Source organism: Hylobates moloch, unplaced genomic scaffold (genome assembly GCF_009828535.3).
Source record: "Hylobates moloch isolate HMO894 unplaced genomic scaffold, HMol_V3 SCAFFOLD_12, whole genome shotgun sequence".
Lineage (NCBI taxonomy): Eukaryota > Metazoa > Chordata > Mammalia > Primates > Hylobatidae > Hylobates > Hylobates moloch.
The window spans coordinates 64612557-64734452 of NW_026652287.1; the positions used below are offsets into that span (position 1 = coordinate 64612557).

The following is a 121896-nucleotide window of genomic DNA, read 5'->3' on the forward strand; positions in this document are numbered from 1 at the left end:
AGCTCTGTCTCTACAATTTTTTTTTTTTTTAAATAGCTAAGTGTGGAGGCATGTGCCAGTAAACCCAGCTATTCAGGAGGCTGAGACGGGAGGATTGCTTGGGCCCAGGAGTTTGAGACTGCAGTGAGCTGCGATGGCACCACTGCACTCCAGCCTGGGCAACAGAGTGAAGCCTTGTCTCAAAAAAAAAAAAAAAAAAAAAAAAGAAGAAAAAAAAAAGGAAGAGAGTGACCTCTTTCTCTCTCTGTGTCATATGAGGACACAACAAGAAGGCAGCTGCCTGCAAGCCAGGAAGACAGACTTCACCAGAACCTGGCACCCTGATTTTGGACTATCAGCGTCTAGAATTGTGAGAAAATACGTATCTGGTGTTTAAGCCACCCAGACTATGGTATTCTGTTATGGCAGTTTAAGATGATACAGATTTAGATAGAGATGAAACTGTAGTCACCGATCAAAAAAAAGAGTAGCCCCTCTCTTTGTCAAATCTTTTCCCCATTCCCCTCAACATCATCCTTAAAAATTTTTATTTTAAAATAATTATAGATCCATGGGAAGTTGCACAAAATGTACAGAAAAGTCCTGTGTAGACTTCACCCAGCCCCTCCCAGTGTTAACATCTTAGGCAAGTATAGTACAATATTCAAAACAAGAAATTAATGGGGCTGGGCGCAGTAGCTCACGCCTCTAATCCTAGCACTTTGGGAGGCCGAGGCGGGCGGATCACCTGAGGTCAGGAGTTCGAAACCAGACCGGCCAACATGGTGAAACTCCTTCTCTACTAAAAATACAAAATTAGCCAGGTGTGGTGGTGCATGCCTATAATCTCAGCTACTTGAGAGGCTGAGGTAGGAGAATCGCATAAACCTGGGAGGCAGAGGTTGCAGTGAGCCGAGATCCCGCCACTGCACTCCAGCCTGGGTGACAGAGCGAAACTGTCTCAAAAAAAAAAAAAAAAAAGAAAGAAATTAATGTTGGTATATTCCATAGAGCTTACTTAGACTTCACCAGTTCTATGTGCACTCATGCGTGTTTATGTGCATAGCTCTATGCAATTTTATCACAGGTAGCCTGGCAAAACCACCACCACAATCAAGATACTTGCCCGTACCATGACTGCAAGACTTCCTCGTGTTACCTCTTTCTAACCCGAACCATCCTCTCCTCCCTATATATACCCCTACCCTTGGAAACCACTTATTTGTTTTTCCATTTCAATGTGATTTTGCAAATATTACATAAATAAAGTCATGTAGTGCATAACCATTTGTGATTATTTTGTCACTCAGCATAATTTCCTTGAAATTAACCCAAGTTGCTGCATGTATCAAGAGTTTATTCCTTACTGTTGCTCAGTCTATTCATGGTATTAGTGTGCCTTTCAATCAGTTTTAATTGGGCTACTTATCATTTTAGAACTGAGTTGTGTATATACTAGATACTGGTCCCTTGTCAGATATGTTTTACCACTATTACTCTCCCAGTCTGTGACTTACCCATTCATCTGCTTATTGGTATATTCTGATGAGACAAAGTTTTCAATTTGGATAAAGTCTAATGTATTAATTTTTTATTTATTTGAGACACAGTCCCGCTCTGTCACCCAGGCTGGAGTGCAGTGGTGCGATCTCGGCTCACTGGAACCTCCACCTCCCGGGTTCAAGAGATTGTCCTGCCTCAGCCTCCCAAGTAGCTGGGATTACAGGTGCATGCCACCACACCCAGCCAATTTTTGTATTTTCAGTAGAGATCAGGTTTCGCCATGTTGGCCAGGCTGGTCTCAAACTCCCAATATCAGGTGATCCGCCTGCCTTGGCCTCCCAAAGTGCTAGGATTACAGGTGTAAGCCACCGTGCCCAGTTGGATTTTTTATTTTTAAGGTTATTGTTTTCATTCAAGAAATCTTTGCCTACTCCCCAGTCATAAGTTGGGACACTCATCACTGTCCTGTTTCTCTCTAAAAACTTTATGATTTTAGCTTTTATATGTAGGTCTAAAAACCATCTCAAATTAATTTTGGTATGAGGTAAAGGTTGAGAGGCTTGTTTATTTGTTTCCCCAGTTATTCCAGTACTGTTTGTTGAAAAGCCTTTCTTCTCCCCATTGGAATGCTTTGGCATCTTTGTCAAACAATAAATGACCCTTTAAGTGTGTGTGTGGCAGGGTATGTTTCTAGGACCTCTGTTCTGTTTTGTTTGGTGATCTTTGCCAATAACATACTGTCTTGATCGTTGTAGTTGTAATAAATCCTGAAGTTTTTTTTTTTTTTTTTTTTTTTTTGAGATAAGAGTCTCACTCTGTCACCCAGGCTGGAGTGCAGTGGCGTGATCTTGGCTCACTGCAACCTCTGCCTCCCAGGTTCAAGCGATTCTCCTTCCTCAGCCTCCCGAGTAGCTGGGACTACAGGCACGTGCCATGCCAACACCCGGGTAATTTTAAATCTTGAAATATCTTGATGTCATGTCATCTAAGTCCTGTAATATGTTCTTATGTTTTCAAGTTGCTTGGGATATGCTAAGTCATTTGTTATTTCGTATAAATCTTAGAATCTGCTTGCTAATTTCTACCAAAAAAAAAAAGTCTGCTAGGATTATGACTGGAATTATACTGAATTACTAAAATTGAAATTTTTATAATACTGAGTATTCCCATTCCAAAAATGATTATTTCTATTTATTTAGGTCTTAATTTCTCTTAGCAATGGTCTATGGTTTTTAGCATAGATATCTTGCATATGTTTTATCAAACTCATTTCTTAGTATTTTATGTTTTTTAACATTCTCATAAATTGTTATTTAATTTTCCTTTTTTTTTTTTTTGCTTCTAGTATATGAAAACACGATTGATTTTGCTTTTTATTTATTTATTTATTTATTTTTGACACAGAGTCTCACTCTGTCACCCAGGGTGGAGTGCAGTGGTGTGATCTCAGCTTACTGTAACCTCCGTTTCCCAGGTTCAAGCGATTCTCATGCCTCACCCTCCCCAGTAGCTGGGACTACAGGCTTGCACCATCATGCCTGGCTAATTTTTGTATTTTTAGTAGAGATGGGGGTTTCACCATGTTGGCCAGGCTGGTCTTGAACTCCTGACCTCAGGTGATCCACCTGCCTCGGCCTTCCAAAGTACAGGGATTCCAGGCATGAGCCACCATGCCCGGCTCTGATCGATTGATCTATCTATCTATCTATCTATCTATCTATCTATCTATCTATCTATCTATCTATCTATTTTATTTTTTGAGATGGAGTCTTGCTCTATTGTCTGAGCTGGAGTGCAGTGGTGTGATCTCGGCTCACTGCAAACTCCGCCTCCCGGGTTCAATCGATTCTCCCACCTCAGCCTCCTGAATAGCTGGGATTACAGGCGTGTGCCACTACATCCAGCTACTTTTTGTATTTTTAGTGGAGATGGGGTTTTACCATGTTGGCCAGGCTGGTCTTGAACTCCTGACCTCAAGTGATCTGCCTGCCTTGGCCTCCCAAAGTGCTGGGATTATATGTGTGAGCCACTGCACCTGGCCTGATTTTTTAATATTAACCTTATATCCTGTGACCTTATTGTGATTTTTCAATTATTACTTCAAATAGTTGTTCTCTTGATTCCTTAGGACTTTCTTTGTACACAATCATGTCATCTCCAAATACAGACTTACGTCTTCCTTTTTGATCTTTATGTCTCATTTCTTTTTCTTATTGATAATGGATTTTTATAGTTTATAATGTATTTTTTTAATAGGTGCCCCTTACCAGATTGAGGAAGTTCCCTTCAATTTCTAGTTTGCTGAGAGCTTTTTATCATGAATGGATGTTGGATTTTGTCATATGCTATTTTTACATCTATGAAGATGATTGCTATGGTTTGAATGTTTGTTGCCTCCAAAACTCATGTTGAAAATTAATTCCTAATGGCAATATTGAGAGGCGGGGTTTTTCAGAGGTGACTGGGTCATGAGGGCTCTGCTCTCATGAATGGATGAACCTATTCATGGATTGGTGAGTTAATCAATTAATGGGTTATCACAGGATTGGGACTGATGACTTTATAAGAAGAAGAGAGGTCTCAACTAGCACATCTGCATGTTCAGCCCCCTTGCCATGTGATGCCCTGCAAAGCCCCCGAATTCAGCAGAGTCCCCACCAGCAAGAAGGCCCTCACTAGACACAGCCCTTTGAGGCTGGACTTCTCAGCCTCCAAAACTGTAAGAAATAAATTCCTTTTCCTTATAAATTACTGAATTTCAAGGTATTCTGTTATAAACAACAGAAAGTGAACTAAGACAATGATCATATGGTCTTTCATTTTTTCTGTTAATATGGTGAATTAACAGGTAGAAAGAAATCCTACTTAATCATAATTTTTGTATATCATTATATTTGATTTGTTAATATTTTATTAAAATTTTTGTATCTATGTACGGAAAAGATATGGGTTCATGCTTTTTTTGTAATGTCTTTCTTGGGTTATGGTATGAGTTATGTTGGCCTCATAAAATGCATTCCTTTTCTGAAGGAGTTTGTACAATACCACTGCTATTTCTTCCTTAGATATTTAATGGAATTCACCAATGAAACCATCTGGGGCTGGCATTTTCTTTGTGGAAGATTTCTGATAATGAATTCAATTACTTTAATAGCATAAGGGTATTCAATTTCTTTTTTATCTTGTGTCAGTTCTGGTAAGTTGTACTTTTCCAAAAATTTTAAAATTTCATTTAAGTTATCAAATTTACTGGCATAAAGTAATTCATGGCATTCTCTTATTATTATTCTTTTTTGGAGTGGGGGTAGAGTCTCACTCTGTCACTCAGGCTGGAGTGCAGTGGCGTGATCTTGGCTCACTGCAACCTCCACCTCCTGGGTTCAAGCAACTCTTGTGTCTCAGCCTCCTGAGTAGCTGGGACTACAGGTGACCACCACCATGCCCAGATAATTTTTGTATTTTTAGTAGAGACAGTGTTTTGCTGTGTTGGCCAGACTGGTTTGGAACCCCTGACCTCAAGTGACCAGCCTGCCTCGGCCTCCCAAAATGCTGGGATTACAGGAGTGAGCCACCACGCCCAGCCTCTTATTATTCTTTTAATGACTATAGGATCTAAAGTGAAAATCACTCTTTCATTCCTAATGTTAGTAATTTATGTTCTTTAAAAAGAGAGAATGTAAATTACTAGGTGTTTACCATCTTTGTTGATCTTTTCAAGAAATCCATTTTTGGCTTTATTTTCTTTATTTCTTTTCTATTTTGCTGATTTCTGCTCTTATATTTATTTATTTTTTCTTCTACCAGGAATAGTTCTTCTCTTTAAAGTGGGATAGAAATATGAAAGATGAGAAACAGTGTTGCATTCAAAATCAATAGAAAGTTCCTTTGCTTGTCCAGGCTTAAAAGATCTTAATTTGCTTCAAGTCGCAAGCCCTGCCTCCATAGGCCAGGGGCTTTTTAAAGAGAGACCCCAACATCTCAAGGGTGTGCCTCCACCCTAATCAGTTTAGCTATTACCTGCAGTAGTGATTTCTCAATGCCTGCTCAGCCCTCATTCACCAGGGCAGTATCTGCTTGTCCCTTCCCTCACAACCATCCCAGGTTCCTTCCCTTCTTCATCCAATAAGGTAATCAAATCTGGTTTAGAAATGGAAGGTCCTGCTTAAAAGAAAAATGTGACATGGAATTATACACCAGAAAATCTTTAGATTTAGATTTGGTTAAATTTATAATTAACTACAGATCAATATGGCACTTTATAAAGCCTAAGAATGAAGAATTGCAAGGGAGTTGAAGAATGCTCATATTAAGGTAACTTGAGGGTCACAAGGAATAGCCTGTGTGAGGTTAAATTAAGTATACTAAGGCCATTAGATTAACCATCTGGTCAAGAACAGGCCTTAATATAATTTAACCTCACACAGGCTCTGTTGAAAGGCAGTATTGTGTAGAGGGAAGAACACAGACTGGATCCAGACTGTCTGGCTTCACATCCTGCCTTTGTTTCTGTATTACCTAGCAAATTATTAACCTTTTGTGTCTACGTTTTCTCAAATAAAATGAAGATAATAATATCTTCTCATAGAGTTGTTGTGAGGATTAATTAATAATGAACAATGCTTAGAATAATGTTTAAGCCCAAATATATGGTGATGTTTATTAACAGATACACATAATATATGTATTAGCTATTAGCTATTTACTGTTATCATTTGGATGAGTGCATACTAAAACGTTTTTTGAGACATTCTCAGATCTTTTCTAGGATATTCATTCAATGTTAAATGCCAGGCTTTTAGATTTTAATTTTCAATTACAAAGTAAGTAGAACTGCATATGTCTGTTACAGGAAACAGAATGTGTTTCAGGGTTTTTTCTGTTTGAGATAGAGTCTCACTCTGTCACCCAGGCTGGAGTGCAAGTGGCGCGATCTCAACTCACTGCAACCTCAGTCTCCCAGCTTCAAGGAATTCTCCTGCCTCAGCCTCCCAAGTAGCTGGGATTATAGGCATGCACCACCATGCCTGGCTAATTTTTGTATTTTTAGTAGAGATGGGGTTTCACCATGATGGCCAGGCTGGTCTGGAGCTCCTGACCTCAAGTGATCCACCCGCCTCGGCCTCCTAAAGTGCTGGGATTATAGGCATGAGCCACCATGCCTGGCCTTGAGGTTTTTTTGAGATGGAGTCTCACTCTGTCGCCCAGGCTGGAATGCAGTGGCGTGATCTCAGCTCACTGCAACCGCCGCCTCCTGGGTTTAAGTGATTCTCCTGCCTCAGTCTCCCAAGCTGGGATTACAGGCATGCTCCACCATGCCCGGCTATGAGTTTTAAATAAGCTTTCTGGATCCATCTCACACTATGTTCTACAGATTTCTTTGATTTTTAGAGAAACTCAGAACCCCTATGTCTAGGTATTCTGCTTGCAGATGGTGTGAAACATTTATGTCAATTCTGAGCTCCAATATAAGGTGAAGTCTGGTTTCTTGAACAACGCTTTTGCCATATTCAAATCCATCCCCTTGGATACTAAGGAAATCAGGAATTACAGAGTCTGAAGGAAGTCTGAAGGGCATAGCAGACTGGACATGACGAAACGGAGAGGCCTAGTTCCAACCTAACAAAACTTAAATAATTCCTTTGGGAACAGAAAGTAGTTTTAGATAGTTTCTCTAAATATAGTCCTGAAATTGACAGCAGAGAAAGCTAATATCATTTGGGATAAATAACCTTACCTAGTGAAATGAAGTTGCTGTAGTTCTCCCACATTACATCCCTATATAAGTCCCTCTGAGCAGGATCCAGGAATTCCCATTCTTCCTGTGAGAAGTCTATGGCCACATCCCTGAATGTCACTGAACCCTGAAAAAACAAACTCAGGTATTACTTGTGAAAATAAATTAAATACTTTTAAAATGGAAAGAGGGGAGATTGAGGATTGCATGGCAGAGAGGGGTCAGATAGCATGCAAACAGCATTGGGCTGAAAACTTGTGACATGAGTAGGGACCAGCAAGAAAATTAGTATTTCTGAAGCATTGAGCCTACATGTTCTTGAATAGTCCTGTGGCTACAGATATGATTACATTTTCATCCAAACATATCTAGAAATGAGTACACTACCCAAAAAGTCCTAATTAAATGAAATAGTGCACACAAGCCTTTTGAATACTATGTGCCTCCACCATAAATTCTTTAAAAATATGAGGTCTTGAGGTCAGGTGCAGTGGCTCATGGCTATAATCCCAGCACTTTGGGAGGCCCAGATGAGAGGATCACTTGAGCCTGTAAGTTCAAGACCAGCTTGATCAACATTAGCAAGACCCTGTCTCTACCAAAAAAGAAATTTAAAAATTTAAAAATTAAAAAAAAAAGAAATATGAGGTCTTGGGCTCTCTTTTCCCTTTAATGATCATTTAAAAACCTTGATAAAAATTTATCCCACATGTGCTACAAAATCCAAGAAGATATATTCAAATTCATCACAAACTCAGGTTTTATTATAAACACTTTCCCTTTTATAACCAATTCTTTAGTAAACTTTCAAAAATTCGTTCGATGGCAGTCTACATTTTTAATATATTAGATTCTTTTTTCTTTAGATATTTTAATTCAATAAAATCTCGAAAGTCTTCCCCAATTCTCAACGTCTACAATATCTAATCTTTATGGATGTGAATAATCTTCTTGCTTGTCACCATTTATCATCTCTTGAACATCGTTTTTTTGTTCCTGAGTTACAGGATACTGAATCATGAAGACATCATAAAGATATCACCTGGACACCAGTATCATTTTCTTTTCTTTTTTGAGACGGAGTCTCGCTCTGTCGCGCAGGCTGGAGTGCAGTGGCGTGATCTTGGCTCATCGCAAGCTCCGCCTCCTGGGTTCACGCCATTCTCCTGCCTCAGCCTCCCGAGTAGTTGGGACTACAGGCATCCGCAACCATGCCCGGCTAATTTTTTTTGTATTTTTAGTAGAGACGGGGTTTCTCCGTGTTAGTCAGGATGGTCTCAATCTCCTGACCTTGTGATCCGCCTGCCCCAGCTTCCCAAAGTGCTGGGATTACAGGCGTGAGCCACTGCGCCCAGCCCCCTGTATCAATCATTTTCAATGAGGAGTCATTTTGCTCCCCAAAGGACACCCGGCCATATCTGGAGACGATTTTGGTTGTCACAATCAGAGGAAAGGGTGTGAGTGTTACAGGCATCTAATGGGTAGAGGCCAGGGACACTGTTAGACATCCTACAATGCACGGGACGGCCCCTTACAATAAAAGACTCTCCATCGAAATGTCAATAGTTCAGGCCAGGTGCAGTGGCTCACGCCTGTAATCCCAGCACTTTGGGAGGCCAAGGCGGGCAGATCACTTGAGGTCAGGAGTTTGAGACCAACCTTGTCAATATGGTGAAACCCTGTCTCTACTAAAAACACAAAAATCAGCTGGGTGTGGTGGTGGGAGCCTGTAATCTCAGCTACTCAGGAGGCTGAGGCAGTAGAATCACTGAACCCAGGAGACGGAGGTTGCAGTGAGCTGAGATCACACCACTGCACTCCAGCCTAGGCGACAGAGTAAGACTCGGTCTCAAAAAAAAAAAAAAGAAAAAAGAAAGTCAATAGTACCAAGGTTGAGAAATCCTGCTCTAGACCAGCACATCCTGTAAAAATACACAATGGACCTCATTCCTGGCATTCTTCTCCGCAGGAGGAAATCTCCATTGATTGAGGTATCTATTTGCAGTCCTATTCTGATCACATCCTATTCACCCTGTTGGTGAAGGAGGGATCCCTGCCCTAAAAAGTACAAGACAATCAAATAGCCCACACCGTACAGATGAGATTGACAGCAATTTGTTAGATGCATATATTCAGAGCCTGAGAGAGGACATCATACATCACGCAGGGGCACAAGGGGATTGCATTCAAGAACAGCATGAACAAGCAGGGGTGTGGGAGGCAGTCTTTACAGCAGTAACAAGGTGAGGTGTTCCCTGGTTCCTGTAGTGGTATGTGATTGGCTTGTTTGAATAATTCCATAGGCTAGCAGGGAGGTGAAACCCTTTAGGTTGCGGACCACGAGGGGTGTAACTGGTCCAGCTCATAGGAGAACTAGCTGGGTAGGAAGCCTTTCCCGCTGGGTGTGGGCATATCGGGTAAGAGCAGGGGAATTCATGGTTAGGCCTTTAGAGTGGTGACAAAGGTGTCAAGGCACACATGAAAGTTTAGGCCTTACCTTATAAGGCCCAATTACATCCCTACCCAATCCACCTAAACCTAAAAGCCTTACATAGTATAGGGTCTCAACATACATAAAAACTAAGGTCAGTCAACACTAAATCCTATCTTATATACTTGAAAAACTCAGATCTGTGGAGAAGTTTAGAGTTTTCCCTATAAGCAGTCAGATGAGACCAAATTCTCTCTTTCATCAAATCACAGATCTTAAGGAAAACTCAAAATAGGGACCTCCCACTTAACATCAGTAATCCATTCCTGAAAATCAGACATTCTAACGATTAACCAGGTACCTATTTTCCCATCATTTTATTTTCTATTTACTTTCTTTCCTTCCTTCCTTCCTTCCTTCCTCTTCTTTCTTTCTTTGCTTTCTTTCCTTTTTCTTTTTTTTTTTTGACAGGGTCTCACTATGTTGCCCAGGCTGTTGCCTAGGCTGGAGTGCAGTGATGTGATCATAGCTCACTGCAACATTGAATTCCTGGCCTCAAGCAATGGCCTCCCAAAGGAGGGATTACAGGCGTGAGCCACTACACACGGCCTCCCATTATGTTAAATCAGAGCATTATAATGAGTTATACGTCAATTCCATCCCTCCAACTAGCTTCGCACATTTTCCTCCAATATAGAACTGTGGGACACAGTGGATCAGTACACACACAACATCTTTGCTTTTAGTATTTTAATCATCTCTTTTACTAAATTCATTTTTCTCATTTGCTTTGTTTCTTTCTCCACAATTTTCTTCAATACTTTTCCAATCTTTTAGGAACTCATTTTACACTAGACAAAAATGAGGGCTACGTGTGAAGCACAGTATGGAAAAGTATTTCCAACAAGAACATAATAGCAGGAACGGCTGACACTCAGGATGGTGCTCTGTTACCTCCTCAGTCACTAGCAGCACCAGGTATACACATGCCCTTGAATGATAGTTATACACATTTCAAAACATCTGCAGATGGTTCCATTGGTCTAACAACTGTATTTGGGATATAATAAGATTCTTCCTGGATGTTATTTTTGTTTTTTAAAAAAAAGCATTGTATTGGATCAGGTGCGGTGGATCACACCTATAATGCCAATACTTCGGGAGGCTGAAGTGGGAGAATCACTTGAGCCCAGGAGTTCGAGTTCAGCTTAGGCAACACAGTGGGACCCCATCTCTACAAAAAATTTTAAAAATTAGCCAAGAGTGGTGGCACGTGCCTGTAGTCCCCAGTACTCAGGAGGCTGAGGTGGGAGGATCACCTGAGCCTGGGAGGTCAGGGCTGCAGTTAGTTGGGATCATGCCACCGCATTCCAGCCTGGGTGACTGAGTGAGACCTTGTGTCAAAAAAAAAAAGGCTGGGCGTCATGGTGGATGGTGGCTCATGCCTGTAATCCCAGCACTTTGGGAGGTCGAGGCAGGTGGATCACTTGAGGTCAGGAGTTTGAGACCAGCCTGGCCAACATGGTGAAACCCCGTCTCTACAAAAAAACACAAAAATTAGCTGGGCGTGGTGGCGGGCACCTGTAATCCCAGCTACTTGGTAGGCTGAGGTACAAGAATCACTTGAACCTGGTAGGTAGAAATTGCAGTGAGCCGAGATCGTGCCACTGCACTCCAGCCTGGGTGACAGAGCGAGACTCTGTCTCAAAAAAAAAAAAAAAAAATTGTATTGAACTATATGATTCCACTTGAACAAAGTTCTTGTTTTGTTTTGTCTTTTTGAGACAGGGTCTGGCTCTGTCATCCAGACTGGAGTGCAGTGGTGCGATCTCGGTTCACTATAACCTCCACCTCCCAAGCTCTAGCCATTCGCCCACCTCAGCCTCCTGAGTAGCTGCGTCTGTAGATGTGCCACCGTGCCCGGCTAGGTTTTGTATTTTTTGTAGAGACATGGTTTTGCCATGTTGCCCAGGATGGTCTGGAACTCCTGAGCTTAAGCGATCTGCCCACCTCAGCCTCCCCAAGTACTGGGATTACAGGCATGAGCCATCACACCTGCCCCACTTGAACAAGGTTCCAAAAATAAGCAAAATTACATTATAGTGTTCGACATCAAGATAGTGGTTACCCTGGGCAGTGGGTGGGTGGGGACTGACTGAAAGCATCTGAGGTGATTTCCTTTCTTGACCTGATAGCATAGATGTACTCAATTTATGAAAATTCATCCAGCCATACACTTATGGTTTGTATATTTTTTTGTATATATGTCATTCCTCCACAAAAAATTTCAAAAACGTTTTAAAAATGTCATATTGTGGCCGGGTGCAGTGGCTCACACCTGTAATCTCAGCACTTTGGGAGGCCGAGGCAGGTGGATCACCTAAGGTGAGGAGTTCAAGACGAGCCTGGCCAACATGGTGAAATCCTGTCTCTACTAAAAATACAAAAATTAGCCAGGCATGGTGGCAGGAACCTGTAATCCCAGCTACTTGGGAGGCTGAGGCAGGAGAATCACTTGAACCCTGAAGGTGGAGGTTGCAGTGAGCCAAGATCATGCCACTGCACTCCAGCCTGGGTGATAAGAGTGAAATTCTGTCTCAAAGTCATATTATGTATTGGGGACACCTATTTTTCCTATGTAAAACTAAGACAAAAATCACTGTACTGAGAAAAATATACTTTTTCTGGAGTTTAAGTTTTACAATGAAAAGCGGTTCCACTGGAAGATGTTAACAGGAGGACATTCTGCAGAGAATGCCTTCAGTTTTCTCAAGGCATCTCATTTTCGCTTTCTCACAGCTATTGACAGAAGATTTTGTAAGTAGGAGATGCTCAACATTAGTGGGAGAAGAGATAGCCACATAGGATACTGGGCTATCTGTCCCAATCCTCACAGGAGGGAAAAGAACTGGAGCAGGTTCTTTTTTTTTTTTGAGACAGTGTCTTGCTCTGTCACCCCAGCTGGAGTGCAGTAGCACGATCTCGGCTCACTGCAGCCTCTACCTCCGGGGTTCCAGCGATTCTCCTGCCTCAGCCTCCTGGGTGCCTGCCACCACGCTGGCTAATTTTTGTATTTTTAGTAGAGACAGGGTTTCGCCATGTTGGCCAGGCTGGTCTCGAACTCCTGACCTCGAGTGATCTGCCCGCCTCGGCCTCCCAAAGTGCTGGGATTACAGGCGTGAGCCATCGTGCCCAGCCATGGAGCAGGTTCTTGGATGAAGCTCTGGTAAGCAGGAAGTTTCAGAATAAAGAATGAATCTATATACATGATACAGAAATTGACAGTATTTCGAAAAGGACAGAGAAACATTAACTTACATGGGCCATGGTTTTAGAACTGCAAAAACTAGTCAGTCCTTTTCAAGATTTCTCTGTTGGAGAACTACGGAGTCCTGATAAGCCAGAGCTGAAAGAAGAAAAAGAAACCATGAAATAAGCTGCGCCATAGAGCTCCCAAAATGATGTACATCATAAATATGAAAACTTTTTTCTCTTCCATTCCTTCTCCCAAACTACTTCCTTTGGCTTTTCCAAACTACTACCCACCACTATGCCCATCCCTATCCTATACCCACATATAACTGGGGAAAAGTATAGGGAGTCTAAAGAAAAACAAGCTCTGGCCGGGCGCGGTGGCTCTCGCCGGTAATCTCAGCACTTTGGGAGGCCAAGGCAGTTGGAGCACCTGAGGTCTGGAGTTCGGGACCAGCCTGACCAACATGGAGAAACCCTGCCTCTACTAAAAATACAAAATTAGCTGGGTGTAGTGGCACATGCTTGTAATCCCAGCTACTCGGAGGCTGAGGCAGGAGAATCGCTTGAACCCAGGAAGCGGAGGTTGCAGTGAGCTGAGATCGCACCATTATACTCCAGCCTGGGCAACAAGAGCAAACAAAAATAAATAAATAAATAAATAAATAAATACAAGCTCTGAAGAAATAGGTGACAAATGATGAACTTGGTGTAGAAGCCTAGCTACTTCTGCAAGATTTCTGACCAGGTCGCCCTCTGGCAATGTGGATCTGGTCCAGACACTGGATTACTCAGATTTGTTCTGAGCAGCTCCTCCTCACTCTAGGACAACCTTTCAAGACTGAGAAGGGCCCTGAATCCTGCCCCTAGAATCCTGCCTGAACTGCCTAAACACAGCAACTAAAAGACCACACAGATTGAACCTGGCAGCTTCTGCCAATGTAAGGCTACTCTTGCTTTCCCCAGCCAGCAAAGCTCGTCACTCCAGTTTTCCAATCAGGGCCTCCCATACCATGACATCCTTCACCACTCCTTCTCTTTTATTGATTAATTTTTTTTTAGATGTTATTTCACTCTGTCACGCAGGCTGGAGTGCAATGGCACAATCTCAGCTCACTGCAACCTCCATCTCCCGGGTTCAAGCGATTCTCCTGCCTCAGCCTCCTGAGTAGCTGGGATTACAGGTACACGCCACCATGCCCAGTTAATTTTTATATTTTTAGTAGAGACGGGGTTTCGCCATGCTGACCAGCCTTGTCTTGAACTCCTGACCTCCGGTGATCCGCCCACCTCGGCCTCCCAAAGGGCTGGAATTACAGGCGTGAGCCACCGCGCCCGGCCCCACTTTCCTGTTAGTATCCAAGCTGGGGACGGAAGGGATTCATGATTCCTGCAGTTGGTCAACAACATTCATTGAGAACCTCTATGTGTTGGGTACTTTATACACATTGTCAGTTGTTCTCAGTACTGTTCTGCAATGTAGTGCTCGCCTTTTAATAGCTCAAGAAACTAATGCCCAGGGGTCAAATCAGTTAAGTTGCAGACATTTGTTTTGAATCTACATTTCTCTAACTAAAAAGCCAGTTTCTTTTTTGGTTTTGTTTTTTTTGTTTGTTTGTTTTTGCAGAGTCTTGTTCTGTCACCCAGGCTGAACTGCAGTGGCATGACCATGGCTCACTGTAACCTCTGCCTCCAGGGTTCAAGTGTTTCTCCTGCCTCAGTCTCCCAAGTAGCTGGGATTACAGGCGCCTGCCACTACGCCCGGCTAATTTTTACATTTATAGTAAAGATAGGGTTTCACCATGTTGCCCAGGCTGGTCTCGAACTCCTGACCTCAACTGATCCACCCCCCTCAGCCTCCTAAAATGTTGGGATTACAGGCATGAGCCACCACACCCAACCTAAAAGCCAGTTTCTCTTTCAACTCAGGTATTTGTCTCTGAAGCAAGGATTTCTACTTCACCAGGAGAAATCTGATCATTAGCAATTCACTAAAAAAAAAAAAAGAGGAATAACTAATAGTAGGTTTTGTTTTGTTTTGTGTTTTCAAAAACACAGTCTCACTCTGTTACCCAGGCTGAACTGCAATGGCATGATCTTGGCTCACAGCAGCCTCGACCTCCAGGGTTCAAGCAATCCTCCCACCTCAGATTCCCAAGTAGTTGGGACAATAGGTGGACACCACCATGCCCAGCTAATAATCTTTCAAAAAATATTAAATCTCAGAAGATAGCAAAATAGTTCTTTCCATCTATGGTCCACCTGCAGAAACATCAGTTTGAGCAATTATCCATGAACAAAAATGCCTTCACAATAGCTAAGGCAACCAGGTGAGAGATCGCAGTACTGGGCTGTAGCACAATAATAAGAAAACAAGCAAGGCCGGGCGCGGTGGCTCACTCCTGTAATCCCAGCACTCTGGGAGGCCGAGGCGGGTGGATCACAAGGTCAGGAGATCGAGACCATCCTGGCTAACACGGTGAAACCCCGTCTCTACTAAAAATACAAAAAAAAAAAATTAGCCAGGCGCGGTGGCAGGTGCCTGTAGTCCCAGCTACTCTGGAGGCTGAGGGAGGAGAATGGGGTGAACCCGGGAGGCGGAGCTGGCAGTGAGCCGAGATAGCGCCATTGCACTCCAGCCTGGGCGACAGAGCAAGACTCCACCTCAAAAAAAAAAAACAAAAAACAAACAAAAGAAAAAAATGAAAAGAAGCATTGAAGAGTGCAGGAAGGACAGTTCGACATTACTCATGTCACCCCTCCCTAGCTCAAGGCAGCACAGTATAGACAGAGGTATTGCCCACTTGGGGAAAAGTCAGGGAAGTGAGCACAGAACTTTGCCTGTTCCCTAACACCAGGCCTGCTACAGTAAAAGCCAGCAACAGGGAGACTCCCAACCCCAGACTGCAGGCCAGTAGCCACAGACTGACCCTCTAGACCTGCTCTGGCATCAGGAAAGATCATGCAGCCCAGGCTTCAGGCTTGCATGATGAACTCCACCTCCAGGCTGCCACCACCATCAGGCTGACATCAGAGGCCCTGGGCTCCAACAGCCCTTAGCAACAGGCAGGCCTCAGTGGCCTCTGCAATCAGGCACATAACAGTATGGCACCAGTCACAGTGGTCTCAGGCTTTGAGCGTGCCCCAGCGCTGCACCAACGAGAGTGGCCCTGGGCTTGGGGCATGCTATGTGCAACACCAGAGAATGTGGTTCCAGCCTTTGGGAGCATCCCAGTACTATACCCACCATAGCAGCCCCAGCCTTAAGGACCAAACCAGACAGGCTGCCCAGAATCACTGGATGGGCTATTGATGGGCTTTCCCAGATGAAACTCATTCTGCAAAGACTGGAATAAATACACAGTCCTTTCAAGTGTGCAGACATCAATGCACGGTCACAAGGATCAACAACAATCAGGGAAACATGACATCGCCAATAGGACAATATAAAGTGCCAGTGATTGACTCTAAAGAAATGGAGATGTCTGAACTGCCTGATAAAGAATTCAAATAGGCTGGGTGCAGTGGCTCACGCTTGTAATCCCAGCACTTTGGGAGGCCGAGGCAGGCGGATCACGAGGTCAGGAGATTGAGACCATCCTGGCTAACACAGTGAAACCCCGTTTCTACTAAAAAATACAAAAAAATTAGGCAGGCATGGTGGTGGGTGCCTGTAGTCCAGTTACTCGGGAGGCTGAGGCAGGAGAATGCCGTGAACCCGGGAGGCGGAGCTTGCAGTGAGTCGAGATCACGCCACTGCACTCCAGCCTGGGCAACACAGCGAGACTCTGTCTCAAAAAAAAAAAAAAAAAAAAAGAATTCAAATAACTGTTTTAAAGAAGTTCAGTGAACTTCAAGAAATACAGAGAACTTAAAAAAGAAAATATGTGATCAGAATGAGAAATTAAATAGATTGAAATAATTTTTAAAATCAAACATAAATTCTGGAGCTGAAAAATACAGTGAAGGAAATTTTGAAAATGCAAGACAGAACATCAACAGCAGAATTGACCAAGCAGAGGAATGAATCTGTAAACTTGAAGACAAGTTATCTAAAAATATACAGTTGGATGGAAAAAAGGATGAAAAGAAATGCAGAAAGTTTATAGGATTCATGGGACAGCATCAAAATAGCAAATATTTGAGCAGTAGGAGTTAAAAAGGGAGAAGAGAAAGATAAGTAGAAAGCTTATTTAAAGAAATAACAGCAGGCACAGAGGCTCATGCCTATAATCCCAGCACTTTGGGAGGCCAAAGTGGGATTACTTGAGGTCAGGAGTTTGAAACCAGCCTGGGCAACATAGCAAGACTCATCTCTACAAATAATTTTTTTAAAATAAGCCAGGTATTGTTGCATGGGCCTGTAGTTCCAGCTACATGGGAGGCTGAGGCAGGAGGATCACTTGGACCCAGAAGTTCAAGGTTGCAGTGAGCTATGATCATGCCACTACACTCCAGCCTGGGCAACAGAGTGAGATGAAAGGAAAGGAAGGGAGATAAGAAGGAAGGAGGGAAGGAGGGAGGGAGGGAGGGAAGGAGGGAAAGAAGGAAGGAAGGAAGGAAGGAAGGAAGGAAGGAAGGAAGGAAGGAAGGAAAAAAGAAAAGAGGAAAGAGAAAAAAAGAGTAGCAAAAAACTTTCAAAACCTGGGGAAAGGTAAGTATCCAAGTATAGCCCAAAGTTAGAAGGAAGAAAATAATAAAGATTAGGGCAGAAATAAATGACACAGACCAGAAAGCAAATAGAAAGAATCAATAAAATTAAGCCTTGTTTTTTTGAAAAAAGAAAAAACCCACAAAATTGACAAACCTAACTAAGCTATACTAACCAACAGAAAACAGAAAATACTGAAAATATTCAAATAAAACCAGAAATGAAAAAGGGGACATTACAACTGATACAACAGAAATACAAGAGACTATTATGAACAAATATACACCAGAAAATTGGATAACCTAGAATAAATGATTAATTCCCTGACACATACAACCTACCAAGATTGAATTATGAAGAAATAAAAAATCTGAACAGGCTGGGCATGGTGGCTCATGCCTGTAACCCCAACATTTTGGGAAGCCAGTCATTATGACAAACAGTATGGAGAGGCCTCAAAAAATTAAAAATAGAACTACCATATGATCTAGCAATCACACTACTGTATATATCCAAAGGAAATGAAATCAGAATGTCAAAGAGATCTCTGCACTCTCATGTTTATTATAGCATTATTCACGATGGCCAACACATGGTGTCCATCAATGGATGAATGGACAAAGAAAATCTGCTATGTAGATAAAATGTAATACGATTCAGCTATAATAAAGAAACAAAACCTGTCATTTGTGACAACACGGATGAAACTGGAAGGACATTACGTTAAGTGAAATAAGACAGAAACAGAAAGATAAACACCACATGATCTCATTCATAAGCGGAATCTTAAAAAGTTGATCTCGACCAGGCGTGGTGGCTCACGCCTGTAATCCCAGCACTTTGGGAGGCCAAGGCGGGCGGATCACCTGAGGTCAGGAGTTCAAGACCAGCCATACCAACACGGAGAAACCCCGTCTCTACTAAAAATACAAAATTAGCCGGGTGTGGTAGCACATGGCTATAATCCCAGTTACTCGGGAGGCTGAGGCAAGATAATCACTTGAACCCGGGAGGTGGAGGTTGTGGTGAGCCGAGATTAGGTCATTGCACTGCAGCCTTGGGCAACAAGAGCGAAACTCCGTCTCAAAAAAAAAAAAAAAAAAAAAAAAAAACACTTGATCTCATGGAAGTAGAGAGTAGAATGGTAGTTACCAGAATCTAGGGTAGTTGGGGGTGGGGGGAAATGGCAAGGTTGAGGAGATGTTGGTCAAATGATACAAAATTTCAGTTACATAGGAGGAATAAGTTCAAGACATCTACTGTACAACATGGTGATATAGTTAACAATACATTGTATTACTGAAAAAAGCTAAGACCTGTAAAGTGTTCTCACCACAAAAATGGTTAACTATGTAAAAGGTAATTCATATGTTAATTAGCTAGATTTAGACATTCCACAATGTATATATACTTTAAAACACCATGATGTACATGATAAATACATATAACTTTATCTGTCAAAAAAATAATTTTAATACTAAACCTCAGTATTAAGAAAATGACCAGCCTGGGCAACATAGCGAGACCTTGTCTCTACAAAAAAATTTTAAAAATTAGCCGGGCATGGTAGTGTGCACCCGTAGTCTCAGCTACTAGGAGGTTGAGGCAGGAGGATGCTTGAACCTGGGAAGCAGAGGTTGCAGTGAGCTGAGATGATGCCACTGCACTCAAGCCTGGGCAACAGAGTAAGACCCTGCCTCAAAAAAAGAAAAAAAAGAAAGAAAAGAAAGAAAGAAAAAAAAGAAAGAAAAAAATGAACGTTAAAGCAAACAAAATGTACCTTTTTACAATGGCTGCATTGCGAGACCTCAAAGACTGATGATGCCCTATAGTAGCAAGGTCGTGGGGACACTGACACTAGGCTGGTCCACATTTAGAGCTATGCGAAGCAGCATTTCAATCCTGTAAACTCTGAATTAGAAGCTCCACTTCTGACACTAAAAGGACGTTTGTATCTGTACATAAAGATTATGCAGAGCTATAGCCGGGGCAGTGGCTCATGCCTGTAATCCCAGCACTTTGGGAGGCCAAGACGGACGGATCACCTGAGGTCAGGAGTTCAAGACCAGCCTGGCCAACATGGTGAAACCTTGTCTCTACAAAAATACAAAAATTAGCCGAGCATGATGGCAGGTGCCTGTAATCCCAGCTACTCGGGAGGCTGGGGCAGAATCGCTTGAACCCAGGAGACGGAGGTTGCAATGAGCTGACGTCGTGCCATTGCACTCCAGCCTGGGTGACAGAGGGAGATTGTCTCAAAAAAAAAAAAAAAAAAGAAAAGAAAAAAGATTATGCAGAGCTATGCTGACAGCATGGTTTATAATGGATTAATGGATTAAAGTTGAAAAGAACCTAATTTCGGAATCATTCAATAACCTGTTGTTTATCCATACCATTGAAAATGATGCAACTATTAAAAATGATGTTGCCTTAATTTTGAATGGGTGAAGCCAGTGTGTTAAAAAAAGAAAATACCAGCATGTGTAGTGTGAAACTATTTTGACAGAAAAAAAAATCATGTTTCCCTAGCAGGACCAGTTAAAATGTTTACAGTCAGAGCCAGCAACACACACCACCACATTAAACAGAGTGTGAGCCTGAAATACCCAAATACTTCAAATAAGACTTTCCCAGCTCCAGTTTTTCTTTCAGTCTTCCCTTTAACTGAGAAAAAAAGCTAAGGATACTGTAAAAACAGATGCTGTTTTTTCTGCGTGGCTTTTTTTTTTACTTCGGCTTCTCATTCATGAACCAACTCTATGATTTAATTTGCCCATGTGTGTTGGAGTATGGCCTAGAAAAGAATGGCAAAAAGTCCCCGACTGATGTCTTCTAAGCACTGAAGGCAGCCCCATGCTGCTTCCTTTCACATCTTCCTGACAAACAGGTTTATTTTGCTTCTGAACCAGTCTTTTGGCTAAGATGCCTATGAAGCCCTCCAGCAGATGTTGGGTCTCCTTGACTAACTGGTCTCACTTTGCATATAATATCATTAAAATAAAAACTGTAAGGCATACATCTGTATGAAACCCAGTTACTTCCATAAAGACCCTGTAGCTTTAGTATAATCTGGACAAAACTTGACAGTGTGTGCCATCATCAGATTGATATTTCTTCCCTTCATCATGAGATTGCTGAATAAAGCAGGAAGGATTTTTTTTTTCTTTTTGAGACAAGGTCTTGCTTTGTCACCCAGGCTGGAGTGCAGTGGCACGATCTCGGCTCACCACAACTTCCACCTCCTGGGTTCAAGTGATTCTCCTGCTTCAGCCTCCCAAGTAGCTGGGATTACAGGCGCATGCCACCACGCCCAGCTAATTTTTTTTTTTTTTTTTTTTATTGAGACGGAGTCTCACTCTGTCGCCCAGGCTGGAGGGCAGTGGCGCGATCTCGGCTCACTGCAAGCTCTGCCTCCTGGGTTCACACCATTATCTTGCCTCAGCCTCCTGAGTAGCTGGGACTACAGGCATGTGCCGCCATGCCCGGCTAATTTTTTGTATTTTTAGTAGAGACAGGGTTTCACCGTGTTAGCCAGGATGGTCTCGATCTGCTGACCTCATGTGATCCGCCGCCTCGGCCCCCCAAAGTGCTGGGATTACAGGCGTGAGCCACCGCGCCCAGCCTAATTTTTGTATTTTCAGTAGAGATGGGGTTTCGCCATTTTGGCCAGGCTGGTCTCAAACTCCTGACCTCAGTTAATGCACCTGCCTTGGCCTCCCAAAGTGCTGAGATTACAGGCGTGAGCCACTGCGCCCAGCCAGATTTTTTTTTTTAAGTATGCATAATGACGATATTTGGTAAACTGTTGTAATTACCAATACGTGCTTTTTTTTTTCTGCATGATATTAGACAGGTTACTTTCCAGTTCCCCATATGAAATGGTGAGAACTACAGTTTCTACCTCAAAGGATTGTTATGAGAAATAAATAAGATACTACATATAAGGCACTTAGAGTAGTAAATAAGCATTTCATAAAAGTCAGATATATTAATAAAGATAAAGAATACTACATATGCTTCTTCCCACAATTATTTTTAAAATTCTACTCAGGCCTGTAATCCCAGCACTTTGGGAGGCCAACACAAGTGGATCACTTAGGTCAGTAGTTCAAGACCAGCCTGGCCAACATAGTGAAACCCCATCTCTACTAAAAATACAAAACTTAGCCAGGCATGGTGATGCATGCCTGTAATCCCAGCTACTTGGGAGGCTGAGGCAGGAGAATGGTTTGAACCTGGGGCGGGTGGCTGCAGTGAGCCAAGATCGTGCCACCGCACTCCAGCCTGGGTGACAGAGCAAAACACTGTCTCAAAAAAAAAAAAAAAAAAAAAAGTTCTTCGCAGCCCTGCTCTTGATAGGCAATCCTTCTTGATTGTCAACAATATACAAAAGGAGGGTACATAGATAAAACAAATGTGGTAGGATACTAATTTTGAGATCTGGGTGATGAGGAAAAATATTAAATTACAACCTAACAGTAACAAATCTACTGAGCACTTATTACGTGCCAAGCATTAGCTAAGGGTTTTGCATATATTAATTCCTCTACTCAGAGCCATCCTATATAGCAGGGTCTATCATTATCCTCATTTTGCAGATGATGAAACTGTGGCATAAAGAGATTAAATAAATTGCCCCAAGATCAGGCAGCTCTAAGTGGCAGGTTGAGGACTAGAACCCCCCTACTTTAGCTCCATAACCCATACAACTGTCACCGTACTAAACTGCATCTCATGAGACCTGATAAATACGTGGCCTGAAACAAACTCATGCTGTCAAAAATTTCAAGCCACTTTCCAAATTTCTACTGTCTTCCCTTCCCTTCTAATAACCCCTTCCCTTGTTAACACAGACCTCTCCACTAAAAACCCTATCGTATTATCACTCCTTAAAAGCCTCAAAAGCAGAAAAGATCCTGTCGCCAACTAAACTACCTCCTTACCTTTCCCTGCTTTTGAACTCAGGGTGGTGGGGATCAAAGAGACCTAGTGTGTAATTCCATCTAAACTGTAAACTCCTCAACTAATCACCATCGAATGAAAGTTCTGCGCGGTGGCTCACGCCTGTAATCTCAACACTTTGGGAGGATGAGGTGGAAGAATTCCTTGAGTCCAGGAGTTCAAGATCAGCCTGTGCAACATAGGGAGACCTCATTTCTACAAAAAATTTTTAAAATTGGGCGTGGGACCATGTGCCTGTGGTCTCAGCTACTCAGGAGGCTGCGGTGGGAGGATCGCTTGAGCCAGGGAGGTCCAGGCTGCAGGGAGCGAGATCACTTCACTGCACTCCTGCCTGAGGGACAGAGTGAGACCCTGTCTTAAAAAAAAAAAAAAAAAAATTTAAGTAACAAAATAAAGCTCTACAGTTAGCTTCTCTTCAGGAGGTTTACTTCCAGACCATCCAAATGATTAGAAAGAGAGAGCTCATAAGAGAAACTAAATTACTGCCAAATGCTCATGTCAATACCTACTGGAGGCCGGGCGCGGTGGTTCATCCCTGTAGTCCTAGCTACTCGGCAGGCTGAAGCAGGAGAATCCCTTGAACCCGGGAGGCGGAGGTTGCAGTGAGCCCCTCGTGCCACTGCACTCCAGCCTGGGTAACAGACCCAGACTCCGTCTCAAAACGCAGACCCAGACTCCATCTCAAAAAAAAAAAAAAAAAAAAACAACCTACTGGAAAGGGGTAGGAATTGGAATCTATCCTCATCACCCCATCATTCACTGGGAAGGAAGGCCAAAGCACCAGGTCAGTGGACAGGACATTTCAGGGGTTAAAGGCTAACCAGCTCAAGATTAACTGGAACAAGCCCGCATAGTCTGACAAAATCATATCTATTGACTGGCAGAAAGGGAGAAAATTCCACAGGAAGGGTTGGAATAGGATGGACGAGAGAGAGGAGAAAAGCTCTTTCGTAAACGGTTGAGTTCCAGCTAAAGGAGTCTAAGGAGGATCTAATGACAGCTGCGATCTGGAATGGCTGCTGTTTCCGAGGTGAGATTAGGAGAGGCAGGGATTAATGAGATATTGAATGCAATCATGAGTGTAATCAAGAGTGTATCCCCAGTAATAAAATGAAAACAGCAAAGCAAGTCTAGAACATCACTGGTAAGAAAACTGTAATCTCTCAAAGAGGGAGTCATTATGCCATTTTACTACTACTGCACCACCTGGGAAGAAATCGTGTTTTCTATTAATTTTGCAACTGGCTTTATCTGTCTCTTCCTTCCTAGCCTGATTAATGACAGAGCCGCTTCATTGTTCAGTCCGAGCTGATTTTCACTCCTTCACAGAAGAGGAAAGCAAATGCCCCCACGCCCAGAAGAATAAAAATTACACTTCATGGAACAAAAAGGAAACACAAAGTCATCTGGATGTTGACTTGTCTATATGCGACAGCAATCATTTCCTCCTCTCCCCTCTGCCTTCCTAAAGAACAGCAGGATTGGGAAAGGAGACGGGAATCTTGAGACCTCGGGCCTTTCCTGGAGCCGGCCTTGGCTGATCAGGACACACCCCCGCTAGCGCACTTGCTCCCTCCGTCTACTGCGCGCAAAACCTGATGGAAATAACAGGGATCCTGGAATAAAGCTGACCCTTTCCCGTATCAGAGAGAAAGGCCAGGTACACGAAGACGGGGCTGGAATCTGTCTCCAAGTTCCCCGCAGTTTCCATGGGAGGGAGCTCGGGTAAAGCTGTGCAATCTGCAGTTCTTCTTCAGACTGCGTCTTTTTGTTTGGGGGCCTTCATTCACTCCGGGGTTCCCGCATCTAACTCGGAGCCATTCCGGGCCGCTAGACCTGGGCGGCTCTGAAGCGGGAAGGCAGAGGACGCAACAGGGCACCCGGCGCCCAGTCAGCGCCACGAACTCCATAGCTACTGCCTCCTGGCTCACACTGAGGTCCGCGCCGCCCCCGCGCCACCCCCGCGCCCATTGCCTCTATGCAAGCGACCAACTCACCTCTCGAAGCCAACACCAGCAGGGAAGCCGGAAAGAACTGCGAGCGGAGGCCTGTGGGAAATGTAGTCCGCCGATGGGAGGGACTGGTTCCAGCCCCAACGGGCTGCGCGGAGTGCTCATGCGCGGGTGCCGGAGCTCTGGACGCGCTCGGGGCGGGAGGGCCCTCCAGGCTGCGTGGGGCTGAGGCGGGCTCGGGCTTGCGTTTGCTTTTGTCGCTGAGGAAGACTTTTATTTGTTTATTTTCTTGAGACAGGGTCTTACTCTGTCGCCCAGGCTGGAGTGCAGTGGCGTGACTAGTTAGAGCTCACTGCAGCCGCGACCTCCCGGGCTCAAGCGACCCTCCCACCCGAGCCTCCAGAGTAGCTGGGACTGCAGGCGCGCGCCACCACACCCAACTAATTTTTTAAATTTTTATAGAGACCAGATCTCCCTATGTTACCCAAGCCGGTGTCGAACTCCTGGGCTTAAAAGATCCTCCCGCCTGAGCCTCCCAAAGTGCTGGGACTACAGGCGTGAGCCACCGGCCTCAGCCGCGGAGGATTTAGAAAGAAGTTTTGGCACCAGCAAGTGCCTAATATGTGTACTAAACACCTACCAGTTACTCACTGCATACACCCAAGCAAGGTGTGGGCACACATCAGGCATCCAATGAAAATACTCTCAAAGCCCACTAGAAACTGGAGCGGGACGTAAACCTGGAAAGGTCGCTCGTGCTCACTGCGCTCTCCCTTTCTCCCACTCTGTCTCCATCTGTCTGTGTGTGTGTGTGTGTGTGTGTGTGTGTGTGTGTGTGTGTGTTTCGTATCTCCTGCAGTTGTGAATGTATTGTTCTAAAAATACAAAAAATTAGCCGGGCGTGGTCGCGCGCGCCTGTAATCCCAGCTACTCAGGAGGCTGAGGCAGGAAAATCGCTTGAACCCGGGAAGCAGAGGTTGCATTGAGCTGAGATCCGCCATTGCACCCCAGCTTGGGCAACAAGAGTGAAACTCCTTTTCAAAAGAAAAAGACTAACTGGAGAGGTCTGTCTCAGATGAGATTGAATTTGTCCTGTCCTGCGTTCCTTCAGGAAAGAAATGGGATAAGCCCACCAGGGACCACCCTGAGGCATCTTCTGTATCCCAAATTCTTTGATAGATTAGTTAATACATGAAAGAATTTGTTCTTTCCTTAAGAATATAAAACTTTAGAATATATTTGAAAATGCCTCGGCAATCTTGTTTCATTTTGCAAAGAATAGGATATGCATGAAATAGGAGATAAATGAAAAATCTGAACTACTTTATAACTACTAAGATGGTGGCCAGACGCGGTGGCTGACGCCTATAATCCCATCACTTTGGGGGGGCCGAGGCGGGTGGATCACCTGAGGTCAGGAGTTCGAGAACAGCCTGGCCAACATGGTGAAACCCTGTCTCTACTAAAAATACAAAAAAATTTAGCCGGACATGGTGATGCACACCTGTAGTCCCAGCTACTCGGGAGGCTGAGGCAGGAGAGTCGCTTGAATGAGGGAGACAGAGGTTGCAGTGAGCCAAGATCGTGCAGCTGCACTCCAGCCTGGGCGACAGAGCAAGATGCCGTATCAAAAAAAAAAAAAAAAGACTAAGAAGGCCGAAGGCCCAAAGTATTTTTTTTAATTAAAAATCACGGTCCTATGTACATGTTTACAATTAAATTTATGTAAGGAAATCAACACTCCATTTAAAAAAAAAGAATTATTAAAATAGCTCCTCCATATTCTCTGTTTTGACTAATTTTTTTTTTTTTTGAAACAAAGTCTTGCTCTGTCACCCTGCCTGGAGTGTGGTGGCACAATACTGTCTCACTGCAACCTCAGCCTCCCAGGTTCAAGGGATTCTCCTGCCTCAGCCTCCGGAGTAGCTGAAATTACAGGTGCCTGCCACCACGCCCGGCTAATTTTTTGTATTTTTAGTGGAGACGGGGTTTCACCACGTTGGCCAGGCTGGTCTTGAACTCCTGGCCTCAAGTGATCCGCCTGCCTCAGCCTCCCAAAGTGCTGGGATTACAGGCTTGAGCCACTGCACCTGGCCTTGTTTTGACTAAGTTTTGAGGCCTTCTGACACTAGGGGCTAAATTCTTCACACACTCTCTGGTGAGGAGACTGCTGGTGAAGATAACTAACTGTAGGTCATTTTCCTTGTCCAACAGCACCAGAGAATTAACGCCTGACTTCACTGAGATACGACGGAGGGATTTTTGGAAAGGGCCCTGCTCTGTGTCAAATGATGGGGCACTTGGTCCAATATCATGCTCACTGACCTTCTGAAATAGGATTTTCTTCAGATTGTTTATTTTCTCATGTCGTTCAGTTTGAAAAAAGTGATTTGGACCTTCAATTCATCATAATCATGCAGAATAAGAGCATTTATTTCAGAGAGTTTCATTTCTTTTCTCAGTATCTAAATCTGTACTGTTAATATTTTCAGTTGCCTCTCAGACATCCGCAGTTTCTCTTAGTAGAAAAAAAAAACAAACCCACGTGTCAAATGCTCCATCATTTGACACAGAGCAGTGTCCTTTGTAAAAAACCCTTCCATTGTACCTCTAAAATCTGTCATTCTAACCTTTTGGTTTTCTTATTAACAGGTCATGGACAGGCATGGTGGCTCAAGCCTGTAATCCCAGCACTTTGTGAGGCTGAGGCAGGCAAATGGCTTGAGCCCAGGAGTTTAAGACCAGCCTGGATAACATGGGGAAATCCAGACTCTATAAAAAAATACAAAAATTAGCCAGGCATGGTGATGCACATCTGTAATCCCAACTACTCAATTTTTTCATATATATATTTGTGTATATATCTATATATATACACACATATATCATATATATATATGATTTTAGTAACTTTGAAATCATAAAACTAAAGAGGCCTCAGCAGGAATTAAGTCCATGTTATTTCTCAACATATTTCTGGAGCCTTCATTTATTCCAAAACTATATCTTGTGGATGTACTTTACATTAAGTTTGCAGATTGAGAAAGTGGCCCAACATGTACCAAACCTTGTGTTTTAATCATTTATGGTAATATCGTATAATTTATGACCTCAACTTTTGTTAAATACCTTCATGGCAAAGGCAGTATCAGAAGCTGCTGCAAAACCTCACACCATCAGCACTGGTGAAGGAGAAAGCCGTTGCTTTCTGCTTTCTTCTGTCTTCCTAATCTTGCATGAGTTTATCTCACTGGAAGAACATAGATCACATCTGGAATTCTAGAGGCAAGAGGGTCTAAAAATTATAGTGCTGAGGCTTCCAGCCTCTGTAGCACAAAAAAGAGCATGGGGCACAGAAGAATACTTAAAACAACAACAAAAAATGATATCCAGCACACTTGGTTTTTTAAACAATTTTCTATTTTTATTTTTTGGAGACAAAGTTTCACTCTTGTCACCCAGGCTGGAGTGCAATGGTGCAATCTCGACTCACTGCAACCTCTGCTTCCCAGGTTCAAGAGATTCTCCTGCCTCAGCCTCCCAAGTAGCTGGGACTACAGGTGTGTGCCACCATGCCTGGCTAATTTTTTTTTTTTTTTGTATTTTTAGTAGAGATGGGGTTTTACTATGTTGGCCAGGCTGGTCTCGAACTCCTGACTTCAGGTGATCCACCTACCTCGGCCTCCCAAAGTGCTGGGATTACAGCCGTGAGCCACCGTGCCCGGCCGGTTTTTTAAACAATTTAATATCATCATTTTAAATTTGGCTTTTTTCTCAAAATTTCTCAAAAAAAAAGAAAAAAATTTGTTTTGCTACCCCAATGCTAGAAAGATATTCTACATTTTCTCCTGAAGCCCTTCTTGCTTTACCTTTTACGATTAGATCACTCATGCATCTGGAATTGATTTATGTATAGTGTGAGGTAAGGGTCAAGATGAATTTTTTATCAAAACAGATACACAACTGATCAAGTGCTTTTTATTGAAAAGACCACCACTTCCCAACCACATGGCCGAGGAAACTTTATCACAAATTAGATAACCACATATATATAGAGAGAGATCTATTTCAGGGGTCTTTGTTTTGTTCCATTGGTCTATTTGTTCATTCTTGCTCATTCTAACATACATGAATGAACATTCTTGTTCATTCTAACATACCTGCCTTAATGACTACAGTACAACTTGTCACATTAACAAACCCCAGGAGAAAAACATCATATCAATGAGCCAAAAAGGCATCTGACTATATTTAGCAGACATTTCTAATAAAAAAAAAAAAAGTTAAACAAGAACTGAAAGAGACAACTGAGCTACAAAATCTATTTATCTAAGACCTAGAGTAAACATTACACCAAGTAATTTTCATTAAATTGGAGAAAATGACCAGATGCCTGCTATCACCACGAATACTAAACCTTGTTCTGGAGACTCTATTACAATAACAATAATTTAAAAAATAATCACTATAAATATTTAGGAAAAAACAAAATTATATCTATTTGCAGATGACACACCTGATTGCCTAGAAAACCAAGAGTCTAGTAAAAAAAAAAACTTAAAAGATTATTAGGTAATAATGAAAGCTATGATTGTATCCACATTTAATGTATTCATATGACAATATCAACATAAATACAATATGGGAGAAGGTAAGTCCATTTATAACAAAGGACTACTATCTAGAATTTTATTTTTTAAGAATCTTATAATTCTTCTATTTTAAAAGCTTTTTTAAAGAAACACAGGCAAAGACATGAATTGGCAAGTTACAGTGTTTAGCCAATATGCAGATGTGAAAAGATGCCCAACTCACCATTAACCAGGAAAATATTACTATGCATACCAGAAGGATATAAGGAAAACATATTTCACTGGTTGAAGGGATTGTGCACTGGGAGCATACTGATGCTCTCTACTTCTAAGACAGTATCTAGTGAGGTTGAAAGTAAATATTAATTATGACTGAGCAATCCTACTTTTGATAAATACCTTAGAGAAACTCTTGCTTATGTACAGTAATAAACACAGACTTATTCAATAAGGTATTTTTCACAGCGAGAAATTGCTTATCACCTAAATATTGATCAATAAGAAAGTTTAAATACATATAGTGTATATATAAAAGATAGGGCTAGTGGGCTTTCTATTCTATCGAAAAGTGTCATTCAGAAAAAGCAAGCAGCTGGTTACAAAGCATGATGGGAGTTGCTTTCCTCACCATACAAGTAACCATACATCTGCCATAATGCTGACATTTTCGTCTTTGAAGTCCTTTTGGTTACGGCAGCATCTGCCAAAGTAGAATCACATCTGCAATAGGTATTGAGAATGGGAGTTCTATGGTGAAATCTGAATTACATTGAATTAAATAAAATAAAACTCCATTTTCTTTCATTTTGATAGGCACTTAATGTGACTTTTTCCCCCAAGAAATACAGTATACAGAGCTCTCATACATGTTTCACGAAATCATTTCCTTCAAGTAGGATTAAGTACTAGTGTCCTGTGGAACATAGTTTCAGAAATTTTGAGTAAATGTACTGTCTCCAGAAGACCTCTGTTAATGTGAAAATGTTACCTAAGAAGAGAAACACATTGTCCTATTAGCAAAACCTAATTTTATTATAGCACTTAAAATAGTCTTCTTCATGTTACATTTTACTGTTTACAAATTAAAAACCATTTGAAATCTTGGGTGGACAAGATGTATTATTCTATGTGATTAATGACTAATTAATAACATCTGCCCAATCTGAGCAAACTGGACTTGGAGGTACAAATCTTAATCTATGAATAGAGTGACATTACAGAGATTTAGTTAAAAATAAAGAGTTGTGGCAATACTTACTTTTATTTTGTGGAAGGTGCTGTGGTTTGAATGTGTCCCCCAAAGTTCGTTTCCAAGTTTTTGGGAGAAACTCGATCCCTAATGCAACAATATTAAGAGGTGGGACTGTTAAGAGGTGATTAGGCCATGAGGGGTCTGCCCTCATGAATGGATTAATGCTGTTACCACAGGAATAGGTTTGCTATCACGTGAGTGGGTTTCTTATAAAAGGGTAAGTTTGGCCCCTTTTGCTGGTTTGCTCTCTCTCTCACCCCCCTTTGCCCTTCCGCCATGAGATGACACAGCAAGAGGGCACTCATAAGATGTCAGCCTGTCAATCTTGGGCTTCTCAGTCTCCAGAACCATGAGTCAATAAATTTCTGTTTGCTGTGGATTACTGAGTCTGTAGTATTCTGTTATAGCAACACAAAACAGACTAAGACAGAAAATTGGTACTGGAAAAGTACGCAGTTGCTATAATGAATAACTGAAAGTGTGGAAGTGGCTTTGGAACTAGGTAATGGGTAAGAGCTGAAAAAGTTTTGAACTGGATGTCAGAAAAAGACTATAGCTGTGGGTGGAATGTTAAAGGGTGATTCTGAGGCCAGGCACGGTGGCTCAACTCTGTAATCCCAGCACTTTGGGAGGCCGAGGCGGGCGGATCACGAGGTCAGGAGATCGAGACCATCCTGGCTAACACGGTGAAACCCCGTCTCTACTAAAAATACAAAAAATTAGCCGGGCATGTTGGCGGGCGCCTGTAGTCCCAGCTACTCAGGAGGCTGAGGCAGGAGAATGGCGTGAACCCGGGAGGCGGAGCTTGCAGTGAGCCGAGATCGCGCCACTGCACTCCAGCCTGGAGGACAGAGCAAGACTCTGTCTCAAAAAAAATAAATAAATTAAAAAAAAAAAAAAAAAAGGGTGATTCTGGTGAGGGCTCAGAAGAGCTGTATGGAAAGTCTGAAACTTTTTAGAGATTACTTCAGTGGTTGTGATCAGAATGTTGATAAATATAGGGATGGCAAAGGCAATTCTGACGAGGTCTCACCTGGAAATGAGAAACAAGGTATTGGAAACTGGAATAAAGGCCATCCTTATTAGAAATTAACAAAGAATTTGGCTGAATTTGTGTCCATGCCGTGGGCTTTATCGGAAGGCAGAATTTAAGAGCAATGAACTAGTATCTGGTGGAAGAAATTTCTAAGCAAAATACTGAAAACAGCTACATGGCTTCTTTTAACTGCATATAGTAAGATGTGAGAGGTAGAAATGATTTAAAGATAAAACATAATTAAAAGGAAGGCAGAACAAAAATATATGGAAAATTTGCAGCCTGGCCATTTATGAAGTGAAAAGGTGCGTTTAGGAGCGCAAATCAAGGTTGTATCCCCAGAGACTGCTGAAAAGATTAGTATGAATAGAAGGAAGCCAGGAGCTATCAAGACAGTGGGAGAATGACCCCGAAGGCATTCTGGCGCTCTTTGAGCCTGCCCCTTCCATCACAGACAGCATTCACTGGCTTGTGCTGCCTTATGACTCTGCTTCCCACATGTCAGTAGAGTGCCCTTGGCTGCCCCAGCCATTGGTTCCTGCTGGCTCAGGTGTGGCTCAACCTGCCACTGGGCATAAGCTGTAAGCTTGTGGTGGCAGCGTCCATGTGGCGCTAATTTGGCAGGAGTGCAGAATGCAAGAGTCATGGGGGCATGGCTTCCTTCACTTCGATTTCAAAGGATGCCTTGGGTAGCCTGGGAGCCCAGTCAGATTTGTCCATGAGCAGAACCACTGCAGAGAGTCCCCACTAGGACAGTGCCTAATGGAGTGAGGCCATCCCCAAGACCCCAGAACTGAAAACCTACCAGTGTGAAACTCCAACCTGTGACAGATGCTCTGTGGCATAAGCCCAGCAAAGCCATGGGGGCAAGGCTGTCTGAGAACCAGCCCCCACCCCAGTGTGTCCAAGTAGGTCACAGAGTTAAGGAAGAGTCTTCTGGAGCCTTAAGAGTTAATGTTGTTTGGCTGGGTGCGGTGGCTTGCGCCTGTAATCCCAGCACTTTGGAGGCCGAGGCGGGTGGATCACCTGAGGTCAGGAGTGCAAGACCAGCCTGGCCAACATGGTGAAACCCTATCTCTACTAAAAATACAAAAATTAACGGCCGGGCGCGGTGGCTCACGCTTGTAATCCCAGCACTTTGGGAGGCCGAGGCGGGCAGATCACTAGGTCAGGAGATAGAGACCATGCTGAAACCCCGTCTCTACTAAAAATACAAAAAAAATTAGCCGGGCGTGATGGCGGGCGCCTGTAGTCTCAGCTACCAGAGAGGCTGAGGCAGGAGAATGGCGTGACCCCGGGAGGCGGAGCTTGCAGTGAGCAGTGAGCCGAGATTGCGCCACTGCACTCCAGCCTGGGCGACAGAGGGAGACTCCGTCTCAAAAAAAAAAACAAAAAAACAAAAATTAGCTGGGCATGGTGGCAGTTGCGTGTAATTCCAGCTACTCAGGAGGCTGAGGCAGGAGAATCGCTTGAACCTGGAGACAGAGGTTGCAGTGGGCCGAGATCACGCCATTGCACTCCAGCCTGGGTGACAGAGCGAGACTCCATCTCAAAAAAAGAGTTAATGTTGTTTGCACTGTTGGGTTTTGGACTTACTTGGGACCAGTTATCCCCTTTTTCTTCCCTATTTCTTTCAGAATAGGAATGTCTAGGCTATGCCTGTCCCACTGTTGTGTTTTGGGAGTAAATATCTTGCTTGATTTCATAGACTAACAGCTGGAGGAAAATTTGCCTCAGAATAAATCATGCCTTGTCTCACAATAGCTGATCTAGATGAGATTGAACTTCTGAGTATGTGCTGGAAAGAGTTAAGACTTTGGGGCAATTAGAATGGAGTGTGTGTATTTTGCATGTGAGAAAAACATGAATTTGGGAGGCCAGAGAAGGCACACTATAGTTTGAATGTGTCCCCCAGTGCTCACCCCCAAGTTTTAGGGAGAAACTTGATCTCCAATGCAACAGTATTAAGAGGTGGGCCATGAGGACTCTGCTTTCATGAATGGATTAATGCCGTTATCACAGGAGTGGGTTCCTTATCAAAAGATGAGTTGGGCTCCCTCTTGCGCTTTTTCTCTCTCATCCTCTCTGCCCTTCTGCCATAAGATGATGCAGCAATCAGTTGGGCTCCCTCTTGCCCTCTCTGTCCTTCTACCATAAGATGACACAGCAAGAAGGTCCTTATCAGATGCCAGCCTCTTAATCTTGGAATTCCTACCCTTCAGAACTGCGTGCCAATCTGTTCGTTGTTAATTACCCAGTCTTTGGTATTCTTTCCTTTTTCTTGAGACGGAGTTTCACTCCTGTTGCCCAGGCTGGAGTGCAATGGTGCAATCTCAGCTCACTGCAACCTCCACCTCCCAGGTTCAAGCAATTCTTTCTCAGCCTCCCAAGTAGCTGGGATTACAGGCATGTGCCACCACACCTGGCTAATTTTGTATTTTTAGTAGAGATGGGGTTTCGCCACGTTGGTCAAACTCCTAACCTCAAGTGATCCACCAGCCTCAGCCTCCCAAAGTGCTGGGATTCCAGGAGTGAGCCATCACACCCAGCCAGTATTCTTTTATAGGAACACAAAACAGACTAAGAAAAAAGGTAATAATTTTTGTGTTGAATTCCTATTTTTATATGTATTGTTCATTCCTTTTGTAAAGTCAATGAAACTAAGATAAATGAGAATAGAAACCATCTAAAAGATACTGTGACTGAATCATGTCATTTTTTATAACATTGTTGCATTGTTCAAGTCAGGAAACCTAAAATCTGGATACATATTTAAATGAGAACAGGCCAGGCCCCAGGGTATTCATAGTAAATCATTTTATGTTTTATAATTGTTTTAATAGACCATTGAGTTCAATTTATTGATTTTTTTTTGCGAATGTTTGCATGTATCTTAAGTAAAATTAGCCCACATTTTGCTTTTTAGGAGGTATTTATCCTCATCTAATTTTATATTGGGATATTTGCCTTATATAATGATCTAGTAAAGTTTTGTTATGGGTTATATATTCTTTAAAGCTTTTTACTGCCTGTAAATCTATAGATTCTAGTTTTAAAAAAACAAGATTGTAACTGTACATTTTCCCCTTTATTTATGGATTAGTTCAGGGTTTTTTTTGGTAACTGGAGTCAACTTTGATCATTTAGGTTTCTCTAGATTGAAACATATTGAAATATATGTATATAGTAATACTGAAACATTGAAATATATGTATAAATATATGTATATAGTAATATGTAACTTAATTTTTTAAAAAAATCTCCTTATTATGTAGCTATTTCACTTTTTCCATACATAAAGCTGTGTCATGTTTTTCCCTTAATAACTGCCAATTCTATATTAATGTTCTTTTCTAAGAGAATATCCTTAGTCTGTTATTTTATTAACTATTCCATTAATTTATTTGATCATATAAACTACTTGCAGTTATTCACCTTAGTTTTTAAAAATTTCTGGCTTAAGTTAATCCTTATTTTTTCCCATAAATTGCCTGTTATGTGACAGGCACTGTAGGTGTGTGAACAGAATGGTGAACAAGACAAATACTTATTTCTCAATCCAGATGTTCTAAATGCATTGCTTTAAATTTTCTACCAAGTAGAGCTTTGGTTGGTGATTTCCCCCAAGTTATCTGTAGGCAACATGTGATCATTCATCACTAAATAGTCTACAATTTCAGACTTGATTTTCTTTTTTTTTTTTTTTTGAGATGGAGTCTCACTCTGTTGCCAGGCTGGAGTGCAGTAGTGTGATCTCAGCTCACTGCAACCTCCGCCTCCTGGGTTCAAGCGATTCTCCTGCCTCAGCCTCCCGAGTAGCTGGGACTACATGCGTGCCACCACGTCCAGCTAATTTTTGTATTTTCAGTAGAGACAGAGTTTCACCATGTTAGCCGGGATGGTCTTGATCTCCTGGCCTCAAATGATCCACCCACCTTGGCCTCCCAAGGTACTGCGATTACAGGCATGAGCCACCACGCCTGGCCCAAACTTGATTTTCTACTTTAAAAAACTTTATTATGGAAAATTTAAAATATATGTAATGATAGTAAGAACAGCACAATGAACCCTGTGTACCAAATGATCCAGATTAAACATTTACCAACATTTTGCTAATCTTGTTTCATCTATCCCTCCCACCTTTTGCTTTTAAGTATTTAAAAGTAAATCACAGGCATAACATTTCAGCCTTAAGTACCTCAGTATGAATCTCCAACACTTAAGGACTCACACACATATACCCATAATGCCATAGTCATGCCTAACATATGAACAATAAATTATTTTGTATCATTTAGTAACCAACCCATGTTTACATTTGTACAATATGTAGGGACATTTTATTCCTTCAAATCTTGTATTGACTATGTTTTCTTTATTTTCTGTATTCCTGATGCTCTGGCCACTTGGGGCCTTGATCCTGGAGAGACTGCCCCTCCCAGGGCAAGCTAATGCATAGAAGATAAATTCCACTGCAAGCATGCCTTTCATATACAAACCAACCTATCCAGAGCCCATACTCCCAACTATCTCCTTTATCAAACTCTCATACACCAATTCAATATTCCCCTGCCCTAACTGGACAACTAGGAATCACCCCTAGAGCCCAGAGACCAACAAAATTACTCAAACTATCCAATCCTAAGCTTACCAGCGTGCCTACCCCTGCCTTGTCCATTCCTTCCCATGAAAACCCCCAATAAAAGCTCTGGGCCATGCTCTGCCCTCACTGCCTCTGCCTCCTGATACACCCGGGTGCTTCTTTATGTGACCCTGCATGCCATGCCATGCCTCCCGTTTCTGGGATCTGAGTATATTTCCTTCATGACAATCATTTCCATGTCTGCCTGTCTCACCATGATTGATTAAAACAAATCCCAAGTGCATTTTAACACAAGGATCCTAAAATGCTCCATACACTGTATTTGAAGGATACATTTCTTAAGTCTCCTTTAACGTGCAGGATTCCATTTTTGTCTTTTTTTTTTTTTTTTTTGATATGTATTGGTTAAAAAAACTAGGCCATTACTTCTGCAGAATTTCCCAAATTGTGCATTTGGTTGTTTGTTCTTTGTGTTGTTAATTTGTTCTTTTATTCCCCATGTTTCCTGTAAACTGGTAATTAGGTTTGGAGACTAACTTGTACTTCTCAGTTTTGGGGGGACCAAGAAAACTTCACAGGTGTCCACTGTGTGTATCCATTTCATCACATCAAGTTCATCTGGCTGATCTCATTTAGAGATGTTAATGTAGATTACTGTCCTGTCATTCTGCTCCACGCATTATAAGCTTCCTATCCATTTTTCACCTAATGGTCTTCGCATCCATTGCTATCACCACGAAAATCCATGATTTTGTAAAATTAGAGTGTAGTTTTCAAATTCTATCATTCATTTGACCTTTGTTTTGTTTTTTGTTTTGAGATGGAGTCTTGCTCTGTCGCCCAGGCTGGAGTGCAGTGGCGCGATCTCGGCTCACTGCAAGCTCCGCCTCCCAGGTTCAAGCCATTCTCCTGCCTCGGCCTCCTGAGTAGCTGGGACTACAGGCTCCCGCCACCATGCCTGACTAATTTTTTGTATTTTTAGTAGAGATGGGGTTTCAATGTGTTAGCCAGGATAGTCTTGATCTCCTGACCTCGTGATCCACCTGCCTCGGCCTCCCAAAGTGCTGGGATTACAGGCGTGAGCCACCGCGCCTGGCCTCCTTTGACCTTTTAACCAGTTAGAATTCTCTAATAATAAACAACTTTCCTTCACCAACTTTTGGTTGTCTTGAAATACAGTTTGTAAAGGATAGGCAAGGTAAATATTCCATTCTTTTCCTTTATTTGTTAATAATGCTCTAGTATGCTCCATAACTAATCAATGCATTTGGTTCAGAAAAAAAAAAAGCTCAAAGGTTGGAGTGGTCATGATAAAAGGACATAGGAGAGAATTTAAGGGGATTGCCTCAAAATGCTAAATTGTCAATTTAGCATTTTTAAAAAACTACAATGAAGTAATTTAAAAAATTAATGGGGCTTTATAATACAGGTGATTTTTAATTTCCAAAGTTTCATGTTATCCTTTGTCAATTTTTAATATTGACTGGGGCCAGAGAATGCTGATTGTAGATTTTTTTTTTTTGAGACAGGGTCTTGCTCTGTCACTCAAGCTAGAATGCAGTGGTACAATCACATCTCACTGAAGCCTCAACTCTTGGGTTCAAATGATCCTCCCACCTCAGCCTCCCGAGTAGCTAGGACTACAGGCATGCACTACTATGCCCAGCTAATTTTTAAAGTTTTTTGGTAGAGACAGGGTCTCACCATGTTGCCCAGGCTGGTCTCGAACTTCTGGCCTCAAGCAATCGTCCTTACTTGGCCTCCCAAAGTGCTGGATTTATAGGCATGGGCCACCTCACCTGGTCTAGGATATCTGTCTTTTAATGAACAAACTGGAAAGAAATTCTTTACTTTCAATATTTTAACGAGAATAAGATATCTCAAGTTCAATGAAGGTTAAATGTTGGTGGAAGGCATTTCTATATTCATTATGCCCACAGCCTTTAGTATGAATTATCTAAAAAGAAATATTAAGTATGATAATAAAAGAAAGTTTAGTGGCTTAAAACAACAACCATTTTATTATATCTCATGTTTTTGTAGGTCAGAAATTTGGGCAGGGGCTCAGCTGGTCAATTCTTCCATTCTACATGGTATCAGTTCAGGTTACCAAGTCACTCACTGGCATTTAGCTGGTGGCTGGTCTGGTGGATCCAAAATTTCACTCAAATGTCTGGTATCTTGGTGGATGTCAAGAAGACAGGGTTCAGCAGGTGCCTCTCCCTCTCTACATAGTTTCAGGGCCTCTTCATGTGGTCTCTTCAGCAAAGTGCCAGACTTTGTAACAAGACAGTTCTCTCATTTCATGAGATGAAGTAACCCTACCAGTAAAGTCTGAGTCAAGAAACCAGCACAGCAGTACGTCTACCATATTCTACTGGGCGAAGCAGTCAGAGTCTGCCTGTATACAACAGAGGGATGTAAATTCCACCTCTTGATTGAAAGAGTGTCAAATTGCTGCACTCTTATATGACCATGTCATAAATTAAAAAACTATAACACAGAGCAGTTAAGCGTCTTGTCCAGTATGACACAAAGTGATGGGATAGGGATGATGGTAAATGTCTTTCTCATTCTTGTAACAGGATTAGTTTTTAGAACAAATGTGCTGAAGTTTCAGGTTTGAGTGATGATGGAATACAATACGTTATCACACTCTTTTAATGGTATAAAACCTCTAATGCCAAGTCAGTTGCATGTATGGAGCAAAAGTACTACATTCATAGAATGTTCTATAACACAGAAGTTGAAAAGATTTTCTTAGATTTTTACATTATGAATTTTCAGATGATGAGTAAGGTGTGAATGTTGCCTAAAGGCCTTCTTACATTCCTTACATTCATAGGGTTTCTCACCAGAATGAATTCTCAGATGTTGAATAAGGGATGAATTAAGTCTAAAGGCCTTCCTACATTCCTTACACTCAAAGGGTTTTTCGCCAGTATGAATGCTCTGATGTAGAGTAAGTTTTTGGCGCAATCTAAAGGCCTTGCCACATTCCTTACATTTATAAGGTTTCTCACCAATATGAATACTCTGATGCTGTGTGAGTTGTGAAAGTAGTCTGAAGGCCTTCCCGCATTCCTTACAGTCATAGGGCTTAACACCAATATGAATACTCTGATGTGAAATAAGTTGTGAGTAGCGACTAAAGGCTTTCCAGCATTCCTTACATTCGTAAGGTTTTTCACCAGTATGAATTCTGTGATGGAGAATAAGATGATAACCACGGCTAAAGGTCTTTCCACATTCCTTACATTCATAGGGTTTCTCACCAGTATGAATTCTCTGATGGAGTGTTAGTTGTTGTCGCACTCTAAAGGCCTTCCCGCATTCCTTACATTCATAGGGTTTCTCACCAGTATGAAGTTTGTGATGTACTCTAAGACCAGAGCCACACAAAAAGGCCTTCCCACATTCTTTGCATTCATAGAGCCTGTCAGCACTATTAAGCTTCTGATGCCGAGTGAGGTGTGCGTACTGTCTAAAGGCCTTTCCACACTCTTTACACACATAGGGTTTCTCACCAGTATGAATCCTCTGATGCAGAGTAAGTTGTCCTCGTACCCTAAAAGCCTTCCCACATTCTTTACATTCATAGGGCTTCTCACCAATATGCATTTTCTGATGTACTCTAAGATCTGCACCACATATGAAAGCTTCCCCACATTCCTTACATTCATAGAGTTTTTCACCAGAATGAAGTCTCTGATGTCGAGTAAGGTGTGCAGTCTGTCTGAAGGCCATCCCACATTCCTTACATTCATAGGGTTTTTCACCAGTATGAATTCTGTGATGAAAAGTAAGCTGTTGGCGCACTCTGAACGCCTTCCCACATTCCTTACATTCATAGGGTTTATCGACAAAATGAAGTCTCTGATGTGGAGTAACAGATGTGTATTTCTGGTAAGAGGACGCCTTTTCAGATGGCATTTTCACACTACTGAAGTATCCTTCTTGAGGTCTCTCCTGTCCTTCAATTTTTCCTGTGGATTCCCAATCATTTTTTAAAATGAGACCCTTAAGGCCATGGTTTTTAATTCTTTCCATTATCTTCCACTGGGATAAATTTATTTCATAAATGTCATTTTCTAAAGATAACTTCTTGGTCTCATATTTGGTCTCCAAATCTAAAATAAAACAAGAAAGCAAATACATGCTGTTTTCTTTACTAAAAGAAGCAACATTTCTAATGTAGAAATAAAAGACAACAAAAGTAATCCTCAACCAAACTCTAAAATATTGTTATACAATTTGGAAAGAAAAAAAAAAAGCCAAAGGGAACATCAGGAAAAATGAGAGTTCATACAAAATAGCAAGACTGGTGATTAAGTAAACATTTTAAGTCAGTGGTTCTCATATTGAGGTGTGGATCAGAATCACCACGTAGCTTGTTACTAACACTGAGGTTTAGACACCACCCAAACCACCTGGATCAGACTCTGCAGTCCTGGAAGGATATTTAATATTCTCTACATGATAATTCTGATGAAGATGAGAGGTTGAGAATCTACACTTAAATTTTTTTCATCTTTCTTCATTCTTAGAATCCAGTCAAGCTCACTGTGGTTAAGAAGTCCTCTGCTTACCTACATCATATGATCTGAAACCAGTGTCCCCTTTACTGCTCCCTGAAAAGGCCTCCTTGCAGACCTCACACGTCCTAACTTACTTCCATCTCTTAGGACTCTTCACAGTCTGTTCTATCTCCCACAAATCTCCTGATTGGGCTCTTTGCATGGCTGGCTCCTTTCATCCTGAGATCTTAGATTAAAAGTCATTTCCTTTATGGTTGACCCTATTGATAATACCTAAATCCATGTTGCTATTCTCCATTCCTTGCCTTTATAACAGCTCTCAATTTAAAAATTATATATTTATTAACTTCTCCAATTGTTATACTGCCTATTCTTACCTATAAACCTCCTCAAGGACAGAAACAATCCCTAGTTAACTCTACATTAAGTAATAAATGCTAAGCATATAATAGGTTTTACTCATTTAATTCCCATAGCTACATACTTGTTCTAAATATATCTCTCTGCCTCTAGTCTCTCATGCCTTACTACAATGATTAAATATTCTCTTTATTCATCCAGGGTAGCCCAGCTAAATACAAGAATAGAAATAGGTGGCTGTATATTCCTATGCATCCGCCACTGCTTATGCCCTTACCTATGCAGTGCACTGCCCATTTGCCCCTTCACATAGCTATGGGTAACTTTTTCTTTGTCTGTACACCGCAGCAAAGGTATTGAGGAGTTCTACCTACTCAATCTCCCCTTCAACTTATTCTATTACTCATTCATTTGACAAATGTTCAACTGGTTTTGTTCTTTCCTCCCATTGCTCAGGTTTTCTCCTTTCCATTCCCTCATAGTCAAGGCCATTCCTGTTTTTTTAGGAAATGTGCATCAGTGATTTTGCAGACAGGAAAACACGTCTATTATCTTATTGAAGTTCTTATGAAATTCATGGCACAAAAAAGATAGGATATGCTTGTAACTCAGAAATGTGGAAAAAAGTAATGTTCATGTTCAAATGTTGCAGTCATCTGAATGTGAAGGACTTGCTAACAAAAGTCATGTTAGATGTAGGCCAGAGGACGGCAAGCCAGCAACAGGAACAGCCAGAGGAAAATCTACATGCTGAATGAGTTGTGTATGAGAGAGAAACAGGATGAGGTTTTCGATTATGACAAGGTGGTCTCTATTAAAAAGTTGAAATCTAGACACACAACTAGGAGTTAGCAAAAAAAAAAAGGTTGAAATTATATAGACATTTTCTACTAAAACTGGAAATTAATAACAAAATTAAAAGAAACAAAAGTAAAATCTACCTGAAAATTCAAGTCTATATTAAATAACTCTTAGGTCAATACGAAAATAAGATCTGAAACAATATTTTTGGTTTTTGCTTGGTTGTTTGTTTTTTGAGACAGAGTCTCACTCTGCCACCCAAGCTGGAGTGCAGTGGTGTGACCTCAGCTCACTGCAGCCTCTGCCTCCTGGGTTCAAGCGATTCTCCTGCCTCAGCCTCCCGAGTAGCTGGGATTATAGGCATGTGCCACCACGCCTGGCTATTTTTTTTTTTTTTTTTTTTTTTTGTATTTTTAGTAGAGACAGGGTTTCACCATGTTGGCCAGGCTAGTCTCAAACTCCTGACCTCAAGTGATCCTCCCACCTCTGCCTTCCAAAGTGCTAGGATTACAGGCATGAGCCAGGCCACTTGGCTGTATTTTTGTTTTTTTGAAAATAATGGGAGGCCAGGTGTGGTGGCTCACACCTGTAATCCCAGCACTTGAGGAGGCCAAGGCAGGAGGATTTCTTCAGCCCAGGGGTTCAAAACCAGTCAGGGCAACATGGCAAGACTTCATCTCTAAAAAAAAATAAATTGGCCGGGTGCAGTGGCTCACACATATAATCCCAGCACTTTGGGAGGCCGAGATGGGCGGATCACGAGGTCAGGAGATTGAGACCATCCTGGCTAACACGGTGAAACCCCATCTCTACTAAAAATACACACACACACACAAAAAAATTAGCTGGGCGTGGTGGCAGGTGCCTGTAGTCCCAGCTACTTGGGAGGCTGAGGCAGGAGAATGACGTGAACCTGGGAGGCGAAGCTTGCAGTGAGCTGAGATTGCGCCACTGCACTCCAGCCTGGGTGAAAGAGCGAGAGTCCATCTCAAAAAAAAATACACAAATAAATAAAGTAATTAAAAAATTAGCTGGGCATGGTAGTGTGTGCTATAGTCCCAGCTACTTGGGAGACTAAGGTGGGAGAAGTGCTTGAGCCCAGGAGGTCAAGGCTGCAGTGAGCTCTGTCTATCCCACTGCACTCTAGGTTGGGTGACAGAGCAAGACTCTTTCTTTAAAAAAAAAAAAAAAAAAAAAAATTAAGCCTACATTTTGAAAACCTGCATATAAGTGTCTATAAAACATAACCATAGTGCTTATAAGAAAATTTACAAACTAAAATACAGCAATAAAAGTGAAAAACATCATTAAAAGTCTCACTCAAAAAAAGAAAATAAAGCTGAAGCAAAGCAGAAGAAAAATATTAACCGATATAAAAGCAGAATTAATTAGAATACAGAAATAGAAGTAATAAAGCATAAACCAATTTTTTTATTTTTGAGATGGAGTTGTGCTCTTGTTGCCCAGGCTGCAGTGCAGTGGCACGATCTTGGATCGCTGCAACCTCTGCCTCCCAGGTTCAAGCGATCCTCCTGCCTCAGCCTCCCAAGTAGCTGGGATTACAGGCACACGCCACCACGCCCAGCTAATTTTTTGTATTTTTACTAGAGACGGGTTTCATCATGTTGGCCAGGCTGGTCTCAAACTCCTGACCTCAGGTGATCCACCGCCTTGGCCTCCTTCAAAGTGCAGGGATTACAGGCGTGAGCCACCACGCCTGGCCTCATAAACCAATTTTTAATCAACAAAATGTAAACCATGGTTAAGATAATGAAAACGGCAAGAAAGCACAGACATAGAAATAAGAAAGAACAAACTGAAAATGATCATGAATACAGAGGACAGAAGACTATGCTAATAAATGGATAATTTGTTGTTTTTTTGGTTTTTTTTTTTTTTGAGATGGAGTCTCACTCTGTCACCCAGGCTACAGTGCAGTGGCGTAATCTCGGCTTACTGCAACCTGCACCTCCACCCGCTGGCCCCCCCACCATGCCCCACCACCTTCAAGCGATTCTCCTGCCTCAGCCTCCCAAGTAGCTGGGATTACAAGCACACGCCACCACACCCGGCTAAATTTTGTATTTTTAGTAGAGACGAGATTTCACCATCTTGGCCAGGCTGGTCTTGAACTCCTGACCTTGTGATCCACCCGCCTTAGACTCCCAAAGTGCTGGGATTACAGGCATGAGCCATCGTGCCCAGCCTAAAATGGATAATTTTTTAGAAAAATATAATTTATCAAAACTGATCATGGAAGAGATAGATGTTAATAAAATGTTTATATAGATCGATTCCCATAGAGCAAATAGAGAATGTGATCAGACTTACCATCCCTTTTCCCAAGAATAAAGCTTTACAAAACTTATTTAAGCTTTAAAGACAGGCTATCAAAATTCTTTTTCAACTAAGAAGAATCAGGACTTCCAAACTGTTTTCATAAAGTGATACTGATATAAAGATCGCTAACAAAAAGAAAACTACACACCAATTTTCTGAACACTGAGGAAAAAATTCTAAATATCTAATAAAACAGCACATTGAAAGACCCAAGGGGTGTTTATTACAAGAATGTTTTAGGCCGGGCGCAGTGGCTCACACCTGTAATCCCAACACTTTGGGAGGCCAAGGTGGGTGGATCACGAGGTCAGGAGTTCAAGACCTGCCTGGCCAATATTGTGAAACCCTGTCTCTATTAAAAATACAAAAGTTAGCAGGGTGTGGTGGCGCATGCTTGTAGTCCCAGCTACTTGGGAGGCTGAGGTAGAAGAATCACTTGAACCCAGGAGGCAGAAGTTGCAATGAGCCAAGATCACACCACTGCACTCCAGCCTGGGCAACAAGAGCAAAACTCCATCCCCCCAAAAAAAAAAGAATGTTTCAATGGTTCAACATGGGGAAATCTATTAAGACAATTCAATATACCATCAGAGTGAAGGAGAAAAAAAAATCACACAATCAATTCCATAGATGCTGAAAAGGTAACTAAAAAAAGACTAGAACTGTTCCTGAATTTGTTTTCCCAAGAAACAGCGTCTCCCTCTGTCACCAAGGCTGGAGTGCAGTGGTGAAATCACAGCTCACTGCCGCCTCTAACTCATGGGCTCAAGCAATCCTCCCGCTTCATGTTCCTGATTTTTTTTAAAAAAGCTCAGTGAAACAGTAATGATACTTCCCTAAATGATAAAGTATATATTATCTTACGAAAAAGGCAGCTTGCCTAACATTACCACTATTATTAATGATGTAGTATTAGAGTTATTAGTCAACATAATTAAAAAATCAGAAAACAGTATCAGAGGTAGAAGAATTAGAGGTAAAACTCTATTTCCAAAGGATATGCCTGTCTAATTGGAAAACTCAAAGGTTTAAATATTATAAATGGCAACAAAATTTAGAAAGGTAGCAGGATATAAAATCAAAATACAAACAACAATATCCTTTGAATATACATTTAACAATAAAATATGAGGGGAAAGATCTCATTCATAATACTTAAAAAATTGAAAATATATGGATAACCTTTATGAGGAAAACTTCGAAACACTCACGAAGTATTTAGCATTGGGTATATTGAAGAAATTATACACCAAATCACAAGGAAGAGATTCCTGCATAGAAGCTAAGGGTGCCCCACCAAGGGTGGTCATACTAAGAAGTTACTGAGCAAGAAGCAGGTGTGGAGACAGTGGCAAAACACAGGGTAACTGCTGTGTTCAAAGTGGTCAGATAAACTTAACCCTCAGGTTACCTCTCCAAGGCCAGACAGCAACTACTACTGTTTACCTCCAGAGGAGGCAACAGACAAGAGGTTAGGGTATCAGAGACAGGTCAGTGGCTGGTCATGTCCTGGGGATACAGCCACAGTCGCAGGCCCAGGTGACAAAGCACCCCACCTCACAAGAGGCAACTATGTTTGTTCCAAACAAATCTAGGCGCGTTTCACTTTTTTCCTGAAAGTATCTAATTTAATTTAATAAATGTTAAATAAATTCATGAGTGTAAACTCATGAATAACAATGAGAAAACAACTGATTCTATGAAAACAAAATTGAACATTTTGGAAAACTGGTGATAAATACAGATTGCTAAAAATCTCAGTTGTCGAAAATTAAGTGTGGGAAATACAATAGTAAAAAATGAAAGAAAACATAACAATCAAGACATATTCTGTACTCATACTGCAAGTTTGGTTCCTATTCTACTTTAAAAATAAATAAAACTGGAAATAATAGACTTCATATTATGTATGTGATTTAGATGAAAAATGAAATACAATGAGACAATGGAAAGGAAGACTTGGACACTATCAAAAATACTGGCAAACAGACATACATTTGAATGTTCTAAGTTAAAATAATACTTTTATGGTATGTACATAAAATATACGACCCATTTTTTTATGACTAACAGACCTATTACCAGTCCTAAATCTGTTGGATCAAAGCATTTTTAGTCTATTAAACACTTCTGATGAGAATGTAGAAAAGTCTTTTCTTTGATCAGGTAAAAATATATAAATATAAAAATCATAAATGTGATTCCTCTTTGCAGAGAACCACCTTTAATTAAACAGAAGATGTCATATAAATCACTTAGACTTACTCTATTTGGGCACTGTATCAACCATCTTACTTTGTTGATACAAGAAGTTCTAGGATATAGAAGATTTGGTTCCAGGGAAGTCCTATTTGCATTTCAACACAGGGATAATGTACAAAGATCTGAAAATAGTAAAACCCGACATCTAAGGAACTGTACTTCGGAGAATCAATTTTAATCACATCCTGAATAAGCCCATACTGAATGCTAATAATATTCCATTGATGCTCTCACATTCTATTGATCTTCTTTCTTATTTCACTGAGAAAACAGCAACAGAAGAATATGCTGTCTTTTCTCCACCATCCTGAGCAACCTACCTGCACGCGTAACTACACTGTTTTCCCTTTTATTCCCCCTTACTCACTGGATCCTCTCCCACTCCAGTCTCGAAGACACTGCTCCCACAATTATGCCCTTTCTCTATTGCACTGATTTCCTCCACCGATAGAATCATTCCCATGAGCACACAAACATGTCCTAATGTCATAAAATACACTGCTTTTTAACCCATATCCCCAGTGTAACTGCCAACCCTATTTCCCAGCTTCATACATAATTCCTCGAAAGAGTTGTCTTATACTCATTCTCGTTACTGCCTCACCAACCCTTCTCTCATCAAGTAACTCCACTCAGGCTTTCATCCTGACTCTGTTGAAAATCTTTCTTGACAAGCTTACCAGGATACTCCATCTTGCTAGAACCTGGGGTCAATTCTCAGTCCTCATTCTCTACTCCCTCCATGGTGAAACATTTCCTTTATTTTTATTTTATCTCAATGGCTGCTCCTTCTTTATCTCTTTTGTTGTCCTCTTTCTCTCTTTTAAAGGTCTACAAGGTGGAGTGACCCATGAGTCAGTTCTCAGGCCACTTCTCCTTATCTGCTTTATTTTACCTGCCTGCCTTCCCTAGTTGGTCACATCCAGACCCATGAATGTAAATTCCAACCATAAAGACAGCCAAACATAAACCAGGCTGTAATCGCTCCGAGTTCTGGGTGTACATATTCAACTGCCTACGTAACATCTCAAACTGGACAGACAATAATCATCTCAAACTTAAAATATCTTAAACAGAAACTCTTAGTGTCAACTTTCCAACTTGCTCTTCCTATCTTCCTCACTTCAGTAAATCTGCTTCTATTCACCCAGCTGTTTCAGCCAACACCTATTTCTTCTCCTTTTATATCACTCCTTCCCACTTAGTTCACTTATAATCCTATCAGCATGTTCTTTTGACAGCGCTTTCATACACATCATGAGCCTAACAGCTTCTTACTACTTCCTAACAATGCCATTCTTATCCAAACCACCACCCTGTCTAACTCAACAACTGAAACTGCCTCAGTATCGGTGCTTCCTGCTTTTGCACTCAACTGGAGAAATCATTTTAGAATATAAGCAACCTGTGGCTTTCAGTTTCTCTTAGTGATTACATTACCGGGTCCTTGCCTAACTCTGATCTCAACTTCTTACTTTCCCTTTCCCTGCTCTGACCATAATGGCCGTCTTTGTTATTCCTCGGACTAGCAAGGCTAACGCCCCACTCAGACCTTTTCTATCAGCTCATAATGCTCTTTTCCCAGAAAATGACATGTCTTGAGCCCTTACTTCATGTCTCTTCTCAAATATCACCTCAAGAAAGTCATTTGTCCACTTTTCTGAAGGCATGTTATTTATACTTAAATCAAACTTTCTTAAAGGAAGAATAGAAAAGAAAGAAAAAAAAATACATGGTCTTGTTTAAGATGTCTAACTCTGAGCCAACAGTTATTATTTTGGCTAAATGCTTCCTGACTAAATGGATATTTTCTTATTCACTTGGAATCTCTGCATTACATTTTGAGTATTAATAATTGTAAATGTCATTTAATTACCTGAATGTGAATTTTAAAATAGATTAGGGGGCCGTGCACGGTGGCTCATGCCTGTAATCCCAGCACTTTGGGAGGCCGAGGTGGGCGGATCACGAGGTCAGGAGATCGAGACCATCCTGGCTAACACGGTGAAACCCCATCTCTACTAAAAATACAAAAAAATTAGCCGGGCATGGTGGCGGGTGCCTGTAGTCCCAGCTACTTGGGAGGCTGAGGCAAGAGAATGGCGTGAACCCAGGAAGCGGAGCTTGAAGTGAGGTGAGATGGCGCCACTGCACTCCCCATCTCAAAAAAAAAAAAAAGATTAGGGATGAGAGGGAAAAAGCATGTTTTTCTTTCTTTTGGTAGAAGGTTAAGTCAGAAGATAGAACATTACAAACAGTGTAGGCACTGAAATGGTCCTATGGTTATAAAATAAGAACTAGTACCCTAAAATAAGTGTCCTCAGCCAGACCTGAATATACAGAGAACAAAATACAAAATTACAACATATGTCTCTGTATAAAAACATTTTTAAAGACCTTTTGTGGCCGGGTGTGGTGGCTCACGCCTGTAATTCCAGTACTTTGGGAGGCCGAGATGGGCAGATCACGAGGTCAGGAGTTCAAGACCAGCCTGACCAACATGGTTAAACCCTATCTCTACTAAAAATATAAAAATTAGCCAGGCATGGCCAGGCACGGTGGCTCACGCCTGTAATCCCAGCACTTTGGGAGGCCGAGGCGGGAAGATCACGAGGTCAGGAGATCGAGACCATCCTGGCTAACATGGTGAAATCCCATCTCTACTAAAAATACAAAAAAATTAGCCAGGCGTGGTGGCAGGCGCCTGTAGTCCCAGCTACTTGGGAGGCTGAGGCAAGAGAATGGCGTGAACCCAGGAAGCGGAGCTTGAAGTGAGTTGAGATCGTGCCACTGCACTCCAGCCTGGGCGACAGAGCGAGACTCTGTCTCAAAACAAAAAACAATAACGACAACAAAAAAAATTATCCAGGCATGGTGGCGGGCACCTGTAATCCCAGCTGCTCAGGAGACCGAGTCAGGAGAATCGCTTGAACCTGGGAGGCAGAGGTTGCACTGAGCTGAAATCGTGCCACTGCACTCCAGCCTGGGGAACAGAGTGAGACTCCGTCTCAAAAAAAAAAAAAAAAAAAGGGCCGGGCGCAGTGGCTCACACCTGTAATCCCAGCACTTTGGGAGGCTGAGGTGGGTGGATCACGAGGTCAGGAGTTCAAGACCAGCCTGGCCAAGATGGTGAAACCCCATCTCTACAAAAAATTAGCCGGGTGTAGTGGCACACGCCCGTAATCCCAGCTACTCCGGAGGCTGAGGCAGAGAATTGCTTAAACCTGGAGGGGCAGAGGTTGCAGTTAGCCAAGATCACGCCACTGTACTCCAGTCTGGGCGACAGAGCGAGACTCCATCGTAAAAAAAAAAAAAACCTTTTGAAACAAGAGCTACAAAGAGAGATGAAAACAGCACAGACAAGGTAAACAAAAGATCACGAGATCATTCTCTCTAGAGTCTATTATATTCATGTTTCTTCTTAATGTGAAGATAGATAGATACATAGAAAAAGCAAATAAGAATGATACTCTGTGAACTAGGAGCTATCTTCTGGAATAATTCATATGAAACTTTAGTTGCTGATAAAACATATATGATTATCATGTCAAGCATATCATTTTTGTAGTCTTTTATTTCCCTTTAATAATTTATGAGAAAATTTGAGGGAAAAAAGACTTCTCTGATAACTAAAATAGTCTTCCCAACACACATCTCCATCCCCTTACTCTGCTTACTTTTCTTCATAGCACTCTCATTACCTGACATTGTATTTCCTATTTATTTATAGTTATTATGTTTCTCTTATTACAAGGTAAATTTCGTGGGGATGGAAACTTGATTGGTTGTTTACCACTGCACTGATAGTGTCTATGACAGTGCCCAGCTCCAAGGCCACCTATCTATTTATTAAAGACCGAAGTAAAAGTCCTAAACCCCGACAGACTGAAGGACCCTCTTTTGGCTAAAGACCCCCAAACTTTAAGTTCCTAGTCATGGCACATGGCAGGACAGAAGGCTGGTCATGACCCATTTGCTTCCAATCCCTTTCACCTTTCTGATCATTAGATTTTCTCAAAAGTCAGCTAGAGAAAATAAAAGGCTGAAAGACCCTTTTGCTTACTTCATCGGAACACTCTCCTACCACTCCACACTCCTGTTTTTATGGTTCCAACATGACAGCTCTTCCAGTCCATAGCTTCTTCTTGATAAACGACTTCCAGCCTTGGACTGGTTTTGACTGGTCTCCCAGGGATACACAGATCATGGACTTGTGTCCTACATTTACCTTTTTAATGCATAGGTCCTACTTATAATGCATTTAAATGTTAAATCTTTACCCTAAAGTGGCCATAGGACTTATGTTAACCTAATATTCATGTACACAGTCTCTTTCCTGAGTATTCATAGCTCCTCCTGTAGCCTGTTGAATATGTATACTTGGCTAACATTCAGCATACATTTCTGTCTTACCCTCTCCCTCCCTCGAAATGCCCATCTCTGGGCAGAAGCCTAGGCTACACTTCCCAGTCTGTCAGAATAACCACCTTGCAGGCTGCAATCCTTTATGAAAAATGAAGCTCTGCTTTCCAAATGTATGAACTCTGTCATTCTTCAGCTGACACTATAAACACAAAAGAGAGGCTGGCCACAGTGGCTCACATCTGTAATCTCAGCACTTTGGGAAGCTGAGGCGGGCAGATCACCTGAGGTCAGGAGTTCAAGACCAGCCTGGCCAACATGGCAAAACTCCATCGCTACTAACATGGTGAAACCCCATCTCTACTAAAAATACAAAATTAGCCGGGCGTGGTGGCACGTGCCTGTAAACCCAGCTACTCAGGAGGCTGAGGCAGGAGAATTGCCTGAACCCAGGAGGCAGAGGTTGCAGTGAGCCGAGATCGTGCCATTGCATTCCAGCCTGGGCAACAAGAGCGAAACTGCACCTCAGGAAAAAAAAAAAATGCAAAGGAGGAAAGCAACTGAATCAAAATATACAATGGTTGTCAACAGTGAGCCAAAGAGAGCACCACCTTACCCCTCAGCTCCATTAAGGAGGAGGAAAACTAGAGAGAACAACAATAAAAAAGAAGAGTGGTAAATGGGACAAATTAGTGCTTCTTTTAGTATCCCCCAGCTAAGACCTTAATTTGCTCTCCATGTTGCAGACCTTTCCTCCTTGGGCCACAGACCTTTCAAGAGGGCTTTCTAAACAACATAAGGATGTGCCTCTTCCCCAATGATCTGGGGTTCCCTGTGGTGATGGCTTCTTCCTGCCCAACTAGCCCTCACCTGGATATTGTCTTCTTCCTTTCCTCACAACTTTCCAAGGCTCTTTTCCTTGCTCCAATAAGGAAATCACATCTGGTTTAGAAATGAAGCATCCTGCTTAGAAGAAAAGGAATATAAGGTACATGAAAATAAAAAATAAATCAAAATTACTTTGAATCAGTCTTGGTTAAAGTATATGTCAAAACAGTAATTAATAAGGCAAAACAAATAAGTGAAAGATGTTTTAAAAACATTTACATTAAGGTTACACAATAAATAGAGACTAGAGAGGGAATGAAAAAATCTTTTTAAAACCTATATTCATATAAGTGTTTCTTCTTCAGAGGCAATAGTGGTTGAGATGACAGACTGCTGGGTGCAAATCCTGCCTGAACCACATCCTAGTTGTGTGACCTTGGGCAAGTTACTTCTATGCTACTTTTTCCTTCCCTATAAAATAGGGATAATCATAGTACCTATCTTATGTGATTATTGTTAAGATTATACTAATATATGTCTGTATCTAAACATTGCCTAGAGTATCTACCAAACACTATTTATATTTCATTAGCTATTGGTTATTGTTATTTTGCTGAGAGGAAAAATAAGTTTCCCGGGACATGTATTATTATTTCTTGGATATTCAAACAATGTTAAATTAAATGTAAAGTTCTTGGATTTTAACAGCTTTACTGCAATATAATTTATATAACATAAAACCTACCTGTTTTAAGTGTACAATTCAATGATTTTTAGTAAATTTACAGAGTTGTGCAAACATCACCATAATCCAAACTTAGAATATTTCCATCATTCCCCAAATATCCCTGCTGGTCACTGGCAGTCAATCCTCATTCCTACTTCCAGCCCCAGACAACCATTGATCTTCTTTTTGTCTCTATACATTTGCCTTTTCTGGGCATTTCATATAAATAGAATCATATAATATGTAATCTTTTGCATCTGACTTCTTCCACTTAGCATAGTGTTTTTGATATTCTTACATGCTATAACATGTATCAGTAGTTTGTTCCTTCAATGAATATTCTATTGTATGACTATGCCACATTTTATTTATCCATTTATTTAGATACTGTGAATAATGCTGCTGTGAATACTTATACATCTTTGTATAGACACATGTTTTTATTTCTCTTGAGTAAACATTTAGGAGAAGAATTACAGGGTCATATCTATAGTATCTTACATTCCCACTGCAATGTATGAGGGTTCTAGTTTTTCCATATACTCACTAATAATTATTTTGTCTTTTGACTAATAATTGTATATATTTATAGGCTACAATGTGATGTTTTGATACATGTCATTGTGGAATTAGCAAATCAGGGTAATTAGCATATCCATCACCTCAAATATTTATCATTTCTTTTCTTTGTAGTGAGGACATTAAAAATACTCTCTTGTAGCTATTTTGGAATATACAATATACAATACATTATTATTAACTATACTCATCTTGCTGTGCAATAAAACACATGAACACAATTCTTAGATTTTTAATTTTCAATCATAAAAGTAGGTAAAATTGAATATGTTTATTAATGAAAGGAATGAGTTCTCTTGAATTGTAAATAAATGCTGTTGATCCTTTTTACCACTACATAAATTATATGTATTATTTTGATAGAGCAAATTCAATAAACAGGATCTAGCTATTTCCCTTACAAATATACCAACAAGCAACAACACACCTAAAGCAATTCTGATTTCAAACACAAAGTGAAACTGGTTTTCTTTGACACTGGTGAGGCTACAAATCACAAAGATCTCAAATCCAGCCCCTTCATTATTAAGGAAGGCCCAAGGGCTACTTAAGGATGGGGAAGGTGAATGTGCTTAATGAAGGTGCTCACTTCCAGTGAAATAAAGCTCAAAGTGTTCCCTTTAGAAAGTGGAGCAAAAATTAAGATAGCTTCCTAAAAGATACTCTTGAAATTTCCACAGGAAAAAGCTGATTTACAGAGAACAGAGTCTAAATTCCTAGAAGCAGATAACCTTACCCAGTGAGACCAAGTTGCTGTAGTTCTCCAACATCACATCTCTGTACAAGTCCTTCTGTTCCAAGTCCAGGTATTCCCACTCTTCTGGAGAGAAGTCTATGGATACATCACTGAACATCACTGATCGCTGAAATGACAAACCACACATTATAAATGAAATGGAAGAAAATGTATTTTAAGATAGAAGGAGAAAAGAGGGAAGAGATATTGCAGGAAGTGGATCATATGGCAAGAAAACAGGCTTGGGCTGGAAGCCTGCAACACAGTGAGTCAGGAAATGAGTGTGCCTGAAGCAGAGTGCCTGGGTTCCTGAAGGATCCTGTTGCTACAGACATAGACTCTTATACTCTGGCAAATCTTAATAATCTAGATATGCCTGGGAAAGAAAAAAAAAATCAGTTTTCCAATTAAATGAAATACTGTATATAAGCCTTTGCCTACTATGTCTCCCTCATAAATTCCCAAGGAAGGTGAGTTCTTCCACCCCTTTCTTCTTAAAGAACAGATTTTTTTTTAGTCTCCCTCCCTACAATACCTTTATCTTAGAAAAGGATCTAAATGCAATTAGAGAATGTCTTCTAAGTTTATCCTAGAAGCAGATCATATCATAGGCATTTTTCTAATTATGACTGTTGAAAATTGGTTGTATAGGCCGGGCACAGTGGCTCACGCCTGTAATCCCATCACTTTCACAGGCCGAGGTGGGAGGATCACCTGAGGTCGGGAGTTCAAGACCAGCCTCACCAACAGGAGAACCCTTGTCTCTACTAAAAATACAAAATTAGTTGGGCCTGGTGGCACACACCTGTAATCCTAGCTACTCAGGAGGCTAAGGCAAGAGAATCGCTCGAACCCAGGAGGCAGAGGTTGTGGTGAGCCGAGATCACGCCATTGCACTCCAGCCTGGCCAACAAGAACAAAACTCCATCTCAAAAACAAAAAACAACAAAAAAAAAGTTATATAACAGTCTATACAATGCATATATGAGATTTAATCATTCTTCTATACTTAGATATTTTGGTTGGACAAAACCTTAAGATCCTCCTCAATTCTAGGAGTCAACGTGACTACTTAAGTACCTGGATTACCTTCTCACATGCTATCACTTTCCATCCCTCACTGTATGCCTTCCTAGTTCCTGAGTTAAAGGATATTGATACAGCATAATCCAGAATCACAAAGATGTCATTCTAGACCAGCACATCCTGTTCAACCAAAAATGGAATCTTGTTCCTGAGTGTAACTCAGGAATTCCAAGAGAAGATCTCAGATCTCTCTGTAAGACCTAGCCACACCCCCTACTCAGTCCTAAAAGCCTCACAGAGCATGAGATCTTATGATATACTGAGGCTGAGGCCAACTAACAGCAACTCTTACCTTTTTGTTTTTTAACTTTTTTTTTTTTTTTTTTGAGACGGAGTCTCTCTCAGTCACCCAGGCTGGAGTACAGTGGCACATCCATAGCTTCACTGCAGCCTCAAATTCCTGGGCTCAAGCAATCCTCCATGTCAACCTCTGAATAGGTGGGACTACAGGTGCAAGCCACCATGCCCAGCCACGACCCTTATCTTACGTACTTGGAAAACTCAAAGTTCAATGTTCCTATGAGTGGCTAAATGGGCCCATGGTCAAATATTTAAGAGATTTCATTTTTCCTCCATCGCAGCTTTTAGCAGAAGAGTGAGCACATATAGGAGATGCTGAATAATTTGTTCAACAAATACAAGAACAATGACTAGAATAAAGAGTGTTCATAGGACAAGCATTGTGTTTCACCCGCCACTGGATTTGGAAGAACTGAAAGAAGGTTCTTGGATGGAGCTCTGATAGTTAGGAAGTTTCAGAATAAAAAAATGGTCACAGAACCTTAACATGATAGTATTCCCAGAAGGAGAAAAAAACTTACAAGGGCCATGGTATAGAAATTCAAGAACTGGTCAGTCCTCCTTGGGGTTTACTTGCCCGGAGAAGCACGGAGTCCACAGAGGCTGATCTAGGGAGAGGAAAACAAGGCCATGAGATCAGATGGACCTCAGAAATCCCCAAATGACTTGAGTTACTATGACCTTTCCCCTCTCTTCTGATCTCTCCACCACAGCTCCTCCAACACACACGCGCACACACACACATAGGCAGAGAGAGAGAGAGAGAAATTTGAGGGAGTCTGGATGAGTCTAATCCCTTGCTAATTCCAGGGCTGATAAGGGGCTGTATCATCTAATCCACAGTCTTCCTCCTTCAAAGTTTCATAGGCCTGTTTAGATTCACCAGACACAAAGAGAGAAATTCATAAAGACCAAGCCTGGCAGCCATTACCACCACAAAATTGCTGCACTGGCAGCCCTGCTTGCAGCCAGAACAACTTTCAAAATCCCCTGGGCTCATCACTCTCTCTTTCCAGTCAGAATCGGAATCATCCACATTGTTTTCTGGAATGAATTCATTTGCCATTCTCTTTCTTACAACCTAGGCTGAACAGGCATGGATTCATGCTCTTGGTCATTTGACAGTAACAAATGTCTATTTATCAAGAATTCCTGTACGTTGGGTGTTATATATGTATGTGTGTGTGTGTGTATATTTTTGTTGTTGTTGTTGTTTGTTCTTGTATTTGTTTTTGTTTTTTTGAGATGGAGTCTTGCTCTTATTGCCCAGGTTGGAGTGCAGTGGCACGATCTTGGCTCACTGCAACCTCTGCCACCTGGGTTCAAGCAATTCTTCTGCCTCAGCCTCCCAAGTAGCTGGGACTACAGGCACGCACCACCACGCCTGGCTAATTTTTCGATTTTTAGTAGAGACCAGGTTTCACCATATTCAGCAGGCTGGTCTCGAACTCCTGACTTCATGATCTGCCCGCCTCGGCATCCCAAAGTGCTGGGATTACAGATGTGAGCCACTGCACCCAGCCTGTTTTATATACATTAACTATATCCTCAGGATTGCTCTTTAGCACAATAATTATTCTATCCATGCAATGGATCAGAAATTCACATGAAGAGAAATAAAACCACTTGGGCTGGGCAAGATGGCTCATGCCTATAATCCCAGCACTATGGGAGGCCAAGGCAGGTGGATCATCTGAGGTCAGGAGTTCAAGACCAGCCTGACCAACATGGTAAAACCCTGTCTCTACTAAAAATACAAAAATCAGTTGGGTGTGGTGGCAGACGCCTGTAATCCCAGTTACTGGGGAGGCTGAGGCAGGAGAATCGCTTGGACCTGGGAGGGCGGAGGTTGCAGTGAGCCGAGATTGCGCCATTGCACTCCAGCCTGGGAAACAGAGTAAGACTCCATCAAAAAAAAAAAAAAAAAAAAGGAAATAAAATCACTTGTAGAAATGCAGTTTATGAGTAGCAAAGCTGCATTTGGAATCATTTATCTAACCAGAGTCAGCTTTCCTTCAACTCTAGCTCTTGTCTCTGAAACCCAGAATTTCTATTCCAGTGAGAGAAAACTGGCATGCGTGATTCACGAAAAAATAAAATAAAATAAAAATAACACATTAGCTCACGAACAAGTATCTGAGTACCGATACCCATATTAGCAAGCATGAGAGGAAATGAACATTCTAACCAGTATACTGCAGACTGCATAGATTTTAAAGTATGTACAAGCAGCATTTAAACCATGCATACTCTTTGATTCAGAAATTAGACTTCGGGGATTAAAAAAATTGTACAGGCCGGGCACGGTGGCTCACGCTTGTAATCCCAGCACTTTGGGAGGCCGAGGCGGGCAGATCACGAGGTCAGGAGATCGAGACCATGGTGAAACCCCGTCTCTACTAAAAATACAAAAAATTAGCCGGGCGTGGTGGCGAGCGCCTGTAGTCCCAGCTACTCGGAGAGGCTGAGGCAGGAGAATGGTGTGAACCCGGGAGGCGGAGCTTGCAGTGAGCCGAGATCGCGCCACTGCACTCCAGCCTGGGTGACAGAGCGAGACTCTGTCTCAAAAAAAAAAAAAAAATTGTACATATGATCAAAGGTATGCGTAAGAGTATGCTGACCTTGTTCATAATGGAAAAAAGCTGCAAAGAACCTAAATGTCCTTCAACAGAAAACAGATTAAATAATCCTGGCTAACATGGTGAAACCCTGTCTCTACAAAAAATATAAAAAATTAGCTGGCCATGGTGGCAGGTGCCTGTAAACCCAGCTACTCGGGAGGCTGAGGCAGGAGAATGGCGTGAACCCAGGAGGCGGAGCTTGCAGTGAGCCAGGATCATGCCACTGCACTCCAGTCTGGGCAACAGAGCAAGACCCCGTCTCAAAAAAAAAAAATTTTTTTTTTTAATTTTTTTTTAAATTTGATTTTTGATTATTTTATGTTTTATGATTATTAAATAAATCATAAAGCATCCATAGAGTAAAACAAACTGTTGCCATTTAAAAAATGATGATGTAACTCTTTAACTGGAAATATGGAAATATGTTCAGTACAGTTTGTTGAGTGAAGAGTGCAGTAACAAAGAGTTGTGAGTAGTATGATCCTGTTAAGGTACAGCAAAAACAGATGTGAGAGAAAGAGAGACAGAGAGTGTGTGTGCGCATGTATGTGTGTGTATTAATCTCTAAGTGCTAAGTTTTAGAAAATATACAAGGACATATAAAATATTCAAGATATATAATCTCTTAGAAAAATAAAATGAACATTATGAGGACATCTGTAAAGTATACATACAAATCAGCACAAAGAAACACTGACAGGCATCAATAGATAGTGATCTTGATTTTCTTTTTGCTTACATTTATTTCATAATTCTACATGACCATATATACTTTTTTTTTTTTTTTTTTGAGACGGCATCTCGCTCTGTCGCCTAGGCTGGAGTGCAGTGGCGCGATCTCGGCTTACTGCAAGCTCCGCCTCCCGGGTTCACGCCATTCTCCTGTCACAGCCTCCCAAGTAGCTGGGACTACAGGCACCTGCCACCATACCCAGCTAATTTTTCGTATTTTTAGTAGAGGTGGGGTTTCACCGTGTTAGCCAGGATGGTCTCTATCTCCTGACCTCGTGATCCACCCGCCTCGGCCTCCCAAAGTGCTGGGATTACAGGCGTGAGCCACCGCGCCCGGCCGACCATAAACACTTGAAATATATATTTTAACTTTCCATAGTGGAAAACATTCTTTAAATAGGTTAAAGAGATAGTTTTTAAAGTCGTTATCCCTTGAACTTGGAGAAAAAAACTCAATATCCTAAACACAGCTGCTATGTTTTTACTGGTTTTGTTGATTTCAGCTCCCAAAATCTGAACCGACTCTATGATTTCTAAGTGTGTTCATGTATGTCGGAGTTCTGCCTATATAAACATGGCTAAACATCTTCAATTAATGCCTTGTTTCACTGCTGCTACTTCTCATGACTTCTTGCTTTTGTTTTGTTTCTGAAAGAGTTGTTTTAGCCATGAGGTCCTCCTAGGAGCTGCTGAATCTTCTTGTCCTGTTCATTTGCATCAACATCATGAGAATAAAAACGATAAGGCACATGTCTATTACATAAAATCCATTACCCCATAGTTTGGTATTATTTGGTCGTGACCTGACAATGCTTGCTATAATCAGCTGTCTCCTTCCCATGACCTCTCAAGCCATGCCAGCTGACTTCTTCAATCACCTTTACCTCACCTATCTCAGCCTTATTCTTGCATAGGCTTATCTACCTTGAAAGATAACAAACAACCTAAGGATACTAACCATGTCATTTTGGTCACTGTATTTCCCCCAAGGACTGGCACAGGATCTGGCATATTGTGAGTACTTTATAAATGTCTCATAATTCAACCCAGAAATTCCACTTTTAGGAATTTATCATTAGGAAATATTTGTAAAAGTATACAAAGATGTATTGCAACAGAGTTCATCAAAGAATAATTTATTGGCCAGGCACAGTGGCTCATGCCTGTAACCAATGCTTTGGGAGGCCAAGGTGGGCAGATCACTTGAGGTCAGCAGTTCAAGACTAGCCTGGCCAACATGATGAAACTCCATCTCTACTAATAATACAAAAATTAGCTGGGCGTGGTGGCAGACACCTGTAATCCCAGCTGCTTGGGAGGCTGAGGCAGGAGAATCACTTGAACCTGGGAAGCGGAGGTTGCAGTAAGCCGAGATTGCACCACTGCACTTCAGCCTGGGCAACAGAGTGAGATTCCGTCTCAAAAAAAAAAAAGAATAATTTACGACAACCTGAAATCAAATATCTAACAGTAGGCAACAAGTTGAATAAATGACGTCCCACTATATTATAGCATATTATGCAATTATTAATGATGGCATTGGTCCATATTAATTAAAGAAGGAAGATATTCATGATAAATTACTAGCTATGGGAGTCAGACTAAAAGAATGTACAATGTTGAGAGGTAGCAGACTCTCAGTTATTAAAAATACAGGCTTTGTTATCAAGATTCAGGATATGAACAGAGCTCTGAGAATTATTAACTGTGAGAATTTGGATGCATTAATTTTCAGTGTCTCAAGTTTCCTCAGAGATAAATTAAGGAATCAACAGTACCTACCTTATAGGGTTATTGTGAAGGTTAAGAACATAATACATAAAGCACTTAAAATGGCTTACTATAAGCACTAAATTCAGTGAAAAACATTACATACCCCCATTCCATTATTTTAAAAATTATCTTCAACAATTTTCAATTTAAAAATTTGGTATTTGCTGACAAATTATCTTTAACAATTTCAATAGTAGTCCCTTTCTCTAAAAACTTCTTGAGATTTTTCAGCATTGCTCTTAAAACATTGATAAATGTTAGAACTAGGCTTGAAAATGTAATTCTACTTTTTTTTTTTTTTTGAGATGGAATCTTGCTCTGTCGCCAGGCTGGAATGTAGTGGCACGATCTCGGCTCACTGCAACCTCTGCCTCCTGGGTTCAAGCAATTCCCCTGCCTCAGCCTCCCAAGTAACTGGGACTGCAGGAGCATGCCACCACACCCGGCTACTTTTTTGTATTTTAGTACAGACAGGGTTTCACCATGTTGGCCAGGATGGTCGCCATCTCCTGACCTCATGATCTGCCCGCCTCGGCCTCCCAAAGTGTTGGAATTATAGGGATGAGCCACCGCGCCTGGCCTATGTAATTCTTCTTAATAATGTTATCAAAAAAGGATTCACAGAACTCGAAAAGTAGAGCAAGGCCCCTGTTACTTTCCATCCCTAGTAGCTCCAAAGGGACACCATTCCATATCATAAAACCAGCTCAAGAATTTTGCTTTGATAAGGTATCACATTAAAAACTTTTTTTTTTTTTTTTTGAGACAGAGTTTTGCTCCTGTTGCCCGGGCTGGAGTGCAATGGCACGATCTTGGCTCACTGCAACCTCCACCTCCTGGGTTCAAGTGGTTCTCCTGCCTCAGCCTCCCAAGTAGCTGGGATTACAGGCATGCGCCACCATGCCTGGCTAATTTTGTATTTTTAGTAGAGACGGTTTCACCATGTTAATCAGGCTGGTCTGGAACTCTTGACCTCAGGTGATCCGCCCGCCTTGGCCTCCCAAAGTGCTGGAATTATAGGCGTGAGCCACCAGGCCCAACCTCTTTTTCCTTTTTCAAACATAGTGTTGGAGAGTCTTTGTCTCCTTAAATGATCAATTGTTGTGATTCTATTTTGGAAAACAAACACGTGCACAAGTGCACAGAAAAAAATGGGAAAACAAACATTAGAATAGTTAATATTTATTCTGGATGGTGAGACTATGGGCAACTTAAATTTTATTCTTATAGAGTGAAGATGACTGGGTGGTAGGAGATGGAGAAAATCTGTTCTGAATAGTACTAAATATAGTTGGCAGCTCAAACTAGGACTTTCTTTTTTTTTTTTGGAGACAAGAGTCTCACTCTGTCACCCAGGCTGGAGTGTAATGGCAGGATCTCGGCTCACTGCAACCTCTGCCTCATGGGTTCAAGCAATTCTTCTGCCTCAGCCTCCCAAGTAGCTGGGATTACAGGCACGCACCACCATGCCCAGCTAATTTTTGCATTTTTAGTAGAGACGGGGTTTCACCATATTGGCCAGATTGGTCTCAAACTCCTGACCTCAGGTGATCCGCCCACCTCAGCCTCCCAAAGTGTTGAGATTACAGGCATGAGCCACTGCGCCCAGCCAATTAAACTATTTTCATACAAATAAAATTAAAAACACAGTTGTGAAGAGGGAATATCTTTTGGTTGTTAAGAAAATTGTGATTCTAGGCTGGGCGTGGTGGCTCACGCCTGTAATCCCAGCACTTTGGGAGGCCGAGGCGGGTGGATCACGAGGTCAGGAGATCGAGACCATCCTGGCTAACACGGTGAAACCCTGTCTCTATTAAAAATACGAAAAATTAGCCGGGGGAGGTGGCGGGCGCCTGTAGTCCCAGCTGCTTGGAAGGCTGAGGCAGGAGAATGGCATGAACCCCGGGGGGCAGAGCCTGCAGTGAGCCGAAATCGCGCCACTGCACTCCAGCCTGGGTGGCAGAGCGAGACTCCGTCTCAAAAAAAAGAAAATTGTGATTCTATAAGCCTGTGACATAAGTGGGTTTTGGGAAAATAAACGACAGTGTGGAACAAATAAGTAACACCCATCATCAGTTCTTTAACTATTCTTCATCAAAACAATGGGCTATTTTCACTATCAAGATTCTTCTATGAATGAACACAATCAAGCAACATTCCTAAATTCAGTAAAAGTACACCAAAGCAGACAGAACAGTGCGGTAAACAACAGTTTATCTTTTTTCTCCACTAAGAAACTAGTTTTATATTATGCATAATCCTTGCAAAATGTTTTATAAATCTCTAGCTTATTAAAAGGGATTCATACATGATTAAAGGTTTCGTGAGTCATCTTGTTCAAAACTATTGCTTAGACAACATCCATCACAAGCTGTTTTTTCCTTCTCATAATTAACAGTATTTATTAATGGCAAAAAGCTGCATCACACGGAGTGTGGCTTATTTAATCGTTTCCTACTATTAGACACTAATTTTGTGTCTAACATTGAAAAACATTCTTAAAGGTTACAGACTTTGATTCTAGGCCAGTAGATCTGAATCTTAATGGGTCATGTTTGATAATCTCATTAAATTACATATTTTCTCCCCATAAAAGTGGCATTTTAACAGATATCTATAACAATTTTATGTACAATTTCAAAGAGTGTCTGGTCCCCTGAAAGCCTCAAATGAATTCAGATTACTTCTGGTTAAGAATTCCTGTTCTACGGCCAGGCATGGTGGCTCATGCCTGTAATCCCAGCACTTTGGGAGGCCGAGGCAGGCGGATCACCTGAGGTCGGGAGTTCAAGACCAGCCTGACCAACATGGAGAAACCCGTCTCTACTAAAAATACAAGATTAGCCGGGCATGGTGGCACATGCCTGTAATCCCAGCTACTAGGGTGGCTGAGGCAGGAGAATCACTTGAACCTGGGAGGCGGAGGTTGTGGTGAGCTGGGATCATGCCATCGCACTCCAGCCTGGGCAACAAGAGCGAAATTCCATCTCAAAAAAAAAAAAAAAAAAAAGAATTCCTGTTCTAGGCTGGGTGTGTTGGCTCATGCCTGTCATTCCAGCACTTTGGGGGGCCGAGGCGAGCAGATCACTTGAGGCCAGGAATTTGAGACCAGCCTGGCCAACATGGTAAAACCCGGTCTTTACTAAAAATGCAAAAATTAGCCGGGTGTGGTGGCACAGGCCTGTAATCCCAGCTACTTGAGAGGCTGAGGTATAAGAATCGCTTGAACCACGTAGAGGGAGGTTGCAGGGAGCCGAGATTGTGCCACTGCACTCCAACCCGGGTGACAGAGCAAGACCCTGTCTCAAAAAAAAAAAAAAAAAAAAAAAAGAATTCCTGTTTTAGACTATTTAAGCATCTGGCTCATTTATTTTTTACTAGGAAATACTCATCACAATTGGCTTAGTATTTTCATTTTCCCCCCATCTATAGAAGGCTGATGTAGAATTGCCCCAAATCAAAACTTAAGAATACATAGCTAATGTTTATTAAGTACTAACGAGGTCTCAGGAACTGTTCTAAGAGCTTTACACATAGTAATTAAAAGAAGGCCCACAGAAGTAATGAAAAACATCTACCAAATGGGTATGTGCATACAGGCTCTCGGGAGGGGACCTAGGTATCAGCTCAGTGGACAGGACATTTATGGAGAACGAAACAAATATTCTCATGTCCTAAGAAATAAGAATGCATTTCACAGAAGAAAGCAGAAATACCCACTCGCCTCGACCTTGACTTAAACAGGCAACACCAATTCATTCCTCCTCCCCCTCAGACGCCTTTTCTTAAAGAGTTGGGCAGGACTGGCTAAGAAGGGAACCAGGCTTTTCTTGCAGCCCAGCCTCGAATGGTTAAATTAGGGCACAATGGCCCCACCGCCCACCCACACATAACCAGAGTATGTGTTATTAACATTAATAACATGTGTTATTAACATAAGAGAGAGGGCGTTATTAACTCTTTCCAGTATCAAAGAAAGGCCAGGGTCATGGATGCCCGGGGCTAGAACTGGAGTTTACAATAGCTTCCTGGAAGCAATGCTGTGGTTCTGAAACCTGCAGCTGGACTCGTCAGAGCTGTGAGTGCACGTGCATGGGTCCGGGTCCGCGGGGAGGTGGTGTGGGAGTCCCTTCCAGGAGCAAGCCTGGGCGAGAGCGGGGGCTCGTTCAGTTCTAATATTCCTATCCCAAGGTCAGGTCTGGGCCTTGTTTCGCTGTTGCCCAGGCTGGAGAGTAGTGGTGCTATCATAGCTCACTGCAGCCTCGACCTAGGCTCAAGCCATCCTCCCGCCTCAGCCTCTCAAGTAGCTGGGACCACAGGAGCACGCCACCACACCCGGCTCATTTTTTAAATTTCTGGTACAGATGGGAGTTTCGCTTTGCTGCCCAGGCTGATCTCGAACTCCTGGCTTCCAGCGATCCTCCCGCCTCGCTCTCCCAGAGCTCTGGGATTACAGATATGAGCCACCTGGTCCGGCCTAGTCTGCGCCTTTCTGCTGGGAGTCTTCTCTGGCGCGCAGAAACTGACCAAGGGCCATTTCTCTGCAGCTGGGCCCCATGTGGGCAAAGGATGCTGGGGTCAGTCACGCACTCCACGGCCACAACAACCTTCGCTCATACAATAGTCTCTGCACCCAAGTCAGCCGCACAGACGCCGTCACGTCCCAGCCCCAGCCCCGTCACGCCCACGACACACACACCCGGGCCTGAGGCGCGGGCTCCCGCCCCTCTGCGATACTGCAGTGGCCCCGCTTACCTCTCCTTACCCCCTGGGCCGCAGTGCTTTTCCTACGGATTACCAGGACCGACGCACCGGGCCAGGACTGCTCACTCGGGGCGCGAACCCGAGGTACGGCGATGCCCGAACGGAGGGAGCCGCTGCGGGGTCGGGCCACAATCCCCGGGGCCTAACGGGCTGCGCGCGGAGGCTGCTGGGAGGGCTGGGCGCGCTCACGGAGTGCGCAGGCGCGGCCAGTCTCAAGGGTCGGCTCGCTGGTGCATCCCTATCTCTGCGTGAACCCGGAGCCGGAGCTAGGTCCCTCTCAGCGAGGCTACGCTTCGAGTCCCTTAGCGCCTGGGGACTGCGCGGCAGGGCCCGGAGGGGAGCGGGGACAGATGGCTGGCGCGTTAAATAGGGGCGCCCGCGACCGCCTCTCTATAGTGCCAGCTAGGGAGCCCTGTGAGCGAGGACGGCGCTGCGAGTCTGTCCCTGGCGCGGTCCTGGGTGGGATTCTTTCACTGGGTGTGGCTGGTTGGGATTTGAGACGGTGTGACCCCCGGAGACTCAGGGACGCCAGTTCCTATATTTTCCATTTCTGTGTTTTTAAATGGTAAAAACAATGAAAGGAGAATAATATTTTGTGAAGTATGAAAATAATACATGTCGAATTTCAGTGTCCATAAATAACAGTTTTATTGGAACATAGCCGTGCTTGATTGTGTACTGTCTATTGCTATATTTGAGTTACAAGGACAGACTCGAGTAGTTACACAGACCAGATGGCCCACGCAGCCTAAAATACAGTCAGTTCTCACTATTCACAGTAGTTATGGTCTATAAACTTGCCGCAAACACGGAATTAGTGAATACCATTCCACTGCTTCTAGGGGAAATACAGGGTTAGTCTCCTGTAAGCATCTGGTCACATTTTAGTCAACTGATGAATGCATAAGCTTATTTTATTGTGTTTCTTTTTCTTTTTTTTCTTTCTTTTTTTTTTTTTTTGAGATAGGGTCTTGCTCTGTCACCCAGGCTGGAGTGCGGTTGTGGGATCTTGGCTCATTGCAACCTCCCCCTCTCGGGTTCCAGCAATTCTCCTGCCTCAGCCCCCGGAGTAGCTGGGAATACAGATGCATGTCACCATGCCCAGCTGATTTTTGTATTTTGTAGAGACGGGGTTTCACCATGTTGACCAGGCTGGTCTCGAACTCCTGACCTCAGGTGATCCACCCGCCTCGGTCTCCCAAAAGTGCTGGGATTATAGGCATGAGCCACCACGCCTGGCCTTATTGTGTTTCTATTTAAACACCTTAATATATATTATTGATTCATTAACATTGAACTCATGGCCAACAGCGCCATAACTCATGCCTGAATGAAGCTTATCTAACACATGTATTTTTTCTATAAGACACATGACCACTTTCTCATTCATAGGAACATCAACGGCACTTTAGCACTACTACATTTGCGGTCCCTTTGAAACAGCAAAATCACCAGCAAAAAAGCACAAAAATATGAGAAGCCAAGGTACTAAATGGACTGCAAAAAGGGTAGCTGTTTACAGTATGAGAGCTGAAATAAGAAGATAAGAGGGTCACTTTGTTTGACTTTGGCTGAGAACATGCCTGTTAAGGGACTCAAAAATGTTCACCGCTCTTCGGATGTCCACAAATGACCACAAAGGTGCTGCAAATATTGACTCTGGGTTTATAAAAAAGTTTTAGCAAGTAGATGAATTCACAAATACAGAATCTGTGAATGAAGATTGACTGTATTTACTATCAGACCCCTTAAAGAAAAGTTTGCCAATCCCTGTTTTTATATGTCCCTCTTAGTTATACAGCTAGTGTTTAAAAACTACTTGAAATAATTATTTTCCCTGTGCCACCAATTATGTCTATAATTGATTGTACCTCATTAAATAAGCAAAAAGAAAAAAGAAAGCTTTCTTTATAGAAGAAGGCCAGCTAATAACTATCAAGTGTTTGATTTTACGTGGCTTAGACACTCTGCTTCAAATGCACTTATGATGTTTGGTTTTAACAAGGATTTTGCACAGTATAGTGTTTTCCTTAAGTTCAATGTCATTTCTATGTCATGGCAGCTATCACCTGCAGTTAGGTAAGACAGTGACATCATTAACATGGATGCATTTTCATGGCATGAAGGCTAGCCATTGATGGGGCAATATTATAACACAATTTATCAGTAAACGCTGAGTTTTCTTTGAAGTCAGTCTCTGATTTCTTACAGTGCTTGATGTCTGCCTTGCCTGCTAGTGACCAATTCCCCTGCGTCTTTACAGAGCCTTGTTACTCACTCAGTGTAAAGACAGTGGGGGAAACAAGGTTTCCCAAAGTATCCTTATGTGCAAAAGTGTTTCTTACTACTTTGGAAATACTAAGCTGAGTTTAATATTTATTCTTTTTCTACCAACAGACACAAAAAGGACAAGTACATGCCTTAGAATATTCAATAAAATTTTCTACAGCGATATAGTTAAATACTCTTCTGTCTTCACTGCTTTTTTGTTTTTACTTTACTTGGAAATTGTAATTCTCTAGGAATAATGGGGCAGGAGTCTAAAATAATACTTTGTGGGAGTGAAGTATATATTTTTTCCAACTTAAAAAAAAAATCAGGCCAGGCGTGATGGCTCATGCCTGTAGTCCCACATACTCGGAAGGCCGAGGCAAGAGGATAGCTTGAGTCTGTGAGATCGAGATTACAGTGAGCTATGGATCGGTCACTGCACTCCGGCCTGGGCGACAGAGCGAGACCCTGTCTCAAAAGAAAAAAAAGGGGGAAAAAAAAAAAAAGTCTGCGCTCCCCGGGGCCCAAGGAGAGGAGTCTGGCTCCTTTTGCCTCAGACAAAAGGAGAGGAGTCTGGCTCCTTTTGCCTCAGACAAAAAGGAGTCCAGGGCGCCGGGTTAACTGGTCTAAAGTCCCAGGCGCTTTCTGGGACTGCTCAGCCACCGGCCGCTCCCGGCACCGGGAGACGCCGGACGCCCTCTGGACAATCGGCGCACTTGCCAAGATGTTGGGTGGACCTCGGGCCTCGACCTTAGGATTCCCCGCTCCGGCTCCGAGATGTCAGCAACGCTGATCGTGGAGCCCGCGGGCCACGGCTGCCGCGACAAGCCGGTGCGCATCGCCGTGCGCGGCCTGGCCTCGGAGCAGCTGGCAACGCTGCGCGCGCGTCCCTGCGCGACGAGAACGGCGGGCTCTTCCGGGCCCACGCGCGCCACTGCGCCGAAGCCCGCGGCGAGCTGGACCTGGAGCGCGCGCCCGTGCTGGGCGGCAGCTTCCGGGGGGCTCCAGTCCATGGGGCTGCTCTGGGCCCTGGAATCCAAGAAGCCTTTTTGGCGCTTTCTGAAGCAGGACGTACAGATTCCCTTTATCGTGGAGTTGGAGATGCTGGACGGCCACGACCCTGAGCCTGGACGGCTGTTGTGACAGGTGCGGCACGAGCGCGACTTCCTCCCACAGGGAGTGCGGCGCGAGTCGGTGCGCGCGGGCCGGGTGAGCGCCACGCTCTTCCTGCCGCCAGAACCTGGACCCTTCCTAGGGATCATTGGCATCTTTGGTATTGGAGGGAGCCTATTGGAATATGGAGCCAGCCTCCTTGCTGGCCATGGCTTTGCCACGTTCGCTCTAGCTTATTATAACTTTGAAGATCTCCCCAAGAACGTGGACAACACACCCCTGGAGTACTTCGAAGAAGCCCTATGCTACATGCTTCAACATCCCCAGGTAAAAGGCCCAGGCACTGGGCTTTGGGGCATTTCTCTAGGAGCTGATATTTGTCTCTCAATGGCCTCATTCTTGAAGAATGTCTCAGACACAGTTTCCATCAATGGATCCGGGATCAGTGGGAACAGAGGCATAAACTATAAGCAGAATAGCATTCCACCATTGCGCTATGACCTGAGGAGAATCAAGGTAGCTTTCTCAGGCCTTGTGGACATCGTGGATATAAGGAATGATCTTGTAGGAGGGTATGAGAACCCTAACATGATTTCAATAGAGAAGGCCCAGGGCCCCATCCTTTTCATTGTTGGTCAGGATGACCATAACTGGAGGAGTGAGTTGTATGCCCAAACAGTCTCTGAACGGTTACAGGCCCATGGAAAGGAAAAACCCCAGATCATCTGTTACCCTGGGACTGGGCTTTACATTGAGCCTCCTTACTGCCCCGTGTGCCCAGCTTCCCTTCACAAATCACTAAACAAACATGTGATGTGGGTTGGGGAGCCAGGGCTCATTCTAAGGCCCAGGTAGATGTCTGGAAGCCAATTCTAGCCTTCTTCTGCAAACACCTGGGAGGTACCCAGAAAACAGCTTTCCCTAAGTTGTAATGCATTTGGCTGTTGTTAACATGAGACAGTCAAGATCAGATTCTAGTGTTCAATAACCCTCTGTGAATCAGCTGTCTCCTGGATAACATTAAAGCCATGTCTTTGTCATTAAAAAAAAAAATCGGCCGGGCGCAATAGCTCACGCCTGTAATCCCAGCACTTTGGGAGGCTGAGGCGGGCCTCAGATCATGAGATCAGAAGTTCGAGACCAGCCTGGCCAACATGGCGAAACCCCATCTCTACAAAAAATACAAAAATCAGCGAGGAGTGGTGACAAGCACCTGTGATCCCAGCTACTTGGGAGGCTGAGGCAGAAGAATCGCTTGAACTGGGGAAGCGGAGGTTGCAGTGAGCCAAGATCATGCCATTGCACTCCATCCTGGAAGACAAGAGCAAGATTCTGTCTCAAGAAAAAAAAAATTAGTAAACTAGAAATCTGTGAACAAAGTATCATACATGTAACTTAATTTTCCCATAGATATAGGTAAAGAGAAGTTGTTTAGTTATAGCCTCTATCTAGCACAGCAATCTCCTCAAAACACAAGGTAGCCGCCCGGAGAGGCCACAGAGGAGATACCTAAGAGATCTAACACTGGGGATGTTTGCAACTGGAAATTAAATGACATTTTAGAAATGTACTTATCGATGTCAAGCCTTGATAGAGTGTTCACATCAGTCTGAAACCTAATACATGTTTTATATATAATAAATTTAAACAGCTTAATTCTCATCCATTCAAGATGGGAGAAAAACTAAGTTAATGTGATAAATGTATTGAGGCATTTGGCTTTCAATCAATGCTTCCTGATACTCAAAGTCTTCACAGGGAAGGAACCAAATAAATGCAGAGTATGGAAAAACTGAAGCCATACACATATTACTGTGTGGTAAATATTTCCACTGAAAGTCAAATCTTTACACTCACCAAAGCATTTCCATAAGAGAAAAGCTGTATATTAGAAATGTAAATGTTTTTATAGCAATTGAAATCTTTACAGAGGTAGAGAAATCTGGTAACTGTTATTAGTGTAGTAGGGATTTAAGCTAAGTTCTTGTCTCATGGTAGTCATCCAGGTTCTTGATGTTTTGAACAAAGAATTGGACAAAATGCACAAAGCAACAAAACAAGCAACGGAAGCACAGATTTATTGAAATGAAAGTGCACTCTACAGAGTGGGAGCAGGCTCAAGCCTCAAAGAGTGCTGGTTACAGAATTTTCTGGGGTTTTTTTTTGTTTTGTTTTGTTTTTTGTTTTTTTTTGAGACGGAGTCTTGCTCTGTCGCCCAGGCTGGAGTGCAGTGGCGCGATCTCGGCTCACTGCAACCTCCGCCTCCCGGGCTCACGCCATTCTCCTGCCTCAGCCTCTCCGAGTAGCTGGGACTATGGGCACCTGCCACCATGCCTGGCTAATTTTTTTTTTTTTTTTGTATTTTTAGTAGAGACAGGGTTTCACCATGTTAGCCAGGATGGTCTCGATCTCCTGACCTCGTGATCCACCCACCTCGGCCTCCCAAAGTGGTAGCTCTGTTTTTATTTTCTTGAGGAACCTCCATACTTTTCTCCGTAGTAGCTGTACTACTTTACATTCCCACCAACAGCATATGAGGGTTCTCTTTTCTCCACATCCTCACCAGCACTTGTTATTGCATGTCCTTTGGATAAAAGCCATTTTATTTTTATTTTATTATTATTATTATTTTTGAGACAGAGTTTCACTCTTGTTGCCCAGGCTGGAGTGCAATGGCACGATCTTGGCTCACTGCAACCTCTGCCTCCTGGGTTCAAGCGATTCACCTGCCTCAGCCTCCCGAGTAGCTGGGATTACAGGCGCCTGCCACCATACCTGGCTAATTTTGTATTTTTAGTAGAGATTGGGGTTTCTCCATGTTGGTCAGGCTGGTCTCGAACTCCTGACTTCAGGTGATCCACCCACCTCAGCCTCCCAAAGTACTGGGATTACAGGCATGAGCTACTGGGCCCGGCTTCCTAAAACCCATTTTAACTGGGGTGAGATGATATCTCATTGTAGTTTTGATTTGCATTTCTCTGAGGATCAATGATGTTGAGCACCTTTTCACATACCTGTTGGTCATTTGTATGTCTTCTTTTGAGAAATGTCTATTGAGATCTTTTGCCCATTTAAAAAATCGGATTAGATTTTTTTCCTGTTGAGTTTGAGCTCCTTATACATTATTAATCCCTTGTCAGATGGATAGTTTGCAAATTTTTCTCCCATGCTGTGGGTTGTCCCTTCACTTTGTTGTTTCCTTTGCTGTGCTCCAGAAGCTTTTTAACTTGATGTGATCCCATTTATCCATTTCTGCGTTCATTGCCTGGGATGTTGGGGTATTTATTACTCAAGAAATCTTTGTCCAGACAAATATCCTGGTCTTTAATCTTTGTTTTTTTCTTCACAGGCTGGAATGCAATGGCGCGATCTTGGCTCACTGCAACTTCCGCCTCCCAGGTTCAAGTGATTCTCCTGCCTCAGCCTCCGAGTAGCTGGGATTACAGGCTCGCACCACCATGCCTGGCTAATTTTTTTTATTTTTTATTTTTTGAGATGGAGTCTCGCTTTGTTGCCAGGCTGGAGTGCAGTGGTGTGATCTCGGCTTACTGCAACCTCCGCCTCCCGGGTTCAAGTGATTCTCCTGCCTCAGCCTCCAAAGTAGCTGGGACTACAGGCATGCGCCACCACACCCAGCTAATTTTTGTATTTTTAGTAGAGACTGGGTTTCACCATTTTGGCCAGGATGGTCTCGATCTCTTGACCTCGTGATCCACCCACCTCAATCTCCCAAAGTGCTGGGATTACAGGCGTGAGCCACTGTGCCTGGCCGGTTTTTTCTTGTTTTGTTTTGTTTTGTTTTTTGAGACAGAGTCTTGCGCTGTTGCCCAGGCTAGGGTGCAGTGGCATGATCTCGGCTCACTGCAGTCTCTGTCTTCCAGGTTCAAGCGATGCTCCTGCCTCAGCTTCCAGTTTCTGGGATTACAGGCACATGCCACCACATCTAGCTAATTTTTGTTATTTTAGTAGAGACGGGGTTTCTCCATGTCGGCCAGGCTGGTCTCAAACTCTGGACCTCAGCTGATCCACCTGCCTCTGCCTCCCAAAGTGCTGGGATTATAGGTGTGACCCACCATGCCTGGCCTCATTTTGATTTGATTTTTGTATATGGTGAGACATAGGGGTTTAGTTTCAGTCTGCATGTGGATATTGTTTTCCCAGCACCATCTACTGAAGAGACTATTGTTTCCCCAACATATGTTCTTGGCACCTTTGTTGAAAATGCGTTCATTGTAGATGTACAGATGTATTTCCAGGTTCTCTATTCTGTTCCATTGGTTGATGTGTCTGTTTTTATGCCAGTACCATGCCGTTTTGGTTACTATAGCACAGTAGTATAATTTGAAGTCAGGTAATGTGATTTCTCCAGTTTTGTTCTTTTTGCTGAGGATGGCTTTGGATATTCTGGGTCTTTTGTGGCTATTTTTTCTATTTCTGTGAATAATGTCATTGGTATTTTTATAGGGATTGCATTGAAACTGTGGTTTATTTCTGTAGTTTACACTTAGAGTAAAATGACAGAATGTCTACACAGAATCCTCACAGATATAAAGTATAGATATTGCCCATCACATTTTCAGCTGAATAAAAATGGAATGGAAATAGGAATAGAAAATCATAGCCTGTACTAGAGACCATGGAGAAATTAAGGGTCCAATGAAGGGAGGTAATATACACACAGTTTTAACACATTTCGCCAAGGCAATAAGTCATTTCTCTTATAACACACAAACAAGAGTAGGGCTAAAAATAGGAAGAAGAAAACAAAATCTCAAAAACTGGCTCTTCTGTAAAAAATGAGTAAAATATGGTAAAAAAAAAAAAAAAAAAAAAGAAAAAAAGTGCTGCCCAGTACCCACTCTCACCAGGTCTGTGGTCTGCACATGCAATAAGAAAATAAGATGGCCCAGGCGCAGTAGCCCACGCCTGTAATCCCAGCACTTTGGGAGGCCAAGGTGGGCGGTTCACAAGGTCAAGAGATCGAGACCATCCTGGCCAATATGGTGAAACCCTGTCTCTACTAAAAATACAAAAATTAGCTGGGCATGGTGGCATGTGCCTGTAGTCCCAGCTACTCGGGAGGCTGAGGCAGGAGAATCACTTGAACCCAGGAGGCAGAGGTTGCAGTGAGCCAAGATTGTGCCACGGCACTCCAGCCTGGCGACAGAGGGAGACTCCGTCTCAAATAAAATAAAATAAAATAGATATAAAAAATATTGTGAGATAGGTATGTCACCTTTATCTGCAGATTATATAACTACAGAGCTCAAAAGAATCTATGACCTTATAAGCAGCACCCTAATAAATTTTCAGATATTACTAGCATATTTTAAGTATTGTGAGACATCACAGTAGATGGTGTTATTATTAGATATTAGAGGGTCAGGAGGATGAAGAGTTATAAAAGAAACCTCAAGATGTGTTAATGAATTCCACTCAGTGTCAACTGTTTGTTCATGTAGGATACTCTGCATTTAAACTGAGTGAAATTCAAAATATAATCCTAATGTGTTTTTCATTGGAAAATAAATGAGTCAAAAATTCTCATGAAGAAACATCTTTATTTCCAAATAATAAACTATATATTAATAATATATACATACATCTTTATTTCCAAGTAATAAAAGCTACTGAAAAGTGTCAAGGATTGCTAGAATATGGAGAACAGAAATAGATGTATGCGAGCATTTAATATACAACTGATAGTATTTTAATTCAGCAGGAGAAAGGTGAATAATAGTTACTTCTGGCATAATTGGTTTTATTCCTGGATAGAAACAAGTCTGACATCCTGCATTATATTGTATAATCAATTCCTGATATATTAAAATATTAAATCTCTGTGTATACACACTCACAGAATCAGATATATGAAAAACTGCACTCCGCTCCTTTATTCTCTTGCCCTCTGAAATCTTCTAGAAGCAAAACCTCCCTAGGAAACAGAAAACACTGGAAATGATGCTGGGTGCGGTGGCTCATGCCTACAATGCCAGCACTTTGGGAGGCTGAGGGGGGTAGATCACTTGAGGTCGGGAGTTTGAGACCAGCCTGACCAACATGGAAAAATGCGGTCTCTACTAAAAATACAAAATTATCCAGGTGTGGTGGCACATACCTGTAACCCCAGCTACTTGGGAGGCTGAGGCAGGAGAATCTCTTGAACCTGGGAGGCGGAGATTGCAGTAAGCCAAGATTGCACCATTGCACTCCAGCCTGGGAAACAAGAGTGAAACCCTGTCTCAAAACAAAACAAAACAAAAACACTGGAAATGACTTGGGGAGCTTATTTTATAGAAATAAAACAGGCAAGAATACAAAGTGTTTGTTACAGCATTACTTTTAGATGGCAAAAAAGCACAAACCATCCATAATATCACAATTGGGAAAGTGGTTGAAAAGGCATTGGTAAATAATACTGTGGCACATACTGTAACCATCAGAAAGACTGTTAGATCATCATCTACTGAAGGAAAATCCAAAATGTACAGTTGAATGTAAAAAAGCAAATTTCAGGGAAATGTATAGTTATCCATTTTTTCTGTAAGAACATAATGAAATAAATGTGTTAATGTTTTAGCATGAAGAAATATATGGGTAATATACACAACCTTTAAATATTATTCAGAAAAAAATTGACAGAGGAGAGGGAATGAGGAACGGAGAAGAGCAAAGATAATCATTTTTTCTTTTTTTCTTTTTTTTTTTTTGAGACAGATTTTTTTGAGACTCTGTCGCCCAGGCTGGAGTGCAGTCAGGATCTCAGCTCACTGCAAACCCTGCCACCCGGGTTCAAGCGATTTTCCTGCCTCAGCCTCCCAAGCAGCTGGGACTACAGGCACATGCCACCACGCCCAGCTAATTTTTGTATTTTTAGTAGAGATGGGATTTCACCATATTGGCCAGGCTGCCACCTGCCATGGCCTCCCAAAGCACTGGGATTACAGGTGTAAGCCACTGTGCCCAGCCCCTTTTCTTTTTCTTTAATGGTACTGTTTCATTAATTTGGGTGCAAATGCACTATCTCTATAATTTTAGATGAAGAACTTTATAAAAGACATAGGCACACAAGAAAAGAAAGTAAACAAAATTTCATTTGGCAGTTCTCAGTTTGACAATGCAGAACATTACAACAGTCCATTTTTAGTAATTCTCTCCTTTGTAGGTTATTTTTGCTCACTCTACTTTTCTCAAATTTATTATGAAATATTTTACTTCCTTATGCCAGTAAAGTACAGTGACACAATGTTCAGAGAGACCCGTCTACACAGGATCTAAGAAAAAAGGAAGTGGGGCATAAAATAACAGTTCTACAGACATAAACTTCATCCTTCCACACGTGCGATCTGTCCAGTGTGGGGAGCTGCTTGCTGAGCATGTTTTGAGCACAGGGAAGGCCCATTTCAAAACACTAACTTAACCCCAAACAAAGCTACACTGTGGACTTTATTTTTATTTTATTTTTGTAAGTCTCATTCTGTCGCCCAGGCTGAAGTGCCATGGCGTGATCTTGGCTCACTGTAACCTCCGCCTCCTGCGTTCAAGTGATTCTCCTGCCTCGGCTTCCCCAGTAGCTGGGATTACAGGCATGTGCCACCACGCCTGGCTAAGTTTTGTATTTTTTAGTAAAAATGGGGTTTCAACATGTTGGCCAGACTGGTCTCAAACTCCTGGCCTCAAATAATCCTTCCACCTCAGCCTCCCAAAGTGCTGGGATTACAGGCGTGAGCCAAGATGTGTACTTCTATATAACTGAAATAGTTCCTTGAACATTTGATAAAGTTTTCCTTAGAAAGAAACTGGATTTGGTGCTTAATAGTTAACTGATCACATGCTAATTGTTCCCTGTTCTCTGTGTTTATGAGAGTCCTCGAAGAGTCCTAATTTTCTTAGAGTCAATATTGATGTATATTTTCCTTAAAAATCATTTTGTTTAAATTTTCAAACGCATCAGAAAAAAGCATTATATTCAACAGAACCTTTCAAATCTGTAACTATGTTTCTATCTCTGTCCATTTTTTAAACATGACGCTGTTTCTCTTTTCATACTTTTTTTCTCATTAGTGCACCAATATTTTGTTTATGTTCTCTTTTCTTTTTTACTGGGTATATAATGCGACAAAAAGAGTATTAGTCGGAATAAAGTCCTTCACACACATTATTCTCAGTACTTTCCCCACCAATACCTAGGATTATTTCATATTCAATAGGAAGTACATGATGATGGGACATTTTCTTAACTTGTTACCTTCAAAGGGTCTTTCTTCAGTCAAATACCCTGCCTAATGGTGACTAAGTTCTGCAGAAGTTAAAAAGCCTTTCTACAAATAATAATACTGATGATGATGAATATAATAACAATGACTAACATTCAGTGAGTATGTATTTATCATGTCAGGCACAATTCTAAGCACTTTATGGGTCTTAATTCATTTAATCCTCACAAAGCATTATGAGGTAGGTATAATTATCCCCCATTTTATAATTTTTACTGAGACATGCATGTATATATAAACAGAAAAATGATCAGTAATAAATAATGAACTGATAAAGACTATCCTTTGGGATATGGTCAAAGGGTACATTTGCCTTTTTGTAATGTTTGCATCTATTATAAGGAAAGTATATTCACACATTAATTCTGCAATTAAAAGATATGATACAAAGATGTGCTTAGGGAGAATGTCCATCAGGGACTTGTATTTTGGCATGGATTATGGCAAAATATCTAGAGGAGACTACGATATCCACCAATAGGATTTCATAAGTGATATTACAGTAACACAACAAAACACCATGAAGATAATGAAGGATCTCTATTGAGTAAAATGGTGTTCATGAACATTTTTACAATAAGAAAGCCTTAATGTTATAAAGAGCAAAAAGAATAAGCCATCTTCAAAAATAAAGAGGTCACTTCTCCCAGGTACTAAAGGTATTTTTAAAATAGTATACAAATCAGGATGTAAACAGATGAAATTTATAGCCATATAAATTTAATATGGATTAAAATACTAAGAATGTAACAATTAGGAGAAATTAGGGGAAAAAATGAAAATCACAGGACTACATTTCTACAAAAATTCTCTGATGTTAAGAAGGTTAGAAAGGTGTTAAAGGTGCTGTCATTTTCAGTACGACAGACTGAATTATCTATCATATTGCTAGACTGAATTATCTGATGTCAAGAGAAATGAGAGTTTAGTTAAGGGCTTCCAAAGTATATTCTATTCATAGAGTATTTCTCCAACATTATTTTTCCCAGGTTGAATAAGCTGCAGTCCACAAATAAAATGTTTCTATATTATTCTATCTAGAGGAATTATTCACAAGATAAATTCTGTTTTCAGCCATAATTAAAAGCCTCCCTACACATTTCATATATTGTTTCATCACCAGTACAAATTTTGATGCTGAATAAGCTGTGGGTCATAATTAAAGTTCTTCCCACATTCCCTATATTCATAGGGTTTCTCACTAGTATGAATTCTATGATGACTAATAAGCTGTGAACTCTGAGAATAAGCCTTCCCACATATCTTACATTCATAGGGTTTCTCACCAGTATGAATTCTCTGATGTCTAGTAAGGTCTGAGCCAGAACGAAAAGCCTTTTCACATTCCTTACATTCATAAGGTTTCTCACCTGTATGGATTCTTTGATGTTTAATAAGTTGTGAGCTCTGACTAAAGGCATTGCCACATTCCTTACATTCATAGGGTTTTTCCCCAGTATGAATTCTCTGATGTTGAGTAAAGTTTGAGCCACTACTAAAGGCCTTCCCGCATTCTTTGCATTCATAAGGCTTCTCACCTGTGTGAATTCTCTGATGTCGAGTGAAGTTTGAACCACTACTAAAGGCCTTCCCACATTCCTTACATTCATAGGGTTTCTCACCAGTGTGAATCCTGTGATGTCGAGTAAGGTCTGAGCCACAAATAAAGGTTTTTCCACATTCCTTACATTCAAAGGGTTTCTTGCCAGTATGAATTTTCTGATGATGAGTGAGTCTTGAGGGATGTCTAAAGGACTTTCCACATTCCTTACATTCATAGGGCTTCTCAATGGTATGAATTATCTCATGTGTAGCAAATTGTGAGCCATGTCTAAAGGTTTTCCTATATTCTTTAGATGCACAGAATTTCTTTTTACTATTAATGATTTGCTGTAACATAAAGGATGGATGGTGACTCAAAGTGGGCAGATCTTCATGAGTGAATATCAATTGATTGAAATGTCCCCCCTGAGAGCCGAGTTGTTTCTTAAACTGGATATTACATTCCCAATCATCTCTGAAACTGGAGCACTGAAAATCATGTCTTGTGAGCTTTTCCATTATTTCCCACTGGGTTGATTCTATTTCATAAATTTCCTTTTTCAGAAATAATTTCTTGGTTTCACATCTTGATTCCAGGACTGAAAGAAAATACGAAAGTAATCACTCACATTTTTCTTATTTGGGAGAAACGAAACTTCAATCAATATGGGAGAATTCAACTGAATTTTTTTACAAATGGATGAGGAAAAAAGAGAGAAGACAGGTTACATAATAAGATGAGGGTAGTGATTAGGAAAACAAAGTAAGTCGCTGGTTCCCAAACATTGCTATAGATCAGAATTACTTTGGGAAGCTTGCTAAATATACACATGCCTTAGTCCTATCTCCCTTGTTAAAGGATGACTCTAATCATACACACACAAAATATTTCATTGCATATATACACACAGACATATAATAGCATCCCACAGTATGAATTATAAAATAAGGGAAATGGCCAGGCATGGTGGCTCACACCTGTAATCCCAGCACCTTGGGAAGGTGAGGCAGGCAGATCACTTGAGGTCAGGAGTTTGAGATCAGCCTGGCCAACCTGGTGAAACCTGTCTCTACTAAAAATATAAAAATTAGCTGGGCATGGCGCCTGTAATCCCAGCTACTGGGGAGGCCGAGGCATGAGAATTGCTTGAACCGAGGAGGCAGAGGTTGCAGTGAGCCGAGATTGTGCCACTGCACTCCAGCCTGGGTGACAGAGTCTCTGTCTCAATAAATAAACAAACAAACAAACAAACAAACAAAGGAATGATCACACTGTTAACAGGGCTATTGACAGGATGAAATGAATATGCCTAATGGAAAATTCCCAGGGATCAGTAAACTATGGCCTATGGCCCTGCACCCATTTTTATAAATGAAGTTTTATTAGCCATACTTGTTACATATCGTCTATGGATGCTTTTGCGCTAAAAGGGCAGAAGTGAGTAGTTATGATAGGGAATGTGTGAACTGCAAACCTAAAATACTTACTATTTGCCTTTCAAGAAAAAGTTTGCCAGCCCCTGGTTAGATATGCATTGTCTAATACAGTAGCCGCTAGCTACATGTGGCTTTTAAAATTTCAAATAATTTAAGTAAAATGTGCATTTTATTTTGAAATAAACAGCTGAATTTGAAAACTCAGTTTCTCAGTCACACTATTCACATTTCCAAAGTTCACCAGCCAAATGTGGCTGGTAGCTTTTGTACTGGAAGTCTGTACTAAACATCACAAATATAAAACATTTCCATCACCACTGAATGTTCTCTTGGATAGCCCTGGTCTGGATTCTGTAACTGGAGGGCCAGAGCACTTTAAAAAATGATAAGGAACTAGAGGGTGGCAATCCAGAAAAAAGCCTAGCTTAAGAAAAGTCAAGTGTGGAATGAACACAGTATGAGTGGTAGATAGGACTCATTTGTGGACAGATATGGTATACGTTTGGGGTTTGATGAAAATAGTGTTTGTCTTGTAATTCTGAGATGCTGACCTTTGTTAAAGAGAAGAGAGCACTTAACAAATACATGAGCACTATAGTAGTAATGACTGACTGGCAGAAAAGACATTTGTAGGTTCAAGAGAAGGGGAGAGAGTAAAATGGAAGGCAGTGTATGTTACTGACAGATCAGAGATACTAGATTCAGTTACATGCGTTTTATACTCAAACTTGAATAATTATAAGCTTTGCTTTCTTGGGCAAATTAGTTCAACTTTCCAAACCTGCAGTTCTCTAATACAATAGGAATGATAATATAATAGGAATGATAGCCCTTACAACTGTTGTGAGGATTGGGATTAATGTTTGTAAATACTATGGAAGAATTTCTGCCAGGCACAGTGGCTCACACCTGTAATCCCAGCACTTTGGGGGGCCGAGGTGGTGGATCACGAGGTCAGGAGTTTGAGACCAGCCTGACCAACATGGTGAAACCCTATCTCTACTAAAAATACAAAAATTAGCCGGATGTGATAGCGCACGCGCCTGTAATCCCAGCTACTCAGGAGGCTGAAGCAGGAGAATTGCTTGAACCCAGGAGGCAGAGATTGCAGTGAGCCAAGATCACACCACTGCACTCCAGCCCAGGGAACAGAGCGAGACTCCGTCTCAAACAAACAAACAACAAAAAAAAGAATTTCCATACAAAAGTGGGGACACTAGGCCCGACCCCTTGACTCGTTAAAAAAAAAAAGGGAGAATAGCTAGGAGACTTGAAAGTCACTGACTCTTAGACAAGGAAATGGAGGGGTAAGGAAGGTACAGCTTTGTAAACTATTATAATATACATGTAATACAAATAAATTTTTAAAAGAAATAGTTTGGTCTGGTTACAGAGGGACAAGATCTCAGCTAGTATTCTTATCAGTCAGTTACCCATAGAGAAAGAAATGACTACGGAATGAGATATGATGAAAAGAAAAAATGCGTATAGCAAGGTGGTTGAGAAAACTGAAGGCTTTAGTGTTGTAAAAGAGGTCTGAATTCCGGACCTTTTAACTAGCTGAGAGGCCACAGACAAACTATGAAACCTCAATGAATATTGTTTTTATCATCTGTAAAACCGTCAAGTGTATGACACTAGTAGGTAGTCAATATTTTTTTTTTTTTTTTTTGAGATTGAGACCATCCTGGCTAACACGGTGAAACCCCTCTCTACTAAAAATACAAAAAATTAGCCAGCCATGGTGGCGGGTGCCTACAGTCCCAACTACTAGGGAGGCTGAGGCAGGAGAATGGCATGAACCCGGGAGGCTGAGCTTGCAGTAAGCCGAGATTGCACCACCATATTTTAGTGGAATAATGTCCTGAATTAAGTAAGGAAGATAGTTTGAAATCATACTAGATCATATGGTAAAAACGTACATCATGCAATCTTTCTCTGACAGCTATAAGGCATTTAATCTGATCACTGAATCCCAAACAAACAAAAGACATGAGAGGAAATCAATACTAGATTTAACTTGTAAGAAACATCAAAAAGAGTTCTTCAAGTAGAAAGAAAAGGACACTAACAATATAAAAATATAAAACTCATTGTAGGGCCGGGCGCGGTGGCTCACGCTTGTAATCCCAGCACTTTGGGAGGCCGAGGCGGGCGGATCACGAGGTCAGGAGATCGAGACCACGGTGAAACCCCGTCTCTACTAAAAATACAAAAAATTAGCCGGGCGCAGTGGCGGGCGCCTGTAGTCCCAGCTACTCGGAGAGGCTGAGGCAGGAGAATGGCGTGAACCCGGGAGGCGGAGCTTGCAGTGAGCCGAGATTGCGCCACTGCACTCTAGCCTGGGCGACAGAGCGAGACTCCGTCTGAAAAAAAAAAAAAAAAAAAAAAAAAAAAAAAAAAAAAAACTCATTGTAAAGGTATGGATATAGTTATATTCAGAATACTCTGATAATGTAATAATGGTGCATAAATCACTTTTAACTCTAGTATAAAAGTTAAAAGACAAGGCTGGGCATGGTGGCTCACACCTGTAATCCTAGAACTTTGGGAGGCCGAGGCGGGCAGATCATGAGGTCAGGAGTTCGAGACCAGCCTGACCAATATGGTGAAACCCTGTCTCTACTAAAAATATAAAAATTAGCTGGGTATGGTAGTGTGTGCCTATAATCCCAGCTACTCAGGAGGGTGAGGCAGGAGAACTACTTGAGCCCAGGAGGTGGAGGTTGCAGTGAGCTGAAATCTTGCCACTGCACTCCAGCCTGGGCAACAGAGCAAGACTCTGTCTCAAAAAAAAAAAAAAAAAAAAAGGTTAAAAGACAAAGGTATTAAAAATAAATAAACCGGCCGGGCGCTGGTGGCTCACACGTGTAATCTGAGCACTTTGGGAGGCTGAGGTGGGCAGATCACGAGGTCAAGAGATCGAGACCATCCTGGCCAACATTGTGAAACCCCGTCTCTACTAAAAATACAAAAGTTAGCTGGCTATGGTGTGTGCGCCTGTACGCCCCGCTACTCGGGAGGCTGAGGCAGGAGAATCACTTGACCCCAGGAGGCAGAGGTTGCAGTGAGCCGAGATCGCGCCACTGCACTCCAGCCTGGGTGACAGTGTGAGACTCCATCTCAAATAAATAAATAAATAAAAATAAAAATAAATAAACCTACAATCATTTGCTAATAGATACACAATATATAAAAGATGTACATTGTAACATCAATAATGTAATGTGGGTGGAGAAGTTAAAGTGTAGACTTTTGTATTTGGTCAAAGTTAAGCTATTATTATTATTATTATTATTATTTTTGAGAAACAGGGTCTTGCTCTGTAGCCCAGGCCAGAGTCCTCACTGTAGCCTCAACCTCCTGGGCTCAAGGGATCCTCCTACCTCAACCTCCTGCGTAGCTGAAACTAGACATGTGCCACCACATCTGGTTAATTTTTTTTTGAGACAGAGTCTTGCTCTGTCTCCCAGGCTGGAATGCAGTGGCGCAATCTCGGTTCGCTGCAACCTCTGCCTCCCAGGTTCAAGTGATTCTCCTGCCTCAGCCTCCCAAGTAGCTGGGATTACAGGCGCCTGCCACCAAGCCTGGCTAATTTTTTGTATTTCTAGTAGAGACAAAGTTTCATCATGTTGGCCAGACTGGTTTCCAACTCCTGACTTCAAGTGATCCTTAAACATTTTGGTAGAGACAGGGTCTCGCTATGTTGCCCAGGCTGGTCTCAAACTCCTGGGCTCAAGCGATCCTCCCACCTCAGCCTCCCAAAGTGCTGGGAATACAGGTGTGAGCCACCATACCCAGCCTAAAGTTAAGTTATTATTAACTTACAATAGACTGTTATAACTATGAGATGTTTTAAATATGTAAGCCTTATGGTAATCACAGAGAAAAACTCTCTAGTAGATACACTGAAGACAATGAGAAAGACATCAAATCATACCACCATAAAAAAATCAAATCAGAAAGAAAGAGTGAGATAGGAGCAAAGACACTATAAAACAGTCAGGATTAGCTCGGCAGAGTGGTGCATGACGATAGCCCCGGTTACTTGAGAGGCTGAGGCAGGAAGATTGCCTGAGCCCAGGAGTTCAAAACTGCAGTGAGTTATGATCATGCCACTATACTCTAGCCTGGGCAATAGAGGGAGACCTCATCTCTAAAATAACAACAACAACACAAACGAAGAATCGTAAGAGACTACTATGAATAATGATATGCCAACAAATTGGATAAACTAGGAAAAAAATGGATAAATTCCTAGAAACAAAACTACCAAGCCTGAATCATGAAAAAAGAGAAAATCTGAACAGACCAATTATGAGTAGGATAGTTCCATCAGTAATCAAAAACTTCCTAATAAAGAAAAGACAAAGACTTGATGGCTTCACTAGTAAGTTCTATCAAACACTTAAAGAAGAATTAACTCCAATTCTTCTCAAACTCTTCCAAAATGTTGAAGACAGAACACTTCCAAACTCATTTTATGAGGATAGTATTACCCTGATACCAAAAACAGACAAAAAATCTACAAGAAAATTACAGGCCAATATCCCTGATGAACATAGATACAAAAATTCTCAACAAAATACTAGCAAATGGAATTCAACAGCACATTAAAAGGAACATGCACCATCATCAAGTGAGATTTATTCCTAGGATGCAGGGATGTTTCAACATAAGCAAAGCAATCAATGTGATACACCACATTAACAGAGTGAAGGATAAAAACCATATGATCATTTCAGTAGATATAGAAAAGTCATCTTACAAAATTCAACATACTTTCATAATCAAAACTCTCTCAACAAATTAGGTGTACGAGGAATTTACTTCAAAACAATAAAGGCCATATATGACAAACCTACAGCTAACATTATCCTCGACATTGGAAAATAAAGGTTTTTCCCCAAAGATCAGAAACAAGACAAGGATGTCCACTCTTGACACTCTGCTCAATATAGTACCAAAAGTCCTTTTTATTCCTTTTAGGCAATAAAAAGGAATAAAAGGCATCCAAATTCAAAAAAACCCTAGGGGATCTACCATAAAACTGTTAGAAGTAATAAATGTTATTTATCTACAACTCAGTATGCTCCCACCTGTAATTCCAGCACTTTGGGAGGCCGAGGCGGGCAGATTACTTGAGGTCAGGAGTTTGAGACCAGCCGGGCCAACATGGCAACACCCCATCTCTACTGAAAATACAAAAATTAGCTGGTGATGGTGGGCACCTGTAATCCCAGCTACTCAGGAGGCTGAGGCACGAGAATCGCTTGAACCCAGGAGATGGAGGTTGCAGCGAGCCAAGATCACGCCACTGCACTCCAGCCTGGGTGACAGAGCGAGACTCTGTCTCAAAAAAAAAAGAAGTAATAAGGCCTCACGCGGTGGCTTATGCCTGTAATCCCAGCACTTTGGGAAGCCAAGGCGGGTGGATCATGATGTCAGGAGATTGAGACCATCCTGGCTAACACGGTGAAATCCCTCTCTACTAAAAATACAAAAAATTAGCCAGCCATGGTGGCAGGTGCCTACAGTCCCAACTACTAGGGAGGCTGAGGCAGGAGAATGGCATGAACCCGGGAGGCTGAGCTTGCAGTAAGCCGAGATTGCACCACTGCACTCCAGCCTGGGCAACAGAGCGAGACTCCGTCTCAAAAAGAAAAAAAAAAAAGGTAATAAATGTATGTGCATTCAGTAAGATACAAAAATCGGTTGTTTCTATACACTAGCAACAAATTATCAGAAAAAGAAATCAAGAAGACAATCCCATGTATAATAACATCAAAAAGAATAAAATACTTAGGAAAAAATTTAACAAAGGAAATCTGTATATGGAAAACTATAAAACACTGATGAAAAAACTGAAGACACGCCAGGCATGGTGGCTCACGCCTGTAATCATAGCACTTTGGAAGGCCAAGGCGGGTGGATTGCCTGAGCTCAGGAGTTCAAGACCAGCCTGAGCAACACAGTGACGCCCCATCTCTAGTAAAATACAAAAAAAAAAAAAAAAAAAAAAATTAGCCGGGCATGGCAGCATGCACCCGTAGTCCCAGATACTCAGGAGGCTGAGGCAGAAGAATTGCTTGAACCTGGGAGGCGTAGATTGCAGTGAGCTGAGATCACACCACTGCACTCCAGCATGAGCAACAGAGTGAGACTCCATCTAAAAAAAAAAAAATTGCATTAAATAAAAAAGGGGGGTAGGGAGCTAGGGGAGGGATAGGATTAGAAGAAATACCTAATGTAGATGATGGGGTGATGGGTGCAGCAAACCACCATGGCATGTGTATACCTATGTAACAAACCTGCACATTCTGCACATGTATCCCAGAACTTAAAGTATAATAAAAAATAAATGAAGACACAAATAAACGAAAAGATATTCTGCATTCATAAATGGAAAGAATTAATATTGTTAAAATGTCCATACTACCCAAAGCAATCTACACATTCAGTGGAATCCCTAACAAAATTCCAAAGGTACTTTTCACACAGATAGCAAAAACAATCCTAAAATTCATATGGAACCATAAAAGACCCTGAAGAGTCAAGGTAATCTTGAACAAGAAGAACAAAGCTGGAGGCATCACCACATCTGAATAAATTTCAAAATAGATTACAAAGCTGCAGTAATCAAAACAGCATAGCACTGGCATAAAAATAGACACATCAACCAATGGAACAGAATACAGAAACAAGAACCCATACAGAACCCATGCATTTATGGTCATTGGATTTTCAATAAAGATGCCAAGAACACACAATGGGAAAAAGACAGTTCAATAAATGGTGATGAGAAACTGGATAGCCACATGCAAAAGAATGAAATTGAATTCCTATCGCATACATATACAAAAGTCAACTCAAAATGGATGAAAGACTTAAACATAAGACACAAAACTATAAAACTACTAGAAGAAAACAGAGGAAAGTTCCATGACATCAGTCTAGGCAATGATTTTTTTGCATATGACCCCAAAACACAGAAAAGAAAAGCAAAAAATAGAAAAATGTGATTACATCAAACTCAAAAGCTTCTGCACAGCAAAGGAAACAATTAGCAGAGTGAAGAGACTATCCACACAGTGGGATAAAATATTTTCAAACCTTGTATCTGGTAAGATGCTAATATCCAAAATATATAAGGAACTCAACTCAGTAACAAGAAAACAAATAACCCAAATAAAAAAATGGGCATTTCTCAAAAGAAGACATAGAAATAGCCAATAGGTACATGAAAAAACACTCAACATTACTAATCATCAGGAAAATGGAAATTGAAACCACAATGAAATATCACCTCATTGCTGGGTACTGTGGCTCAGGTCTGTAATCCCAGCACTTTGGGAGGCCGAGGCGGGCAGATCACTTGAGGTCAGGAGTTTGACACCAGCCTGACCAACATGATGAAACCCCATCCCTACTAAAATACAAAAATTATGCGGGCATAGTGGCGGGCACCTGTAATCTCAGCTACTTGGGAGGCTGAGGTGGGAGAATCGCTTGAACCCCAGAGACGGAGGCTGCAGTGAGCTGAGATCGCATTACTGCACTCCAGCCTGGGCAACAAGAGTCAGACTCCGTCTCAAAAAACCAAACAAACAAAAATTCCCTCACACCTGTCAGAACTGCTATTATCAAAAGGACAAAAAATAACAAGTGTTTGAAAGGATGTGGCAAACAGGGAATCCTTGTACACTGTTGGTGGCATAAATTGAAACAGCCATTATGGAAAACAGCATGGAGGTTTCTCAAAACTACCCTATAACCCAGCAAGCTCACTTCTGGGTATATATCCAAATGAAATCAAATCAGTATGGGGAAAAAAAATCTGCATTCTTATGTTCATTGCAGCATCATTCATGATAGCCAAGATATGGAATCAATGGATTAATTGATAAAGAAAATGTGATGTGTGGGCATATATATGTATACACACACACATACACATATACACACACACAATGGAATGTATGTGTATATATATAAATACACAAACACTGGAATATTAAGCCTTAAAAATGAAGAAAATCCTGTTATTTTCAAAAACATAGATGAAGCTGGAGGACATATGCCAGGCACAGAAAGACAGATACTGCAGTGATCTCACTTACATATGAACTCTAAAACGCTGAACTCATAGAAGAAGAGAGTAGAATGGAGGTCTCCAGGGGTTGGGGGATGGAGGAAAGAAGATATTGGTCAAAGGGTACAAAGTTCCAGTTACTCAGAATAAAAAATTTCTGGAGATCTAATATACAGCATTATATATTAATAGTATGTACTGCCATGTAAGTACATACCATTAATAGTAATACCAGTACAGAATGTATACCATAGTAACTAATTTATAATACTGTATTATATACTTGGAATTTATTATGGGAGTCGATCTTAATGTTCTTACCACATACACACATATACAAATTGGTAACTATGTGATGTGATAGATACATTAATTGGCTTGATTATGGTAATCATTTCACAATGTATACACATATATCAAAATACCTAATTGTATACTGTAAATATATATAATTTTTTTTTTTGAGACAAAGTTTTCACTCTTGTCGCCCAGGCTGGAGTGCAATGGCGTGATCTTGGCTCACTGCAACCTCTGCCTCTTGGGTTCAAGCACTTCTCCTGCCTCAGCCTCCCAGGTAGCTAGGATTACAGGCATGCACCACCCCGCCTGGCCAATATATATAATTTTTATTTGCCAAATATACCTCAATAATGCTAGGGAAAAAGCTGGAATGAATTGTTTAAAAAACTTTCAGAGAAGGATGAAAATGATGACAGAAAATAAGTCATAGGGAAGAAAATATGATGTAAGAAATAAAATGAATGTAAAATACGAATTCTGGAAGGAAAATATGGCAATGATATAGAACCCTAATAAAATAAATTTCCAGGGTTGATGAAAACTCTTAGTATTCAGATGGTTCCCTTTTTGCTGAGCAATATATATGAGGAAAGAGGTTTTTGTTTTGTTTTGTTTTTGCCTCAGCCCCCAGGTAGTTGGGATTACAGGCATGTGCCACTATGCCTGGCTAATTTTTGTATTTTTAGTAGAGATGGGGTTTCATCACCTTGGCCAGGCTGGTCTTGAACTCCTGACCGTGTGATCCACCCACCTCGGCCTCCCAAAGTGCTGGGATTACAGGTGTGAGCCACTGCTCCGCTCCCAGCCTATTACTTTTTTTTTTTTTTGAGACAGTTTTGCTCTTGTTGCCCAGATGGGAATGCAACAGCTTGATCTCAGCTCACCACAACCTCTGCCTTCCAGGTTCGGGCGATTCCCCTGCCTCAGCCTCCTGAGTAGCTGGGATTACAGGCATGCGCCACCATGCCCAGCTAATTTTTTGTATTTTTAGTAAATATGGGGTTTCACCATGTTGACCAGGCTGGTCTCGAACCCCGACCTCAGGTGATCCGCCCGCCTCGGCCTCCCAAAGTGCTGGGATTACAGTTGTGAGCCACCGCGCCTGGCCACCTATTAATTTTTTTTTTTTTTTTTGAGACAGAACCTTGCTTTGTTGCCCAGGTGAGAGTACAGTGGCGTGATCTCAGCTCACTGCAACCTCCGCTTCCTGGGTTCAAGAGATCCTCCTGCCTCTCAGCCTCCCAAGTAGCTGAGATCATACCCAGCTATTTTTTTTGTATTTTTAGTAAAGATGGGGTTTCAACACGTTGGCCAGGCTGATCTTGAACTCCTGACCTCAAGTGATCTGCCCACCTTGACCTCCCAAAGTGCTGGGATTACAGGCATAAGCTACTGCACCTGGCTTCCATAGGATTTAAAGAAAGACCTAGGGTCTCATAGAATAATATTCAGAATGCCTTAGAATACCATCCAAAATCACTCAACAAATGAAGAATGAAGAAAATTTTAACTCACATGGCAAAAGACAACAGACACCAAAATAAAGGTGATTCATGTTGGAATTATCAGATAATGACTTTAAAGCAGCTATTTTAAAAATACTTGAATAAGGAATCATGCACACTCTGCAAACCAATATAAAAATAGAAAGTTTCAGCAAAAGAGTAGAAGATATAAAGAAGAATAAACAAGTTTTAGAACTGAAAAGTGCAGTAGCCGAAATAAAAACCACTGGCTAGGCTCAAAAGCAGAATGGAGGTAATAAAGTCAATAAACTTGAAGATAGTTCAAAAGAAATTAGCTAATATGAATAACTGAAAAAAAAGATAAAAATGCAAAAAGAACACAGCCTCTGGGAATGTAGAACAAGAAAAGATTTAACATTTGTGTCATTAGGGTTTCAGAAGGAGAAGAGATAGCACAGGACTCAAAAAAGATTTGAAGAAATAATGGCTGAAAACTTACCAATTTTGTGAAAGATAAAACAAGCAAAGCCATTTTGAGAAGCTCAGCCACCCCAAATAGGATAAACCCAAAGAAATCCATACTCAGACACATCATAATCAAACTGCTGAAAATGAAAGACAAAATAAATAGTGAAAGAACTGTAAAAAAAAAATGTATTACTTATGGGTGAACAATGATTTGAATCACTGGATTGCTCTTCACAAACTCTGGAGGCCAGAAGAAAAGTAGAACAATAATTTATTGTGCTGAAAAAGAGTTGTCAATCCAGAATTTTGTATCTACCAAAAATATCCTTCAGTAATGAAGGTGAGATTAAGACAAGCAATACTGCAAATGTACATTGCAGCTCAGGCTGTGCCCTCAGGGTCTGTGTGGGAGTAGGCAATAGTGGGGACAGTGGTTAGTAAAAGAGCTTGTACCCCTTCTCAAAGGGGTTAAGTGCTTGTTAAATCCAGGAGACAGCTGTCATGTGAGAATGAAGGTCCAGTGCTGCTTTCCAGCTCTCCAAGGAAAACCAGAAATCCAGATTTCTATATTAAATCCCCTGATAGCTTGAGGCTGGTAACTAATTCAGAACATTAGAGAACTGTAGGGGCGGCACCAAACACAAACATGTGTAGGATACACCCTGAGTTACTAGTTTGTTACTTCAATGGAGTTTTCTCTGTTTCTTTGAACTTCAGAAATTATACCAAGATACATCTAATTAAAACTCTTGGCCCGACGCAGTGGCTCACACCTGTGATCCCAGCACTTTAGGAGGCCGAGGCAGGTGGATCACCTGAGGTCAAGAGTTCGACACCTGGCCAACATGGTAAAACCTCATCTCTACTAAAAATACAAAAAACAAAAATTAGTTAGGCTTAGTGGCACGTGCCTGTAGTCCCAGCTACTCGGGGAGGCTGAGGCAGGAGAATCCCCTGAACCCAGGAGGCAGAGGTTGCAGTGAGCCAAGATTGTGCCACTGCACTCCAGCCTGGGCAACAGAGCCAGACTCTGTCTCAGAAAAAAATAAAATAAAAGAAATAAATAAATAAAATAAATCCTATGGAGATGGTTGATACTTTTGTTTTAACAGGTACTGACCATGTTGGGTTCAGGCTGCAAGTTCCAACAAGCCTTGTGTGGACTGATTTCAGTGTCAGTTTTCAAGGCCTTTGCAGTGTGATTTGGATTTGTCCTGTGTGTGCACCACCCAATCCAATCTAAAACTTACATTTTAGTTCTTAAAGTCTTTGATATATTATTTAGGGATAGATCCACATATATTTGGGCAAAAATGAGCCTAAGAGTTCATCAGAACTGAGTTTTTTTGAACTTTGGGTTTTTTTTTTTTTTTTTTTTTTGAGACGGAGTTTTGCTCTTGTTGCCCAGGTTGGAGTGCAATTGCACGATCTCGGCTCACCCCAACCTCTGCCTCCCAGGTTCAAGCAATTCTCCTGCCTCAGCCTCCTGAGTAGCTGGGATTAGAGGCATATGTCACCATGCCCGGCTAATTTTGTATTTTTAGTAGAGATGGGGTTTCTCCATGTTGGTCAGGCTGGTCTCGAACTCCCGACTTCAGGTGATCCACCCACCTCGGCCTCCCAAAGTGCTGGGATTACAGACGTGAGCCACCTTGCTGGGGCCAACTTTGGGTTTTTTGAACTTGAACATGGGTTGCTTTTTTGACCTTGTTCCTTTCTGGGATCTTCTTGATACTTTCTAGTTCCCTGGAGCTCCCCTATTCAGTTCTCTAGTCATAATGCTGGGGCTTTAGTTACCTCCCTCTGCTATGTACTTTCTGCAACTATGCCTGGGTATGGCAGGAGGAAACAGAGAAAAAAAGTAATGCGGGTTCACTCCACAGCAACTCTAAAAGGAAAAGAAGGTTCCTACCCCTTGTAGTTTTAGATACCTGCAGGCCGCCACTGCTTCCACTATTGCTGCTGCTACTGTGAGATTGTCTGGAGGCTGGGACATGCAAAAACACGGGGGAAAATATAGACATATATTTGTGTATATATACATATATATATACATGTACATATGTATGTGCATACACACAAGCAAGAGATTGCCCCAGTTTCTCTGGTGTTAAGAATCCCATTTCCTCTCATCCTGGCTAACGCGCTGAAACCCCGCCTCTACTAAAAATACAAAAAATTAGCCGGGCGTGGTGGGGGTGCCTGTAATCCAAGCTACTCGGGAGGCTGAGGTAGGAGCATCGCTTGAACCCAGGAGGCAGAGGCTGCAGTGAGCTGAGACTGTGCCACTGCAAGCCAGCCTGGGCGACAGAGCAAGACTCTGTCTCAAAAAAAAAAAAAAAAGAATCCCATTTCCTGTGCCTTCTGACAAAACTAGAAGGCTTATCTTGGGCCAGGCGCAGTAATCCCAGCACTTTGAGAGGCCAAAATGGGAGGACTGCTTGAGCCCAGGAGTTCAAAATCAGCCTAGACAACACAGGGAGACCTGGTTTCTACCAAAATTTTAAAAATTAGCTGGGCATGGTGGCACACCTCTGCGGTTTCAGCTACTCGGGGGGCTGAGGTAGGAGGATCACTTAAGCCCAGGAGGTCCAGACTGCATAGAGCTGTGGGTTCACCACTACATTCCAGCTGGAATTATCTCTGTCTATATCCTATGCAATAAACAAGTCAACTGCATTTGTAGACCCCCCAAAATATATAGAAAATACCTAGAAATAAAATATAAAATGAACTATAAGCCCTTTTTTGAGATAAGTTTATAAAAATACACTGAAATACCATCAAGAAGGCCTAAATAAATGGAGAAAAGTACTGTGATCATGGCAAACATGATTTAACATAATAAAGATATCAGTTACTACTAAAGTGATCTACAAATTCAATGTAATTTCTTTTTTTTTTTTTTTTTGAGACAGAGTCTCGCTCTGTTGCCCAGGCTATAGTGCAGTAGTACCATCTTGGCTCACTGCAACCTCTGCCTCCTGGGTTCAAGTGATGCTCATGCCTCGGACTCCCGAGTAGCTGGGACAACAGGTGTGCGCCACCACACCTGGCTAATTTTTGTGTTTGCTTTTGTTGGGATTTTTTTTTTTGAGACAGAGTCTCATTCCATCACCCAGGCTGGAGTGCAGTGGCATGATCTCGGTGCACTGCAACCTCCACCTCCAGGGTTCAAGCAATTCTTGTGCCTCAGCCTCCCGAGTAGCTGGGATTATAGTTGTGTGCTATCACACCTGGCTAATTTTTGTATTTTTAGTAGAGCCTGGGTTTCATCACATTGGCCAGGCTGGTCTCGAACTCCTGGCCTCAAGTGATCTGCCCACCTCGGCCTCCCAAAGTGTTGGGATTACAGAAGTGAGCCACCACACCCGGCCAAATTCAATGTAATTATACATATTAAAAACTCAACATTTTAAATAAAAAAGTAATTTTTAATACTATATGAAAGATCAAAGAGATAAGTATAACCAAAACATGCTTGAAGAAAAGGTGGAGAGATGTGTCCTATCAGAAATCAAGACTTGTTATATAAACAAGAGTAATTAAGGCAGGGATAAAAAGGCTCAATGTAACAAGAAAGACCCAATGCATATATGAAATCTGAATATATGACAGAGGAGCACTGTTGATCAATGAAGAATAGGCGGAGTTTTCATTTGAGAGGGAAACATAATTTTTTTTTTTTTTTAAGAGACGGTGTTTCCCCCTGTTGCCCAGGCTGGTTTTGAACTCCTGGGCTCAAGCAACCCTCCTGCCTTAACCTCCCAAAGTGCTGGGATTATAGGCATGAGCTACCACACCCAGCCAATTCATTTTCTATATAGGAAAAATAACTGATCTCCATCTCATACTATTCATAAAAATCAATTAAAGTTGCATTAATAGGTCTTTAATAAGAAAGCAAAAACATAAAAATTCTTGGGAGTTCGAGATCAGCATGGGCAACATGGCAAAACCCTGTCTCTACAAAAAATACAAAAAGTTAGCCGGGAGTGATGGCACATGCCTGCAGTCCCGGGAGGCTGAGGTGGGAGGATCACCTGAGCCTAGGAGGTAGAAGCTGCAGTGAGCCGTGATTGTTCCAGTGCGCTCTAGCCTGGGTGACTTTTTCTGTCTTAAAAAAAAAAAAATTTGGAATTAAAGTAGAAAATTGGGCTAGGAAGGGGTTTCTGAAGATCCGAAAAGTATAAAGCATACAGGAAAAAGATAAAAATGTTTATAAGCAATATATAATTTAACCACTAAACATATAATTTGACAATATTAACACAAAGAATTACTGTTCATCAAAAGATATCATAACGAAAGTGAGTAAAAAAGACATAAACTGGAAAACATATCTACAAAACATGCGATTGACCAAAAATGAGTATCTAGAATTTATACAAGGAATTCCTACAAATCTTAGGAAAAAGACAAATTAGCCTAATACAAAATGGATCAAAATGACATTACACAGAAGAGACACTAATGACCAATAAACATATGGAAAGGTAATCATCTTCAATAACGACCAGGGAAATTTAATTTAAAATGATAAAATAAGATTTCATACTCATCAATCAGATTATTAAAAAACGAAAAAATCTTATAATATCATAAGGAAAGATGGTGGAACAAAAGTACTTCCCACGTAAACTAATACAACACTTGGAAAACTGTTTGGCATCACCTTGCAAAGCTGAGTAAGTATGTACGCCAAGATCCTGCAATGGTATTCCTAAGTGTGTTTCCTAACAAATCTCTTGCACATGTAAGTCTGCAGATGTAAATATTATTGTCATAATTATATGTTTACGTATATACATTCTATATATTCTACTATGTTTATAAATACTATTTTTTTTTTTTGAGATGGAGTCTCACTCTGTAGCCCAGGAGTGCAGTGGCACGATCTCGGCTCACTGCAAGCTCCACCTCCTGGGTTCACGCCATTCTCCTGCCTCAGCCTCCCAAGTAGCTGGGACTACAGGCACCCGCCACCACGCCCAGCTAATTTTTTTTGTATTTTTAGTACAGACAGGGTTTATCATGTTATCCAGAATGGTCTCGATCTCCTGACCTCATGATCCGCCCGCCTTGGCCTTCCAAAGTGCTGGGATTACAGTCGTGAGCCACCATGCCCGGCTTATAAATACTATTTTAAGGGAAAAATTTAATGGATAGGTTGAAAAGCATAAAGGTCACTGTTACAGAATATATTAGCAAACCAATATAAATCAAGGCCAAAGAAATATATATAATATATCAAATATATATAAAGGCAGTATAAATATATATAAAGGCAGTCTAAATGGAAAAACAGATGAAGAGTAAGAAACACAGATGTTTTATGTCAGTTTAATAGAAGGAAAAAAGGAAAAGGTAACAAGGCAATATTTGAAGAGATGACTACTAAGAATTTCCCATCACTAAAAAAAGAAAGATGTAAGTCTTCAGATTGAAAAATACTACCAGAAGCAAGGCATAAGGGGAATAAAGGTAACCATGTCTGAATTTATCACAGTAAAGATTTAGCCTATTAGAGGGAAACATTTTTCTCTGATGGAAAGGAACAAGAATCATCTATCAAAAAGAAAAGAGCTAAGAATATCTTCATGGCCTTGTGGCAGGAAAAGATATATTAAAAAAGACAACAATGTACAGCTGGCCCTCTGTACCGGGTGGGAGGGGTGAGGAGGGTTGAGGTTTGGTTCCAGGACCATGGCAGACACCAAAATCTGCGGATGCGCAAGTCCCTTATATAAAACGGTGCAGTAAGTTGGTTTCAACCAACTGTGAGTCTCAACCTATTAATACAGAGGGCCAACTATATGTATTTTACATCCATGATTGGTTGAGTCTGTGGATGTAGAATCCACGAATACGAAGGGCTGACTATACATATGCGATGATTCCATTCATGTAAGATTCAAATATAGGCTAAGGAAGAATTTCTTAATCAAGTCCCTACAAGTGTGAAGCATAAAAGAAAAGATGGATACATTTGACTACAGTAATCATTAAGAACTTCTGCTCACAGAAAAGAAAACCATAAAGAAAGCTAAATTCAATTCAGAGTAGAAAAAGATATTTGTAGTTCGTAGAACATGCAAAGTCTCATAAGCAGAACATATAAAGAACCCTTAAACATTATTAAGAATAATACAAGACAATTCGGCTGGGCGCGGTGACTCACGCCTATAATCCCAACACTTTGGGAGGTCGAGACAGGCGGATCATGAGGTCAGGAGTTTGAGACCATCCTGGCCAACACAGTGAAACCCCATCTCTACTAAAAATATAAAAAATTAGCTGGGAATAGTGGTGGGCGCCTGTAATCCCAGCTACGCAGGAGGCTGAGGCAGAAGAATCGCTTGAACCCGAGAGGCAGAGATTGAAGTGAGCCAAGATTTCACCGCTGCACTCCAGCCTGGGCAACAATGTGAGACTCCGTCTCAAAAAAAAAAAAAAAAAAAAGAATTTCAAAAAACCAATGACTTGAAAATGTGTGCTAAAACTCATCAGGAAAGAAAAATGTGGCAGGGCACGGTGGCTCAAGATTGTAATCCCAGCACTTTGGGAGGCGAGTGGATCATTTGAGGTCAGGAGTTGAAGACCAGCCTGGCCAACATGGTGAAACCCCATCTCTACGAAAAATATAAAAATTAGCCGGGCTTGGTGGCACATGCTTGTAATTCCAGCTACTTGGGAGGCTGAGGTGGGAGAATTGCTTGAACCTGGGAGGCAGAGGTTGCAGTGAGCTGAGATCGTGCCACTGCACTCCAGCCTGGGTGACAGAGAGAGACTCCATCTTGAAAAAAAAAAAAAAAAAAGAAAGAAAAAAAGAAGGAAATGCAAATTAAAACCACACCGAATTATTATTATACACTCACTAATTGATAAAAATCAAAGTTTGAGCTGGGTGTGGTGGCTCACACCTGTAATCCCAGCACTTTGGGAGGCCGAGACAGGCGGATCACCTGAGGTCAGGAGTTTGAGAGCAGCCTGACCAACAGGGAGAAATCCCATCTCTACTAAAAATGCAAAATTAGCCAGGCGTGGTGGCGCATGCCTGTAATCCCAGCTCCTTCGGAGGCTGAGGCAGAAGAATCACTTGAACCCGGGAAGCAGAGGTTGCGGTGAGCCGAGATTGTGTCATTGCACTCCAGCCTGGGCAACAAGAGCGAAACTGTCTCAAAAAAAAAAAAAAAAAATTAAAGTTTGACAATACCGTACATTAGGAAGCACGTGCAACAATGGGAACATTCATATACTGCTGGTGAAATTGTAAACAAATACAAGTGTTGAAGAAAAGTTAAAATTAGATAGCTCAGCTGGGCGAAGTGGCTCACTCCTGTAATCCCAACACTGTGGGAGGTTGAGGTGGGAGGATCACTTGAGGCCAGGAGTTAGAGACCAGCCTGGCCAACATGGCAAAACGCTGTCTCTACTAAAAATACAAAAATTAGCTGGGTGTGGTGCTGCATGCCTGTAATTCTCGCAATTTGGGAGGCTAAGGCATGAGAATCGCTTGAATCTCGTAGGCGGAAGTTGCAGTGAACCCAGTTCACGCCATTTCACTCCAGCCTGGGCGACAGGGCTAGACTCTGTCTCAAAAAAACTAAAAAATTAGGCAGCTAGTTTGGGAGCAGTGGCTCATGCCTGTAATCCCCACTTTTGGAGCCTGAGCGGTGGGATCACTTGAGCCCAGGGGTTCCAGACCAGCCTGGGTAACATGGCAAAACCCTGTCTCTACAAAAAATACAAAAAATTAACCAGGTGTGGTGGCATGCACCTGTAGTCCCATCTACCCAGGAGGCTAAGGTGGGGGGAATCACATGAGCCCAGGAGGTGGTCAAGACTGCAGTGGGCCGTGATAGTGCCACTGCCCTTCAGCCTGGGCAAGAGTGGGACCCTGTTTCAAAAAAAAAAGTAAAAGCACCGTCTGGAAACCAATAGACAGGTAAATGTTATTATTTTGCAAAGCCCATAAAAACTGAAAGAATAAACACAGTAATAGATTAAAAGTATGAAATATAGAAATGAACAAGTTAATTATCATGCTATGGTGAAAATGTCCACTCTCATAAGTACTCAATATAATGACAATAAAGCAGTCCAGTATACCAAGAAATCACTGTAAAATTTATATAACTTTGCATTAAGGTTATATAAGGGAGAAAATATCCATATTTTTTAGAATTACATAATGAGATTATACAAGGGTGAAATGACATGAGGTCCTGGATTTACTTGAAATTATTTGCGGTGGGGCGCGGTGGCTTACGCCTGCAATCCCAGAATTTGGGAGGCCAAGGCAAGTGGATCACCTGAGGTCAGGAGTCTGAGACCAGCCTGGCCAACCTGGTGAAACCCCATCTCTATGAACAATACAAAAAAATTTGCCAGGCATGGTAGCGGGTGCCTGTAATCCCACCTACTCAGGAGGCTGAGGTACGAGAATCGCTTGAATCCGGGAGGCGGAGGCTGTAGTGAGCCGAGATCACGCCATTGCACTCCAGCCTGGGTAACAAGAGCGAAACTCCATCTTGAAAACAAAGAAAATAAAGAAAATATTTGTGCGACAATAGGGGTAGATGAGTGGCATGTATTTTTGAAAATTTTCACAATGAAAAGCAACATTTTATGACTTGTAAAATAAATGAGCGAAAACATTTATTTAAAATAAAAATTAACCATTCTTAAAGAGTACAATGAAATGAATACTACCAAACACTGTGAGTGTCTGAAAGCTTCAGAAATATCTTTTTTTTTTTTTTTGAGACGGAGTCTTGCTCTGCCACCCAGGCTGGAGTGCAGTGGAACGATCTCGGCTCACTGCAAGCTCCGCCTCCTGGGTTCACGCCATTCTCCTGCCTCAGCCTCCCGAGTAGCTGGGACTACAGGCACCCGCCACCACACCTGGTTAATTTTTTGTATTTTTTAGTAGAGACGGGGTTTCACCGTGTTAGCCAGGATGGTCTCGATCTCCTGACCTCGTGATCCGCCCGCCTTGGCCTCCCAAAGTGCTGGGATCACAGGCGTGAGCCACCGCGTCTGGCCCAGAAATATCTTGTTTCTGAGAATCCATCCTAAGCAAATACAGAAAAATCTATATGCATAAAGTTGTGCTTTTACATAAAGAATGTGTATATGCATAAAGAATGGTGCTTTTACAAACAAGCATTGATTAGAAAGCAGCTTAACCATGTAAGTATAAGTACTTGAACTGCACTAAAAGAAAAAAAACAGAATTATATGAGAAAATGCATGTAGAAACTATTACATACCTATCTAATCTTCATGGCCAGATCTTTCTGGTACTTTTCTTCCTGAGTTCCTGAGTTCACCTTCTATCCTGCTGTTGTTCAACCTACATTTCCTTGCCATATCTTCTCCTGCTGTAAACCTCTAGGTATCAGGGTGCTTCAAGTTTCTGTCCTTGCTATATTTATTCCCCAGGGGATTTCATCCAGTCACAAGACTCTATATCTCTATATTGAAGGCTCTCCAAATTTTCCTTCAATGCTGATCTGACCTCCCAGTTCCAGACTTCTATACTGATCTGCCTGCATGGCATCTATGCTGCATCCAGTAAGCACCTGAAGCTTAACATAAGCAAACTCACCCTTGATTTTGCAAGCCCCAAATCTACTCTTTACCCATTTCAGTAATTACAAAGCCCATTCTTCCATAGGCTCTCCCTAAAAAGCACGAATCCTTTTTATTTCCGCTTATACTCCAAGACTGAATCCTGCTAACTCTTCCTTGAAAAGATTTCAAACCCACCACTTCCTTCCACTGCCACTGATAACATTTCAATGGTCTCTGAGCCATCACTGTATCTCAACCAGACTACTACAAAAACCTGCTAAACAGCCACTCTGCTTCCAATCTTGCCACCTACAAAGCAGCTAGGGAAATCTTTTTAAAATATATGTTGCATCAAGGACAGGCGCAGTGGCTCACACCTGTAATCCCAGCACGTTGGGAGGCCAAGGTAAGAGGATCACCTGAGGTCAGGATTTTGAGACCAGCCTGGCCAACATGGTGAAACACTGTCTCTACTAAAATACAAAAATTAGCTGGGCATGGTGGCAGGTGCCTGTAATCCCAGCTACTCGGGAGGATGAGGCATGAGAATCTCTTGAACCCAGGAGGTGGAGCTTGCAGTGAGCCAAGATCATGCCACTGCACTCCAGCCTGGGTGACAGAGCAAGACTCCATCTCAAACAAAAACAAAAACATGGCCTGGCATGGTGGCTCACACCTATAATTCCAGACTTTGGGAGGCCGAGGCAGGTGGATCACAAGGTCAGGAGATTGAGATCATCCTGGCTAACACAGTGAAACCCTGTCTCTACTAAAAAAAAAATACAAAAAAATTAGCCGGGCATGGTGGCCTGCGCCTGTAATCCCAGCTACTCGGGAGGCTGAGGCAGGAGAATCGCTTGAACCTGGATTGAACCTGAGGCAGGAGAATCGCTTGAAGCGGAGGTTGCAGTGAGCCGAGATCATGCCACTGCACTCCAGCTTGGGCGACAGAGCGAGACTCTGTCTCAAAAAAAAAAAAAAACAAAAAAAAATAATGAGTTGCATCAAGCCATTTCTAGGTGCACAGCCTTCTGATGACTTCTTGTCTTAGAATGAAAAGATTTCCCATGGCCTGTATGGCAGACAGTACATAAACTGACCCACTCTTTCCCACTCCTGCCTCTTTGATCTCATCTCCACCCACGTACCCCTCTGCTCTCACTCCTCCAGTCACTGGCCTCTGGGGCTGCTCCTCAAACACAGCCAAGGCACAGCTGCCTCAGGCCCTTGAAGGTCTGCGTTCCTCCATCTGGAGTGGTCTTCCACCCAGTACCTATATACAATAACTTACTGTGGTGCTTCTTCAGGTCTCTGCCCAAACACTACCATATCATTTGGTAAGATATGGTAAATTTCTCTTGCCTCTTCACACAAAATATCATCCTTTATTCCCTTCCTCTACTTCTTATTTCTTTTTAGTATTTACTATAACCTGGTATATTATATATTCATCTATTTTCATATCTCTCCCTACACTGTGGGGTAGGTTCTGGGAACAGAGATTATGCATGTTCTTTTTCTTTTTTTTAATAGAGTCTCTCTCTGTCGCTCAGGCTAGAGTGCAGTGGCATAATCTTGGCTCACTGCAACCTCCACCTCCCGGGTTCAAGTGATTCTCCTGCCTCAGCCTCCTGAGTAGCTGGGATTACAGGCGCATGCCACCACGCCCAGCTGATTTTTGTATTTTTTAGTAGAGATGGGGTTTCAACATGTTGGCCAGGCTGGTCTTGAACTCCTGATCTCAGGTAATCCTCCTGCTTCAGCCTCCCAAAGTGCTGGGATTACAGGTGTGAGCCACCGCACCCAATCACGCATGTTCTATTCATTACTGTAACCTCAGTGTTGAGAATAGTGCTGGGCATACCATAGGCACTCCAGAAACATAAACTTAATGAATGAATGTGCTATTCTGTTCCTCCTCCTTCATACCAAATCTCTCTTTGCCAGCTCTTACCTTCTCCATGGAGACACAGGCCCTTTATTTCCAACCCACTATATAAAGTCAATGACACTCACACCAAAATCTCCCCCTATGACTTCTATGTGGATCAACCCCTCTTCTACCTCGTTAGCCCTCGCTTTCTGCTAAGCTCCCTATTTTAACTTCGCTTATGGTGGTGTTATTTGTAGACATGTTCTAGTACTTCTACTAGGCAGTAAGTTCTGAAATTGCTTATTCCTTTTTTAAACACTGCAGCATCTAGCTGAGTGCCTTATACATGTTAGAAAATCAGTAAATGTTGGTAAAAAATATGAATGAATCAATGAAGGCATAAACCCCTATCCCAAAAAACTTAGTAAAAGAAAGTAAGTCTTTAGCAGTGTAGGAAAAAATCTATTTCTGGAGACAATGATGCTTTTGTTAGACTAAATACAAAGGAGGATGAAAAGCTAGGAAGGAAATGGATCCAAAATATGGATAGAAAGAAATATCACTAGAAAGGGTGGAGGAGGGCACCAGCTGGTTAGAACGGAGAGAGAAGGATAAGAGGAGAAAAGCAGGCAAAGTGTGTTAGGTAAAGGGGAAAGGTAGGATCATTTGAAAGCTCATGTAGAAAAGGTCTTACATTTGCATAATAGGCCAAAAGCCTTTGAGGAGAGGTTCCCAGATAGCATCTAAAAGATGCAGTCTCTCTACTGGCCAAATCACGCATTACCTGCTGTGCCTCACTTACCTGGCCACTGGCCTCTTGTTAGCTCTCTGTCAACCAACCAGGGCTCCTTCCCTTGCTCCAAGTAGGAGATCACATTTGGTTTAGAAATAGAATGCCCTGCTTACAAAAGAAGTAACAAAACAAATTTATCATGAGAATATCCTAGAATTCAAATCCAGTCCCTTCATTATAAAGAAAGACATGGCATTACGAGAAGAGTCAAAGAGATGTACAACGGACTTATGAAACATAATGGAAGATGTAAAACATCCCCAAAAACTCAATGCAGCTTCCTTTTTCTAACTCTACCATATTTAGAACATTCCTGTGGAACAGGATGTCAAAATTCGACTGGTTTTTGAAAGCCAGGTGAGCATTTCACATTGGAGGAAGTAGGCCTTCCAAGGGCAGAATCTAAATTACTATGGACAGATGTCCTTACCCATTGAAACCAGGTTGCTGTAATTCTCCAACATCACATCTCTGTATAAATCTCTCTGATCATCATTCAGGCATTCCCACTCCTCCTGAGAGAAGTCTACGGACACATCACTGAACATCACTGACTCCTGGAACAATAACCACGTATATGACTTGATTAATTTTTTAAAAAGTATTTTTGTGGAGGAAAGAGAGAAGAAAAAGATTAAGGTAGAGGAAGTAAAATACAGTGAGCATATGAATGTCTGGGAAGCAGTGGAGGACTGTAAACAAATAAGCACAACTGAATCACTGGGTTTCCAGGTCATTCTGTTTCCTCTAAATGAAACTGCCTGAGTATGCTAGGATACCTCCATTATCCAAACAAGGTTGAGAAGGTACAAAAATTCAGCTAAGAGGCCTTTCCCAATTAAATGAAATTGTATATGCAATGCCTCGCACTATACCTGTCATATAATAAATCAATGATACATGTGATCTTTCCCCCTCTCTTTTCCCAAATAGCTGAGAGTCAAATTTCAGAATAAGGGATAAAGACATTAAAAGCCTCCCGAGAGAGGAGCAGGTCATATAAAAGGCATCAAAAATTAGAGGGGCAATGGAATTCTCAAGAACACCTCTAAAAGCAAGAAACAATAAGAACAATTCTTCAACATTCTGATGGAGAAAATAAACTCTGACCTAGACTTTCATAAACAAACTATCATTCTGTTTTGAGTGTTGAGAAAAGACATTTGTAGACATCCAAGGACTCAAGAAGAGTTTCTTCGGAAACTTCTAGACGATGTGCTCCACAAAAACGAAGGAGTAAACAAAAAAAGAAGACAACATAGGATTCAGGAAGTAGGTAAAGTTTCAGGAAAGCTGTGACTGAGAGAGTAAACCAGACCAGATGGGAACAAGGAAACAGGAAATGGGGAATCAAGTCTCTACATCGAAAGGAACTGATGTGTCTGACCAGAGGGAAAACGTATTGACTAGCCTGTGGCAGTGATGCTGGAGATTCTGGATATAAACACACAAATGACTAGGCAAATGGCAGGGAAAGCAATTAACCCCAGGAAAATGAAGGGTTCTATAGAACAAAGCCATGAGCTCGCTTGGCAGAGAATAATACTTGCAGCCATAATAAGGTGTATACTATTGATTTAACCAAAAATGGTGATACGGTAACAGTCAGGAAAAACAAAAGTGCAGTATGGGAATACAATGTTCCCTTTAACTTTGCAATCAGTCAAGAGATGACTAAAGTGGGTTTATCAAAAAATGGTAGTAAACCAGTTTTCAAGAGTTGACGGCAGTGGCCTCTTGGAGTGGGTCTGGTAACGGGACAAAACCAGAATTGAACTACTTCCCTTGTAGACATGTGTAAAATTACTTTTAAAAATTTTGTATCTTAGAAAATTAAATTTGCATATAATTTAAGACTCTGATCCCTTCCTATGCCAGACTATTATATAATAAGAAATGTTCCTTGTTACAACAAATGCTATTCATATGTTTCTCACTGAATAATATTCTATTATAAGGCTATAAATGACATCTATCCTTTTGCCTTTAGAAATTCAGGCTAGAGGTGATCTTTAAAGACCTCTCCAACATTGGCCCAGTAACAACCTACTGCCCAGCTGTAAATTCCCCTTATAACTAAGCTACAGAAAACTGGTGAAGGATGATCCGGTTTCACCATTGGTATTACTGACATCATTGCTTTTGTTTTTTAAACAGGATCTTCCTCTGTCACCCAGGCCGAAGTGCAGTGGCATGATCACATCTCACTGCAGCCATGACTTCCTGGGCTCAAGTGATCCTCCCACCTCAGCCTCCCGAGTACCTGGGACTACAGGCACGCACCAACATGCCTGGCTAATTTTTGTATTTTTTGTAGAGGCGGGGTTTGCCATGTTGCCCAGGCTAGTCACCTGGGTTCAAGCAAACCACCAGCTTCAACCTCCCAAAATGCTGGAATTACAGGTGTGAGTCACCACAGTTGGCCACTGACATCAATTTTTCATGGATGCTTAGTGAGGTGTGAGAGCTTTGTACCAACCACTAGTCACACTCTCAAACATAAAAGGCTCGTTAACCAGGAGACCTTGCCATGTACTAGGACTGAAATCAAACAAAACCACAGCATGTATTTTCTTATTGGAAAACCCAGGTCTATGGAGCTAATGAGGGCTTTTCCCTATAAGGTGCCCCTAATTACTTATTTTCATCCCATCAAATCACTGTCCAAGCAAATTAGATTCATATTAATTTAGTGTGGGGAACACACTTCTGTCCTATTAGGATTTTTGGTAGAAGTCTGGGATAGGAGATGCTGAAGGACTTTGTAAACGAGTATGTAAACATTGTTTAAAAGCGCGGGGAACTGAGGGGAGACTGGGGTTGTTTAGGAGGAAATGCATGTCCTTTTTCTGACAGGGGACCCTGGAAACCAGTGTAAAAACATTAGTCCAAACCTGATCTGGGTCAGACCATTTTTACATTACATAATTATTCATCTCTTTATGGAAAGAAATAAGTATTCTTGATGAAATTGATAGGGGATTTTCTGATGGACATTAATCTAAATTAAAACTTCTTCAGAGAAATTTGTTATTCAACCACTTGGCTGACTAATAGTTAACTGTGAGTTAAGAATATAAATTTTTTGCTGGGCGCGGTGGCTCATGCCTGTAATCCCAGCTCTTTGGGAGGCTGAGGCGGGTAGATCACTTGAGGTCAGGAGTTTGAGGCCAGCCTAGACAACATGGCAAAACCTCATCTCCACTAAAAATACAAAAATTAGCTGGGTGTGGTTGTGGGCACCTGTAATCCTAGCTACTCAGGAGGCTGAAGTAGGAGAATCACTTGAACCCGGGAGGCAGAGGTTGCAGTGAGCCAAGATCACGCCACTGTACTCTAGCCTAGAAGACAGAGTAAGACTCCATCTCAAAAAAAAAAAAGAGTGTAAATTTTCTAACAATAATTATGTAATCAATTTTTTTTTTTTCTATGAATTGGCTTGTTAGAGATCCTTTCCTTTACAGGAAAATTCTGGCATTGCTCATAACCAAACTTTTTAAAAGGTGTTGTTTTTCTTTCCAACATCAAAAAGCATCATCATGAGGAAAGCAAATGTTTACAGGTACTAGAAGTAAAAATCACTCTATCTGAGCAAAACGAAACAGTATCTCACCTGAGCCATGGCTCTGATATTTGTAGAAAAGGACCTTCTCTTGGCTCTTCTTTTGGAGAAGGGTAGAGCTGGGAGAGGCAAAAGAAGATAGATAAGACTCCACTTTCCTCACAGCTCCTGGCCCAGAATGATCATTTCCCTTCTGTTCATGCTTCAGAAATGCTTGTGGGGTATCAGTGAGGAGAATGGGGGCAAATCTCTCTATCATCCCTAGCTTCAAAGATACCAGGGTGTAACTGGAGCAGGATGGATTAGGGCAACTCAATATGGCTTGGAGAATATATGTTTATATACATACATACATATAAAGATTTTTTTAACTCATATTATACACACTACTTACACACATTGCTATTTTTACTTAATATATCTTGGAATTAGGTCCCAATTAGTACATATTGTGTTACATAACTGCTTTAATAGCTACGTTGTAGTCCATTAAATGGATATAACTTAATTTTTTTTTTTCTTTTTGAGACAGAGTCTCGCTCTGTCACCCAGGCTGGAGGGCAGCGGTGCAATCTTGGCTCACTGCAACCTCCGCGTCCTGGGTTCAAGCGATTCTTCTGCCTCAGCCTCCCAAGTAGCTGGGACTACAGGCATGTGCCACTACGCCCGGCTAATTTTTTGTATTTTTAGTAGTGATGGGGTTCCACCATGTTAGCCAGGATGAACTCGATCTCCTGACCTTGTGATCCGCCCGACTCCGCCTCCCAAAGTGCTAGGATTACAGGAATGAGCCACCGCGCATGGCCATAACTTATTTAACCAATCTGTGGCCAATCATCATTTAGGCTTTTTCTAGTTTTTCACTGTAACAAACAATGCTGTAATAAATATCCTTTTGCATATATCATTTTACCTGTATATGAATTCTTCACAATTAATTCCTAAAAGTATAATTGCTCAAAGATTATACACATTTTAAGTTTGGATATACCTGGGTCAAACCAGTTTTCTTTTTTTGTTTTTTTTTTGAGATGGAGTCTTGCTCTGTTGCCCAAGCTGGAGTACAGTGGCGCAATCTCAGCTCACTGCAAGCTCCACCTCCCGGGTTCACGCCATTCTCCTGCCTCAGCCTCCCGAGTAGCTGAGACTACAGGCGCCCACCACCATGCCCGGCTAATTTTTTGTATTTTTAGTAGAGACAGGGTTTCACCACGTTAGCCAGGATGGTCTCGATCTCCTGACCTCGTGATCCGCCCGCCTTGGTCTCCCAAAGTTCTGGGATTACAGGCGTGAGCCACCGCGCCCAGCCAGGTCAAACCAGTTTTCAATGTGCTTGGATTGTACAATCAGGTTGCAAGTGCTAACCAAAAAACAACTCATTTGCTTAGTTTGAGAAGACTTTTGGGGTTAATTGGTCTTGACTTAAGATAATTGAAACCCAGAAAATAAAAAATAATATTACTGAAACCTCAGGAAGATACTAAAATTAGTAACAGTAACAAGAGGAAGGAATTAAAAAGTATAAAATAATGTAGAAATGGACTAAATTCACATCACTGATGTTTTACAATAGCTTTCAAGTGTGAGTGTAGCAATAAAACTTGTAACGATTGTGTGTATTCTTTTTTTTTTTTTTTTTTGGCTCTGTCTCCCAGGCTGGAGTGCAATGGTGGGATCTCGACTCACTGCCTCCTCCACCTCCTGGGTTCATGCAATTCTCCTGTCTCAGCCTCCCAAGTAGCTGGGATTACAGGCGTGTGCCATCACACCTGGCTAACTTTTGTATTTTTAGTAGAGATGGGGTTTCACCATGTTGGCCAGACTGTTCTCCAACTCCTGGCCAACTCCTGGTCCGCCTGCCTTGGCCTCCCAAAGTGCTGGGATTACAGGTGTGAGCCACCTCACCTGTCCAATTGTGTGTTATTCTTTTTTTTTTTTTTTTGAAATGGAATCTTGCTCTATCGCCCAGGCTGGAGTGCAATGGCACGATCTTAGCTCACTGCAACCTCCGCCTCCTGTGTTCCAGCTATTCTCCTGCCTCAGCCTCCCGAGTAGCTGGGATTACAGGCTCCCACCACACCCGGCTAATTTTTGTACTTTTAGTAGAGACGGGGTTTCACCATGTTGGCCAGGCTGGTCTCAAACTTCTGACCTCAGGTGATCTGCCCACCTTGGCCTTCCAAAGTGCTGGGATTACAGGTGTAAGTCACCACACCCAGCCTTGTGTGTATTCTTTATAAATATCTTCACTTTAAGATGTTTAAAGTGCCCAAAAGAATAAGTTATACTAAAATACTAAAGGAAGACTACATTGTTTAAGGGGAAGAACTGAATTAGTGATCAATGTTTAAACGTTTAAGAAAATTTTGGTGTTTTGCTTATTAGCTACAAGAACTTAATAAACTTAAAATTACACAAACTATAAAGAGCACTATTATTCTCTATGCACCAAGCTTCTTGATCATTAAACAATTCATCAATTATTTCATGTAAAACTGACGACCCAGAAAGTAGCACCATGTTATCAATTATCTAATGGTTTCCTCTGCCCATAGGCACTCACTCACTGCATTTCCCCAGATGAATACCAAAGGAATACAAGTGTCTCTTCTTTAAAACCTAAATGCACCCTTTGATATTATTATTACTACTACATATTAAGCTCTTAGTATTACTTTATCAACCAAATAGCCTATGATATATAATAGCCAAGCATTGTGCCAGATACTAAAGAGTCAAAAATAATCCAGAAAGATCTGGAAACAGAGTTCCTTCTTCTATATTCCTCATTTTAAGCCCTCCTTTCTGGTCTCTCCTCCTGGCCTTCCTCTGGTTAAAGGGATGTCTTCAAATGCTGTACCTTCCAAGCAGGATGGCACGAAACATTCCCACTTCAACAGCTCCATACCATGCTTGTTGCATTCTCAACACTCCTCGTCTTTGCCCCAGAGGGCAGCCTCCCAGGCTGAATTTTTGCATCAGGAGATCTGCTCCTCTCTTTTAAATTCAGCCCTCATTAATGAAAAAAAAAAAAAAAAAAAGTCTTAAGAAATGAGAAAGAAAACTTCCTCAACTTGATGAGTAGCATCTACGAAATACCTACTGTTGGGAGAGACGGTCACCATGGGTCTCTCACATTCTTAGGCGTCTTGCTGGGTATGCCTAGAATGCAAGATTCTAACTACTCATTTCCCAGGGTCATTTATGCAGCTGATAACCTTGAGAGTCGAGATACGAGCACAAACAGCAGGCTTGCTTCTTCTGACTATAAAAGCAATGGATTATCCAGGCTCAGTGTTCCTCAGTGGCTATGCCCATGCACTGCATGAATAGCATCCATGTAGACCCTCATGCTGTCCCCATGGGAGCTGAGGGAAAGAGGAACTGATGAACACTGATGCCTATGCTGCTTGCTGTGCCATGAGTAATAAAGTCTTTGTCTCCGATCCAGGGGTCTCATGTTTTCTGCCAGCATTCATGAAACTAACAGGCTAATGTATGAGCTTGTAGGAAAATATCAAATCCTAGAGCTAATATTATACCTAATGTTGAAACACTGAAAAATGTCCTGCTGAATCCAGGAAAAAAAGAATAATGTATATTATCATCATTTCTTTTTAACAATGTACTAAAGGGCTTGGCCAGTACAATAGGGCACGATGAAGAAATAAAAGGTATAAAGATTGGTAGGAAAGAAAGAAAACTATCATTATTCACAGATGATAAGTTGCAGACATAGAAAATCCTAAATAATAAATTCTTAAAATTAGCAAGTGAATTAAACAACATGGTCTCATATAGGGACAATATACAAAAATCAATTGCATTTCTAGTAACAAGTAATTGGAAAATTGTTTAAAATGTAAATACTATTCAGAGTTTCAATAATAAACACCAAATACCCAGGTATAAAGCTATCAAAAAGTTACTAAAAATGACAAAAAATTGGTAAGAGAAATTAAGGAACTTAACAAATGCAGACATATACCATATGTACTACAGATTGAATATTGATGTCAATTCTCCCAAAATCAACACAGTTTTTGATTTTGTTTTTGAATCAGGGTCTTGCTTTGTCACCCAGGTCGGAGTGCCATGGCACAATCAAAGCTCGCTGTAGTCTCAACCTGTGGGGCTCAAGTGATTCTCCCACCCCAGCCTCCTGAGAAGCGAGGAGTAGAAGCATGCCATCAAGTCCAGCTACATGTTTGGGGTTTTGTTTCTTTGTTTGTTTGCGTGTTTGCTTGGTTTTAGTTGTTTTTTTTTTTTTTTTTTTTTTTTTTTTGTAGAGACAGAGTCTCACTCTGTTGCCCAGGCTTGTCTTAAACTCCTGGGCTCAAGCAATCCTCCAGCCTTGGACTCCCAAAGTGCTGGGACTACAGGTGTGAGCCACTGCATCAGGCTCCAAAATGAACACATATATTTGTAAAAAAAAAAAAAAAAAACCCCAGCAAGGCTTTGGGGGGAATAAGGTAAAAATTAGCAAGTTGATTCTAACATTTATTTGGAAATTAGAAGAGCTTATAATAGCCGAGATAGTTTGGAAAAGAAAAAAAGTAGGAGGACTAAAACTACAGATTTCAAGACAGCAGTACAGACAAAAAAATAAAACCAAACAGAATACAGAGTCCAGAAAGAGAGCCACATAGCCACATGTACATACTGTCACCTGATTTATGACAAAGACTCCATGCAATTTTTTTTTCTTTTTGAGACAGAGTCTTACTCTGTCACGCAGGCTGGAGTGCAGTGGCATGGTCTTGGTTTACTGTAACCTCTGCCTCCCAGGTTCAAGTGATTCTCCTGCCTCAGCCTCTGGAGTAGCTGGGATTACAGGTGGCTGCCACCAAGCCCAGCTAATTTTTGTATTTTTAGTGGAGACAGGGTTTCACCATGTTGGCCAGGCTGGTCTCAAATTCCTGACCTCAGGTGATCTGCCTGCCTCGGCCTCCCAAAGTGCTGGGATTACAGGCGTGAGCCACCTTGCCCAGCCTCCATGCAATTTAGATGGGCAAGGACAATCTTTTCAATAAACAGTGCCAGAACAACAGGCACCCAACTGGAAAAAAAAAATTAACCTTTACCCCATACATAAGAATTAATTCAAGAGGGATCACAGACTTAAGTGTGAATGTGAATGTTTAAAAGCTTTGGGGCCAGGCATGGTGGCTCATGCCTGTAATCCCAGCACTTTGGGAGGCCAAGGCCCACCGAGGCGGACGGATCACCTGAGGTCAGGAGTTCGAGACCAGCCTGGCCAACATGTTGAAACCCCATCTCTACTAAAAATACAAAAAAAATTAGCCGGGCATGGTGGCAGACGCCTATAATCCCAGCTACTTAGGAGGCTGAGGCAGGAAAATCGCTTGAACCCAAGAGGTAGAGGTTGCAGTAAGCTGAGATCACACCACTGAACCCCAGCCTGGGCAACAAGAGTGAGACTTCGTTTCAAAAAAAAAAAAAAAGCACTAGTCATAAAAGACAAAGCACTAAATAAATATCTGCTACAAAAATGGGGAAAGACATAAACAGGCAATCTTTAAAAAGACTGAAATGTTCAAACACACTCATAATGAGAGAAATAAGAAAACAACGAGGGCTGGGCGCAGTGGCTTATACCTGTAATCCCAGCACTTTGGGAGGCCGAGTCTGGTGGATCACCTGAGGTCAGGAATTTGGGACCAGCCTGGCCAACATGGTGGAACCCCATCTCTACTAAAAATACAAAAATTAGCTGGGCGTGGTGGCACGCGCCTGTAGTCCCAGCTACTCGGGAGGCTGAGGCAGGAGAATCACTTGAACCCAGGAGGCGGAGGTTGCAGTGAGCCGAGATCGTGCCACTGTACTCCAGCCCAGGCAACAGAGCAAGACTCTGTCTCAGAAAAAAAAAAAAAAAAAAAAGAAAATAACACTGAGGTACTATTTCTCATCTATTAGACTGGTGAAAACTAAAAAACATGACAACATATTCTGTTAGGTGGGCTGTGAAGGGAAACAGACATGCTCATACATAGCAAGTAGGAATAAAAACTGGTACAACAGTTCTAGAGGGGAATTTTGCAATACTTAACAAAACCACAAAGCACTTACCTTTTGACCCAGCAATACCGCTTCTAGGAATCTACCCTAAAGATACTCCTCCAGCAATAGAAAAATACATATATACAAGGTTATTGCAGCACTGTTTCTGGTAACAAAATATTATAAATGACCTAAATATCTATACGTAGGAAAGTGGTTCAATAAACTATGATAAATCCACAGGCTGCAGTATTATGTAACAATTAGAAAATAATTATGAATATCTCTTTAACTGCCTGAGTGTTATCCAGAATGTATCATTAAGAGAAAGAAACAATGTACAAAAGAGTGCCTAAAGAATGCTATCTTTAATGTAAAAAGAATACAGGTAACTCTTCATTTGTGCAAAAGAAACACAGCAAGGATAAAGCAGAAACAAATGAAGTTGAATATATACAAGGAGTCTGTGGGAACTAAGTTAATTTTTATTTATTTATTTATTTTGAGATGGAGTCTCGCTCTGTCGCCCAGGCTGGAGTGCAGTGGCATGATCTGGGCTCACTGCAAGCTCCGCCTCCCAGGTTCATGCCATTCTCCTGCCTCAGCCTCTCGAGCGGCTGGGACTAGAGGCGCCTGCCACCACGCCCAGCTAATTTTTTGTATTTTTAGTAGAGACGGGGTTTCACGTTAGCCAGGATGGTCTTGATCTCCTGACCTCGTGATCTGCCCGCCTCGGTCTCTCAAAGTTTTGGGATTACAGGAGTAAGCCACTGTCCCCTGGGAATGTTTTCACATTCAAAATAGTGTAGCCTGCTACAATCAACCAGGATGTGGGGGAACCCAAAATGCAACATCCTTAAATGTAAGAAAAATGTAAGAAAAAAAAAACCACACTGAAAAGAGTGGCAAAGAAAAGAACTAAATTGAGTAACTTTGGAAGATGTTTTTTACTATATACTATAAGCTTAAAGAAAAAGAGCTACACAGAGATTCTCTACTGTAGTTAGTAAATGTTTTTTACACAGGCCCAGGTTGACAACTCTGAACTAATTTGCATGTATTCTAGGATAGAGCTAATTATTGATTCTGAGAAGCAGGCTTCTCACTGTTGGAAAATGAAGGAACAAGGAAATGGCCAAATTTGATGGGAGACAATTCTCCATGGGTCTTGCATGTTTCTGCGTATCTTGCAAGCAGAGGTACTAAGTGTTTTTGTTCTGCACTATTTTACCAAGTTGTTTATACAGTGAACACTCTTGGAAGACAGAGTTGGTCTCCTTCTACAGCAAAGGGTAGGCATTCTAACTGTCCATTACAAAAAATTCAGGTTTCCTCAGGTCAAGGGAACACACAGATACCTGTGTATTTTGCATAATCCTGGGTGTATGACTGAATCAGTGCCAAGAGAATGTAGATATTCTGAAGATTGCCATGAGCAACAAAGCATCCTTTGTCTCTGACTCAGAAGTCTAATGTCTTCTGAACGTATCTGTGAAACTGACAAGCTAACTTACTAGCTTACAACTAGGGTAAAATCTCAGTTCATAGCTCTTGGGAAAAGAAAATACCCTGTGGTGCCGGAATAGAATTAAACATATGAGTGTAAACTGGTGTGTTTTTAACATATAAACAAATAAATAGACATAAATGTGCGTGTAGACATTTGTGTATTTTCTCACTCTCTCCACTGACCAGAACCAGAGCAAAGACATACCAGTAGCAATAAGCACACCAAGTGCCCAGATCTTGGTTTATAAATTCATTCTCCAATAAAAGAAACTAACGCTGCTTGGAGAAATTGCTGAGCCCAGAGATGGAAGAGGGAAAATACAAGATGAGCCTGGAACATCTTATGTCCCAGAAAGCGGGGTCGGGGGGAAGCTTTAAAAAATGATCACACGTTGAAAGGACACAAGAGCCAACTTAAGGAGCTTCTGATGGCCAAATATGGGAAAATTTGAACAGCAAAATAAACAAATAATAATAATAGAGAATAGAATAAAATAAATATCCATGAGTCCACAGGTAAATAATTGAATAAACAAATGGGGACAAAAGAAAAACTTCAGCTGAATTAAATGTAAAGGAGTTTCATTGAGCAATGAATGATTCGCAAATCAGGCAGCCCCCAGAATCACAGCAGATTCAGAGACACTCCAGGGATGCCTCATGGTCAGAACAAATTTATAGACAAAAAAAAAGGGAAGTGACATACAAAAATCAGAAGTGAGGTGGAGAAACAGCTTAACTGGTTACAAGTTCTTGTTTGCCTTTTTTTTTTTTTTTGAGATGGAGTTTTGCTCTTGTTGCCTAAGCTAGAGTGCAATGGCATGATCTCGGCTCACTGCAATTCTCCTGTGTCAGCCTCCTGAGTAGCTGGGATTACAGGTGCACTCCACCACACCTGGCTAATTTTTTGTATTTTTAGTAGAAATGGGGTTTCACCATGTTGGTCAGGCTGGTCTCCAACTCCTGACCTCAGGTGATCCGTCTGCCTCAGCTTCCCAAGGTGCTGGGATTATAGGCACGAGCCACTGTGCCCGGACGGTGTTTGCCTTACTTAACACAGTTTGAACACTCAGCAGTGTATGAGTGGTTGAAGTATTGCTGCTGGGATTAGCCAACACTCAGCTTGTTATAGGCACATACACTGTTACAGGCACACAAGTTAGGTTTGCAATTCTGTCTACCTATTAGGTTACAGTTCGTCCATAAGGACACAAATATAGAAGTACAAAGTCCTTCTCAGGCCACATTTAGTTCACATTAACAGGAGGAAGAAGAGACAGCTCTTCCTTATAGTAGAATTTGAATTATCAAAGTGTAAGAAATGATAGAAGGAGAAAATCACCACTAGGCAAACATCACAGTAATAATTGTTACAGGTTAAAATTATCAATGAATGTTAAAACTAATCGGTGAGAAAGTATGATGAGAAACAGGATTTTGGCGTAGTTTCTTTCTTTTTTTTTTTTTTTTTGAGATGGAGTCTTGCTCTGTCACCCAGGCTGGAGTGCAGAGGCGCGATCTCGGCTCACTGCAAACTCCACCTCCCAGGTTCACGCCATTCTCCTGCCTCAGCCTCCCAAGTAGCTGGGACTACAGGCGCCTGCCACCACGCCCAGCTAATTTTTTGTATTTTTAGTAGAGACGGGGTTTCACTGTGTTAGCCAGGATGGTCTCGATTGCTTGACCTTGTGATCCGCCCTCCTCGGCCTCCCAAAGTGCTGGGATTAGAGGCGTGAGCCACCACGCCCAGCCATTTTTACATAGTTTCAAATTATTTCCCCACAAGATACTTATTAAATAAAGTGGGAAAGCAGTAATTTTACAGAGAAGAAATCTGGCAAACAACACTGTTACCAAGTTTTCAAAGTTAACATTGCTAATAATGAGATATACTAATATATGTATCTCCTGATATGACACATTGAGAAGAGTTCAACATCATTTCTGTGATCTTCTTGCCAAAACTGCCCAGTCTAAATCTAACCATAAGGAAACATCAGGCAAACGCAAATTGAAAGATATTCTACAGGCCGGGTGTGGCAATCCCAGCATTTTGGAAGGCCAAAGCAGGAGGATGGCTTGAAACCAGGATTTCAAGACCAGCCTGGGCAATATAGCAAGATGCTATCTCTACAAAAAAAAAAAAAAAAAAGAAAATAGCCAGGAGTGGTGGTGTGCACCTGTAGTCCCAGCTACTCAGGGGCTGAGGTGGAAGAATTGCTTGAGCCCTGGAGGTTGAGGCTGCAGTGAGCCATGGTCATGCCACTGCATTTGCACTCCAGCCTGGATGATGGAGCAAGACCTTGTCTATTTAAAAAAAAAAAAAAGTGGCCGGGGCTGGGCGCGGTAGCTCATGCCTGTAATCCTACTACTTTGGGAGGTCAAGTCAGACAGATCACCTGAGGTCAGGAGTTCGAGACCAGCCTGGCCAACATGGTGAAACCCCATCTCTACTAAAAATACAAAAATCAGCCGGGGATGGTGGCAGGTGTGTGTAATCCCAGTTACTTGGGAGGCTGAGGCAGGAGAATCGCTTGAACCCAGGAGGCAGAGGTTGCAGTAAGCTGAGATCGCATCATTGTACTCCAGCCTGGCGGACAAGAGCGAGACTTTGTCTCAAAAAAAAAAAAGCGGTCAGACGCGGTGGCTCACGCCTGTAATCTCAGCACTTTGGGAGGCTGAGGCAGGTAGATCACGCACGCAGGCAGGATTTCGAGACCAGCCTGGCCATACAGTGAAACCCTGTCTCTGCTAAAAATACAAAAATTAGCTGGGCGTGGTGGTGCGCTCCTATAGTCCCAGCTGCTCGGGAGGCTGAGGCAAGAGAATCGCTGGAACCCAGGAGGCGGAGGTTGTGGTGAGCCAAGATCGTGCCATTACACTCTAGCCTCCGTGACAGAGACTCCATCTCAAAGAAAAAGAGAGAGAGAGAAACAGAAAAGAAAAAAAAAAAGATATTTTACAAAATAACTGGCCAGTACTCTTCAAAAGTGTCAAAGTCCTAAAAGATAAAAAGGATTAAAGAACTCTCACAGATGGAAGGAGACTAATGAAACAAGACAATTCAATGTGGGACCTTGGATTGGATCCTGAAACAGTAAAGAAAATTTAGCAAAATTTGAAAAAGGGCTCTAATTTAATTAAAAGTGTTCTATCAGCATAAATTTCCTGGTTTTCATCATTGTACTATGGACACCTGCAGAGTATTTGCAAATTCCTTATACTGTGTTCACAACATGAAAATAAAATTTTAGGCCAGGCATGGTGGCTCACACCTGTAATCCCAGCACTTTGGGAGGACAAGGCAGTTGGATCACCTGAGGTCAGGAGTTTGAGACCAGCCTGACCAACATGGTGAAACCCCGTCTCTACTAAAAATACAAAATTAGCTGGCCGTGGTGGTGCAAGCCTGTAATCCCAGCTACATGGGAGGCTGAGGCAGGAGGATCACTTGAACCTGGGAGGTGGAGGTTGCAGTAAGCTGAGATCATGCCATTGCACTCCAGCCTGGGCAGCAAGAGCAAAACTCTGTCTCAAAGATAAAAAAAAAGAAAGAAAAGAACATTTTTAAAAAATTTAAAAAGGGGAAAGTGCGCACAAAAAAGAGGATATACAAATGGCCAGTAAACATACAAAAAGTTGCTGAACATCATTTCACATCAAGGAAATACAAATTAAAACTATGATGAGGATGTGTGCAGTGGCTCACACTTATAATCCCAGGATTTGGAGAGACTGAGGCGGGTGGGAGTTTCACATGGTGAAACTCCGTCTCTACTAAAAATACAAAAATTAGCTGAGCGTGGTGGCATATACCTGTAATCCCAGCTACTCGGGAGGCTGAGACAGGAGAATCACTTGAACCTGGGAGGTGGAGGTTGCAGTGAGCTGATATCACACCACTACACTCCAGCCTGGGCAACAGAGCGAGACTCTGTCTCAAAAAACAAAACAAGACAAAACAAAACAAAAACCTATGATGAAACTGCACCACACAACCAATAAAATAGTTAAAAGACTAACTGTACCAAATTACGGACAGGATATGAAGCAACTGGAACTCTCATACATTGCTGGATGGAGTGTAAACTGGAACAACCACATGAGAGCTTGGTAGTATCTATTAAACATGTAGCCTACCCTATGATCTAGCGATGCCACTCCTAAGTATTAACCCAGGAGAAAAGCCTTCATGTGTTCACCAAAAACACGGTAGAGTGTTCACAGCTGCAGCATCATTTGTAACAGCCCCAAATTGGAAGCCACCCAAATATCCATCAACAATGTAATCGACTAATACACAATATATCCCCAGTGTAATGAGAACTAAGTACAATTACACTGAACAACATGAATGAATTTCACAAACATAATATATAGCAAAAGAAGCCTGGCATAAAACAGTACATGCTGTATAATTGCATATATACATGAAGTTCAAGAATGTGTAAGACAGCCAGACACACTGGCTCATGCCTGTAATCCCAGCACTTTGGGAGGCCAAGGCGGGCAGATCACCTGAGGTCAGGACTAGCCTGGCTAACATGGGGAAACCCTGTTTCTACTGAAAATACAAAAATTAGCCAGGCGTGATGGTGGACGCCTATGATCCCAGCTACTTAGGAGGCTGAGGCAGAATCGTTTGAACCAAGGAGGCAGAGGTTGCAGTGAGCCAAGATTGCATCACTGCACTCCAGCCTGGGCGACAAGAGCGAGACTGTCTCAAAAAAAAAAAAAAAAAAAAGAATAGGTAAAACTAGTTAATGATAGAATTCTGAATAGATCGTGTGGGGGAGAAATTACTGAGAAGGGGTATGAGGAAACCATCTCAGGTCCTGGCAAAGTTCTTTGTATAGATCTAGGAGTGTTACACAGCTGTACACTTAAGATTTGCACACTTTATAGAGGCTCTATGTATCTATTGACAGCCTTCTGCTCTGTTGTTGCCCAGGCTGAAGGGCAGTGGTGTGATCACGGCTTACTGCAGCTGCAAAGTACTGGGCTCAAGCAATCCTCTCATCTCAACCTCCTGAGTAGCTAGGACTTATAGGTGCCAGCCACCATACCCGGCTAATTTTTTATGTATGTATGTATTTATGGTAGAGTTAGGGTCTCACTATGTTGCCCAGGCTGGTCTCCAACTCCTGGCCTCAAGTGATCCTCTCACCTTAGCCTGGCAAAATGCTAGGATTACACACATGAGCCCCCACACCTGGCCTAAAAAAATTTTTTAACTCTTGGAACTATGCTTTGGTAGGGATATGGAGCAATAAGATATTTCAAACATTGCTGTTCAAGTACAAATTTGTGCAGCCACTCGGGTATGTGTATATTTTGACATTGTTAAGTAAAGTGGAAGATATATGAACCGGCAATTCTGCTGGTAAATAAACTCACGCATGTGTATCCCATGTGAAAGAATGTTTGTGGCTGTGTTGTTTATAAAAAAAACCTATAAATAACTAATAGGGCATCATTACTAGAAAGGATGAATAATTGTGGTATACTTCAGAAGGGAGAATACAATATAGTCAAGAAATTGAATTAACAGCGATTTTATCTAATAGGGATGATTCACAGAATTGTAAAAATAAACCAAAGACAGTATGACAACATTCATATAAAGTTTTTAAACGGGGAAAAACTGGAGTATAATGCCCAGAGAAGTAAACATAAGTGATAAAACCTCACACTGTGTGACTTACCCAGCCACACAAACCTGATCACACTCCCACCATGGGGACATTCAGCTACAGACAATCCACGCCCAAAGCAACAGGGTCGCACACGCAGGGCCTCTATCGGTCACATAAGCACAAGTGCACACTTACCGGGGAGACAGTCACAGTCACAACCACATTGTCACAGTCGGCGCACACCTGTACCTGGTCACAGTCACGATCACACATTAACCACAGCCACACACACAGATAGAAACATGCAGTTACTCGCAGGTATCCCCACCTGAACTCTGCCGCACACAGTCACACAGCACATAGTCGCATATCACTACGGGGACAAACGCAGTAACACTCAACCAGGCACAAGCTTCCCACAGCCACACACACAATGCCGCACGTGGTCCCGCTCCCTCTCACACACACCAGCAGCCACAGTCTCCGAGGCCGTGCTGCACACGGTGTGAGCGTTGGAAACACACTCATCACAAGAGCAGCCTGTCACAATCACGCGATCATTCACACACCTCCACACAGACGCAAGCGCACACTTTCAATCTCACCTCCACCGCCGCACAAAGCCGAGGCTCGGCCCCCGGCCCCGCCCTCTCCCGGGTTCCTCACCTCAGGCCTCACAAGCTTCCGAAGCAGCAGAACCCTCCCCGGTACTGGGGTAGTTGCTGGTAAAGCCCTGAGGGTCCCGCCAGCGCGTGACTTGGAGGTTGAATTACCGCGAGAAGTACAGTCTTGCCGAGGAGACCTCTGGGAAGCATAGTCAGAGACGTATCAAGGCCGGACAAGATGGCTCCCGATCGTCAGAATTCCTGTCCGCGCCTAGCGTCAGCCCCGCCGAAAGTATCGCCCCCTCGTCAAACTGCTGGCGCCCCAGAGGCCTCATGGAGCCCCGGCTCAGCCTAGGGCCTTGGCCCCCAAAGAAAGCCACTCCGACCTGTTTGAGATGGGCTTAGTTCCCGCTCCCGTCCTACTGCCCCCAGGCGCTGGACAGCCTCAGAAAGAGGACAAGTCTGCATGGAAAGATAATCGCACAACTGAGCCTTCTGGGAGATGTAGTTCGGAGCTGGGAAGGCGGTTGGACCCTCCGAAAGTCATCTTAATTGCTCTCACAGATAAACCGGCGCTGGGCTGCAGGCCCGAGTACTGTGCGCCCAGAGTGCGCAGGCGCAAACATCCTGGGTTGCTGTTTTGGCCTCTTTGTTCGGACGTGAATTTTGTTTAGTGCTCCTTAGTGCAGAGGGGTTATGGGACCAGAGGTTGTGAGACTCAAAACTGGTTGGGGACGCAGAAGGGGTGTAGACCAGGAACCTGCGACGTGATGGGGGGAGGTCGAAGGGAAAGGAATCGCCAAACGTGGGACGGGTTTGGAGAGGCAGAAAGAGAGGAGCCTGAAATTGCAAAGGGCAGGTGTTATTCTGACTTCTGTGTGCTTTGTGATAAATGAGTGGGACAGGAAGTAAGAGGAGTTTCACTTTCTCCTTCTGCAATTATTTGTGTACTTGGACTAAGTGTATCTCATGGCCAGTATTTGACTGCTTTTGACCTATAAAGGTATTGTGTACACAGTCATGCCTAGTGTAATAATAAGGATATATTCTGGCCGGGTGCGGTGGTTCACGCCTGAAATCCCAGCACTTTGGGAGACTAAGGGGTTTGAGACCAGCCTGGGCAACATGGTGTAAACCCCGTCTATACTAAAAATGCAAAAATTAGCTGGGCGTGGTGGTGTGCGCCTGTAGTCCCAGCTACTCGGGAGGCTGAGGCAGGAGAATCGCTTGAACCCAGGAGGCAGAGGTTGCGGTGAGCCAAGATTGCGCCACTGCACTCCAGCCTGGGCGACAGAATGAGACTTGGTCTCAAAAAAAAAAAGGATACATTCTGAGAAATGCGTGGTTGGGCAATTTCATCATTATGTAATAATTTCATCATTATAGAGTGTACTGACACAAACCTAGACGGTATAGCTGACTGAACACTTAGGCTATATGGTATAACCTGTTGCTCCTAAACTACAAAGCTATACAGCATGTTACTGTACTGAATACAGTTGGAACATTGTAGGGACCAGCCCCACAAGGTCTGTGGGTTTTTCTCCCCGTGTGCAGAGACAAGAGGTGGTAGAAATAAAACAAGAGGTGGTAGAAATAAAGACACAAGACAAAGAGATAAAAGACAGCTGGGCCCAGGGGGACCACTACCACCAAGACACAGAGACTGATAGTGGCCCCGAATGCCAGGCTACGCTGTTATTTATTGGATACAAGACAAGGGGGCAGGGTAAGGAGTGTGAGCCATCTCCAATGATAGGTAAGGAGTGTGAGCCATCTCCAATGATAGGTAAGGTCACATGGGTCACGTGTCCACTGGACAGGGGGCCCTTCCCTGTTTGGCAGCTGAGGCGGAGAGAGCGAGAGAGAGAAGACAGCTTATGCTTTATTTCTGCATATCAGAGACTTTTTGTACTTTCACTAATTTTGTTACTGCTATCTAGAAGGCAGAGCCCAGGTGTACAGGATGGAACATGAAAGCGGACCAGTAGTGTGACCGCTGAAGCACAGCATCATAGGGAGACGGTTAGGCCTCCAGATAACTGTGGGCGGGCCTGACTCACGTCAGGCCCTCCACAAGACATGGTGGAGTAGAGTCTTCTCTAAACTCCCACGGGGAAAGGGAGACTCCCTTTGCTGGTCTGCTAAGTAGCAGGTGCTTTTCCTTGGCACTGACGCTACTGCTAGACCGCAATCCGCTTGGTAACAGGTGTTTTCCCAGACGCTGGCGTTCCGCTAGACCAAGGAGCCCTCTGGTGGCCCTGTCTGGGCATAACAGAGGCTCACACACTTCTGGTCACTTCTCACCATGTCCCTTCAGCTCATACCTCTGTATGGCCTGGTTTTTCCTAGGTTATGATTGTAGAGTGAGGATTATTATAATATTTGAATAAAGAGTAATTACTACAAACTAATGATTAGTGATACTTGTGTATAATCATATCTGTGTCTATATCTAGTATAACTCTTGTTATTTTGTATATTTTATTATACTGAAACAGCTCATGCCCTCAGTCTCTTGCCTCGGCACCTGGGTGGCTTGCCGTCCACAGAACACAGTGGTGAGTATTAATGTATCCAAACATATCTAAACACAC

The 121896-nt window shown here is 42.0% G+C and overlaps 3 protein-coding genes and 2 pseudogenes across 11 annotated transcripts in view; 2 read left to right on the forward strand and 3 right to left on the reverse strand.

The window, feature by feature from the left end:
* ZFP14 (ZFP14 zinc finger protein) overlaps positions 1-13053 on the reverse strand; it is a 22788-nt gene extending 9735 nt beyond the window's left edge. Inside the window, exons 1-3 of the mRNA XM_032170625.2 lie at positions 12966-13053; positions 7217-7343; positions 5542-5640 (exon numbers count right to left, since the gene is read on the reverse strand). Coding sequence (XP_032026516.1) covers positions 5542-5640; positions 7217-7343; positions 12966-12974 — 235 coding nt within the window. The 5' untranslated portion in view covers positions 12975-13053. The remainder of the gene's footprint in view (positions 1-5541; positions 5641-7216; positions 7344-12965) is intronic.
* Positions 13054-37949: 24896 nt separating this feature from the next.
* On the reverse strand, positions 37950-64900 carry ZFP82 (ZFP82 zinc finger protein). Of its 3 annotated transcripts, XM_058425327.1 has the most exons (6): positions 64748-64889; positions 55388-55474; positions 54286-54408; positions 53481-53607; positions 51481-51576; positions 37950-40077 (listed from the first exon to the last, which is right to left on the reverse strand). In XM_058425327.1, the coding sequence occupies exons 4-6, from the start codon at positions 53596-53598 to the stop codon at positions 38708-38710; spliced, it is 1584 nt and encodes a 527-aa protein (XP_058281310.1). In that variant the 5' UTR covers positions 53599-53607; positions 54286-54408; positions 55388-55474; positions 64748-64889; the 3' UTR covers positions 37950-38707. The 3 variants fall into 3 exon arrangements, with proteins under 3 accessions (XP_058281310.1, XP_032026518.1, XP_032026517.1); XM_032170627.2 differs by lacking the exon at positions 54286-54408 and having other exon boundaries at positions 51481-51573; positions 64748-64900; XM_032170626.2 differs by lacking the exon at positions 54286-54408 and having other exon boundaries at positions 64748-64900.
* A 2904-nt stretch (positions 64901-67804) lies between these two features.
* On the forward strand, positions 67805-69072 carry LOC116479637 (peroxisomal succinyl-coenzyme A thioesterase-like; annotated as a pseudogene).
* Positions 69073-73306: 4234 nt separating this feature from the next.
* Positions 73307-119504, reverse strand: ZNF566 (zinc finger protein 566). 7 transcript variants are annotated; one of them, XM_032170632.2, is made up of 5 exons: positions 119361-119504; positions 105580-105647; positions 102397-102523; positions 101976-102071; positions 73308-78557 (listed from the first exon to the last, which is right to left on the reverse strand). In XM_032170632.2, exons 2-5 carry the CDS (start codon positions 105586-105588, stop codon positions 77533-77535), a joined length of 1257 nt encoding a protein of 418 aa, XP_032026523.1. In that variant the 5' UTR covers positions 105589-105647; positions 119361-119504; the 3' UTR covers positions 73308-77532. The 7 variants fall into 7 exon arrangements, with proteins under 7 accessions (XP_058281191.1, XP_032026523.1, XP_032026520.1 ...); XM_032170629.2 differs by having other exon boundaries at positions 101976-102074; XM_032170631.2 differs by lacking the exon at positions 119361-119504 and adding an exon at positions 111619-111680 and having other exon boundaries at positions 101976-102074.
* A 33-nt stretch (positions 119505-119537) lies between these two features.
* On the forward strand, positions 119538-121407 carry LOC116478953 (uncharacterized; annotated as a pseudogene).
* The last annotated feature ends 489 nt before the right edge of the window (positions 121408-121896 follow it).

Coding starts and splice junctions, on each gene's coding strand:
- ZNF566 (XM_032170628.2), bottom strand. CDS start 105,787: ATGATAGAGAGATTTGCCCCCATTCTCCTCACTGATACCCCACAAGCA. Junction 102,072..105,579: donor ATATCAGAGCCATGGCTCAG/GTGAGATACTGT, acceptor TTTTGTAAGCAG/GGCATTCTATTTCTAAACCA. Junction 78,558..101,975: donor AACAAGAGGCCAGTGGCCAG/GTAAGTGAGGCA, acceptor ATTTTCTTTCAG/TCCTGGAATCAAGATGTGAA.
- ZFP82 (XM_032170626.2), bottom strand. Junction 51,577..53,480: donor CAGCAACTTGGTCTCACTGG/GTAAGGTTATCT, acceptor TTTTCTTCTAAG/CAGGATGCTTCATTTCTAAA. Junction 40,078..51,480: donor AGGAAGAAGACAATATCCAG/GTGAGGGCTAGT, acceptor GTTTTATTTTAG/ATTTGGAGACCAAATATGAG.